The following is a 144,179-nucleotide window of genomic DNA, read 5'->3' as shown; positions in this document are numbered from 1 at the left end:
CCCGGGATATTATACACACACAGATCTGTATTATACAGAGAACAGCACTATAGTATTATACAGATAGCTGAGCATATACCCCATGTCCCAATCTCTAGACTACTAGTACCTGTCAACAGCAGCTCCCAGACGCATGTAACAGGGCTAAAGTGTGCGGCAGCTCACACAGATGATTCAGCGGTAAAGCGCACTAGCTGGCAGAGCCAAACTGAGAATCCAAAGCAGCCCTGGAAAAAAAATGTATGCCATTTCTACAAGTCAATATGTATATTTTGTACAGTAAGCACACAAGATCACTGACATGCGCAAATGCCCTTACTGACAGACAAAACTCTCTGACTCACACACAAGCTTACTACAGACAAACTCACTTGTATAAACATAAGGCTCACTACAAAGAAGTTCAGGGACACACACAAGCTCACTAAATACAAGCTCACTGGCACACACATGCTCACTAAATAGAAGCTCACTGACACACACAAGCAGTACCATATTAACAGCGTTAAGGGCCCCTGGGCAAAGCAGTGCACTGGGGCCCTTCCTACACAACAACTCACAGGAATAAAATGTCTAATTATTGATAGACTGCTGAGTACATACACACAGTACACTGAATATGAACACCGAGAGACTGCTGAACACATACACACACACACACAGATTCCTGAATGCACACAGACTCCTGAATGCAGGCGTTGCTGAATGCACACAGGCTGATTTATACACATACACACTGACTGCTGAGTCCACACACACACACACACATACATACAGACTGCTGAGTCCATACACACACACAGACACACAGACTGCTGAGTCCATATACACACACACAGACTGCTGATTCCATACACACACACAGACACACACACAGACTGCTGAGTCCATACACCCACAGGCACAGACTGCTGAGTACATACACACACAGACTGCTGAGTCCATACACACGCAGAGACTGCTGAGTCCATACACACACACACACACACATTGCTGAGTCCTTACACACATACAGACTGCTGAGTTCATACACACACACACACACACACACACATAGACTGCTGAGTCCATACACACACACACACACACACAAACACACACACACACACACACAGACTGCTGAGTCCATACACACACACAGACTGCTGAGTCTATACACACACACAGACACACACACACACAGACTGCTGAGTCCTTACACACACACAGACTGCTGAGCAGGGCTGCCATCAGAAATTTTAGGGCCCCTGACACAGCTCAAGATCTGGGTCCCTGGGGCCAGTCCCGAGTCTGCCCACAAGGATGAAGCGTGTGTATAGTGGATGTAGAATGTGTGTCATGGATGCAGTGTGTATAGTGGATGTAGAATGTGTGTAGTGGATGTGGTATGTGTGTCGTGGATGCAGTGTGTATAGTGGATGCAGTATGTGTGTCATGGATGCATTGTGTATAATGGATGCAGATTGTACGTTTTGTGTAATGTATGTAATGTTTGTAAGCATGCATTAGATGCAGAGTGTGTGTAGTGAATGCAGAGCGTGTGTTTTTGTAGTGGATGTAGTGTGTATAGTGAATGTAGTGTGTTTGTAGCGAATGTAGTGTGTTTGTAGTAAGTGCAAAGTGTGTTTAGTAAATGTAGTGTGTTTGTAGTGAGTGCAACGTGTGTATAGTGAATGCAGTGTGTGTGTGTTTGTGTGTAGTGCAAAGTGTGTTTAGTGAATGTAGTGTGTGTGTGTGTAGCGCCGAGCGTGTTTAGTAAATGTAGTGTGTAGTGAGTGAATTGTGTGTATAGTGAATGTAGTATGTGTGTCTAGTGCAAAGTGTGTTTAGTGAATGTAGTGTGTGTGTAGTGCAAAGTGTGTTTAGTGAATGTAGTGTGTGTGTAGTGCAGAGTGTGTTTAGTGAACGTAGTGTTTGTAGTGAGTGCAGAGAGTGTATAGTGAATGTAGTGTGAGTATGTGTAGTGCAAAGTGTGTTTAGTGACTGTAGTGTGTGTGTAGAGCAAAGTGTACAAGAAAAGGAGACAAAGGCTGCGCCAAAATAAAACTAAATAAAATACAGTAAAATTAGTCCCAATGTAATAAAATATAATAAAAAGTAAATAAATAATAAAATGTCTGTTTCACACGTTCCACTGGTAGGATGTTTTCTCTTTCTATGATACTTCGGATCCTCCCGTGATATGGAAAACACAAAGGGAAAAGGACCAATTGTGCAGAGTGTATGGGATACGTGGAAGAAAAAAATAAGATGTAATACACTCACATTTACATGAGCTATAACCAGCTCAAGGGTACCAGGTGTTCAGCAGTATAATCCCTGCTTGTAGGATATAACGTATTCTTGTCCACTTTGGGTCTGGTGCTGTCCAATTCTCAGGAGAAGGGAAAAATAGGGACAACAGATAGTGCTCTCTGGTGATAAAATGTGGTATAGATAAAAAGAAAAAGAAATATACTCACAAATTAAAGTGCAGATGACACTGCACTTGAGATATAGCGTGGGCGGTATAATCCCCACCTCAGGATATATAAAATGCCAGGAAAGAAGATAAAGAATTATAATAAAAATAATAATATGAATGGCACAAAAGTATAGCCAAACTTAATTTATTATTTAAAATACACAATAAAATCCATTAACGCGTTTCACCACTGGGTTTTTATCAAAATGGAATAACATTAAAACCTGGCACGAATAAAATATATATAGGTGCACTGTTACTTTAAAAATGGCGCCAAAAGTAGCATCAATTAGCATAAGCCAATCAAAGTTAGGCATAATACATATTAGAAATAAAACTTATAATAATATTAAAAATAGGAATAACAATAGATAAAATGAAAGTCTAGTATGTACCAGACATGATGCATATGAAATAAATAAAAAACGAAGCTTTTAGCTCAAACGGTGTTGGATTGCTATTTAGAAGTAGCGCATCACGTGACCCGCGCAGAATTGTGGGAAATGTAGTGCGCGGACCACGTGATCGCACTCGCATACAGTAAATGACCGTCCTAAGTGGGCGGTATCTGCGCGCGCCGCGTCACGTGATCCGTGTCACACAAGAGCAGTGTGACATAAGGGTCACGTGATCGGCGCTAAGGCACTTGGGGGATGTAGTAAAAAACCCGAAATGGGTTTTAAATGGAAAATAGCTTGCACAGACTTATATGGTAACAGCAAAAGGATTAATAGGCATTTTATGCAGGAAATAAAAGTAGTGCATAGCAGTAAATGAACATATATGAAAGGGGAGAGGGTAATAAACATAATATTGGGAGAATAGTACATGGAAATTAACTTGTATATACAGTAGTAATCATAATAATGATAGAGAGATGTATATATAATAGCAGCATGATTAATGATCATCACAATAGTGCAAAATGTCATAGCAGCATAATAATGAGTATCCTATACTAAGAGATAAAATATCTTAAGGGACAACAAATGGTATATAAAAACATATGTGGGACCAAGCATATACAGAAAAGAATAAAATATTAGAATATGAAATATCAGAATAAAAATATATCACAATAAAAATATCAAAATAAAAATACAAATACAAATATCTACTAAGTGGTCATATTGAGGGTATCCTAGACCATAATGCCGTAGGTAACAACTATGAATAGGATAACCCCAAAATGACCACATTAAGGTAGATAAACAGCTTATTAGTATTTATAAAAAATTGAATAAATCAAAGTCTACATTTAAGCCTTGAGGGGCTAGGGTCTGTAGGTTGAATACCCATTCCATCTCGTTTCTACCTAGGATGTTTTTAATATTGCCACCTCTCCAGGGGACTTTGCATTTTTTTATTCCAATGCAGTTAAGAAGTTTTGGGTCCCGATTGTGTTTTTCAAAGTGTTTTGATACAGAGTGATTGGCATATCCATTTTTTATATTGCGGCAGTGTTCTGCTAGTCTCGTTTTCAGGCATCTGGTAGTCATACCAACATATTGGAGGCCGCATGGGCACTCCAATAGGTAGATCACATTGGTAGTAAGGCATGTAATAAAATCTTTAATAATATAACTCTTATTAGTTACATTAGATTTAAAACTAGTAATTTTAGAATGGATAGCGGGATTAGTACTCTTACATACAATACAGCGTTTGCACTTATAAAAACCCGTCATACCATTTAAAAAAGTAGATTGTGTGTTTGTTACTTCTCTAGTGTAGTTATTAGTTAAAATCAATCTAAAATTTGGTGCACCTCTAAAGACAATTTTAGGCTGTGTCGGTAGTATTTCTTTAAGAAGGTCATCTTGTCTTAGAAGGTGCCAGTGTTTCTTAATCGTTTTTTTAATAAAACCACTTTTGTTGTTAAAATAAAAAATTATGGGAAGGGTAGGAGCTTCTAAAGTGTCTTTGTCTTTATAAGTTAAGAGGTTTTCTCTGGGTTTGCTTTTTATTGTTGCTATGATGTTATCCAATTGTGTAGGTGAATAGTTTTTCTCAATTAACTGTTTTTTTTAAAAACAATGATTGTTCATTAAAATCATCAATTTGGGAGCAATTCCGTCCCATTCGTAAAAATTGGCTTTTGGGAGCGCTCTCAAGCCATGGTTTGTAATGACAGCTAGTCAATTGCTGTGTTGGTACATACTTTTTTAAAAAATGTTTTTGTATGTATTGCTCCTTCTTTAATAAAAATACTTAAGTCTAAAAAATTAATTGTATCTCTGCTGTATTCGCATGTTAAAACAACCCCTCTGTTATTTGAATTGAGGTGTGAGATAAAAGCATTGAGTGAGTCCTCCGAACCTCTCCATATAAAAAACAAATCATCAATGTAACTAAAATAGGAGACCAGGTTTTGCTCCCACGCATGCTGCCCTCAAATGGCACTAGATTCCCAATCGGCCATGAAGAGGTTGGCATAGCTGGGAGCAAACCTGGTCCCCATAGCTGTCCCTCTCTTTTGGAGGTAAAATGAGTTAAAAAACCAAAAATAATTATTGTTTAAAATGATATTAATGCCTTCTACAATAAAATCAATCTGAGTGTCTGGGACTCTTTTTTCGTTAGATAGCATAGTTCTGACAGAATTGCAACCTAGTTGATGGGGAGTAATAGTGTATAAACAGGTAACGTCACATGTCACGAGTATAAAATCTTGTTCCCAATAAAATCCATTAAAAAAATTTAATAATGTCATAGAGTCCTTCAGATAAGACTTCATGAGTTTCACTGTAGGTTGAAGTAAGGTGTCGATATATTGGGATAAGTTGCATAGGGGGGATTTTATCCCTGAAACTATGGGTCTACCGGGGGGATTTTGAGCATCTTTATGTATTTTAGGCAAAAAAAAAATTACTGGAATTTGGGGATTTTTTTTCATAAATAAATAGTCAAACTCTTTTTTATTTAGGACATTTTTGTCTAATCCCTTTTGTAAAAAGGTATTTAGTTGTTGTTGTATACAGGGCGTTGGGTCTTTAGATAATTTCTCGTATACATCAGTATCATTCAATTGTCTGTAAGCTTCTTTTATGTACATAGCACTTGATTGGATAACCAGACCCCCACCTTTATCTGCAGGTTTAATAACAATGTCTAAATCTTCTTGAAGTTGTTTCATAGCTGTTTTCTCTGATCTATTTAGATTTTGAGTGTCGTATTTGTTATATTTAATTTTATCAAGATCTCTCAATACGTTTTTTTCAAACATTACAAGAGGGGCTGATTTAAAATGATAAGGCAAAAAAGTTGATTGTGGTTTCAGATTTGTATTGATAAATGTAGGTTGGTCTGTAGGCATTGGAGGGGGAAGAGGAGGGGGATTTTTGTTTACATTATGTGAATTATAAAATCTTTTCAATGTGGCTTTACGTATAAATTTATTTACATCTAAAAATGCCTGAAATGGTTTAAAAGAGTTGGTCGGAGCATATTTTAGCCCTTTGCTTAAAACAGAAATTTGTGCCGCACTTACATTTTTTTGTGATAGATTAAAAATGTCAGTATCTGACTCTTTAGGGACGGTTATTGTCTTTCTAGTCTCTCTAGTCTCTCTTTTTTGTTATCTTCTACCACTTTGTTTGCCTCTGGCCTTAGAGGTCTTTTTTTGGTCCTTATTGGATACGGTGTGTTTACGAAAGTGTGTGGGTGTGTCTGAATCTCTAAAAAATGATCGTCATTTTCTATTTCAGAATCAATGGATAGTAGTTGATACCTGTTTGTATGTGCAATGGGAGTCTCTGAGTGATTTTTGTAATAGTGGTTAGGTTTGTGGGTTTTGTGTGAATGGTTGTGAGTATCTGGGCTCCGTGCGTTGTAATAGTTATGACGAGAGGCATAGTGTGTAGAAGTGTTGTTGGAAACTCTGCGTGGTTGATAAGGTGCTGGTTGGTGGTATGAGGATGAGGGTGCATAGCCAGAGTTGTAATTTCTATAGTAAGGTCTTGGCTTATTTGGAGAAAAATGTGAAGGTTTGTGTGACACAGGAAAGTGATTTTTGGAGGCATATGGAGACGCATGTCGTGTATTAGATGTGGTTGGTCTTTGATACTGGTGTGGTTCTGTCCTCATATTTGAGGATGGGTTATCAGACGTATATCTTTTCTTTAGGTGATATGTCCTAACTTGTCTGTTGGCATAATCTTGTTTATCCCTTATATATTTTTTGACTTTGATATGTTTGGTGTCAATTTCTATTTTTTCAATTTTACTTTGAATTAAAACTGAGTTTTGCTGATATACGTTACTCTCTGTAAAAGGCATAAGTTTCTCTTTGAGATCATTGATCTCCATATCTAGATTAGACAATTTTTTGCTCTTTTTCTTAATTAAAGTATCCATGAGGCCAAATGTGCAAGTTTCCAATTTACTATTCCATTCCTCCATAAATTCTAGATCATCTTGATCTGAGGTAGCTAGTTTCATAAGTCTTAGGCCTCAAGGTGTAATATGTTCATCAATATATTTTTTAAAAGTAGCAATCTCCCATTTAAGTTTAATTGCTACTGTTAGGGCTCTTTCTAATTTAATAAATAATTCTAGTTGAGAAAAGATAGGAGTCCTAACGTAGCTAGGACTATTGGGTTGGGTAGAGAATACATGGTCTATATCGATAGTATGATTGGTCCTATATTCAAAAATAGCCGCCTACTTATTGTATTATTAGCGCTAACCTATCTTCCACTTTTTTCCTGTAGAGCAAAGTGTGTTTAGTGAATGTAGTGTGTGTGTGTGTGTGTAGTGCAGAGTGTGTTTAGTAAATGTAGTGAGTGCAAAGTGTGTTTAGTGAATGTAGTGTATGTGTAGTGCAGAGTGTGTTTAGTGAATGTAGTGTGTGTGTGTAGTGCAGAGTGTTTTAGTGAATGTAGTGTGTGTGTAGTGCAGAGTGTGTTTAGTGAATGTAGTGTGTGTGTGTAGTGCAGAGTGTGCTTGTAAGGATTCCGTCTGTGTGTCAGGGAGGGGGGAGATCGCATTCCCTGTTGGTCCAGTGGCATGGTGGAGGGAGCCAGCCACGGTACATTGAAGAGGGGGCCCAGCAGCACACACTGTCTTCCTTTACAGCTCCTCTCTGACTAACTCTCGCGAGACAGGCCTGCGTGCTGTGCGGAGCGTTGCCATAGTAACCCGTGGCAATGCTCTGGCGGCCGCAGGGCGCAGGAAAGTTAGACAGAGAGCAGCTGGAAAGGAGGACAGAGTGTGCTGCTGGGCCCCCTCTTCATTGTATAGGTAGCAGGGGGTACATATATATATATATTGCATTTCCTGTTGGTCCAGTGGCATGGTAGAGGGAGCCAGCCACAGTACATTGAAGAGGGGGCCCAGCAGCACACACTGTCTTCCTTTACAGCTCCTCTCTGACTAACTCTCGCGAGACAGGCCTGCGTGCTGTGCGGAGCATTGCCATAGTAACCCATGGCAACGCTCTGGCGGCCGCAGGGCGCAGGACAGTTAGACAGAGAGCAGCTGGAAAGGAGGACAGAGTGTGCTGCTGGGCCCCCTCTTCATTGTATAGGTAGCAGGGGGTACATATATATATATATATATATATATATATATGTACACATAATGAATGTGGGGCTCAGGCCCCCCAAGACTGCCGGGCCCATGACAACCGTTATGGTTGTCATACCCTGATGGCGGCCCTGCTGCTGAGTCCATACACACACAGACTGCTGAGTCTATATACACACACACAGACTGCTGAGTCCATACACACACACACACACACATAGACTGCTGAGTCCACACACACTCACACACACACACAGACTGCTGAGTCCATACACACCACACACAAACACACAGACTGCTGAGTCCATACACACCACACACACACAGACTGCTGAGTCCATACACACACACACAGAATGCTGAGTCCATACACACACACACAGAATGCTGAGTTCATACACACACACACACACACACAGACTGCTGAGTCCACACACACACACACACACACACACTGCTGAGTCCATACACACACACACACACACACACACACAGACTGTTGAGTCCATACACACACACACACACACACACACAAGCTTCCTCACAAGCAGAGACACACACACACCTGAGCACATCAAGCCTACCTGTTGCTGGGGGTCAGCCATATTCTGGCCTTTGCAGCAGCAGCAGCAAGGGCTGCTTCTTAACGACGGGGCGGGGCTTATGTGCGGGAGGCAGGGCTTTGTTTGGGGGCGGGGCCTGTGCCATGGAGCCTGTCAGTGCTCTCTCTGGCCACAGACAACCAGCACGATTCCAGCCCCTCTGCCCTGCATTCCCTCGGGCTGTAACAGACTGTTACAGCCCGAGGGAATATAATTTAAACACATATTGGCCAGCAAGTTGTCGGCATTTGCCCCCTCTGCCCCCCCCCCCCCCCAGCGACGCCACTGATTGGACTGGCTAAGATGGTCCATTCTGATTATCTCAGCCAAGGAGACGGGGAGGGGGCAGAGTCAAATAACACCCTGGCCAAATCAGCATCTCATGATAAAGATCCATTGAATCAATACATCTCTATGAGGAGCATTCAGTGTCTCCATGCAGAGGGTGGAGATACTGAATGTGTGCAGCACTGCCCAGGGAGCACCTCTAGCAGCCATCTGAGGAGTGGCCACTGGAGGTGCCCCAAGGCCAAGTGTAGGCAACATTCCGCACTCCAGATTTGGTGAACTACATCTCCCTTGATGATTTGCCAGGATTGTGGGAACATCTGGAGTACCGATGGTTGCCTACCCCTGCTCTAGGCAGCAATGTAAAAAAGACAGTGTATACTGCAAAAATCCTGCAGGGACTGATTATACTCACCAGAACAACTACATTATGCTATAGTTGTTCTGGTGACTATAGTGTCCCTTTTAATATAGTCAAATTGAAAGACAGGTATTAGGACAAATCCGATAGATTTCTGGGTTTTCTTCATAACATGTCATTCTCTTATCCAGTGGATGAACTGCTAGAAAACACAAGTGAGGGAACTGTGAGAGTTGCAAGGTGTGGATAAAGATGTGCAACCAAGAAATGATATTTCATTAACACTAAATGGTATAGAAATGTATGTGAATGTACCAATATATACTGTTCCATTTCACAAATAAGACAGGGCATTCGTACTTCCACAACATGCCACTCACCCAACTATCATTCCTACTTTGAGGAGCTGGATGGGTGCAAGACATCTCAGTTCGATTTCCCCTCACCTATCTCCACTATACCCGTTAACCCAGAACCCTCTATTCCAACCAGAACTTTCCCCTGCAGCCTACAAGGCTTTCCATGATACCTAACTCAAGGAACGTTGCAACATACTACAGGGATGACCCCAGTACATGTACTGATAACTGAGGGGAACCCAATGGCTCTGCAATAGTTCAGATATGACCAACTAACACATTTCCTCTCCTCTATGACTGAATTAACGGCTGTCAAACAAGACCTTACCGTATGCGAAATACACTGCAAAACCCACAAGATTACGCATAGACATCTCTCTGTATTTAATGCATTTCTTTACCAAGACATAGACCATGCACTCCCTTCTTTCACCCGATCTTGGGCCAAAGATCTTAATATAGACATGTCCGAAAAGAAATGGACAAAAATATTCCTCCAACTGCACAAATCCTCTATAAACTCTACCATCCAGGAGGGCACATATAAACGAATCACTAGATGGCATTACTCACCAGCTCATTTACATACCATCTTTCCAACGACCACTGAAAACTGTAGGTGTTGCAAACAGGATATTCATACTATAGGTCATATATGCTAGACATGTCCAACCATCCCAAGATTTTGGGAAAACATAACTAGACTCATTCTCACCATGATCGAAATTCATATCCCACTTGATCCAAAGCCCTTTCTGTTCTACTTGTTTCCCATGCCACTGCCTAAGAACACCTCAAAGCTACTTATACACCTCCTGACAGCCGCCAGCCTTTTAATTCCCCTAAACTGGAAGAAACCATCAGCACCCACTATTCGGGAATGGAGCAACAAAGTAGAATGAATCTGAATCATGGAGGCTTAGCATCCCCTCGCACTGTCACCTCCCCACACATTGTCATCCTTCCCTACACTGTAATCACTCCCACACTGTCAGCCTCTTTATGCATCCACACTCACATTAACCACTCCTAATCCTGTTAACCTCACCCCCTCCAAACTCACCTGTCCTCATTCTTCCACACTCACCCTGTCAAATTAACTCCCCTAATTCTGTCACACTCACCTCTCACTCTGTCACACTCTCCACCCAACCCTACCACACTTATCCTGTCACATTAATGCCTCTAATCCTGTCAACTCTGCCACTCACCTTGTCACATTAACCCACCTTAATCCTGTCACACTCGTCCCTCCTACCATGCTACAATTGCTCTGACACACTTACCTCCACTCGCCCTGTTACACTCCCTCATCAAACCATGTCATACTCCCTCTCCCTCATTCTCTATCACAGCCCCCCACCCTGTCCCATTTACCCCCTACATACTTACTGTCCTACAAGCTACGAGGAGGGTCCTCCATGGATCAGATTTGTTGTTCCAGCACATCCCATAGATGCTTAATCGGATTGAGATCTAGGGAATTTGGAGGTCAAAGCAACACATTGAACTCTTTGTCATGTTTCTCAAACCGTTTCTCATGAAAAAATGTTGCAGTGTGGCAGGGTGCATTATCCTGCTGAAAGAGGCCACTGTCATCCGGGAACACCATTAAGTATGTGGACAGCAACAATCTATAAGTAGGTGGTATGTGTCAACTATTATCCACATGAATGCAAGGAGCCAAGGTTTCCCATAAGAACATTGCCCAGAGCATAGCACTGCCTCCACCAGCCTGACTTCTTCCCATAGTACATCCTCCTGCCATCTCTTCCCCAGGTAAATGACTCACATGCACTCGGGCATCCATCTGTTCTAAAAGAAAACATGATTCGTCAGACCAGGAAACTTTTTTTTTCGATGCTCCTTGATCCAGTTCTGACGTTGACGTCCTTATTGAAAGCACTTTCAGCGGTATACAGGGGTCATCATGGGCTCTCTAAACGGTCTGTGGCTAAGCAGCCCCGTGCCCAGCAAACTGTTCTGACATATTTCTATCATGGCATCAAGGTTTTCAGCAATTTGAGTTGTGTGATTAGACCATACGGGCTAGTCTTTACTCCCCTAGGGGATCACTAAGCCTCGAGCACCCATAACCCTGATGCAGGTTCACTGGTTGTCCTTCCTAGCACCACTTTTGGTAGGTACTAACCACTGCATTCCAGGAATACACAGTTTTGGAGATGCTCTCACCCAGTTGTCTAGCCATCACTATTTGGCCCTTGTCAAAGTCTCTCAGATATTTTCACTTTTCCATTTTTCTTGCTTCCAACACATGAAATTCAAGAGCTGACTGCTCACTTGCTAATGTATCCCACCCCTTGAGGTGTCATTGTAATGTTATAATCAATGTCATTCACTTCACTGGTCAGTGGTTTAAATGTTGTGACTGATTAGTGTATATATACAAGCAGGGCCAGTGCAAGGATTTCTGCAGCCCTAGGCAAAGATCCATTTTGCCGCCCCCTCATGTCACTCACTCACTGACAGACACACACGCACTGACAGACACACACACACACACTGACAGATAGACACACACTCACTGACACACTCACTCATTGACATACATACACTCGCTCACTGACATACATACACACACTCACTGACAGACACACACACTCACTGATATACACACACTCACTCACTGATACACACACACACACTCACTCACTCACTCACTGACAATCAAACACTCACCTCCCCGGAGTCCAGTGTGAAGCAGCTCCTCACTCCTCCAGCGCACCGTTTAGTATCCCGGGGCCGGAATGACGTCATATTCCGGTATCACAGAGGGTTCGAGAGGCTCCCTCGCCGCATGCTAGTTCAATCCGCTCTCCTCCTCTCCTCGCCCCTCTCACCATTATTTCTTGGCAGAGCAGGCACCTGCCATCAAAGTAAGCGGGTGCCTGCTCTGACTTACCTAGCTCTGCATCGGGGGCGCCCTGAGGTGGCCAGATGGCCATCTCCTGGCCCCCCTGTGATAGGGCTCCCCCTCCTTTGGGTGCCTTGAGAAGTGGCCCGGCGCTGGGTGCGGCTCAATAGCCGCTCTCCCAGCGCTGCGGCCCCAGCCGGGGAAGCCCACCAGGAAACATCTCGGTGGGCGCCCCCAGCAGGCCGGTGCCCAAGGTGAGGCTAGCCTCCTCTTTATCTCATCAATGTAAGCGTTGCCCTCAAAGCAATACGTCATGTTTGCTTTCTCCAAGGCTGTGGGCACCTCTGCTTCCAGGGATGCTGCACGACTGCTCAGTTGCCCTCAATATACTCAACATGTTACTGGTGTCTCTGAGCTGCTTCTCCTTGCACTAGGACACCATCCCACCACTTGCCACCAATGTAACGGAGCTTCCTGTACCCCGGTTAAGTACCTCCACAGACAGATGCTCCTAGTGCTCACCGAGGACTCCAAGCACTCCACCAGACACCACGTCCAGCGTTACAGCTTGGCTGAGAACTCACCATCTCCTACCCACCTTGGACCTACGACAAGGCTCCAGGTTCCAGTGGGTGAACCTCTCTTCCTCCAGAGAGTCAAGCAGGAACAGCTCTTAAAAGAGCTTTGTGATTATAATCCATTTTCCCATGGAAGTCACTTTTTAACATGTCTCTTTGCAGGGCCCATAGTCTTTGGGATGGAGGTTGGCAAACAGGCCCCTCCAAAAACCAGTGACAAGGTCATTTTCGCCACAGCAAGCATATTACATTTTCAGTTAAGTGACTCAACAGTAACATAAAGAACAATAGATGTACTGGACATACAAATATAACCCATAATGGCGTAGATACCGCTGCAAATATAGAAGATGATCACAGTAATCACAGCACAGTTTATTAGGCATTATAACAACATAATGGCTACAGCTCCTTGGCACCCAGGGATTGCCCCCTTTCTAGCTGACATGATAATGTGGAATTTACACTTCTACATTACCAGTATCAATGCTGTCCAACATGGAAAGCAGTGATAGGCTGGGAGCACTGAGATAATATGACCACAACACTCTAATTCTATCATTGTTTATAACTAAAACAATTTCCAAGGTTTTACAAAATGCAGGACCTTTGGCTAACAGTGATCAGCTGATCCTCTGCTAAAGGAGAATACCAGAAGGGTTGCATGTGTAAGTGCTCAGTGGGACCTAAGTATGTTGTGAAACTGTTCTAGAACAGGCAGGGCCGTCTTTAACATTGATTGGACCCTGGGCAAGCATTTGTTTGGGCCCCCTGGATCCTGCCATCCCTCGCCCTCCCCCGAAACTTTCACTCTCTGGCATGCAATCACGCCCTCCACCCCAACACAGTGGCAGAACTAATGTAGACAGGGCCCTGGTGCAAGACATTGTTTTGAGCCTCCCCTCTAGCGCAAGAGCAGAGAAAAGTTAGATCCTCATCTGTTGTACAATTCCCACGATGCTATGCCAGCTGGGGATCTACCATTTGACCATTCTTGCAGGGCTGTATTTGTGAGCAGTGTTTGTGCATTTGAATGTGAGCATTTTGTTGTATACAGTATGTGTGTGCATGTAGGGTGTAGTATTGGTGTTTAAGTGTAGGGATGTGTTTCGATTTACTTTTTGAGTTTGAATTCAGGGGTGTGTTTGTATGTAATGTTTGCAGGGGTGTGGTTGCATGTTGTGTTTGATTGCCTTGAGGAATGATATACATTCACAGATATACATACACATTAGCACACTGATACATGCAAACATCTGGACACATGCACACACTGACAAAGACTGGCGTATACACACACAGCCACATACATAAATACACGTGCACACACAGAGATAAAGACACTGGCACATCCACACACAGATACACACTTACACACACTGACACAGATATATACACAAATACACATGTATTTGTGTGCAGTGTTGGCGTAGGTATGAGATGTATGCATTGTCACACAGATGCACTCTCACACAAACAGTGATACACACAGGAACACAGATACACATGCAGTGGTGTATTTGTGTGCATTGTTACACTTACACATACTGACACTCATACACACACAGGTACATATACACACTGACACAAAGGTATATGTACACTGACACAAACACAGCCAGATAAACACACACTGACACACAGCCCGATACACACTTACACACACACACAGTGTCAGATACACACAGTCAGATACAAACACTGACACAAACACAGCCAGGTACACACACAGCCGATACACACACACACACAGTGAGATACACACACACAGTGAGATACACACACACAGTGAGATACACACACACACACACACACACACACACAGTCAGATACACATACACACATACAGTCAGATGCACATAAACACACACAGTCAGATACACACACACACATACAGTCAGATACACATAAACACACACAGTGAGATATGCACACACACACACACACACACTCAGATACACACACAGTCAGATACACATACACACATACAGTCAGATACACACACAAACACACATAGTCAGATATACACACCGTGAGATACAAACACACAAAGTGAGATACACACACAGTCAGATACACACACAGTCAGATACACACACACACACACACACAGTCAGATGTACACACAGTGAGATATACACAGACAGTGAGATACACACACAGTCAGATACACACAAACACACACACACAGTCAGATACACACATACAGTCAGATACACATACATACACACACACAGAGAGTCAGATACACACACAGTCAGATATAAACACAGTGAGATATACACAGGGCCGGCCTTAGGGGTGTGCGAGCTGTGCGGCCGCACAGGGCGCCATGGTGCAGGGGGCGCCCTGCGGCCGCATAGCTCACACGGCATGTCTGTTAGCCGCAAGGCTAACAAGGCATTTGCCTTGGGCGGCATTTTCCAGGGGGCGGCAAAAAAAGCCGCCCCCAAATGCCCAAGGCAAATGTCTTGTTAGCCTTGCGGCTAACAGACATGCCGGGCTGCTGGGCGGTCGGGCGGCGCTGGCGTGCGGCTGGCGAGGGAGCACTTCCTCTGAGCTGTCTGCTCAGCTCCCTCGCACGCCGCAGAGTGAGGCTGGGAGCCGGAATATGACGTCATATTCCGGCTCCCAGCCTCACTCTGCGGCGCGCGAGGGAGCTGAGCAAACAGCTCAGAGGAAGTGCTCCCTCGCCAGCCGCCCGCCAGCGCCGCCCGCCCAGCCCAGCAGCCACTGGACCACCAGGGAGGAAGAGACCCCCCCCCCCCAGCATTCCCAAAGGTAAGGAGGCTGGGGGGGGGGGTGTCTAAATAAATTTAAAAAAATGTGTTAATGTGTGAGTGTGTGTGTGTGTGTGTGTGTATGTTAGTGTGTGTGTGTGTGTCTGTTAGTGTGTGTGTATGTTAGTGTGTGTCTGTTAGTGTGTATGTGTGTATGTTAGTGTGTGTCTGTGCATGTTAGTGTGTGTCTGTGTCTGTTAGTGTGTGTCTGTGTCTGTTAGTGTGTGTCTGTGTCTGTTAGTGTGTGTCTGTGAGTGTGTTTGTCTGTTAGTGAGTGTGTGTGTCTGACTGTGTGTGTGTGGCTGTCTGCCTGTGTGTGTGTGACTGTTTGCCTATGTTTGTGTGTGTGAGACTGTCTGCGTGTGTGTGTGAGACTGTCTGCGTGTGTGTGTGACTGTCTGCGTGTGTGTGTGACTGTCTGCGTGTCTGTGTGTGACTGTCTGCGTGCGTGTGTGTGTGTGTGTGTATGGCTGCCTGCCTGTGTGTGTGTGTGTGACAGGGTGTGTGGGAAGGGGTAAGGAGTGGGGGAGGGGGGGGGCGCTGTGAAGATTTTTTGCACAGGGCGCCCAAATGCCTAAGGCCGGCCCTGGATATACACACACAGTGAGATACACACAGTCAGATACGCACACAGTCATATACGCACACGCAGATACACACACAGTCAGATATACACACATACAGCCAGATACACATACACACACAAACACACAAACACACACACACACACACACACACACACACAGTCAGTCATATGAATTCACATAGTTTAGCCACCCTCCTTACCTTTACAGAAGTGTGGCTTTCCTGTAGTCCAATGGGAGCTGGATGGCTGAGACTGATGGGAGTCTTCTTCTTGGTCTGTACCTCCTCCTTCTCTCCATGTATGTCTCCTCCTCCCCAGCGGCACTCTGTTAAATTGGAGGAAGTGACCTCACAACACTTCCTCCCAGCAGGCCGGAAGACAGGGGCTCGGTCAGGAGCTCTCTTAAAGGGCCGGGGGCCCCTGATTACATCACCTGCTGCAGCCCACCGGGACATTTCTCAGTATCCTGGTGGGCTGTTCAGACCTGGCTGCAGGCAGGGGGCCCACAGGGCAGCTGCTTTGGGCCCCCCAAGAGTAATTGGGCCCGGGGCAGCTGCCCTGTTTGCCCCTTGTTAAAGATGGCCCTGATAACAGGCATCATACTGGTAAACTTAAGGTATATATAGGTCTACTAAATGAAGCCATAAATTTGTGTCCTAAAGGTGGTGCCACGAGGTGTGTTTGCTGAAACTACTTTTGACACTCCGCTAGGTGATGGAAATAATATGCACAAAGTTTATGCATCAATATTTGATATAGTAACTAAGCACTTGAAACACAATAGATTACACCCACTTAAAACAGAACACCAGTGAGAAAATATGAAGAGGGATTCTAGCTAGTGGCGTCTGGATTATGCATTTATATTTGCCCTTTTTGGGGGCTGAAGAACAGAAAAACTAGAAGAAAGAAGACTTCTGATGTTTAATATAATTTTTTTTTTTACAGGTTTTAGTTTTCTTGGTTAACTCCTCACTATTATTAAGGGGATGGGGGTGGGTATGGACTTCATTTTAGTGGGTAGCTAGGGGATTGGGTTTACTATTAAATAGGATAGTGACATGTCCTCTCCCCACCCCTGTTTATTATAATTAGGGCCCCACCTGCTGGCTTGTAGGGGGTCATGGGATAGACACGAGGTAGCCCCCATCCAATAGATACAAAAAAATATGCAAAAAATATAATAAGGTGTATGATAAACTCCATCATGATCCAACTAATACAATTAAAAATGCACTCACTACATATCTGGAAAAAGGGAAAAAATAACAATATTTTTAAAAAACAAGAATTCAACTATCTTAACATTCTTTACTCAAAAAACCTCACCTCACCTCAGAATATAATAAATATTATATTAATGTTTTAGACTTACAGATTTTTATTTAGGATAACAAAATCAACACACGCACTTTAAAAAAAAAAAAAAAAAAAAAAAAAAAGTACATACTAATGCTGATATAGACCAAGGTAGCTGTCACTACAGTCTTTGACTTAACAGCATTCCTAAAAGCCACTTTTTAAGGATTAGAAGAAATTGTTCCCTGATAGAAGACTATAATAACCAATCACAAATTTTAAAAAATACAAAGTTTTTAGATAAAAACTATCACGAAGAAAATTTAGGTGACATTACAGAAAAGGTGAAACAACAAGACAGAACTAATCTTTTAACATATACAACTAAATCAACCAATGATACACCAGTTATTCCCCTTATATTTGACTATAATAATAAAAGCAAAAAGATTAAAAGCTTTGTCAAAAAACATTGGCACATCCTCCTTCAGGGTAATACCATAAACGATTTTAAACACCTAGCAAATTATATTTAGAGCAGCACCAAATTTAAAAAGCTATTTAACAAACAACTACACAAAGGAATGCAATAACACGTTGTCATTAATGGTAAATTTTTAGGCTGGACAAAAGTGGTAAGTGGTGTACCTCACGGTTCTGTTTTGGGACTGTTTCTTTTTAAAATATTTATAAATGATCTTGAAATGGGCACTGAAAGCCATGTTTCGGTGTTTTCAGATGACACAAAACTTTGTAAAGTAATAAAATGTGAGTAGGATATTGCTTTGCTGCAGAGGGATTTGAATAGATTGGGGGATTGGGCACTAAAATGGCAGATGAAATTTAACATAGAGAAATGCAAAGTTATGCATAAACAACTTACACCCTAAATGGTAGTGAATTAGGGATAAACACCCACGAGAAGGATTTGGGAACTGTTATAGACAACAAATTAGGCAGTAATATGCGCTGTCAATCTGCAGTTGCTAAGGCCAGTAAGGTTTTGTCATGTATAAATAGGGGCATAAATTCTCGGGATGAAAATATAATTTTGCCTCTTTATAAATCGCTGGTAAGACCACACCTTGAATATGCTGTGCAATTTTGGGCACCTGTTCTAAAGAAGGATATCATGGCACTAGAAAAAGTGGAGAGACGAGCTACAAAATTGATAAAAGGAATGGAGCATTTTAGTTACGAAGAAAGGTTAAAAAATGTTAATCTCTTTAGTTTGGAAAAACGGCGCCTCAGACGGGATATGATAACATTATACAAATATATTCGGGGCCAGAACAAACCATTATCTGGAAATCTATTCATAAACAGGGCTATACATAGGACACAAGTTCACACAGTTAGACTGGAAGAAAGGAGATTTCATCTAAGGCAAATAAAAGGCTTTTTTTACAGTAAGAGTACTAAGGATATGGAATTTTTATCAGAATCTTTATGGTTTTATCAGAGTCTATACAGATGTTTAAACTGAAATTGGATAAATACTTGCAAAAACATAACATACAGGGATATAATTTCTAATTAGTGGGGTAATAGCTACTTGATCCAAGGAGTCATCGGACTGCTATTTTGGGGTCAAGAAGGAATTTTTTCCTAGTTTGTTGCAAAATTGGAAGCGCTACAGACTAGGTTTTTTGCCTTCTTTTGGATCAACAGCAAAAACATATGTGAGTAAGGCTGAACTTGATGGACGCAAGTCTCTTTTCAGCTATGTAACTATGTATCAGAACACACAAAACACTCTATGCCATTATACTGTTTTTTATAAATGTAAAAAGTGCGTCTGTGTAAATCCACAGTAAAAAATAATCCACTAGTAAAAAATAATCGAGTTCATGTCCAATCAAACACAGAAAAAATATGTAATTAAAGATCTAATTACATTTAACACCAAGAATGTGATCTACCAACTGGAGTGCCCTTGTGGCCTCCAGTACGTGGGCATGACTACTAGATGTTTGAGAATTAGATTGGCAGAACAGTGCAGGAACATCAGTAAAGGTTACAAAAATCACAGTATGTCCAAACATTTTCAGATTCATGATAATAATCCCACATTCTTAAAGGTAATAGGCATACAAAAGTGCAAATTACCATGGAGGGGTGGCAATATAAAAAAATATTTTAGGTAAAAATGAGATCAACTGGGTATACCACCTGAGAACTTTAGACCCATATGGACTAAATGCAGAATTTGATCTGCATAACTACTTATAAATGTCATTATTAATTTTTAGTATGTATCATACTTTTTATCTAATTTTAGCCTTTTATAAGCCCCCTCCTTTATCACATTTTGCCACATTCCTCTGTGTGCCTTTTTTACTATTTATTATGTGCAAGTTGTTCCTATCTTGTGTTCATTGTATTCATGTATTTTACATATATATATATATATCATTATCTATTTTACATTTTTAATATTTACTTATTCATCATATTAGTTATTTATCATGTTCGTAATTTATCATGTTTATGCTTACCTGTACATATATTATGTACATTGTGGTATCAAATCCCTTTTCTTACATCATATATATGTCTACCTAGTACTGGCAAATGTACTAGGCCTTTAATAGAATGTCCCATAGACTGCTATGAATGTTTTTAGTCTGGCGCGCTATTGCAAAATGGTGGCCGCAGCACTTCCTGTTTTCTGAATTCACAATACAAGTTTTTGATGAATTATGGCAATTTACATTTTATAATAGGCTTTTTCTACCACGCTATATCATCCCCCCTAGTACTATGCACTGCATTAGAAATTCCTTGTACATATTCTAGATGCTTCCCTGTCTGGCGCCAGATTCCAAAATGGTGGCCGTGACACTTCTGGTTTCCCCAGAAGTACAGCTAACATAGTAGTTGTTATTAGTGTTCTTAACTACTTTCTAAGCCTAGTTTTCACATCAATTTACCCTTATAGATGAATTCTATCTAGTACTATTGGACCATTTCCTTATTTCCAATTTTTATAAATAATCTTATAGTTTTACATTACTTAACCCGGTTAAGTAATGACCCGGTTTTAAATCTGAAATAATCATTTTTTATTACACAATTGTTTTATCACTAATCACAGTGTGCCACTTATGTCTTTTTATTCTGTTCTGTTTTTATTCAATTTTGCCTGAAGAAGTGGTTTTATCAGAGTCCATACAGATGTTCAAACAGCAACTATATGCATACTTGCAAAAACAGAATATTCAAGGATATAATTTTTCAATATAGGGTAATAGCTTCTGGATCCAAGGATACATCTGACTGCCATTCTGGGATCAAGAAGGAATTTTTTTATTCCTAGTTTGTTGCAAAAGTGCTGCAAACTGTTTTTTTTTTTGCCTTCTTTTGGATCAATTGCAAAATACAAATGTGAGTAAGGCTGAACTTGATGGACGCAAGTCTCTTTTCAGCTATGTACCTACGTAACATATGACCCGAGCTGAGGTCAAGGTTCACATATGATTTGAACCTGACATCTCCTTATATAAACTCCTAAGTGCCAGGCCCCCATTACCTACACTTGAGAAAGCCCCTCCACCCCCCGCCTCCCACCCCATTGGCGAAACGTATTATGTTGTTTTAACTTTTATTTTTAAAGCATTAAAGTATATTTGGCATTCACTACTAGTGTTTGTCCATTTATCACACTTTTTATGTTTTTAGTTGCTTTTATTAATTTTTAACTTCTTCTGTTCCTGGCACTTAAAAAGATACTGAATAAGAAAACTTTGGATACTACTCCTTTGGGAATCTACTTAGCATCATATCCATGGTGGGGATTATACCACCCAAACGCTACCATCTGAACAGGATCTACTGCTCCACCACATGTGAGTAGAATATTCTTACTCTTATAACCATCAATATATTGATTACAGTGAGCACTATTGTTTGCCATTTTTATCTTTTATATATCAGACTACACATTGAGGGACCAGCCCCAGATCTACATATCCATCAGTGGGGATTGTACCGCTCCATGCTGCTAAACTCAAAGCTGGTCTTATAGCTCTTATAGCTCTCTCATATGTGAGTGATATACCATATACATTATTGTTGTATGTCCTGCATCTATTTCCATATGTTCTGCACTAGTGATGTACCGAACAGTTCGCTGGCGAACATTGCGTGTTTGCGTTTGCCACGGACGGCGAACATATGCGATGTTCGGTCCGCCCCCTATTACTATTTAAAAAAAGGGTCCTCCCTCCCTGAGTGGGTGGGGGCCCTGAAGTAAAAAAAGTGGGGGGACCTATTGTCCTCCCCCCTAGCCCTCACCCCTGAGCGGTGGGTGGGGGCCCTAAATTCAAATTGGGGGGGGACCTATTGTCCTCCCCCTGGCCCCCACCCCTGAGTGGCGGGTGGGGGCCCTAGATACCAATAGGGGGGACCTATTGTCCTCCCCCCGGCCCCCACCCCTGAGCGGCGGGTGGGGGTCCTAAATACCAATACGGGGGACCTATTGTCCTCCCCCCGGCCCCCACCCCTGAGCGGCGGGTGGGGGCCCTAAATACGAATAGGGGGGACCTATTGTCCTCCCCCTGGCCCCCTCCCCTGAGCGGCGGGTGGGGGCCCTAAATACCAATAGGGGGTGGGGGACCTATTGTCCTCCCCTCCAGCCCCCATCCCTGAGCGGCGGGTGGGGGCCCTAAATACCAATAGGGGGGACCTATTGTCCTCCCCCCGGCCCCCACCCCTGAGCAGCGGGTGGGGGCCCTAAAAAAATGTCCCCCCAGGTGACTAGGGGTCCCTAAACCCCTAGTCACCCCCTCCCCCCCAAAAAAAATGATCCCCCTACCTATCCCCCTCACCCTAAAAATAATGAGGCTCAGAGCACTCTGATTGGTAGGTTTAAGCCATCCAATCAGAATGCTCTGACAGGTAAATGAAGAGACTGACAGGTAAGTCTCTACATTTACCTGTCACAGCACTCTGATTGGTTGGTTTGAAAGGGGAATATTCACTAAATTCCAAACATTGTTATATAGGGGAATGTTCACTAAATGCCAAACATTGTTATATATGGAAATATTCACTAAATGCCAAACATTGTTACATAGGGGAATATTCACTAAATTCCAAACTTTGTTATATAGGGTAATATATAGGGGAATATTCACTAAATCCCAAACATTGTTATACAATTGTTATACAATGGCTGGTTTAAGCCAATCAGAGTGCTCTTTGTCATTTTACACAGCGTGGGAAAATTCCAAAGAACTTTCTCACGCTGTGTAAAATGACACAAAGCACTCTGATTGGGTGGCTTGAAATCCATCAAATCACAGTGCTCTGTGTAATTTTACACAGCGACGGAAAATTCCACAGAACTTTCCCACGCTGTGTAAAATTACACAGAGCACTGTGATTGGATGGATTTCAAGCCCACCAATCACAGTGCTCTATGTCATTTTACACAGCGTGGGAAAATTCCAAAGAACTTTCCCACGCTATGTAAAATGACACAGAGCCATGTGACTGGATGGTTTTCAAGCCATCCAGTCACAGTGCTCTGTGTCATTTTACACAGCATGGGAAAATTCCAAAGAACTTTCCCACGTTGTGTAAAATGACAAAGAGCACTCTGATTGGCTTAAACCCACCAATCAGAGTGTTCTTAGCCTAATTGCAGGGCGGGGCAAGGCTTTATAAGCCTTCCCCCGCCCTGCGTAGCTCAGTCTGTGCGGAGCCCTCCATGGGTGAAGATGGATTATTTTTGTACGCTCTGGTTTTTTATTTTACTTTAAGTTCGTCGGGTATGATGGCTTTTTATTTGGCCTTTTTTGGGGCTGAAAAATGAAGATTTTAGAAAAAAGAAGACGTCAAATGGTAAGTTTAATTTTTTTTAAAGGGTTAGTTATTTTATTCCCCCCTCACTATTTTTAGGGTGGGGGGGTAGGTAGGGGATAGGTTGTGTTTGGGTGGGGGGGTGACTAGGGGCTTGGGATCCCCTAGTCACCTTGCTCAGGGGTGGGGGCCTTTAGGGCTTTTATGTGGGTTTTAAAATTCGCCTGCCTATTGAAGTCTATGGCGGTTCGCCGGGTTCGCCCGTTCGCGAACATTTGCAGAAGTTCGCGTTCGCCATTCGCGAAACGAAAATATTATGTTCGCGACATCACTATTCTGAACCATAACTGGTTATTTTCTGCTTTAAATTTCATATACTCCCACCATTTGAAGTTTGGACTGTTACCAGTTGAGAACAACTCCAGCAATTGTGGACTAATTGGACTTTATATTGGCGCAACCTATATTTTGTATATATTATAGCCCCCATCCAATGCCTGACTATGTTCCCACCTGTTATTTTTCAGGGGGCCTTTTCTAGCAACTCGGCTGCAATGGCTGCTCAGTTTAAAATGTTTTGTAGATATGCCCCTAGCTGCCAGATGGGGCTTACGGAGGTACATTACTTCCATTATAGTAATACAGTGGTCTTATTGATCCCCCATAGGTATTTTATTTAATTTGGCGGTTGGCTAGCAAGTGCTGGCCAACTGCTACGTAATTAACTTTTGCAATGCCGAGCGTTTTGAACTATTTTGGCAAATTGTTTGCATTTTGTAAAATTTAGGCCTTAAGTTGAAGTCTCCAGGCACATATTTCATTTATTCAGACTGGATTTTAGCTGTCTGGTTGAAATTTGGACAAATTCAGGCCCACCTAAGACTTGATTTACATATCTAGAGATTGATGAATTCCGCCAACAATAACCAGATTTTGCAGTCCAAATAGCTCTGTACAGCAGAAAATGGTTTTGCCCCATTCGGTACAGGGCCATTTGGACTTTAGTGAGAAACCCTAATATTTTCTAACAAAAAACAAGATATTTATACAGCTCCATAAGGAAGTATAAACAAAGAGGTATAGCACTATATAATAGAGGATACAACCTGTTATACATATATATTGAAGATCTGGGAAAATAAAATCACATATAGTGAAGTATTTAGAGTTTAAGTGACTAAATCCAGGAGGTAAAAAACTTACAAGAGAACATAGATGTCCTGCACATATCTCCCCTCAGGGGTATTCTTGGCTGATGGAAAGTCCTTCCAATAAGCTGAATCCTCAGAGGGATAAGGAAAAAAAGTGCAGATTGTATAATACTGTTAAAATATAACAAAGGTTTATTTACTGATTGCACTTTCATCAATGCTGAAATCAACTCGCATATCTGCACTAGCAAGTGGAACAGGGTGGTATTCTCATCAGGCAAGATGATAAGGCAGTGAAGTATGGCAAAATAAAAACAAATAAATATAACAATAAGGATGGATAACTTAAAAGAAATAAAAATGTCCAGGCTGCAAATCCAACGCGTTTCGTCAAAAGCTTGACTCCCCGAGGAAGCTGTATAAATATCTTGTTTTTTGTTATATTCATATGTGTATGTGAGGTACACTTTTACAGGTGATAGCACAGTTTGTTAATGTTTCACATATATAGTACACACCCTGTTTATTCCCCAATATTTTCTGTTATGCACGCTATACTTACACACAGTAGCAGCAAAATGTAAAGACGGAGGGGGCCGGACCGCCATGGCCGCATGTCTGATGGGCTCCTGAAGTCTATGGCTTTCTAAATCGATTAAAACCGGCTTCTACACACTCTTGACGCCAAAAGCTGTGCCATAAAGTAGATAAGACCGGGGACAACACTGAATGACCCAACTACAGAAGCTTTGAAGCTCTGATCAAACTCTGAGGCAACCGGAGGTCTGCGGCCTAGCCGAGTGAGAGGTGAGGTGGACGGCCGCCTCCTTACCTTTCTACCGCTTACTGGTGTCTAGCAGGTCGGAGGCGAAGGCTGCGAGTCCCCCCCCCCCCCCCTTTGGACCGGTGGGGGTTATCCCGGTCCCCGCTGGAACGGTATTTCCACATCAAAACTAAAGGCTACTATCTGCGACATGGAGATGACTGCGATTCCCAAGATGGCGCCCGGACTCGCTCCTGAAAAGCGGAGCCTGAATTAAATCCATTGCGACATGCAAGATCACATAGACAAAACCCTGCTACACATTGAAGAGATTTTTGATCGCTTCTGGGCAGCACTGGATGAACGCACAGCAGCAGTACCACCCCTGCCCCATAAGAGAGGCCAGAGAGGTAATAAGAGAGGGATCCCTCCAGGCAGAGCACCTAAACCAGCACCTGTCAGTGCCGTCAGAGGCCCCCATGGGCCGAGGGCAACTCCGGAGTCAGCCCCGCCACACAAACAGAAGCCTGCAGACCGAAAGAAGCGACGGACCGCCAACACCTCCTACAGCTCTCCACTGAAGTGGGGCCAGGACTTAGCATGCTTCCGAGTCCATGTCTTGGCGATAACGGCACCAGAAAGACTCGGGGTTAGAGAGGCGCCTTCCCTCAGTGACTCTCCTGTAAGTGCCCGGCCCTTACCGACTGTGGGAGTCGGGTGACTTTCGCTGCCTCATAGATTGATGGACTGCTATTTTTCCACTACGTCCATGCAAATCTAGTAGATCCTCTCTTGTTTTGTTATGCTTTGACCGTTTTGATTTCAGGTTAGAGTGCTAGCTTACTAAGGTTTCAGTGGTCGCTACATGGCACAATAGCCTAATCTTGACACTAGTACATATTCAACACTCACCATGTCTATAATCTCTTTAACTACTTAATTACACCAGCCTAGTTCAGCATTAAGACATGAATATCGTTACCAGGGCTCCCACTCTAGCTTCAGCCCGGTATAAGCAACATGAGCAGAGAACCCCGGCTACTTAAATACTATGAGAATGCCCCTACTTGTTTAAATGTTATAAGCCTGACATCCACGACGCGAACCACTATAACAAGACTTAAATAATCAGCTTGTATTTTGCTTGTTTTATAAACTTAAAAAAATTGTGCATTTCTTTGCATGCCATGTAACTGTCGACTTGCTTCCAAATTGCCTGTGATTGCTGTTGTGGCATTAGACAGGCGTATGTTATTTCATGCACAGCAAAAATAAAGAATATTAAAAAAAAAAAAAAATGTAAAGACGGAGAGGTGCATAGTTTGCTTGGGGTGCCAGAATTACAAGACTGACCAAATGTGTACTTTGAACACCTGAAAATAGCAAGGACACACATTTAGGGACATGACATTTTAAATGTGGATTAGAATGGTTAAAGTACAACTTTGGGCACCATATTAAATCTGTTATGATGTTTAATGTTGTAAAGAGGCTCTAGGTCAGTGATGGCAAACCTATGGCACTCGTGCCACAGCTGGCACGCCGAGCCCTCTCTGTGGGCACGCAGCCATAGGTCGCCAGCCACAATAAAGGAAAATACTTTTTTCCTGTTTGTCCACCTGCTGCTGCACGGCGGGCCGTGGCTGATGCTCCTAGGGTCGATGGCCAGTAAAGAACATAGATTTTTCATACGGCAGCCGCCGGATATGAGCAGCATAGGGCATATGACGTCATACCCGGTGGCTCTACAGTGTACAGCGTAGCGGCGGCATCCCTCCTGCATGCAGTGTGCAGAACGCCACCCATCACTGCACTACAAGACAGAGCAGAGCCCAGACAAGACTGTCCTGTCTGCATCTTGAAGTACAGGTAGGGATAAAGGGGCTTGGGGGACCTATTGTGTTTTAGATTTAGGAGGTGCATTAGTTGGGGAGGGGGTCAGCAGTGTATTAGATAGAGGGGAGGGGTCAGCAGTGTATTATATTTGGGGGAGGTGGTCTGCACTGTATTAGATGGGGATGGTGTCAGAAGTCTATTAGATGGGGGAGGGATCAGCAGTGTATTAGATTGGGGGAGGGGGTCAGCAGTGTATTAGATGGGGGAGGGGGTCAGCAGTGTATTATAGTGGGGGAGGGGGTCAGCAGTGTATTAGAGTGGAGGGAGTCAGCAGTGTATTAGATGGGGATGGTGTCAACAGTGTATTGGATGTTGTGTTCTTCTTTTAAAACAAAAGATGTTAATTAGCTCGGACAACTGTATGAGTTGTTTTTTCTAAACCTCAGTATTCAGGTTTAATTGCCATGTTGGCACTTTGAGGAAAAAAAGTTGGTTTGTATTGTGGTTTAAGCACTCTGGCTAAAAAATGTTTGCCATCACAGTTCTAGGTGCGGTCTTACTTCAGGAGATTAAGCTGCTAACAAACACTTTAACCACAAACTTTGGAATGTAGTACCTGATAGTTGATAGATAGTTGAAGCTGACATTCTCAGACAGGGCACACAGGGCTGGTGCAAGGATTTGTGCCACGCTAGGCAAAAAAAAAATGTTGCCGCCCCATTTGCTCCACCCACTCATGCAGCATGACATACACTGACCCAAGCAGACTAACGCACATGCACAGACCCATACAGACTGACGCAAACACACTGACCTATGCAGACTGACTCACGCACGCTGACCCACGCAGACTGACGCACACACTGACCCACGCAGACTGAAGCACACACACTGACGAATGCAGACTGATGAACACACACACAGTGACCCATACAGACACACACATACACACTGACTATTGTAGACACACATACTGGCCCATGCAGACACACACACCGACCCATACTGCAGACACACGCTGACCATGCAGTCACACACTGACCCATGCAGACACACACCGACCCATGCAGACACACACCGACCCATGCAGACACACACCGACTCATACAAACACACACTGACCCGTACAGACTGACATACTCAAACACAAATTCTTCACGTACACATTGAGATGTCCCATTGACCCACTTAGCTTCATATTCATATTTTTATAATTTATAAAAAAAAAATTTACAATTATAAATTGTCTCAGAATATAGAATAAACAACTACTCCCATTCCATCTCTTACCCAATTACACATTTTTTTATGTCTTTTTATGTACAGCATTATCTTAAATACAGGTTTGTATTAACCCTTGAGGGATATGCATTTTATTGTATATATTTTTATGATATGTAATATTTTAATACATGTAACTATGTCCTACTATACATCCATAAACCTTCAAAGTGGTTTTTGTATTATTTTACTTTTATTCTTATATATAAGTAATTTTGTAACTATATTTTTATATATACTATTTTTATTTTTTCATTTTTTACTCAAAGATTCCATATGTACAAATAATATACTATGATGTATTGATTAGTATTGATTTATTATTCTTTGTGTCTTTTTATGTTTTTTCCCACAACTGTGCCATTCACCAATATGACCGAAATAATACTCAATGATGCCATTCCACATTGAGTTGAAAAAGAGAGAGAAATTCAGCACCTTTTTTCGTTTTAAAAAAGATAGACATTGATGATATGGTTTTATAAAAACTTTCTTTTGCTATTGGTATCAGTATGTATATTGTAAATACCGCCGAACGGTTCTTCTCGAAATGGAACGCACACGGTCCCAAAATGGGCGTCGATGCGTTCCAAGCCTACTATTCGCAGTATTCACTGCGTATATAGACGTCGCGTCACTTCCGGTATGACGCACACGACATTAAAATGGCCGCGAATGCGTTCCACGCTGGAACACATAGCACTACTCCACGTGGTAACGCCGCGTCACTTCCGGAATGACGCGTGCGTTCCACGAGCGAACACACCAGGAAGTCATTGTCAATAATTGCATTACCTATATAAAGGACATGTATTAAGACTCTCTCTCAAACTTCTGAAGAAGCCTGACGGGCGAAACGCGTAAAGTGAGACTTTTTTCTTTTATATATAGCCATTTTGTTTTATATATTTGTTATTAAATATTAAATTTTAAAGCTATATACACCTATTTTCTATTTTGACTTCCTGGTCACCATATCCTTCGGTGGGGATTATACCACCCAAGCTGATTATACTAGAGCAAGTTTCTGCTCTAGTAAATGTGAGTACCACATTCTCTATCTGTACTTTTATTTATTTTATCAGTACATACTATACTATTGGAGTTCTCTTTTTTTTCGTCAATCTCTGTTTATTGAAAAACATTTTTCTTTTTTTTCATATCAACGCATTTTGGGATACAGAATAGAAAGGAAGGGTGGGGGATACATACAAATACAAAATAAGCTTTCACATTAGTCAGTGTGGTGGTATGTGTCCTTGGGCCAGTTCCGTGTGCATTGATATTTAGTCATGGGGGTATGGTTGGCTTAGGGAGATCGGCCATGTGGTCATGTGTTTCCCTTTCAGGGTGATGGAGTCAGGCCGTCTTCTATGTGTGCCCCTAACCAAGGGGGTGGCGGGGGGGTGTTGAGTGCAGTCTATGGTGTGTGTGTGATGTCCGCACAGTCACATTAGGCTTCGCCCTATTATGGTATTACGAGAGTGTGTCTGTAGTGGGTGTATTGTCGTTGTCATGTCAGCCTAGGAGCCTTAAAAGAATAACAGAATAACAGGGTTTAACAGAGCTAAACAGTTGGTGCTTGTGCCTCATGGGATTGGAGTGTTCCCTAGGGTATTCAGGTTTCGGATCGTAGGGTCAGGTGGTCCATGGTCATTGAGGGTACCGCTGTTCTGGTTCCGGAGTGTCGTTCTGGGTGGGTCTGCGGGTCCTGGATACCCAGGGCTTTGAGGAATTGAGGCGCCTTGACTAGCGAAGAGATTTTATGTACAGTCCCTTTATGAGTGACCACCAAGAACCTGGGGGATCTCCAGTGGTATTCCAACCCTGCCGCTCTTAGATGGCTGGTGACTGATTGCAGGGATCGACGCCATTGCAGTGTGGACCTCGTAAGGTCCTGGTAGAATTAGAGGCTGGACCCTTCAAAGGGTAGCGGCATCTTGCCATGCATCGCTGTCATCAGGCTGTTTATCCTGTGAGGTGGAGCAGCGGACGATCACATCCCTCACCAAGGTAGAAGTAGTGCCACCTGCCGCCGGTAGGCGGTATATCCCGTCTATAGAGAATTTCTTGGCTTGGGGCTGGGGCAGTATGGAGGCCACCAGGCGCCTCATATAATGAGGTAGTTCGTCCGGCGTGATTGTGTCAGGAATCCCTCTAATTTTCATGTGGTTTCGCCGAGACCTGTCATTTAGGGCTGTGTAGTGAGAGGGCTTGTTTGCATAGCCAAGACTGTGGCTTGGAGGTCTGAGAGTCCCTGCTTGAGTGTGACTATATCCTCTTCCGAGGCCTTCACCCTAGTGTCCACTGCCTGTATGTCTGCCTTAATACTTGCCACGTCCGCCGCCAGGAGGGACTTGATCTCCTGTACCAGGTTGTGGAAATCCCGCTGAGTGACCGGCGCCGATCCATCCACATTCTCAGCTGTGCCCGGTACCTGTTCTGGTAGTGGGTATGGGCGAGCAGACTCTGCAGGAGAGAGTACTGGTCTGTGATCTGCCTTGTCCGCCATCTTAGCTGCCTGATTTCGCTGCAGTAAGGCCCCTATGTCTCTGGAACCTGATTGTGGCTCCAGGGGGGCCTTCTGTGATCGTCTGCCCATTTGCGTGAAGGGTAGTTGGAGGGCGTCAGTGTAGTCCTCAGCCTCCGGGTCCCCGTGAGGCTGCCAGCAATCCAGCAGGTCTGACCAGGTCGGGCTCTGTGAGTGTGTGTAGGCCCCGGGTTTGCGTTTCTGCCTCTTGCCTCTTGCCGGCTGGATGAAAGGCATAGATCGTCTCCGGTTCTCTCACTCCGCAGGTTAACAGCCTATTGCAGGTAGGGCGAAGGGTTTAATCCCTTAAATTCAAGCTTTTGTCGGCTAGGACCTACGGAGCTCCGTGAGATGGCGACTACTCTCGCTCGCGGTCAGGCTCCGCCCCCTGAGTTCTCTTTTTTATCCCTTTTATAATACCACCACTATTGAAAATTTGGAGTTATTCGCTGAGATAAAAATCCTTAGACGGGGATTGTTCCGTCCAAGCAAATTACGGTAGAGCTCCTGGAAAGCTCTACCAAATGTGAGTGTAAAATTACCCTAATTCACTCCACTATTTCATTTTTCACTCAATAATACTACACTTTGATGTTTTCTCTCTGTTTTTATTTCTGAGGATTTACAAGAATTGTTAATAATTTTTATGTACGTATATTTTATATATTAATTACTATCTGGGGCGCAGTTCCTTTCCACTTTTTTTGTATCCTTCTTGTCACAAGGTTGGGAACCCTTGTACTGGTTACCGCTGCCTATTTTATTACTGTTTATTGGAGTGAGCACCTATTATATCCTTCTTCATATTCATATTTGACTGCTTTTCATGTGTTCCTGGCAGCTTCCCTGCGCTTGGCCGCCTTCACTCTGTCTCAGCCCCACCCCAGCTATGCTCCTGCCCACTTGTCCCTATATACTGGGCAAGGGGCAGGAGCGAGAAATTGAAGCTCCCTTGTGCTGCTATGTCAATGGGAGTCCCTGTGGGGGTCCTGGCTTAGCAGGCTGAAGTGGATGCCGGAGGACTAGTGTTACACCGGGCGCTAGTCAGCATCCATGTAAGTTCTCCCTAGCGCCCGGTAACATGACTGGTGGCACGATTTGTATAATTATTCAAACATAGAGAGGAGGCCAAACGAGCAGCGCAGTAAAGCTCCTGCCGGCGCCTTTTTAAGCAGTAGGCCTACAGGAAGTGCCGGCCCTGCAAGCACCCGATACGAGGCTTCCTGAGTTAAGCCTTGTACCAACAAAGGAAGCCGTGGAGCACAACAATCATGTCATGTCTTCCAAAGTTTAGGAAATAAATTGTTCATTAATAAACCATTAATAGAAGAATAGACTTATGGTGCAGCATTCTGCAAAATGGATGCTTTTTATACTAAAGATTATACATGTCTTTTTAGCTGTTAAAATACTTTTTTTTTCTCTACACGTGTGGTAAAATGAAGTGTGAATTGGATGTTTACATATCCGATTTATTCTATTTCTATTGAATGCAGCAAACCAGCTGCCCTACCTTTCTAGAATATGCCAGTGTTTAAACTTTCTAGCAAAGTAACATTCCATTAGGATTTCCAACCACTCATGTATACATCGAATGGCAATTTTGCTTTTTTATTGATGGATACTTGTGAACAGGAGATGAGATTTTAGCAACTTGAACTTTTCTTCTCATTTTTTATTCTGTGGAAGCTGAAGTCGTTTTTATGATTGTGTTTTTCTAAAGCAATTTAGTGGATGAGCTTCTGTAAGAAAAAAATTCAATATTATTCACAAAGAATTTCTGTTAAACTTTCCCCTGAGAAAAGTCAGACAAAACAGTGCAATTGGCAGGCAATCGGTGACCTTATTTTGATTTAGCCCCCCCCCTCCATGGTAAAAGAAAGGGGTCAGCGAAAGTAGGATGCTACATTCACGGAACGTTATTCATGCATCTAAAATGCCTGGGCAGACAACTAATACAAGCAATTGATTGCACATTGTAGCTAGATATAAACACAGAGGACAGAGAAAGTACCTTTTATCCAGAGTCATACAAGTGGAACAGACTGTATGCAAATTTTTCTCTGGCCCACAACAATGTTTACAAATTATGTTTTACTACAATACATATCGGGTATTGTTTGGAATGTTTAAACAGAATTTCTAGATTATGAATGAAATATATAAAATATATCAGGATTAACTGTTAAAATTACAATGATATTTTCAAAACATAGTAAATTTTTCAAGGATATTTATTCATGTCATAGAAGCATATAGCAATGTATTATAGACATATTAGGCTTTCGTTACATAACGTTTATGTCAGTTATTCACTAAAGTATGAATTGTCCTGAATTCCTAAGAAATTCAAAGGAAATTAGAAATTGTTGACCAAAATAGGCAAACTGAAAGCATAGATGACTAGGAGACTTTTTCCAATTTAATCTATAATTTTAATATAACGCAACACTAAATGCACCATAAGCTCTACTGCTCGCTTGGTTTTACTTCTTATCAGGGTCTACCAGTCACCCCAGCAGGGGGTCTGCATTGAATTCAACACAAGCCCCTCCCAGGAATCCCTGGGCCTGGGAGATAATTGAGTTAAATACTGATAAGTTAATTATCTCCCAGAAACAGAGAGCCAAACACAAAAATATAAAAACTCAAAAGTACCCCAAGCTTAATAAAACATACAATAACTCCACATATTATACATCCCCAAATAGCTCTGATCTGAGTGCCCAAGTTGTTCAAATAGTGCTCAGATCCATTCAGTGTAGAAGAAATACCACCATGTTAAAGTTCTGACCAGCTGCACATGTGACCTTATGCCCAAAATAGTTCCAAGGCATTTGGTGCTGTTGCCGGTCAACTTTTGGGAGCTCCTGCGGCCGCAATACGGGGTGCTCCATCTAATTCTCAGGTAGCATTTGTTCCCCTTAGTCTCAGACACCTTCCATCCAAAAAATGCTAACCTGGCAGGTTGCAAAGTGGTTCAAAACCAGGGACCAAGTTGTCCAGGAACTGTACGGTCACCTCATGCCTAAAACAGTTCCATAACATTTGCGGCTAAGTACCGCTGAGGTGACCAGGGACCCACAAAGTCCTCATGGCAAAATTAGTTCCATAGCTGTTGCGGCTAAGTACCACTGAAGACCATTTGTGGGTTTGGTTCAAGCGAACGGCCGCCAGGAAGCTAGCGTTTGGTTACATTCAAATGAAGGGAACCAGGGGCACCCAGGGAAAGTTGCTAGGCTGGGCAGGGTAACTCCCGAACAGTGTCTCAGACCTGGAAAATAGTTGGTGGGCAGGAGGCCAGCTTCCACACTCCTCCAGGAGTTTGTGACAAACGTTCGTGGGAAGGAGCGTTTGTCACACTTGTGGGTCTCATGAGATGGTAGTGGAGAAGGGGAGCAGCACCCAGTGGACCCCATGTAAGAAGTCAAACTGAGGGAGCTGTAAGGGTGAGGGTGCCTGAAATGTTCCTTTCAGTTTGAATTTACTTTAACCCCTTAAGGACACATGACGTGTGTGACATGTCATTATTCCATTTTATTCCAGAAGTTTGGTCCTTAAGGGGTTAAACTCTGTATAATTCCAAGTATCAAAAGAGAAAGAAAATACTCCAAAAGTCCGGAAAAAAACAGGCTTATGGAGTATAGGCTGGAATATGAGATGAAATCATCGTACGTAGATGAAGTTGATTATATAAATAATGTTAAAGCATTAGTAAAGGGTAGAGTTATATACAAGAAATGATCAAGCCTTAGTGGCTCACCTCTATCATGTCCTAGTTCAGGAATGCTAACGGCTAAAACGTCAAAAAGAGCGACCGACTAGAGACTTTAATATTCCATATAATTTGTCAAGTCTGGTGGCTCAAAAAGATAATAGGATAGATATATGGCATTCCCAGAGACAATAGGTAAAATGATGGTCACAATGCCTAACCCCTATGGTTGTGAGGGTATCGTGTGGCTAGAGGTAATTTCTGAGTAAATGCGTCTAAAACTCTAGATAGCTTTCTAACACGTCATTCAGCCAAAGGGGGTAGTTTTGCAGGTAAAGTCCAATAGATATGTCTGTTCTGCTTAGGTAGTTAACCAAAATTGGCACTTGTAATAGTCATACAGTGACCATATAAGAGGTGAAAAAATGAACAAAGTGGAAAGTTTAAAAAAAACTTTCCACTTTGTTCATTTTTTCACCTCTTATATGGTCACTGTATGACTATTACAGGTTCTATACAAATAAAAGTACAGAGTCACAGCGTGTTACCCAAATAGATACCAAAAACACTCAAAACACCCGTGTGGTAACCTCTCTATCCACACTAAAAATCACAGCAAGTCATATACATACAGTGGGTGGAATGATTCGGTTCAGGGTTAAATATGATGGTATTGGGGTAGATGAAGTAACTGTGGAGATAAAAGTATACAAGCACCTAGTGCAATATTGTACTGTTTAATAATAATTCAACATACAATGTATAACTCAGTACTCACAAGGAGGGAGCCAATTGGAAATGGCTCAGTCCAGACGCCTGTGGGATAGTTAGAAGGGATCCCACTCCCTTCCAAAGTGCAGGTGATGTTCTGCAGCTCTCAAAAAGGAATGTCCACACCAATATAAAATTGGGGACTAAGTCCTTTTATTTATAAAGTTAAAAGTGGATATACAGCACAATAAAATAAAATCAAAACAACAAACTTGATAAAATCCACTAAAATCGTACTAAAGTAAATGAGTCCACTGTGGGATAAAAAGGATTACTTGCAAGTTACTTCTTGTGAGTACTGAGTTATACATTGTATGTTGAAGTATTATTACACAGTACAATATTGCACTAGGTGCTTGTATACTTTTATCTCCACAGTTACTTCATCTACCCCAATACCATCATATTTAACCCTGAACCGAATCATTCCACCCACTGTATGTATATGTATTACAGGTTCTAGTCTGAGACTGTTCAGATAGGGGTAAACTAGCCCTGCTACCACTCTAACCCAGTGGTGCACCCATTGGCACTGGAATTAAAGGGACAGCGCCAATCCCTACCAAGTGCCAATTTTGGTTAACTACCTAAGCAGAACAGACATATCTATTGGACTTTACCTGCAAAACTACCCCCTTTGGCTGAATGACGTGTTAGAAAGCTATCTAGAGTTTTAGACGCATTTACTCAGAAATTACCTCTAGCCACACGATACCCTCACAACCATAGGGGTTAGGCATTGTGACCATCATTTTACCTATTGTCTCTGGGAATGCCATATATCTATCCTATTATCTTTTTGAGCCACCAGACTTGACAAATTATATGGAATATTAAAGTCTCTAGTCGGTCGCTCTTTTTGACGTTTTAGCCGTTAGCATTCCTGAACTAGGACATGATAGAGGTGAGCCACTAAGGCTTGATCATTTCTTGTATATAACTCTACCCTTTACTAATGATTTAACATTATTTATATAATTAACTTCATCTACGTACGATGATTTCATCTCATATTCCAGCCTATACTCCATAAGCCTGTTTTTTTCCGGACTTTTGGAGTATTTTTTTTGGAGTCTTTCCACCTCTAAGACGGATCCCAAACTTAGGACCCTTCTACACAGGTGGATTGTTCTATAATTCCAAGTATGCATAACTCGGTGAGCATTTACTATGGCATTTTCATACAAGAATTGCAAAATTATAAATGAATAATATACCTAGAAGAAGAGAATAAAACTCGGTTTGACAGAAAGTAGTAAATGTATAAAATAGTCTTAAAACGGCCTAGAGAGCAGCCTTTTCCACCTACCAAACCTGTATTCATCTATATTGTGATTTATTGTATTTTAAAAGATTAATGCATGCACCATGACCACTTTGGTGATTTGAAGTGGTCATTGTGCCTGGAGTCTGTATGTGATGAAACACTGACCCCTCTATCACCCAACACAGTAACACACTGCACCCCTCACACACCCTGCACCCCTCAAAAACACAGCATTCCTCACACACACTGGACTGCTCACTCACTATATCCATTACAGGCACTACATCCCTTACACACACAGTGCACCACCTGCACACAATAGATACTCTATGCACACACTACATTCACACACACATTCATACAAACACACACTGCATTCCATTAACACACAATCGCTACAGCCCTTACACACACACACACGCACATCACCTATACAGATACACACTTAAGCTGCTATGCACACAATCACTGACCCTTTTGTCCTGCGGTATCCTACTTTTGGAGACACCAGAGACAAGTAACAAACAAATGCTGTGCAAGCATGTCATTAAATCCACTATCTGAACAGATACCGGAACAAATACAGGTCCTTTGTTTCATGCAAGAGCTCTTTAGCAGGGTTCTGTGCATGGGCTGCCCTAGAACTAGATTGAACCAATATGCTTACTTTGAGAGTGGAAACATGCTTGTCATTGTTGATAACACAACACTCCCCCCTTTTTGGCTCCACACCTTTCTCACTGGGCCACTGTGATTAAAAATGCCCGGGCTGAATTTCTTTCCCAGTCTGGTCCTGAACTACACAATATAATTTGGGTAATTCTGCATAGTAAACCATTGTTTCTGCAATAGTATTTAGATCCTTAGGTTTTCAGGGTTTTCTATAAGTCTCATAATACCATCAAAATATCATCTATGCTCCCTTGTGGAGTCTAAATGGGCATTTTGCCCACAAGTTTGTTTCCCCTTCCATGTTACACCCCCTCCTTGTGTGTTCCCCTACCCCTCTAAGCCTAAATATCAAAGATCCCCTATTTTGACTTATAACTGTCAGACCAGTCGCCTAAGGGCGCTCCTATGTTGTATTGCAATTGTTAACAGAGAAAACAATACGGGTCATATGTGTGATATTGGCTAGATGTCACCTGGTTCAGACAGGACCTGGAGGAAAGCAGTCTCATGCTGCGCAATTCCTACCCCACAGGGACCAAACTCATCTTTTGCTCATGGAATGGCCATCACTCCCAGGGGCGGGCTGGGCCGGGGGGCAGGGAGGCAATTGCCCCCCAGGCCGCCCGAAATTGTTTTAGGACCGGCCGCGGCGGGCCGGCCCTTTAAATGCTGCAGCCGCCGAGCGCTCTGTAAAGAGCGCTCAGACGGCTGCAGCTGCTTCTCCCCTCCCTCCCCTCCCCTGTAGGTGGCCGAGCTGAACTCCGCGGTCCCGGCCGGAGTGATGGGAAGGTGCACACTGAGTGTGCACTTCCTGTCAGTCCGGCCGGGTACAGGAAACAGAAACTCATGTTCCGCGCGGAACAGGAGTTTCTGTTTCCTGTACCCGGCCGGACTGACAGGAAGGTGCACACTGAGCACCTTCCTATCACTCCGGCCGGGACCGCGGACTGGAGTGCAGCTCGGCCACCTACAGGGGAGGGGGTAAGAAGAAGGGGGGGGGAGAGAGTAAAAAGAGGGGAGGGGGGAGAGAGTAAAAAGAGGGGAGGGGGGAGAGAGTAAAAAGAGGGGAGGGGGGAGAGAGTAAAAAGAGGGGAGGGGGGAGAGAGTAAAAAGAGGGGAGGGGGGAGAGAGTAAAAAGAGGGGAGGGGGGAGAGTAAAAAGAGGGGAGGGGGGAGAGTAAGAAGATGGGAGGGGGGAGAGTAAGAAGAGGGGAGGGGGGAGAGTAAGAAGAGGGGAGGGGGGGAGAGTAAGAAGAGGGGAGGGGGGAGAGTAAGAAGAGGGGAGGGGGGAGAGTAAGAAGAGGGGAGGGGGGAGAGTAAGAAGATGGGAGGGGGGAGAGTAAGAAGATGGGAGGGGGGAGAGTAAGAAGAGGGGAGGGGGGAGAGTAAGAAGAGGGGAGGGGGGGAGAGTAAGAAGAGGGGAGGGGGGAGAGTAAGAAGAGGGGAGGGGGGAGAGTAAGAAGAGGGGAGGGGGGAGAGTAAGAAGAGGGGAGGGGGGAGAGTAAGAAGAGGGGAGGGGGGAGAGTAAGAAGAGGGGAGGGGGGAGTAAGAAGAGGGGGGAGTAAGAGGGGAGGGGGGAGTAAGAAGAGGGAAGAGAGGGAGTAGGAAGAGAGGGAGTAAGAAGAGGGGAGGGGGGATAAAGAGGGGGGAGTAAGAAGAAGGGGGAAGTAAGAAGGAGGGGAGATAAGAAAAAGGGGGGGTAAGAAGAAGAAGGGGGGTAAGAAGAAGAATGGGGTAAGAAGAAGAAGGAAGGGGTAAGAAGAAGAAGGAGGGGGTAAGAAGAAGTAGGAGGGTTAAGAAGAAGGGGGGTAAGCAGAAGGGGGGAGTAATAAGAAGAAGGGGGTAAGAAGAACAAGGGGGGGAGTAAGAAGAACACAGGGAGGGGGGGTAAGAAGAACACGGGGGGGTGAGAACACACAGAGGGAGGAGTGAGAAGAACACAGGGAGGGTGGAGGGGGGATGAGAAGAGCACAGGGAGGGTGGGTAAGGGTGAGAAGAGACCGCTAGGGGAGGGTGGGGGAGAGGAGAGACCACTAAGGGGCAGGGGAGAGCTCTAAGGGACAGAAGGGACAGCTCTATAGGACAGGGGGCAAGACAAGGAGCTCTTTAACACTATGCGCACACACACACACACACACACACAATGCATCCCTATACATACACAGAAACACACAATGCATCCCTATACATACACAGAAACAGAACATGCTTCCCTTACACACAGAGAAACACACAATGCATCCATTACACACACACACAATGCAACCCTTACACACAAAGACAATGCATAATTTGCACACATACACAGAAACATACAATGCAAACCCTTACACACACATGCAAACACACACACTGTTTTTCTTACATACACACAGAAACACAATGCATCTCTTACACTCAATGCACACACATATAGACACACACCTTGCATCCCTTATGCATACAAACACAGATTCACACAATGCATCCCTCACACACAACCAGAAACACATAATACATCCCTCATACACAAATACACACTGCTTCCACTACACACTGCACACACTGCATCACACTGCACACACTGCACAAACTGGTATCCCTATACACTACATACCATAAGCACACATATTAGATAACACATAACACATCCCCTACACACTCCACTCCCTGTGAGCGAGCTCATGGGTGGGTGGAACATATAAGTGGACTTATGAGTGGGCCTTATGGGCATACTCACCGTCAGGCACTGGGGCCCAGACCTTGAGCTGTGTAAGAGGCCCCCCCAAAAATGGAGCTGCTTCCAATTCTCCCAGAACGTTGAATTTTGTGACCACAGTTGCAAACAGCCTCCAGAGGTCCTGTTCTACACCAGACCAGTGGAGCCAAACTGCAGCCCATCATCATCCTCATCTAATTGTAAGTAGGCAATCTAGTATATTATTAGTGACACTAATCTATAATTTACCTCACATTAAAGGGACACTATAGCTTAATGAAGTGGTTCTGGTGTCTATAGCTGGTCCCTGCAGGCTTTTTAATGTAAACACACACTGTGTGCAGCACTGGCGTTAGTTCATATGGCAGATCATATGGGTGGGGCATTGTGATGTCACATGGGGGGGGCAAATTTATATTTTGTCTAGGGCGGCAAAAATCCTTGCACCGGCTCTGATCCTGGGCAGGTGCACCAGTCTACTGGTGACCCACAGGAGGGGAGTGCACTGATTGCACTGCACTCTCCTCCTGCCCAGACCCGTCTTGACCGCAGTGCAAGTGCCCTCTGCCCCTAATTTACAGTGGCTCACACTCACAACAAGCAGTGCCTGGAGCCCTTTGCAGAGACGGAAACAAAGAGGTTCTGCGGCAGCTGGCCGTCCTGCAAGCATTACATTAAACAGCTGTTCCCCATGCAGCCACAGGTGGCGTTGTGCTGGGAAACTGTGATTACTCTTCACTTCCTCCCAGCCTACAGAGCAGCGCATGGGGGAGAGAGGAGGAGGCATGATTTAATCTTGAATAAATCCTCTAAGCAAACCTTTATAAATTTGGGGGGATCAGCTCTGTTTCCACAGTTTATTGGTGTTTACTCTCATCTCTGTATTCATATTGAGGGATGTCTAAGTAGTAACATCAGTGTGTGTCAGCAGGGTCAGCCGTTGGGGTGTGCAAGCTGTGTGGTCACGCAGGGTGCCATGACAACAGAGGTGCCCGGCGGCCAACACAGCTCACAAGTTGGGTACACCAGCATATTTAATTTAAACGATTCGCTAGTGGTCCACTGGTGCGCACCAGCAGTAGGTGCAGTCAGATCATATCCTCTCCCTGGTGGTTCCGGCGCTCAGTTAGTGAGTCAGAGCACAGGCTCAGAGATTCTCAGCCTGTGCTCTGACAACATTGAAAGTCAGAGCCGTGAAGGAGCGGGTATGGCAAAGAGCTACTGATTAGCATAACATCAATATCCGTTATAAAACCAGAAAAAGGTGGGCATGGATGGTGAACTGATTTGGTGGCGCAATGGGCCACTTGACTGGTTTTGCCCCCCAGGCCTAAGGCTGCCAGCCCTCCCCTGATCACTCCCAGCAGCGATTAATATCTAATACCACTATAGTATGAAAATTGTCTCCCATAATGTGAAGGGGTTGAATACCCCGGGTAAACGAAGGCTTCTCCTCAGAGATTTGACAATGCAGGGTGTGGACATAGCTTGCATCCAGGTAACCAGTTTAAAAAAAGACCACACCCCAGCCATATTCACTAAAAGATACCCAATCCAATACCATTCACTATCAAACACTAAATCTAAAGCAGTCCTTATCCTGATACATAGAGATGTGGCTTATACACCCCAAATATAATAAATTGACCCAGGCGGCAGATACATCACCCTATTGGGCCTGTTTAATAATGTCCAACTCACGTTAGTAGCAGCCTACCTTCCAAACGATAATCCCAGAAACTTTCTCCAATCACTCCTCAGTAAAATTGATAAATACAAACAAGGTAATATATTGCTATGTGGGGATTTTAACTGTATACAGTCACCTAACTTGACACAACTGCTGCCCTCATTGGTAAAAGTAAACGGCGATCTGAAACCCAATGTAAACCATTCACTAAACTGATCGACCAAAACGACCTATATGATGCCTGGAGGACATTGCACCCGGCTATTACTCAAGAGTGCACAACACTTATACACGCATAGACACATTTTTCCTAGACTGAACAATGCTAGCCCAACTCTCGAACTGCCACCTGGGGGACATAACATGGTCGGACCACAGTCCGGTCTACCTAGAACTCCTTGACACATTCCAATTTAAGGGAAGAGGGTCCTTGGAATTACTCCTTGTTATCTGATGCCTCTTTTGTAAACAATATATGGTGATAATTACAAGAAAGTTTTTTAAAAAACGTGGGTACTGCAGTGTCGGACTTTGCAGTCTGGTCAGCACATAAAGCGGTAGTGAGGGGGTTGTTTATCCGATGCTCCTCCTTTCTCAAATAACAACACCAAACTAACCTCATAGACTGCCACAAACAAATAGCTATAACCACTTCCCAGAATAAAATCCTCCCCACTGCGGAACTAGCAACGAAGCTAAAATTACTATATGCACGCTTAACCAAACTAAATTCGAAAAAAACAAAATACTTTCTCCACGAACAAAGGGCAAATCCTTACCACAATAGCAGCAAGGCAACTAAATACCTTGCCTCTAGACTCCACAGCAAATACTCTAACTCTAAAATTGCCCATATAATCAGTGATGACAGTCTCAAAAAAATAAATCCCAATGACATTAGTCAGGAATTGTACTTGAAACTATACAATGTGTGAACCAAAGGGGATACTCACAATTCTAGTGACGCTGAGATTAATAACTACTTGGCGATTATCAACCTCCCCCATATTACCCCAACCCAAGCTGAAGAGTTGCTCCAACCTATTACACTCACGGAAGTGTTAAATGCTATTAAAGGGTTGCCAGTGGGTAAATCACCAGGTGCAGATGGAGTGCCGAATTCCTATTACAAAAAATATGCAGTAGAGTTGGCTCCCTATCTATTGAAAGTATACCAAGAGGCTATGGTCACAGGCACACTATGTCCTGAGATATTGCTAGCAACTGTGGTTACCATCCAGAAGCCTGATAAGCTCCCAGACATGTGCCGTCCCTCCTCATTAATAACCGTCCCTCCTCATTACTTAATACGGATGATGTCACTGATTCTTGAACATCTCTGGGGGACCAGCGGGGGCGGTCTACTATTGGCGTTAGATGCAGGAAAATCTTTTGACCGCCTCAGCTGGCCCTTCATGAGGCACACATTACACACCTACAGGTTCCCTCCACAACTAGTTAAACACATTTTTGCCTTATACTCGGCCCAAGTAATGCAGGTGGAATTCCTGTCCAGCCCCTTTACCATCACTAATGGGACGAGACAGGGTTGCCCACTGACCCCCTGCTGTATGTCCTCGCCCTAGAGCCCATCCTCTGTGCCATCAGGGAACATTCATGGTATAAAATTGAGTGGCACTGAACATAAAATCAGCGCGTTCGCAGATGATATACTACTCTATATTACTGACCCCTTAGAGTCTCTCACTCCTCTTATGAGGCTAATAGGAGAAAATGGCCTACACTCGTACTACTCTTTAAATACCACAAAGATTGTATTTCTACCTTCCACACTAAGCCATAGCATAAGAACAACCTCATGCACTTATACCAGCTCTACTCACAAACTCAGTTAAAGGACTTCCCCTCCCTCATGTCAACCCAAGGTATTCCCCTGACTTCGCAGTTTTCATATAGGCAATTGCAATCTTTTTTACAAAGTAACACGGTAAAGATCCCCCACAACAGTTAGAAGTAAAGACTCTTACTGCCTGGGAAACTATCTGCATCAATAAATAGTTACCTCCATCATGTAAACTAATCTCCATGTTCTTCCGGCTGCTCTTGGAATACTTACCATTCTCGAAAGCTGAGCCCGCGAGGCACTGGTCTTGTGATTTGGCATGTGAAATCACGCAGAAGCAGTGGGACAAAATATTTGAAACCCCTAAGTAGTATATCAAATCCGCTACCCTATTGGAGCAACAGCGGAAAATTATATACCGATGGTATATGGTGCCTGAGAGAATCCATAAATTATTCCCCAACAGTTCTCCGACTTACTGGAGATGTAACTCATCCACAGGCTCAGTACTGCATGTATGGTGGTATTGTGCACTGATCCAGCCCTTTTGGGACTCTAAACAAGTTCTTACACAAGAACTCATGGAAATTACGTTGCCCACTCACATATCTTCTACTGGATAATCAGAGGATATACTAATGCAGTTTTAATAACATCTGCCCCCCTTAAGGGTAGCCCTAACAACTTAGGACGCGTGGAGATTGGCGCACCCCAAATAGGGGAATCTGTAACAATTATGATGCTAAAGTCGTGTTGTAAATGTATTACCATGGTCCAAATGTCAATGTATGCTCTGGAAATATGTGATCACTGGCTTACTGGTATTTGTCATTACCATTGTATTTCTACGATATTTATTTCTTCCTCCCCCCCCTCCCCTCTTTCCTTCTATACCTTGATACCTGTTGTTGTTTTTGAAAGAGTGAAGTATGATAAAAATTGTCAGATTAAAAATATATATATATATCATCTATGTATCTCCACAGACAGATTTGTCACAGGAGGAGTGAGTATACAAATCCAATTTTATACACTAATGTGATAATTGCCAGGAAATTAAAGCGAATCTAACCCCTAAATGCTGGCGGGTGTATTAGGCAGTCCTGCTAAATATGGACTTTATAACAGCAGGGTGGCATAGTATGCCCTGCAGTTTTCCGATCAGGTATACTTGCCTTCCAAGGGGGTCCAGTTTGAGGGACTGCCTGACAACCCAGCCACTCAACCCAGCAACTGCAGCCTATCCAGCCTTTCCAGGCCATGTGATCTCGATGATATTGCAATCACATGGGCAAATCGTCAGTGTGCTGAATTGCCTACAGGGGGACTGCCTGTGTCAGGCAGATTCTCCAAGCTTGAAATAGTAAAAAAAAATATTACATACATTTATTAGTTAAAAAAAATACAAGAATTTATACATATACATTTAAAGTAATATATATAATTGTTGGGTCTTTGATAGGTTTGATCAGAGAAATATGGAATGAAGGGTATATTCGATAATGACGTGGCAGATCTAAACGTACTACAACAAGAGAGAAGTTTAGAAAAATCAAAAGGGACCGATGAACTGGGTTCCAAATTTCTAGGTAGGACAGGATAGTTTCAAGTACTTTGTAGATAAGCAAAAACACATGGGGTATACTAAAACGTATAATTTAAAAAAAGCCAATTTCAATAAGATTAGCTCTACAACATATCTGGCATAAACTCCTTAGTGAAAAAATAATAAAAGGGCATTGAAAGCATTTAAATCAGACAAATCAGAGGCATCCTATATAAGATATAAGGAAGCCAATAATGCTTGCAAAGAGGCAATTAAAGTGGCTAAACTAGAAAATGGAGAACTGGATAGCCAAAGAATGCAAAACCAACCCTAATTCTTTTTTCAAGTATATCAATTCTTAAAAAACAAAAAATGAAAGTGTAGGTACACTGGAAACAGAGATGGGTCTGTTAGTTAATGAAGACCAGGAAAAGGCAGAAATTTGAAATAACTATTTTTCTTCGGTTTATATTAATGAGGATCCCATGGCAAGACATATGCAGATGATTGCTGCAAAAAACTTGCAGATAACTTGTGATTGGATGACTCGAGACAAGGTGCTATAGCAGTTAAAGAAAAATTAATGTAAATAAAGCTCCGGGCCCTGTCGGTATTCACCCATGAGTACTTAAGGAGCTTAGAGGGGAAATAAGTGAACCTCTGTATTTAATCTTTCAAGATTCTTTTGTTTCAGGTATTGTACCGGAGGGAGGCAGATGTCGTTCACATATTTAAAAAAGGGTTCAAAATCCTTGCCTGTAGATTATAGACCTGTGAGCTTAACTTCTGTGACTGGGGAAATATTTGAAGTGAAGGGATAATATTAAGGAATTAATTGGGAAGAACTTTGTTATTAGCAATAATCAGCATAGTTTTATGAAACATAGGTCATGTCAAACTAACCTATGAAGAAGTAAGTAGAAGTATAGATCAGGGGCGTGATCTACTTGGATTTTGCCAAAGCCTTTGATATGGTTCCTCACAATAGGTTAGTCTTCAAAATAAATCTAAAAGAAATTAGTCTAGATGAATATTCTTGTTCTTGGGTAGAACATTGGCTTAAGGATAGAGTACAAGTTTTCATTAATGGTACATTTTGAAACTGGACAAAAGTGGTAAGTGGTGTCCCTCAGGTTTCTGTTTTGGGACCGCTTCTATTTAACATACCGTATATACTCGAGTATAAGCCAACCCGAATATAAGCCGAGGCCCCTAATTTTACCCCAAAAAACTGGGAAAACCTATTGACTCAAGTATAAGACTAGGGTGGGAAATGCAGCAGCTACTGGTAAATTTCTAAATAAAATTAGATCCTAAAAAAATTATATTAATTGAATATTTATTTACAGTGTGTGTGTATGAATGCAGTGTGTGTGTATGAGTGCAGTGTGTGTGTGTATATGAGTGCAGTGTGTGTATGAGTGCAGTGTGTGTTTGTGTATGTGTTGCAGAGCCTTGGTGGGGGGGTGGGCATTTTTATTATTATTTTTTTTATTATTTTAATTTTTTTGTTATATTATTATTAATATTTTTTTATTATTATTTGTATTATTTTAGTTTATTATTATTATTTTTTTTCGGCCCCCCTCCCTGCTGATAAATGGCAGGGAGGGGGGCTCTCACTCCCTGGTGGTCCAGTGGCATTGGCAGTTCAGTGGAGGGGGCTGGCAGGAAGCACTTACCTCTCCTGCAGCTCCTGTCAGCTCCCTCCTCCTCCGCGCCGATCCGGTCAGCTCCCAGTGTCAGCTCACACTGTAAGTCTCGCGAGAGCCGCACTATGACCCCGCGGCTCTCGCGAGACTTACAGTGGGAGCTGACCGGGCCGGCGCGGAGGAGGTGGGAGCTGACAGGAGCTGCAGGAGAGGTAAGTAAACGCTCTCTGCAGCCCCCACAGCCCCATTGTCTGTATTATGGCAATGTAAATTGCCATAATACAGACATTGACTCGAGTATAAGCTGAGTTGGGGTTTTTCAGCACAACAAATGTGCTGAAAAACTCGAGTATATACGGTATTTATAAATAATCTTGCAATAGGCATTGAAAGCCATGTTTTAGTGTTTGCAGATGACACAAAATTTGTAAAGTAATAAAATGCAAGCAGGGTATTGCTTTGCTGCAGAGGGATTTCGATAGATTGGGGGACTGGGCACTAAAATGGCAGATGAAATTTAATGTAGAGAAATGCAAAGTTATGCACTTCGGGGTCAAGAATGCACAAGCAACTTACACCCTAAATGGTAGTGAACTAGGGATAACCACACATGAGAAGGATTTGGGAATTGTTATAGAAAACAATCTAGGCAGCAATATGCAATGTCAATATGCAGTTGCTAAGGCCAGTAAGGTTTTGTCATGTATAAACAGGGGCATAAATTCTAGGGATGAAAATATAATTTTGCCTCTTTATAAATCGCTGGTAAGACCACACCTTGAATATGCTGTGCAATTTTGGGCACCTGTTCTAAAAAAGGCACTAGAAAAAGTGCAGAGACAGGCTACAAAATTGATAAAAGGAATGGAGCACTTTAGTTACGAAGGTTAAAAAATGTAAATCTCTTTAGTTTTGAAAAACAGCACCTCCGAGGGGATATGATAACATTATACAAATATATTCGGGGGCCAGTACAAACCATTATCTGGAAATCTATTCATAAACAGGGCTATGCATAGGACACAAGGTCACGCATTTAGGCTGAAAGAAAGGAGATTTAATCTAAGGCAAAGGAAAGGTTTTTTTTTACCTTGACATCTGGAATGGGGGAGGAATGGGGGGACTTCCAGGAAGGTTATTGGGATAAAATCCATAATTCAACATAAAACGAGATTCCTGGGTGGAATCATGTTGCTTTGAGTTATAGACAAATTCGGCTGTAGATAATAACTCTTTCCAGTCCGATGGTAGATGGGTACAGTAACAACGGAGGTATGTTTCCAGGGTTTGGTTTGTGCTCTCGGTTTGTTCTCGTTGGTTTGGGGATGGATATTTTGATACGATTGACAGATATTTTGAGTGATTGGCAGAAGGATCCAGGGATTCCATGAAGTTTAAAAATGTTGTTGAAGGGGCGTGGTTTGGCGCTCGAGCTGCACGGTCGCATGTCGGAGTAGCTCCCGCCGATCAAGCTGCACGGGGCAATAAAAAACATATAGGAACTGATCCAAAGATAAAAGCCAAAGGCTGACCTTCCTTCATCCCCCTCTTGCCTCCATACCACTTCTTCTCAAAATAACCAACCACGCTGAACCGCCAAAAAAGACCACATGCACATCAATTAAATATAAGAGAGAATTCGAAGACCTACATACACGGGTACCAATACTAGCAAAATCTGACATAATCACACCAGAATGAGAATAGTCTCTTATAATGTTAAGGGGCTTAATTCCCCTGAAAAACATAGACTACTTCTACACGACCTTAAGAAGAACTCAGTCGATATAGCATGCCTTCAAGAAACACACTTTAGGCATCCCACTGCACCTTCACTCTTTACAAAACTATACCCTATACAGTACCATGCCCTGTCGGAAGCGAAAACGAAAGGGGTTTCCATTTTAGTGCACAAAGTCGTTGCCTTTACTCCGCAAAGCAGTTACATAGACCCCAAGGGAAGGTATATTATAGTGGTAGGGCTTTTCAACAATACACAATATACCATAGGGACAACGTACTTCCCGAATGACAACCAAGCCTCATACCTCAAATCTCTTCTGTCCAAACTAGATTCATACAGACAAGGGGGACTCATACTGGGAGGAGATTTCAATTTCATTCAGTCCCCGACCCTCGACACTACAGCCTCTCCACAGGGAAAACACAAAAAAGGGACCCAAGCCCTCTGCAAAACTATCACCAACACCTTGGCCTTCTATAACCTATACGATCGCTGGAGAATATTACACCCCACTAACCGGGATTACTCCTTCTACTCCAGGGTCCACAACACTTACACATGTATGGATACATTCTTCATAGATAACAAGACCCTACCACAACTGACCAACTGTAAAATAGGAGAGATAACATGGTCTGACCATATCCCAATCTATCTTGACTTGGAAGACACATACCAACCCCGTGGCAGGGGCACATGGAGACTAAACGAGTCTAGATAAACCATTCGTTGAGCGTATGAGACAAGAACTCAGTGAGTACTTCCTCACTAACACTACGGGCGAAGTCTCGGACTACACTGTGTGGTCCGCACTTAAAGCGGTGATGAGGGGACAGTTCGTTAAACAATCTGCATACATAAAAAGACGTCACCAAACCACCCTCCTAGACTGCCACAAACAAATAGCGATAGCCACGGCCCAGAACAAAAAGACACCCACGACAGCCCTAGTGGACAAATTAAGAGACCTATACCAGGACCTTACCAAGCTTAATGCCCCAAAAAACAAATACTTTCTACACAGACTAAGAGCCACCACATACCAACACAGTGGTAAAGCATCCAAATACTTGGCCAACAGACTCAGAACAAAGCAGGCCGCTAATAAAATCCCATACCTTATAGGACACACAGGAGACAAACTCATGAACCCCATGGACATAGTACAGGAATTTGCACACTTCTACAAACAACTATACAATCTAGACTCAAGCGGCGGTGCTAAAGCCCCAGACACACAAGCTATCTGCAACTATTTACGAGGTATAGACCTCCCCAAGCTTGACCAAAACTCAGCGAGAGCCTTACTCGAACCGATTACTATGCAGGAGATCCGAGAAGTAATTAAGAGCCTGCCCCCGGGAAAATCCCCGGGCACAGATGAACTCCCAAACATCTATTATAAGACATTCACAGACATATTAACTCCACACCTGCTAAAAGTATACCACAAAGCGACAGAGACAGGATCCCTTCCCCCTGAAATGCTGGTGGCCACGGTAGTAACGCTCCCGAAACCTGACAAGCCTACGGACTATTGTAAAAATTTCCGACCCATCTCCCTTCTTAATACTGATGCAAAGATATGCTAAGGTACTGGCCAACAGACTGGAACACATCCTTCCAACTATCATAGGAGACGACCAAACAGGCTTCGTTAAAAGTAGGCAGGGCAGAGACAATACTAGAAAGCTCTCCTTGGTGCTAGAGAGGATGAGGGGATCGGGTCAGGGCGGGCTTTTGCTAGCCCTTGACGCCGAAAAGGTGTTTGACAGACTGAACTGGTCATTTCTTGAACACACGCTCCTAAAGTATGACATCCCCGCAGTATTTATCAAACAGATCTTTGCCCTATACGCAGGTCCCACCGCTCGAGTACTACAAGCCGGCTTTCTCTCAGACCCGTTCCCTCTAACAAATGGTACGAGGCAGGGATGCCCTTTATCGCCACTATTATATGTCCTTGCCCTGGAACCATTACTGGTCCAAATTAGGAATCGAGAGGGTATCCGGGGAATTGAGCTACATGGCAGGGAAATTAAAATTAGCGCATTTGCAGATGACATCCTCCTCTGTGTTACCAAACCAGAGCAGTCGATTCCACTTATCTTAGACCTCATAAAGGAATACGGGACGTTGTCCTACTATTCCCTTAATGCCAGTAAGACACAGGCGCTGGGAGTGCGGCTCAACCAACAAACATTATCCACACTCAAAAAAGAACATAATTTTGAATGGAGAACAGATACAATAAAATACTTAGGACTGACTTTCACAAAAAACCCTTCAGGAACTTTTTCTGCTAACTATGTCAGGGTGTGGGGGGGATTGTCGTCAACTAATGAAGAAATGGAGCACCCTGTTTCTGACCTGGACCGAGAGAGTAGCAACCGTCAAAATGTCCATACTCCCTAGGCTGCATATGTGTGTGGGGGGGGGGGCAAAAAGCTTGAGTGCAGGGAACATTGCTACGAACACCGGTGAGGCAGGGCGGCCTCACTTTACCGGGCATCAAGACATACTACCAAGCAGCACTATTAGCAGCAATCCTTCCCCACTTTACAAACACGGCTTTACCGCAATGGGTACAAATGGAAAAACAAGCCATAAAGCCCTTTGATGTACCCACCATACTGTGGCTTCCTAAAAAAATTAGACCAGAGATTCCACAGATGCCATCGCAGTTGAAAATAGCAGTCAAAGTTTGGGACAAGCTTAGACATAACCTAGTAACCCATACCCCCCTGTCACCAGCCACCCCGCTCAATACTATCACATACTGCATCCCGACCTGTAATGCCAAGCCATGGATCACTAACGGGGTCACACACCTACACCAAATACTCACGCATAACAAACTAAAAACTATTCCAGCCCTACAAGAAGAATTATACCGGTGGCCTCCCAATTCTCTCACATGCAATTAAGCTCATTCATTCATAAACACACAGAGAAGACTTCCACCCCCGGCGAAACCCCCCTCGGTATGACGAAATGGGAACAGACGACCACTAGGGGTTCATGGGCACCAACATTTAGGCCACTATCCTGGTGTTATCAACTTATCCGACCCACACAACACTTTGCAGATTCCAACCCAGCCAAGCACTGGGCAAAAGATCTACAGTGTCCCATAAGTAAAGACCATTGGGAGCGTGCTATAGTGGTGACCTAAAAACTAATTAAGTCAGAAACCCTATTGGAGCAATACAGGAAGACCCTATATAGGTGGTACATGGTACCCGCTCGCTTACACAAGCTGTACCCAGGTTCATCTCCGAAGTGCTGGAGGTGTGGAAAGGGAGAGGGTACAGTACTTCACATCTGGTGGCAATGCGAACAAATTACCAGCTTCTGGCGAGACATACACCGCCTGATCCAAGATATTACACGCACCAAGCTCCCCTTCAAACCCATAACGAGCCTTCTACTACACATGCCAAACAACACATCTAAAGAGATACAGAAACTAGCCTTCCACATTCTTTTGATAGCCCAGAGGGCAATAGCTAGATTATGGAAATCTCAGAGACCACCACAAGTGGCAGAGGTGTGCAACGACATTGATACACAACACCTATATGAAACCTGCTATCGAGGGGTCCTCCCCTTGACAGACACGGCAGCAGAGGCTTGGAGGCTGTGGGAAGCAAGAAGGACGGGAGACCCCCCCATCCCCCCGATAGCTAAGCCACTAGACGTGCTAAGCTCCCAGGGTCAATCACCAGATAACGATAGACAGATGAGAAACAATGCAACACGTTAGAGACAAAAACGAAGGAACAGGCAGATTTACGAATATAGAAAAAGTTTATGTAGGTATATGGCACAACTAGAGATCTTAATAACTGTGATTATGAACTTTGATGTAAAAAGTGTGGTATGGACCCCCTCCTCCCCTCCTCCCCTCCCTGCCTTCATTCTGTACCCCCCCTCCCCTTTTTCATGTTTTCTGTTTATGGCATTGACAAGACGAAAATCTATACAAATCTTTAAATGGAAAAAAAAATGTTCTTGAGAAAATGGATGGCTGTTTGTTTGGCTGTAGGGAGTCCCTTGGCTGGAACAAAATGTGCTATTTTTGTTAGACGATCTACAACAACCATGATGGTATTGTATCCTTGTGAAATAGGGAGGTCTACAATGAAGTCAATGGTAATGTGGGAAGATTATTGGAGGTGTTAGTTTTCTTTATCTCTTGTAATATGTGAGACATGAGGCCAGCAAAGTGATGTTCCTGTAATATTGTTGTTTCTAATTTGGTTTTATCTGTTTTGGAAGAATGTATTCTTGAGAGTGCATCAGCATTTTGATTTACTGAACCTGGTCAATAGGGTTTATAAGTATATAGGGGTGTATATAAAAAAATACCCTTCTCTGTGTCATTAGAGATATCTTTGCCAGAAGCTCGAGGAAGCAGGCTGGAGGGTCAGTGTAGGACCCACTTTAGGGGAGTCTGCCTTGACGTTGGAAGGCGGGCATTCCCTCAATGGCCATTGGAGCAACTAAATGACCTCCATTTGTCTGAATGTACATAGGGATTAAGGAGAGAGCGCAGGTAACTTTTTATTTTCTTTGGTTTTTACTATATATTGGGGCTGATGTGCACTGTAGTCATTGCTGCCGGACCAGTAGTGATGGGAGTGAGTGCAGGACTTATCTTTTTGAACCTGGTCAATAGATGACATGAAAGGAAAAATGAGTAAAAAACAGTGCCCATCTTGCTTGTCGAGGGTTAAGACGTTTGGCCGCACGTAGATATTCGAGATTTTTATGATCCATATATACAGTGTGACAAAGTCCCCTGTCCTTGTGAGTTTGCCAGAAACTCCTAGAGGAGCCTGCTTGCTAGCTTCGGGGTACAGGGAGCTCTGTTACATACAATGATGGCTAATAACTCCTTGTCTTCAACATCATAATTGGATTCTGCATCCGTTAACTTGTGGGAATAGAAGGCTACTGGGTGTAATAATCCTGTTTTACTAGCTCTCTGTGATAGTACTGTGGCTGAGTCAGATGCATCAACTTCAAGAAAGAAGGGTTTCTCATGGTCTGGTAGGTAAAGGATGGGTGCCTTGGTAAATAATTGTTTCAGATTATCAAACCCCTTTTGAGCTAGGGGAGACCAACTCCATTTTACTTCTTTCTTGGTAAGGTGTGTTAGGGGTTGAATTACTTTTGAAAAGTTAAATTTTTGATAAAAGGTGCCGAATTGTATAAATTGTTGTATTTGTTTCTTATTCTGGGGTGGTGGCCATTTCAGAATAGCATTTACTTTTCTGGGATCCATTTCCACTTTACCTGGTGTAATGGTAAAACCCATAAATTCCACACAGTCGGTTTCGAAGATGCATTTTTCTATTTTTGCATACAATTTAAATTTCCTTAAACATTTCATTACCTCAGTCATATGTAGAGGATGGGTTTGGAGATCTGGGGAGAAGACCATTATGTAACCTAAGTAGACGACTACATATTAATCGAGAAGGTCATAAAACATATAGTTGAGAAAATGCTGGAAAGAGACAGGGGCATTACAGAGTCCATAGGGCATAACTAGATATTCAAAATGACCGTACCGAGTATGAAATGCTATTTTCCATTCATCACCCTCTTGGACTCTGAGCAGGTTGTAGGCACCTCTTAGATCAAGTTTAAAATATATACCAGCAGGTTGGAGGCATTCCATAAGTTCAGTAATAAGGGGTAGTGGATATTTGTTATTTTATAGTGATATGGTTGAGGTCTTAAACTGCCATCTTTTTACCCCACATAGAATATTCCAGCACCTGCAAGGGAAGTAGAAGGATGGATAAATCCTTTCTTTAGGTTTTCTTGTATGTATTCTTTTAGGATATGGAGTTCCTTTTCTAATAAGGGGTATATTCTTCCAAAAGGAATAGGTGTTCCTGGCAGCAAGTCGATTGGGCAATCATATATCCGGCAGGGTGATAATGTTTCTACTCCCTTTTTGTCAAACACATCTTGATACTCCTTATAAACTTTAGGGAGTACCTCTTGCTCCTTTTTCATGTTGATCTCCAATATAGAATGAATAAAAACCACTGTGGTAGTGTTTAAACAAGACTGAGAGCAATGGGGCGAAGAGAATAATACAGTACCAGTAGACCAGGAAATAGTAGGATCATGTTTCCGTAGCCAAGGGATACCCAAAATAACAGGTAACAATGAGGAAGGAACCAAATCAAAAGTCAAAGTCTCAGAATGTTTCCCTATTGACACGAATATTGATTTAGTTTGGTAAGTGGACCAGATTGCCAGAAGGACCCATCCACAAGTTGTATTCATAGTGGAGTGCTTTTATTGTGTACAGGAATGAAAAGTGGATGTGTGAGGTCAATGTCCAAGAAACAGCCACTTGCCCAGGAGTCAATCAGAGCTTGACATGCATAGCTGTTTTCATTCCACTGTATGGAAAGGGAAACAGATACGGGTGGAGTAGCTGTGACTAAAGCGGAGGTTATAGTAGTCAGGTTGATCTGCTTACCAGTGGATTTTTTAGGACAGGTTCTCACTGACAGGTTCTCACTGACAGGTTCTCACTGACAGGTTCTCACTTGCGGTTGGACCCGTTGGAATCCTGGGCATACATCCAGGCGGGACCACTGCAGGAGTGGACGGAGACGTGGGGGGGACCCCAGGTAAGCATGGCCATGATAATCATAAACATAACATAGGGATTATGTCATAAGTTGGTTGTGGTGTGCCGAAACCGATGAACCGGCAGGCTTGTAAAACAAAGAGTCCATCTCATTTAGTTCAGAAAATTGTTCTGAAAATAAGGAGTGGAGGGTGGGATACGTGCTGCACCAAACAAGATATGGTTACTGGCTAGTGGTGGTGAGTACTTTATATAGCCAAAAACAGTCCCTTAAACAAATATCTATATATATATATATATTTATTTTTGTGTATATATATATATATATATATATATATATATATATATATATATATATACACTGCTCAATAAAATAAAGGGAACACTTAAACAACACAATGTAACTCCAAGTCAATCACACTTCTGTGAAATCAAACTGTCCACTTAGGAAGCAACACTGAGTGACAATCAATTTCACATGCTGTTGTGCAAATGGGATAGACAACAGGTGCAAATTATAGGCAATTAGAAAGACACCCCCCAATAAAGGAGTGGTTCTGCAGGTGGTGACCACCTTATTATGTAATTTGTAGCAAATAACTAAACTACATTCATTGTTTTCTGCTTTCTGCGCTGATGGAGATACTGTATTGAAAACTGCCACACAACAATAACAAATCAGATTTCTGACTAGGATATTAAATGACATCGGAAAGTATGGATCTGTCTGAAGTATGCTTCCTACAAATACAAGCTGCATATTGATGTCTTATAAATGATAAACATTGTTCACTAGTAAAATGGAGGATTCTTATTGATTGGAAAAGGAAAGATAGTTTAAACAAACAAATCCTAATTGATAAAACAGGCTTGAAAATAAAGGAAATACAAAGCTAGAGCATGTTTTGTGTGATTCAAGCGCTTGGTTCAAATGTACTTTGAACATATACTACCTCACATTTTTAGGTTTGCCCAAAGCTATTTTGTAACTATTTTAAAAGAAAATGAAGAATAGTGGAAAGTTACAAATTGCATAACATAGGCTGAAATAGCCACATTAGAAAACTGTGTGCCATATCTGCACTTATAGGAAGCATCTGTCTATCTTCAATGTATGATTGTGATGGTCCTATTACAGACACAGGATGCTGGAAAAGTTTATAGATGATAGCACCAAATACTCTACCCAAGGAATTTGACTCGGCCCACTGACTTATGAAACGACATGTACTGAAATACTGACGCATGGACAGGTCATGCCATCTTCAATACTATAAATCTACAGATACATGTATTTGGAAAATAGCAAAACCTTTAGGAACATGAATCTTAAGGGACAGGTATCACTTTGAGACAAATGTCTCATTCATATCTTTAGCTCTGAATGAAACAGTTGCCTAACTCATGTTTGCCTGCTTCTTCTGTATTATGCTTTCCACACCCACTCTGGGGGAGGGGAGGGGGGGCACTGATCTAACCAATCAGTGTTCTATCCCTAGGAATGCTGGTAGAATGCATTGGATATGGCAGCTTTACACCTTTGCAGTTGGGAGATCTCTTCACCTTGCAACTTTCTGACTGGAGGAATAGGTAGAGAGTCTGATCAGTGTGATCATACAGAGCAAGCTCCCATGCCGTGCTTCTCTCTCCGGATGCTGCACAATGATTCCTTATTTATGTCATTAGTGGACTTGTCTAAAATTGAGCTGGGTGTGTAAGGATGGGGAGGCTTAATAAAATTGTCCTTTGCTGAGAGGCATGCCTGATCATGCAATCGGATCAAGTTTATAGTTAGTTAATAAACGTTTATTACAAGCTTTTCTGAGTTTTTCTTTGCTTTATTTTGGTTTGTATATTTGTTTTGAATTGTTTGCTTGCTAATTTAAAAAAATAATTGTCAAGCGATGTATGTCTCTTTAAAGATGCTGTTGCCCAGTGAAAGCTCCATAAAAGCAGTAAAAAAAAAAAAAAACCTGATCACAAAAAACAAACAAACAAACAGTGGAAAAAGTAAACTACACAACAAAATGAATCCATCTTCACTCTGAGGAATCACCACAGACTGACCTCTCATAGTGGGAAAAGCCCTTTTCAAGTCTTTCCCAAGCTACGTCAGCTATTACATCACATAGGAAAAATTCCTACGCTGATTTCTTGGCTTGTAAGCTAGTCTCATTTCTCTCAAGATTTAGCTGTCTGAGTACTCTGATAGGTTGGCTTACTAGCAAATCTTACTGATAATACATAGCATGTATAAGGGCTTTCCCTGCTATAAGAGCTCAGTCTGGGATGCGCCCTCATAAGACAAAGATGGATTAATTTTATTGCATTGCGGTTTTTCACTTTTCCATCTTTTTTTTGGGGGGGGGGGGGGCTGAAGAAAAAAGAATTAGAGGAAAGAAGACTTCTGATAGCAAGTATATATATATTTTTAATAGGTATTAATTTTATTGATCCCCCCTCCCTATTAGGGTGAGCGGGGTAGGTAGGATAATTTATTTTTAATGGGAAGTGGCTAAGAGAATGGGTACTCCTCGCAACCATGGGGTACTGGAAAAGCATGTCAACCAATGGGTGAGAGCCGGGGTGAAGACATTAGGTCCTTTTCCCCAAATATCAATATAAAAGCTCCCACCCACCATCAATGGATAGGGAGAGTAGGACAAACTAGGTCTCCCCTTACATTATAATAACCCCTGTCCCAGAGTGGGCAGAGGACATAAGGATGCCCTCCCGTTTACTTTATAGATTCAACAAGCAAGGCAGGTGAGGTCATATGGTAGTTTTAAACCTCCCTTACAGTAATTTGTATTTTACTTTATATAGTTATGTTAACAGAGCAGTGGGTAAGAACAACACTGTTCTGTACAAAAAATAAAGGAATACTGTAGTCACTATAGCCATTTAAACTCTGTGAATTAGTTATAATGCCTGAAGTCCCCTGGTACACTCCCTCCATTCAGCAGTTAAAGTACTTAACACTTAATAAGGGTCCTTGGACACCCAGAGTCCTTACTGGAGGTGTGACTAAAGCAAAGATTACACACTTCTGTCAGGTGTTTGGAGCAGGTGGAATCCATTATTCAAAAGTGACACCAATAGTGAGGCACAGGAAGGGAGAATCCAAAAACGCAGTCGGGTTAGGTTACTTCAGATAGCATAGATCCTTAGGCGAATAAACAGGCAAGAGGTAAAATACCAGGGACAGAGAATAAGTTTATGGTTCAACAAGCACAACTGAACTTGGGAATGCTAGGCACGCATGAGCATGGAGATGAGTGGCAGAGAGTATTAAATAGGGAGGGGATACTCCTTCCTACGTCATGCTCCCCCATCATTATTGTAATGTTGTGGTGCACACACTGCCTAAGGAGCTTTAGGAAGCACTCCTCGCCCGTTGACTGAGAACAGAACCCAAAGCGCTAGGCACAGGCTGCGGAGGGTGCCGTGCCAACATGACGAGATTCGGGGGACTACCCGACCAGCTGAAGAAGCCGAAGACCCAACAAAATGCATTGGTCTCGGAACAGGTAATGAAGGGAAAGGGGAGTGTGAAGAATTTCCCAGCACTCATTTGGTTATTTCCACTCCCTGCTATTTGATTCACTTGGATTATTCGTTTATTTTTCGCTGTTCAGTAAAACATTAGTTTTACCTCATTTCGTGTATACAAACGCACGTGTTGAGAACAATGGACGGTGGCCATCTTGTCTCCCGAATGCGGTCAGAGGGACTTGGTCGTCGAGTGCCTGGAACTGTTTTGGGCACGAACACCCGGTCTCTATGGAAGTCCCATATGTACTACTTCCCCATACGGTAGACAAACGGCATTCGGGAGATTCAAACAGACGAACAAGAGGAGCATTCTACACGAATCGTCTTTACTCCATCTATGGCGGTTTTTGTATAAATACACGTGAACAGAGAACGGCGCTTGCTGCCAATTCTATGGAACTCTTTGTCGAATACAGCCTCGTGGCAGGCTGGTCAAATTTCCACACGGTGCCGTTCGAAAAGTACCGAACGGATTTGCTTGAATTTTTAATATGTTACTCCCATCAAGCTCAGCTACCCAGGGATATGGTTATGTTTTTGTGTATAAAGTATATTTCTGAAAAATGTGAAATTGTTAGCTTTTTCTGGCCAGCAGATAATTGAGTTTAGTATGTTTCCAAAACTCAATTATCTCCCTGGCTCAGAGGAGGAGTTTGATGTTGGATAAATTTAATGCACTTGCGTCCATTAAACCAGACTTGGTCCAGCATTAAGCTTTGGCTCCTGTGTGGATTATTATGCGATACTCACTTATCCCTGTTGTTTTACATCCGAAATGTCACACTGTGTCAGTGGTATCACAAGCTACTGGTGATGGAGTTTATTATGACCAGCAGAGGTGGCACTGGACTTTATGAGTCCTTAGGCAAAACTCAAAGATGAGGCCCCACTAACAAAAAGTGAAAAAGATAGAGTTGCAATACATGCACACTGTCACACATACACAATAATGCACAGTTTACCTGTGTATGTGCCTGAGAGTCTGACAGAGAGTATCTTTGTGTGTGTGAATGTATGTCTCTGAGAGCATGTTTGCGTTTTTGTCTGGGACCCTATGTGTATGGGGTAGCTGCTTAGAAACATAGAATGTGACGGCAGATAAGAACCATTCGGCCCATCTAGGCTGCCCAATTTTCTAAATACTTTCATATGTTCTTGGCCTTATCTTATAGTTAGGATAGCCTTATGCCTATCCCACGCATGCTTAACCCCTTAAGGACACATGACGTGCGTGACATGTCATGATTCCCTTTTATTCCAGAAGTTTGGTCCTTAAGGGGTTAAACTACTTCACAGTGTTAACCTCTACCACTTCAGCTGGAAGGCTACTCCATGCAACTACTACCCTCTCAATAAAGTAATACTTCCTCTAATTAAAGACTATGTCCTCTTGTTGTGGTCGTTTTTCTTCTTTTAAATATAGGTTCCTCCTTTACTGTGTTGATTCCCTTTATGTGTTTAAAGGATTCAATTATATTCCCCTTGTCTTGTGTTTCCTCAAAACTATACCTTTCCCTGTAAGTTTTATCCTGCAATCCATAAACCAGTTTAGTAGCCCTTCTCTGAATTCTCTCAAAAGTATCAACATCCTTCTGAAGATACGGTCTCCAGTACTGCGTACAATACTCCAAGTGAGGTCTCACCAATGTTCTTTATAATGGCATAAGCACTTCCCTCTTTCTACTGCTAATACCTCTACCTATACAACCAAGCATTCTGCTAGCCTTTCCTGCTGCTCTATTACATTGTCTGCCTAAGTCATCAGAAATAATCACCCCTAAATCCCTTTCCTCAGATGTTAAGGTTAGGACTCTATCATATATTCTGTACTCTGCCCTTGGGTTTTTACGTCCAAGATGCATTATCTTTAACTTATCCACATTAAATGCCAGTTGCCACAACTCTGACCATTTATCTAGTTTACCTAGATCATTTGCCATTTGGCTAATCCCTCCTGGAACATCAACCCTGTTATATATCTTAGTATCATCAGTAAAAATACATACCTTACCATCAATATCACTAATAAAAATATTAAAGCGAATGGGTCCAAGTACTGGTGAGCCCACTGGTGACAAGCCCATGCCTCGAATATACTCCATTGACTACAACCCTCTGTTGCCTGTCACTCAGCCACTGCCTTAACCATTCAACAATATTGGAATCCAAACTTAAAGATTGCAGTTTATTGATAAGCCTTCTATATGCAACAGTGTTAAAAGCCTTCCTGAAATCAAGGTGAGCAATGTCTTCTGCACCACCCTGATCTATTGTTTTAGTTACCCAATCAAAAGAATCAATAAGATTAGTTTGGCATTATCTCCCTGAAGTAAACCCATGTTGTCTCTGATCTTGAAATCCATGTGATTTTAGATGTTCAACAATCTTATCCTTTAACATGGTTTCCATTGCTTTCCCCACTACTGAAGTAAGGCTTAATGGCCTATAGTTGCCCAACTCCTCCCTACTACCTTTCTTGTGAATGGGCACAACATTCGCTAACTTCCAATCTTCTGGGACTACTCCTGTTAACAATGATTGGTTAAATAAATCTGTTAATGGTTTTGCTGGTGCACCACTAAGCTCTTTTAATAACGTTGGGTGTATTCCATCAGGTCCCATTGTCTTTACTTTTGACAGTTGAAATAGAACCTCTTCCTCTGTAAACTCACATGTAACAAATGACTCATTTGTCCTTTTTCTGCCCATTTCCTTAATTTTCATCTGTAAATACTTAACAAAAATGTTCAAGCAGTCAGCTAGACCTTTATCCTCCTCTACATACCTTCCTTCTTTTGTTTTTAATCTAACTAATCTTTGTTTTACTTTCCTTTTCTCATTTATGTATCTAAAATATGTTTTGTCCCCCTTTTTTTTACTGACTCTGCTTTTTTTTGCTTCTGTGTGTGATTTGGAAGCTCTTATAACTTGCTTAGCCTCCTTATGCCTTATCTTATATATAATTCTGTATTCCTCACTCTGGATTTTTTTTTACTATTACTAAATGCTAACTTTTAGTTTTTTTACTATTTTGGACACATCTGCGGAGTACCACAGTGGTCTCTTAAATTTTTTGCTTTTACTGACAAGCCTAATGCAATTTTCTCCTGTCTTCAGCAGTGCGACTTTTAAATAATCCCATTTCTCTTGGACTCCATTTAAATTTCTCCAGTCAGATAATGACTCCTTTACACATATTCTAATTTTAGAAAAATCTGTTTTTCTAAAGTCTAAAACTTTTTGTTTTTGTGTGGTGTGACTCACTGTTCTTATATTAAACCACACTGACTGATGATCACTGGATCCTAAACTTTCACCTAGAGTAATATCTGATACCAAATCTCCATTTGCTAACAATAAATCTAGTTTGGCCTCTTTACGAGTTGGCTCCTCAACGACTTCCCCCTCCATTGTCATTTTAGCTATTTCCTCAACTAGTAGATTATCTAACTCTTTTATTTGTCCTGGGGGCCTATAAATCACACCTACATGAGTTACTGTGTGATTACCAAATTCTAACGTAACCCAAATGGACTCTATGTTCGCCTCACTTGCTTTTATTAGGCTAGATGTTATGCTATCCTTCACATACAGGGCCACCCCTCCCTCTTTCTTGCCTTTCCTGTCTTTTCTATATAACGAGTACCCTGGTATTGATATGTCCCAGTCATTTTTCTCATTATACCATGTCTCAGTAACAGCTACTAAATATATTATTATGTTATTACATTATCAGTTACCATTATTGCCGCAAGTTCATGGATCTTATTCCCTGTACTGCAAGCATTTGTAGACAGGACTCTTATCATTTTTTAACACACTTGCTACAGGTACCTTCTATCCTTGTTTTGGGGGGCAATTGGATTGATGTTTTATCACTAGTGTTGTCGCGAACCCGAAATTTACGGTTCGCGAATGGCGAACGCGAACTTCCGCAAATGTTCGCGAACCGGCGAACCGCGCGAACCGCCATTGACTTCAATGGGCAGGCGAATTTTAAAAACAACAGGGACTCTTTCTGGCCACAATAGTGATGGAAAAGTTGTTTCAAGAGGACTAACACCTGGACTGTGGCATGCCAGAGGGGGATCCATGGCAAAACTCCCATGGAAAATTGCACAGTTGATGCAGAGTCTGCTTTTAATCCATAAAGGGCAGAAATCACCTAACATTGACACCTGTCCTCAAAGCCCAGCCCTGATACACACTGACACAGAGCAGAATAGAGACTGTTCCCTGTCCACAGAGACCATGATACACACTGACACAGAGCAGAATAGGGACTGTTACCCCTACATAGGGTCACTTGGCAGATATGGATTGACACCTGTCCTCAAAACCCCTGATACACACTGACACAGAGCAGAATAGGGACTGTTCCTCCTACATAGGGTCACTTGGCAGATATGGATTGACACCTGTCCTCAAAACCCCTGATACACACTGACACAGAGCAGAATAGAGACTGTTCCCCCTACATAGGGTCACTTGGCAGATATGGATTGACACCTGTCCTCAAAACCCCTGATACACACTGACACAGAGCAGAATAGAGACTGTTCCCCCTACATAGGGTCACTTGGCAGATATGGATTGACACCTGTCCTCAAAACCCCTGATACACACTGACACAGAGCAGAATAGAGACTGTTCCCCCTACATAGGGTCACTTGGCAGATATGGATTGACACCTGTCCTCAAAACCCCTGATACACACTGACACAGAGCAGAATAGGGACTGTTCCTCCTACATAGGGTCACTTGGCAGATATGGATTGACACCTGTCCTCAAAACCCCTGATACACACAGACACAGAGCAGAATAGGGACTGTTCCTCCTACATAGGGTCACTTGGCAGATATGGATTGACACCTGTCCTCAAAACCCCTGATACACACTGACAGAGAGCAGAATAGGGACTGTTCCCCCTACATAGGGTCACTTGGCAGATATGGATTGACACCTGTCCTCAAAACCACTGATACACACTGACACAGAGCAGAATAGAGACTGTTCCCTGTCCACAGAGACCATGATACACACTGACACAGAGCAGAATAGGGACTGTTACCCCTACATAGGGTCACTTGGTAGATATGGATTGACAAATCCCTGACAAACAGCTACCACATGCAAGGAAGGCAGCAGGGGCGCAAATGACCCACTCCCGACGCGGGAAGGTAGTGACGACAAATAACAATACAGGACTCTTTAGAGGCCCTGTAATTGTAATCAGTCCACTTGAAATCCTTTAACTTTGATCAACTGGAGGGAAGTCTGGTGCAGAGCCACTGACCCATGCGCAGGGCCAGCCTTAGGCCTTTGGGCGCCCTGTGCAAGAAATCTTCACCCTGTCACACCCATGTGCAAGAAATCTTCACCCTGTCACACACACACAGGCAGACAGCCATACACACGCACACACACAACTGCGACTGACTAGGTTTGTCACCTCCTCAAAAGGACGCATGAGCCTACAGGCATTGCGCATGAGCGTCCAGTAACGTGGCAAAAAAATTCCCAGCTCCCCAGAGGCTGTCCTAGCACCCCGGTCATACAAATATTCATTAACAGCTTTTTCTTGTTGGAGCAGGCGGTCGAACATTAGGAGTGTTGAATTCCAACGTGTAGGGCTGTCGCAAATCAAGCGCCTCACTGGCATGTTGTTTCGCCGCTGGATATCGGCAAAGTGAGCCATGGCCGTGTAGGAACGCCTGAAATGGCCACACACCTTCCTGGCCTGCTTCAGGACGTCCTGTAAGCCTGTGTACTTATGCACAAAGCGTTGTACGATCAGATTACACACATGTGCCATGCACGGCACATGTGTCAACCTGCCCAACTTCAATGCCACTATCAAATTTTTTCCGTTGTCACTCACCACTTTGCCGATATCCAGTTGCTGCGGAGTCAGCCACTTTTCCACCTGTGCGTTCAGGGCGGACAGGAGTGCTTGTCCGGTGTGACTCTCTGCTTTCAAGCAAGTCAAACCCAAGACGGCGTGACACTGCTGTATCCGGGATGTGGAATAGTACCTGGGGAGCTGGGGGGGTGCCGTTGATGTGGAGCAAGAAGCAGCGGCACAAGATGACTCAGCCGAGGAGGTTATGGAAGAGGATGGAGTAGGAGGAGTAGAGGAGGTGGCAGCAGGACTGCCTGCAATTCGTGGCGGTGTCACCAACTCCTCTGCAATGCCACGCATTCCTTGCTTGTCAGCCGTCAGCAGGTTTACCCAATGCGCAGTGTAGGTGATATACCTGCCCTGACCATGCTTTGCAGACCAGGTATCAGTGGTCAGATGGACCCTTGCCCCAACACTGTGTGCCAGACATGCCATGACTTCCTTTTGCACAATCTAGTACAAGTTGGGGATTGCCTTTTGTGAAAAGAAATTCCGGCCGGGTACCTTCCACTGCGGTGTCCCAATAGCTACAAATTTTTTGAACGCCTCAGACTCAACCAGATTGTATGGTAAAAGCTGGCGGGCTAATAGTTCGGACAAGCCAGCTGTCAGACGCTGGGCAAGGGGGTGACTTGGTGACATTGGCTTCTTACGCTCAAACATGTCCTTGACAGAAACACATGACTGTGGGCAGATGAGCGGGAACTGCTCAAGGCGGGAGACGGAGTGGCGGATGGTTGAGAGGGGGCAAGAAGGACAGCAGTGGTTGATGTGGCTGAAGATGCTGGACCAGGAGGAGGATGGCGGCTTAGAGTAGGCGTGCTGCTTGTACTCATGTGTTGATCCCATAGGCGTTTGTGATGTGAGATCATGTGCCTACGCAAAGCAGTTGTACCTAGGTGGGTGTTGGACCTCCCACGACTCAGTTTCCTTTGGCACAGGTTGCAAATGTCATCGCTGTTGTCAGAGGCAGACACACAAAAAAAATGCCACACTGCTGAACTCTGCAATGACGGCATTCTGGTGGTGGACACAGCATGCGTTGATTGGCGTGCTGTCGGGCTGACCCCGGGTGCCGATGCATGCTGTCTGACTGTGCCACTAGCTCCTTGCGACGACCCCCCCTGCTTCCAACTCGTCTCCTCCTCCTCCTCTCTGTCTCCCTATCTGAACTTTCGCCCTGTTCTTCTTCTTGCCGAGCGGGCACCCACGTGACATCCATGGACGCATCGTCATCATCAACCGCTTCGCTTGTATCTGACAACTCAGAAAAGGAAGCAGCAGTGGGTACAACATCATCATCATCACACCGTACCTCCATGTGTTTAATGCTGCCTGCCTGAGACATATCCCTGTTATCTACATCCTCTAGCAATAATGGTTGCGCATCACTCATTTCTTCAAACGGGTGTGTGAATAACTCCTCTGACATACCAAGTAAAGCGGCTGTGGTGCTAGTTTTGGTGGTGGCGGCAGGCGGGTGAGTGCTATCTTGAGAGGTGCCTGAAGCTAAGCTGGAGGAGGATGGTGCGTCAAGGTTCCGAGCGGAGGCTGTACAAGATTGGGTGTCCTGTGTTAGCCAGTCAACTAAGTCCTCAGAACTTTTCAAGTTCAGGGTACGTGGCTTCTGAAAACTGGGCATTATTCTAGGGCAAAAAGGAATCACAGCACCACGGCCACGACGGCCCCTGCGGGGTGGCCTGCCTCTGCCTGTCATTTTTTTGGGGACTAGTGGTACTATGCGTGCAAGCTACTGTGAGACCAGATATGATTGGCAATGTGCACTGGAACAGTTCTGCAGAGCACACACTGTAGGCCTGAGACACCCGCTTGAAGACAAGTAACTGCTATTCAATCTATAACAGTGAAAAACAAATTTTGGTTTTAAAAGCACGCTATAGAGACACCAGATATGATTGGCAATGTGCACTGGAACAGTTCTGCAGAGCACACACTGTAGGCCTGAGAAACCCGCTTGAAGACAAGTAACTGCTATTCAATCTATAACAGTGAAAAACAAATTTTGGTTTTAAAAGCACGCTATAGAGACACCAAATATGATTGGCAACTGTCAAAGCACGCTGGAACAGGTCTACAGAGCACACGCTGAAGTAGGCCTGACACCCAGATGCTTGCAGACAACTAACTGATCTTCTATTACAGTGAAAAAAAATTATTTCTTTAAAATCTAAAGCTTAAGCTATTGTTAAAACAGATATGAGTGGTGGCACTGACTGTGCAAATGGGCAAGGCATCCAAACTGACACAGAAGCTGGCAGGCAGGCAACTGCTCTTCTATTACAGTGAAAACAAATTATTTATTTTAAATGTAAAGCTTGACCAATTGTTAAAACAGATATGAGTGGTGGCACTGGGCAAGTAGGCACAGTATCCAATGTGAACCTCACACAGAAGCTGGCAGGCAGGCAACTGCTCTTCTATTACAGTGGAAACAAAATTTGGGTTGTAAAAGCACGCTATAGAGACACCAGATATGAGTGGCAACTGTCAAAGCACGCTGGCAGGGTTGTGCAGGGCACACGCTGAAGGAAGGCCTGACAGAGCCGCTTGAAGGACACTGACTGTCTGCTATTAGCTTACACTGGAAACCTTTTTTCTTTGTAAAAGCACGCTAAAGAGACACCAGATATGATTGCCAACTGTCAAAGCACGCTGGCACAGGTCTGCAGAGCACACGCTGAAGTAGGCCTGACACCCAGACGCTTGCAGACAACTAACTGCTCTTCTATTACAGTGAAAAAAAAATATTTATTTTAAATGTAAAGCTTAACCAATTGTTAAAACAGATATGAGTGGTGGCACTGGGCAAGTAGGCACAGTATCCAATGTGAACCTCACACAGAAGCTGGCAGGCAGGCAACTGCTCTTCTATTACAGTGGAAACTAAATTTTGGTTGTAAAAGCACGCTATAGAGACACCAGATATGATTGGCAACTGTCAAAGCACGCTGGCACAGGTCTGCAGAGCACACGCTGAAGTAGGCCTGACACCCAGATGCTTGCAGACAACTAACTGATCTTCTATTACAGTGAAAAAAAATGATTTCTTTAAAATCTAAAGCTTAAGCTATTGTTAAAACAGATATGAGTGGTGGCACTGACTGTGCAAATGGGCAAGGCATCCAACCTGACACAGAAGCTGGCAGGCAGGCAACTGCTCTTCTATTACAGTGAATTTTTTTTATTTATTTTAAATCTAAAGCTTAACCAATTGTTAAAACAGATATGAGTGGTGGCACTGACTGTGCAAATGGGCAAGGCATCCAACCTCACACAGAAGCTGGCATGCAGGCAACTGCTCTTCTATTACAGTGAAAAAAAAATATTTATTTTAAATGTAAAGCTTAACCAATTGTTAAAACAGATATGAGTGGTGGCACTGGGCAAATAGGCACAGTATCCAATGTGAACCTCACACAGAAGCTGGCAGGCAGGCACCTGCAATTACATTACACAGGAAAAAAAATAAAAAAAGCAGCCTGATGTTATAGCCCTAAAAAGGACTTTTTGGGGTGCTGTCCTTACAGCAGAGATCAGATAAGTCCTTCAGGATTGTAGTGGACACTGAATACCCTAGCCTAGCTATCAATTTTCCTATCTAATCAGCAGCAGCTAAACTTTCCCTCCTCTCACTAAGCATGCATCTTCCGAATGAATCGAAAATGGATGCTGGGAGGGAGGTTGGAGGGTGTGGAAGGGAGGGAGTGCTGCTGATTGGCTGGAATGTGTCTGCTGACCGAGAGGCACAGGGTCAAAGTTTGCCCAATGATGACGAATAGGGGGCGGATCGAACTGCGCATGTGTCCGCCCGCCGTGGCGAACGCGAACACGCTAATTTCGCCAGGAACTGTTCGCCAGCGGTACAGTTCGGTACATCACTATTTATCACCCTTGTGCCCCCCCCCCTAGTTTAAATATATCCTAGCAAAAGCTCTGAACTGCTCACTGAGAACACTTGTTCCCCTTTGAGAAAGATGCAAACCATCTTTTTTGTACAGTTAATTTCCATTCCAAACAGAGCTACCATGAGAAATTAAGCCAAATCCTTGCTCCCGACACCATTCACTAAGCCACAAGTTAATGTCCCTAATACGCATCCCCCTCTCATTCTGAGTGTTATGCACAGGCAGAACTTCAGAGAATGACAGTGTGGAAGAAACCTGCCGTTTATCATTGGCAAAAACACAAAAAACATCCTTTACCTCTGAAACCTCATTGCAGGTCAAGTCATTTGTCCCTAGATAGACAAGTACATCCAATTCCCCTTCCTGCTTTGCTCGCTTAACAATATTACAAATACGTCTCCTGTCTCTGTGAGCAGTAGCTCCGGGAAGACATCTCACAAGACCACCATTGTACCAGCTCCACATCTCTTATGATAGAATTCCCCCAACAACAACTGCTTTCTATTAGGCCTCACCATAGTCTGCAAGCCTGCCTCCATAATACCACTACACTCGGTGCCTGAGCCTGTCCCCACAACACCACTACATTTGGTGCCTGAGCCTGTCTCCACAACAACACTACCCTCAGTGCCTGAGCCTGTCTCCACAACACCACTACCCTCAGTGCCTGAGCCTGTCTCCATAACACCACTACACTTGGTGCCTGAGCCTGTCTCCATAACACCATTACACTCTGAAAGTGCTAAAAATGAATTATGTAGAGCAATAGACTGTGCAATATGCCTTTTATCCACAACTCTAAGTCTACCAGATCCTACAGTAATCCATCTGCCATTCCTAGTACGTCTCTGCGGCAGGCTTTGCAGCAGCTCCAGCCTGAGTTTGTTTACCAGTTAATTTACAATAGACATGTGCAATTTGTTTCGTTCCGAATGCAAATTTGGACATTCAGATGCTTTCAAATGTCCGAAGTGCCGAATTTTAAAATGCCAAACCGAATTGCCGAATTTCAGGGGTGCTGAAGTGCTTTGGATTTCTGAAAGTGGCAAAACAGGAGAAGGTTGGGGTTAGGGTAGGGCTAGTGGTTGTGATAGAGGTAGGGTTAGGCGTAGGGTTAGGTTTAGGGGTAGGGTTAGTGGTTGGGGTAGGGTTAGGGTAGGGTTAGTTGTTGGGGTAGAGGTAGGGTTAGGTTTATGGGTAGGGTAAGACTAAATAACTTTTTTTTGTTCCCTGGTGGTCCAGTGTGGGCTGTCTACTGGTCCGGTGGCCATTATATCTGGTCTGCAGCTCCGCAGAGCTGCAGACCATGTGTCTCGTGAGACCCGTCAGAGCGTTGCCGTGGTAATCCGCGGCAACGCTCCGATTGGCCAGTTCTTGCGAGACACATAGTCTGCAGCTCTGCACACTGCGATTGCTGGCCGGGCAGACAGGATGGGCCACGCATGCAGCGGCATACTGAGCAAGCCGCTGGGCCCCCTCCTGGTCTTCGGTCCTCAGTCACTGACAGTTTAGGATGTATGGAAACATTTAGGCTAATTTTGAATAGTTTTTCTTACAGTTCGAGCATGTTGCAAGTGTTATAGTGGGGTTTTTAGTAAGTAAAATTTTCCCTCTTGTGTAAAAAGAAAAGTCAGTAATTTAATGGTCAGTTAATATACTTAGGCTATTTTGTGCATTATGTTTCAAATGGATAGTGATTTTGTCCGAATTTTGAGAGATCAGTGATTTGTCTGAAATCCCCAGTTCTATGGGCTAATCATGACACAAATGTAGAGGACAACTGAAGGACCATTTAGCGTGTTTTGTGATTCAGAGTTCCATCTGTGGCATCAAAAAAAAATATGTTTGATAGAAAATTAGGTGATTAATGGTTACTGGACAGCCACTACATTTTGATTTTATTTACAGAAGTAAGAACTGACCAATAGAAGAGAACAAAAGGAGTAGCCCGTAAAAAAAAAATGGCTATAATTCTATATCACATATATAATTAATATATAATAAATAACTATAGGTTTTTGTACTGCTCCTTCTTTTTTACCTCTATTGATTACTTCTTCTCACTTGATCTGTAAACCAAATGGTGTGAATGTGCCATTTATCTATCTATGTACTGCAGAATATGTGTATTTTAAAAATAATTTATTAGGAGAAAGAATGATACAATTTCAAAGAAAAGGAAGCATATACAAGAGTTTTCGTTTTTTTATTGTTGTACTTTATCGTTTATTAAGTTAAATGTTTAGCTTACATGTTAACAGCACTTGTATATAAAAAGTCCCAATAACTTAGACATGTTAAATAAACAGAGTATTTAGAGATTATTTATACCTCATTTTATTAATACAACATATGAAATATTTCAGTTGACTTACGTATTGAAGTGAGAATCAGACACCTGTTATAACTGCTCCTAACATTCATTATTAAAGAAATTAAAATGTCCACCAATTCTGAAACTGTGGTATGAACAGGTGAGATAATAATGTGAAATGTTAGAATTGCAGTATTGTGTATTCCTGTAAGAAACTTACCTGCTCCATGTGCCTGTGCTGCTACCATTATCATACTTTTTGGAGTCAGAGAGATGACATGGACCAAGCAGAATAGTGTACTTATATAAAGTTTATTTGGGCCCTTGTTCAGTGCCTTATCATAGTTCTGCCTTGATGCACGTATAGTACTTACAGTAAGTCTATATCCATATTTCTATTATCCTGACCGTGGCTTTTACTGACTTTTTCTCTATCTTTATTATGTAAAGTCCGACCCCTCTAAGGCCCGGTAATACGTCATTTTAGTACCTCTATTTGTGTTTTTCATCATTTCCTGTATGTTAGGGTAACAACCCCATGATAATTCCACCATAAGACATACTGGGCTCACTAACCCCCATGCAGAAAGGGGAATAAAGTTGGTCAGAGTCAACCACGACTGTGCCACCTATGTCCTATGCTATGGTGTAGGTACAGAATACCTAAAGGCATCAATATGGCATCAGAAACAGGTGTCTATATGGTTAACTCAGGCATACACAATACATTTGGCATAACAACCAACTTAAAATAATAGTAATGATGTAATCACTAGCAAGTCACCCATTGCTGCTAAATTTCCAAGTGACAAAGGGTGTGATTGTGGTTGAGTCTCAGCAGTGTGTGGAGACAGATGATTAAGTCACCATCCCAGTTTTAAAGGGTATGTCCGAGGGCCCGGAGTCAGTCGTTGATGTTAGCCTGTGTTGGAACTCATCCCTTTTGGGTAGCAAAGTCCTGTTGGGACCCCATCTGTAATTTATCTCTGTCACTTTCAGCTGTGTAGTGATTGAACACATTAATTGTCTCCAAGTAAATGTGAAACAACATAAGTGCTGAAGGAAAAAGAAGCCTGTAGTTTTCGAATGGAAATTAAGTCTTATCACGTATTGCTGCAACAAGTCATTTTTTCTTCCAAAGTCACAACTTAGATCAACGTTCCTATTAGATGCCGCAGGTACACATGATGATCTGTGAAGTCTAAAGATGCCATCAGGTTCTTTGCGTGCTTTTCCGATAGTGTACTGGAGAGTAGGCATTGAATATAGTGTGGCAGTTCCGACCTGCATTTTCTAGTAACTAACTGTGCCAACACTAGGCCATGGCACGTATTCATCCGCACATACAAATGTGGTTAAAGGCATTTACCATCCTGACAGGAAAAGTTGTGCTGAGCAGCATTACCGTCCGGACAGGAAAAGTTGTGCCGAGCAGCAATCATGCACATGGAAACCTGGTAATTGCTACTGGGGTCAAAGGCCGGTTATAGCCAATCGGATCCATAGGAGGGGTATTTCAATCCAATTCTCCTTCTGCTCATTGCCCTGTCGTGGTTTCATCCTGATGGTAATCCGAGAGTGCGTTCCTGATCCTGATCCTGATTGTCTAGTATTTGACTTTGGCTTTGTTTTGACTTCCCTCAATTCTGGTACTTTTGGCTTTCCCTCATCGATGTGTCTAAATCTGTGTTCCTTACCTTAGCTAGTATTTTGACTAGGTGTGACACAGTTCTGCGTGCTGATTCAATTTGTAATCATGACAGGATGATATGCAAGCACTTAGGAAGTGTTTAAAATTCGCACCAAGTGAAAATATGAATTATTTTAAAACGTATATAGATCTCCAAAAATATATTAGAAAAATTACTTTAAAAATATATTTTTTTAAAGAATGAGAAAGAAGGAGATAATTCACCCGTAGATACAAACATAAAAGAAAATAATTTTTTTTAAAAAGTCAAATTTTTATCCTATAGGCCAAAAAGGTCATTATTTAGAAACATTCAGTAGTATGGTATGCTGCGATATGGAATTACTAGAATCTCAGCAAAACAAAAATAAAAACAAGTTTAAGTATTCGTAAACTACAAGGAATGGATAACATCATTATTAAAGAGGATGATAAGGGGGGTGCAATTGTTATAATGACTAATGAATATTATTTGAGAGAGGCCAACAGGATCTTGGGGGATCAGAACACAAATCTGAAATTAGAACAAGACCCTACGATAGAATGTAACCATGAGCTAGAAATACTGTTAAACTCTGCATTTTATAAAAATATAATATCTAAAAAGAATGTTGAGTACCTTTTTAATAAATACCCAGTAATTCCAATTTTTTATTTTTTTCCTAAGTTGCATAAAAATTCTATAGAACCCCCGGGAAAGCCCATTATCAGTGGGATTAACTCAATAACTGCACATCTGTCTGAGTTTATTGATCATTATTATTATGTTATTATTTATATAGTGCCAACAAATTCTGCAGCGCTTTACAGTGGGTGGACGAACAAACATGTAGTTGTAACCAGATGTCATGTCCTACCTGCCGGCATCCGCTACCCTGAGACTTCCGGGTAGACGGAGCTCGACCACGCCCCCTTCTCTGACGCGGTCTCCCCCACGCTACACAGGGAGACTGCGTCAATGTCAAAACGCTGGATTAATGAAAGCCTACCCGCGAAATTTGAAACCGGCAAGACAACATTCTACTACCTTCTCTGTGTACCGGAAACGGACTGGAAAAACGCTGACCTACCTTCTCCTCACCTCGACCACGGATTGGACCAAGGACCTCCTCTTACCTGCCAAGATTCTTCATTCTCTCTGGGAAACAAGCTGAGCAAGCCTGGACTGCCACCCCAACAAAGCTAAGTAGTACTCCTCATCCAGAATTGGATTCTGACTGCTCTGCAATTCTGCCTACTCTCTATTGCTTCAATCTAACTAATATATCCTGCAACCTACTGAACTAATTCTGCCTTTGGAAAGTCTCTCTCTGCCATGGACTAACTATTGCCTTCTCCTAATATAATTGCAAGTTCTGCTGCTGCTTATCATCTACCAATTATTTAAAGACACAGTACATGTACTAAATCAAATCATTATCCCCACTCTTATCCATTAAATCAAAGAATCAGTTATCTGCAGTTGTGTTCCATATTGTTACCAAGCAAGCATTACACCAGACAAGTTGGGCTCACAGGAACAGAGGGGTTGAGGGCACTGCTCAATGAGCTTACATGCTAGAGGGAGTGGGGTAAAGGGACACAAAAAGGTAAGGATAGTACTAGACTAATGACAGTTGCAATAGAGGAATCAGTCGGGAGCTATTAACAGTTTAATTGATACGCTTTTATGAACAAGTGAGTTTGTAATGCTTTTTTGAAGGAGTGGCGGCTGGGTGAGCATATAATGGAGGAAAGTAGTGAGTTCCACAGGAACCATGCAGACCTCGAGAAGTCTTGAAGCCAAACCTCAGAGGTGGGAGTAAGGACAGAAGATAAACGTAAGTCTTCAGCAGAGCGTAAGGACCTAGATGGGACATACTTGTGTATTAGGAAGGATTGATAGGTGGGAGCAGCATTATGTAGAGATTTGAAAGCAAGAACCAGAATTTTAAATTAAGCCCTATATCTTACAGGAAGCCAATAAAGGGACTGACAGAAGAGTGAGGTGTGGGATGTGTGGGCGGAAAGGAAGATGAGCCTCGCCACCGCATTCAGTATGGACTGGAACGGCGCAAGTTGGGAGCACGTAAGACCACTGAGAAGTGGATTACAGTAGTCAAGGCGAGAAAGGACAGTGGAATGGACCAGCACCTTAGTTGCATCTTGCGTTAAGTAGGGTTGGATGCACACAATGTTTGAGATGGAAGCGACAGGATTTGACGATCGACTGAACATGAGGCGTGAAGGAGAGTTTGGAGTCAAAGAGAACACCTAGGCAGCGAGCCTGCATGGTGGAGCTGATGGTAGCACCGTTGACTTGGAGGGAGACAGACACAGGAGTAGCAACACTTGAGGGAGGGCGGAAAGACCAGAATTTCAGTTTTGGTCAAGTTGAGTCAAAGGAAGTGGGCATCCACCAGTTAGAAATAGCAGAGAGGCAGTCATCACTTGCAGAAATATGCTCAAGAGGCACCCTCTTACATAAGGGATTCCTCCCATATTTTGGAATTAATGGAAAACAAAAGATGGGCAATAGACTGCATATAGGTGACAATTGATGTTACATTGTTGCACACCATCAAACATTATTTAGGTATTGCAGCAGTGGAAAAAAATGCAAATGAAGATATTCACATACAAAGCACTTTAAAGGACCACTATAGTGCCAGGAAAACAAACTCGGTTTCTTGGCACTATAGTGCCCTAAGGGTGCCCCACCCTCATGGCCCCCCTCCTGCCGGGCTGAAGGAGGAGGAAGGGGTTAAACACTTACCTTTCTCCAGCGCCGGGCTCCCTCGGCGCTGAGGACTCTCCTTCTCCTTTGGACGTCATCGGCTGAATGCATGGCAAGAGCCGCGCACGCATTTAGTCAGTCCGTAGGAAAGTATTCTCAATGCTTTCCTATGTACGCTGGCATCTTCTCTCTGCGAAAATCACAGTGAGAAGCGCGGAAGTGCCTCTACCAGCTGTCAATGAGACAGAGGCTGGATTAACCCATATGTAAACATAGCAGTTTCTCTGCTTACAGCAGGTAGGGTTAACCCTAGAGGGACCTGGCAACCAGACCACTTCATTGAGCTGAAGTGGTCTGGGTGCCTATATTGGTCCTTTAAGGGATTTTATTGGATGGCATACATTTCATTCTGCACCACAATTATTTTCTGTTCAACTATATTTTCTACCTACAACAAATAGGTACAGCCTTTGGGACCAGGTTTTCTCCCAGCTATGCCAACACATACATGAGAGATTGGGAAGCCAACTCCGTGTGGAGGGGGCATAGCTGGGCTGCGAAACTGGTCCTCTGGAAACGATTTATAGACAACATATTATTAATTTGGCTAGGAGCCCAAAGTGAGCTGGAAAAGTTTAGAATACATTAATAATAATAATTATGGTTTGAAATTCACACACACATATAACACTAACTGTATACATTTTCTAGACACAACATTTTATATTGAAGACGGTGAGGTCCAATCAAAGTGCTATTTCAAAGAAACTGAAGGGAATAGTTTTATACACAAAAAGAGTTGCCATCATGAGAATATACCCAAGAGTCAACTGATTCACATTAGAATGAACTGTTCTAAGGACACAGACTATCAAGATCAGGCAAAATATTTTTTCAATAAATTGACGTAAAAAAAGTATGAAAAAAGGGCTCTAAAAATAGAATCAACAAGAATTTGAGAATTGAATAGGAAAGAGTTAATAAAAAGAAAGAAAAAAGATAAAGAACAAAAAGATGACTATAAATATGCTTTTATTACCCAATTTAATACACAACATCATAAAATTAAGAAAATCCTAAATAAACATTGGGATATTTTATTAAGAGACCCAATTTTAGGGAAAGTACTTCCAAAAAAGGCACCTATGATTTTTAAAAAGGCAAGGACGCTAAAAAGCATGTTGGCCCCCAGCTACGCCCTGATAAATATACGTAAAAGCACTTTAACAAATGGAAGTAGGGGGTTTAATTTTTGCAACAAATGCAAAGCTTGTATGACACAAAGATTATTAAGAACAAAAACCTTTAAAAGTTCAGTCACGGGGAGGGAATTCACTATAAAATCATATATAAAATAAATTTTTGAAGCTGGCAAATGTAATTTACCCCCATCAAACCATATATTTTTTGAAAAGTAGACAACCCAGGGTATTCAATATGGGGTATGTCCAGTTATTTTTTAGTAGCCACTAAGGAATTAATTTGAGCAAAATAAGGATCACTCGGTCTTACAGACTTGAGACAATCTTGAACTGCAGCTACGTTATAAATCTTTCTACAGACTAAGTTATATTAGAAAATATCTTGAGTCAGGAAAGTACACATGTATCTTTTGCAGTTAAACGATACTAAACATACAATGTTGCATTTCTAGAACTTGATACTATTCAATTTTAACCGACAGCAAAGCTGGATATTTATACACTGTGTCTATAGACTGCATCTGGTATCAGAAACAATTTGTGTAGGGAAAAACACACTGCCTCATAGATATATACGTATTTTTTTCAGTTAAAGTGATTTTATGTTGCATTTCTGGGGCATGAAATACCTTTAGTTTAATTGATAGCAAACTAGATACTTACTGCCCTAATTGTACTTCCCTGACTAAACTAGCTCTTTAATAACATAGAAGATTGGGAGTAATAATCTCTAAAAGCTATTGGAAGTTTATTATAAGGCAGAGAAGGAAAGAAGAAGGAGAACAAGAGGAGAAGAAGGTGGAAAAGAGAGAGGAAAAAACAAACTTGGAAGGCTAAGTGAATTTACATCTTCATTCATAGCTTGATATTGCCCCTTCATTTTATTTAGTATCAATACCGATATACATCCCCAAGAAACCTCCCCAGCAGATAAGACAGAATTAAATAAACCTATTAGCACTTTTTACTCCCAAAAGACGAACCCTAATAAATCTCAGAGGAGATCTATATCCCCTCCTCCTTTGGTGGACTCAGGTTCAAAAGCTACAACCTTAGAAGGTTCTGATTTACCTACGGATATTATATCAAATCAAAGTTAAAATGAAGGACGACCAGGATGGGGAAATAAAAAACGACATCAATTAAAACATTTCGGAGTTAATAAAAGAGATTTCTACTCTCAATGTTAAAATCGTTGAACAAAATCAAAAATGTGAAAAAAAATGAGATTAGAGATTGCATCATTACAATCACAAAATATAACTCTTAAAAATAATAAATTAATAGAATTTGAGGATAGATCGCGTAGAAATAACATAAGAATTACAGGTATATCCAAAGAAATTAAACAAGAGAATTTAATTGATTATACTAAAGGATTCATTGTTCAGTTTGTCAATCCCTCTCTCTTAATGCCTTCTCTAATAGAGAGATGCTATAGGATCTTTAGATCCAGAAAAAGAAAAAAATTCTACCTCCAGAGATGTGATAGTAAGGTTTCTAAACTTCACAGTGAAAGATGAATTATTGAAACAGTTTAGATTCCACCCAAATCTAAACAATGAGAAGTTTGGAAACTTATTGGATTTCCCTGATCTCTCTTTGGCAACAAGATTAAACAGAAGATGATTTAAAGACCTAACCTTGCAATTGAGATCCAAAAATATAAGCTGCACATGGGGTTTTCCCACTAGACTGATAATTCCTGATAATAGCAAGAGTTTTTCTATTAAAGATCCTACTGAAGAACTTTCTAGACTAAAAAAAATTATAGAATTATTTAATTAATTTCATCTAAAAAAGGAAAGCAACAAAATATAGGAGGGGAACAAGGTGGCAATAATAGTAAATTCAGAGAATACTTCGAAATATTAAATTAGGAGTCTATATAATACATTTAAAAATAATATCTATGTAAGGTTTAAAACTTTAAAGAATTATGGGATCACTACTACATATTAAACTATGGTAGTTCTCTTATACAAACTTATGGTATTATACACCTATATGTTTTTTAATTAGAGATGTCCCGAACAGTTCGCCGGGAACTGTTCACCGGCAAACATAGCTTGTTCGCGGTCGCGAACATAGCTTGTTCGCGGTCGCGAACATATGTGATGTTTGGTCCGCCCCCTATTCGTCATCATTGAGTAAACTTTGACCCTGTACCTCCCAGTCAGCAGACACATTCCAGCCAATCAGCAGCAGACCCTCCCTCCCAGACCACCTCCATGACGAATAGGGGGCGGACCGAACATCGCATATGTTCGCGACCGCGAACAAGCTATGTTCACTGGCAAACAGTTCGGGACATCTCTATTTTTAATTTATATTATTATTTGAATATTTTATGACACTAAAGTAAAAAGTGTTTTATATCTTTTACTTTAGTGTCATAAAATATTCAAATAATAATTATATATATCTAATAATTTGTGTATAAAATAATATGCGATGAGTTGAAGAGATGTGAGAAATAATCTTTTGGGTCATAGGGGAAAAAAACCATATAAATTCACTTTAGTAATTTGAGAAGTAATGATGGTTCACTTTAATAATAAATATGATAGCACAAGTTTATATTTATAAATAAAAAAAATTAAATTCATTTTTTTTCAAACCATAGAAATGTCATTAAAGGTGAAAAGGAGGAAATGTACTCCTCATATAACACTCGAATATATATAATCCTACATAATATAGCACGATTGAATACACATCAAGTTTCACTTAGTATATATATATATATGTATATATATATATATATATATATATATATATATATATATATTTTTTTTTTTTTATAATTACATAGGTATATCTAGAGAACGTATAGTTCTGTTTGATATTTATTACGTTGTGGTTATCTGGTCTCTTGAACATTGTTCCCCTCCCCTCCTTTTACATTGCATTTTACATTACATTCTATATTGCTTCCTATATTACCTTCTACATTGCTTTAGAAAAATGCGGACCAAATGCGAGTGAGGGGTTTAAAATTTTGTATATTTCTCATTGGAGTATGACTCATAACTAACTACCTGGCTGTAGATCGCCACCAGCGATTGAATTTCCCTGAGATTTTTTAATTTTATTTTCTTTGGGGCGGTTTGTATGTTTAGATTCCTCTCAGGGTAACTACCTGTACAATATGTACTATCCAGTTATGGTGGTATATTGTTTGTTTGTTATATTATATTGCAATGGTATAATTGCTTATGTAGTATGTGAATGGACGAGTCTTGTTGAAAATTTAAGAGCCAATTTTTCGAGAGACATTAGCAACTATGAGTAACGATGGCAATTAAAATTGCATCTATAAATGCACAGGGTTTGAATTCTCCTGTAAAAAGAGGCCTTCTCTATATAATGTTGATAGAGGATAAGATTGATTTGTGTTTTGTTCAAGAAACACACTGGAAAGAAGGGGAAAAGAATTTGTGGAACTATTCTAGATTCTCATACATGATAAATGCTAACATGTTAGATAAAAAGAAAAGAGGAGTTGCCATTATTTGTTCATCTAGGTTTAAGTTTGAGGAAATTTATATAGAAAAAGATCCATCAGGAAGATTTGTAATTCTTATATATAAATTGAATGATATTATTTATACTCTGGTCAATTTATATGCTCTATAGGAAACTCTTCGGAAAGATTGAAAAAATAAAAAAATGGGTATTATTAATTGGAAGGGATTGGAACACCATCCAGGATCCAAAATTGGACAGAAGATCTAGGGATCTTAAACAATTAAACTATCCTTATAAAAAAGAGGTATACTTGGTTCCAGGATTTTCTTGCTGACTTTGGGTTATTTGATATATGGAGGATACAACATCCGAATGAAAGAGATTTTACTTTCCTATCTAAAGTCCATCTAAGTTATTCTAGAATAGATTTCTTTCTAACAGATATGGCAAATCTGAGGAAATTTCCAAGTTCGGAAATTGGACCTATTGTTGGGTCCGACCATGCCCCTAATAGTGTAGTATTGGAAAACAATCCAGAATACAATCTTAGACCTCAGTGGCATTTAAATGAATCAATTATAACATCTGAAAAAAACAGGAAGTACCGTATATACTCAAGTATAAGCCGACCCGAATATAAGCCGAGGCCCCTAATTTTACCCCAAAAAACTGGGAAAACTTATTGACTCGAGTATAAGACTAGGGTGGGAAATGCAGCAGCTACTGGTAAATTTCTAAATAAAATTAGATCCTAAAAAAAATATATTAATTGAATATTTATTTACAGTGTGTGTATATTGAATGCAGTGTGTGTGTATGAGTGCAGCGTGTGTGTATGAGTGCAGCGTGTGTGTATGAGTGCAGCGTGTGTGTATGAGTGCAGCGTGTGTATGTGTGCAGTGTGTGTATGTGTGCAGTGTGTGTATGAATGCAGTGTGTATGAATGCAGTGTGTGTGTGTATGAGTGCAGTGTGTGTGTGTGTGTGTGTGTGTGTGAATGCAGTGTGTGTGTGTGTGTGTGTGTGTATGAATGCAGTGTGTGTGTGTATGAGTGCAGTGTGTGTATGAATGCAGTGTGTGTATGAGTGCAGTATGTGTATGTGTGCAGTGTGTATGAATGCAGTGTGTATGTATGAGTGCAGTGTGTGTGTATGAATGCAGTGTGTGTGTGTGTGTATGTGTGCAGTGTGTGTATGAGTGCAGTGTGTGTATGTGTATGTGTGCAGTGTGTGTGTGTATGAATACAGTGTGTGTATGAGTGCAGTGTGTGTATGAGTGCAGTGTGTGTATGAGTGCAGTGTGTGTGTATGAGTGCAGTGTGTGTGTGTGTATGAGTGCAGTGTGTGTATGAGTGCAGTGTGTGTATGAGTGCAGTGTGTGTGTATGAATGCAGTGTGTGTGTATGAATGCAGTGTGTATGAGTGCAGTATGTGTATGTGTGCAGTGTGTGTATGAGTGCAGTGTGTGTGTATGAGTGCAGTGTGTGTGTATGAGTGCAGTGTGTGTATGAATGCAGTGTGTGTGTATGAATGCAGTGTGTGTGTGTGTGTGTGTGATGCAGAGCCTTGGTGGGGGGTGGGCAATTTTATTATTATTTTTTTAATTATGTTAATATTTTTTTTTATTATTATTTCTTCTTATTATTTTTTTTATATTTAATTTCATTATTTTATTATTTTTAAAATTGTATGATTATATTTTTTCGTCCCCCCTCCCTGCTTGATACATGGCAGGGAGGGGGGCTCTCCTTCCCTGGTGGTCCAGCATTGGTAGTTCAGTGGGGGGCTGTGGGGGCTGCAGAGAGTTTACTTACCTCTCCTGCAGCTCCTGTCAGCTCTCTCCTCCTCTGCGCCGTCCGTTCAGCTCTTCTGCCAGCTCACAGTGTAAGTCTTGCGAGAGCCGCGGCTTTTGCGAGACTTACACTGGGAGCTGACCGAGGTGCTGAACGGACGGCGCGGAGGAGGAGAGAGCTGACAGGAGCTGCAGGAGAGGTAAGTAAACTCTCTGACAGCCCCCACAGCCCCTGTCTGTATTATGGCAATGCAAATTGCCATAATACAGACTATTGACTCGAGTATAAGCCGAGTTGGGGTTTTTCAGCACAAAAAATGTGCTGAAAAACTCGGCTTATACTCGAGTATATACGGTATCTAAAAAATATGGCAAAATAATGATAATGAACAAGTTTCTAATGAAACGTTATGGCTAACTTTTAAATGTGTTATGAGGGGGAACCTAATTCAAATAGGAGCTAAAATCAGGGAGACTAAAAGGTGCAAATATAGCAGACCTTTATATACAATTATACAAGCTTAGTAATGTGAAAGCACTTGGTCCGGATGGATTTACAGCATATTTGTTTAAATCCTTTGAGACGTAATAACCCCTCTACTATTAAAAACGTTTCTAGACTTAACAATTTTCAATAGCTTTTCCTCTGAAATTTTAAAAGCTACGATCTCCCTAATCCCAAAACCCGGGACAGATCTACATTATATATCCAATTACCGTCCGATCTCTCTCATTAACCTTGATGTTAAAAGATTTTAAAAAATCCTAGCAGACCCAGATAATTCCAGATCTAATTAATTTAGATCAATCTCGCTTTATAAGTGGAAGATCAGCTTACGACAATATTCATAAGATTCTGAATATGATGATAGAAGTTGGTAAAAAAAAAAAATCTATCTCTACAGTTTTTATAGCAGTCGATGCCGAAAAGGCATTCAACAGGGTAAATTGCAAATTTTTATCAGCTACACTTTCCGCGTTTGGGATTGAGGGACTTTTTAAAGATTTAAAAATGTCTTTATACTCTTCTCCTATTGCAAAAATATATGGCAACGGTTTAGATTCTGTTTGGTTTACCAATACAAATGGAACTTGTCAGGGATGCCCATTGGCACCTCTTCTTTATATTCTTTCTATTGAGCCACTGGCAGCGTATATAAGACAAATACCATAATATAACTGGGGTGAGTTTAGGTAATCAAGAACAAACAGACAACATAATTTTGACTCTAACAAACCCTGAATCCTCTTTACCATCCACAATACTTAGAATGGGGAAACAATAAATCAAAGCTGAAAGCATGGTATATATATGAAAAGAGCCTATGTGATACTTTTGACCATTTCAATCTTTTTTGGGTTGATAAAAAGCTTTTAAAAAATGTAGTAATTGATAATGTAATTCACATTTTGATAAAATCCTCTTTGGAGAGACTAAAAATAGATCTTCAACCTCCTAAGCCAACTGGGCCTAGCAGACAACCCCTCGCCCCAACCGGACACTAGCGGAATGGGTCCAGCAACACATCCAGGGAACCCGACAACTAGCAAAACATTTGTACCAAGGAAAGGTACGGCTGAAGCATATGCAGCAATCACAACCTGAGAAAGGACTGGCCTGACTCCAGACCACTCAGGTCCCTGAACCTGGACCACAAAACACAGAGACCCAAAGATGTTTTGACTTTTGCTTTTCTTTTTCTTTATTGGACAATGCTCCCTCTCACTTCTCGATCTCTATTTCAGTATTATTATTCTCTATTATTCATCATTATTTTTTTACACCAGCACAGGCGTATAGCAAGGCCCATGCCATCAACAGACACTCGGACACATAACTTGAGGAGACCAGCCCCTCCCCCCACGACATGACCACCTGCAAGCAATCCCACAGCAGACAAGCACAATCTGGGGTGCCCCCAGACTCACCCCACAGTTGTCACCGACCCCCCCTTGCACCCGCACCACAGCCCAACACGACCACTATATATATATCATACAGACGTCACACCTCTTAACCCGAATGCCCTCTGCCCTGAGACTCACCCGGTCCCCCAGTAATCCTCCCGACAGATATCAGACGCAAGGTCAGATGGTAGGCCCTAATACACACCCAGCATACCAAACAACCCCTCCTCTCACAAGCCACATACACAGGCCATTACACAAGATGTCCAAAGCACATGTTAATGCATTTAATGTTCTACAATGTGATGTTACCTTATTTTCATGCAACAGTTCTCTCATGCTTGTGAGTGGAACAAATATAAAGAATAAAAAAAAAAAAGTAGTTAGAAGATCTTTAGCAATATTAAACCAGGAAGTAAAATTTAATATGATTTCTAGATGGGAACTCTTCAAATCTCTGTTGGCGATGTAGTAATGAAAGTGGCTTATTGAAACGTCTTTGGTGGGACTGTACAGGGTTGGATATTCTTAAATTAGAAGTATCTAAACTCTTTATCGATTTAAAATTAAATATTATTCTATCTCCAGAAAGATTTTTATTCCATCTAGACTTCCCAAAAATGGATAAATCTTCTCAGTACTTGACTATACATGACTTGATGGCTGTCAAACTCTGTATTGCCAGAAAATGGAAACAGAAAATATCTCCCTCTATAACAGAGATTGTAACCCAGATCCAATATCAAGGTCTAATGGGAAAGGCGGTTTATTTTAGAGATAACAATATTGGCTCATAATAAAATATGGATACAATGGTTTGATTACTATAAAGAATAGAATATCCATGCCTTAGTAAAACTAACAAACCCTGGCATAGATACATCTATAGGATAAATCGTTAATAATGACTCTTCGAAAATGGCTCTAGTCCTAATTTCTGAATTAATATATTAAAGAAGCGATATTGATTCTGTCCATCTCCCAGATCTCAATAGATGTCCCAATATTTAAAAAAAAAAAAAAGAAAATATGTTGTAGGTCTTATTTATGTCTTTTTCTTGCATTGTATTGTATTATTTACTCCTTGACGTTTTAAACTTTGACAAAGGGCTCAACTCAAGAGTATATTTCAGGATATTAATTAGAAAAAAGAAATTACTTAATTACGTAAAAATATTACATAAATATGCATGTAGAATTTAAATATATATACATATTAATATATATAAAGTCTACGTGTATATTTATGAAATTATTTATGTAACTAGAAAAGCTACAATTTCTGGGGAAATTGTGAAGTGTTCTTGCCTCCACCAGTAGTCTACAACTGGAGTGGGCGGAGTAACTGTTATTATTTATTTATATAGCACATTTAATTGCAATGTTGTTGCCCAAAGTGCTTCACAGTTACATTAAAACATACAGTTATAAAAACATTAGCAGGTGTAAAAGGCTTTGTCTATGACATCACTTGCTGCTGCAGCCTGGCACAGGTCAGAGTATTTTTGCGGTTGCCATCTTCAAACGGTCATATTTTTAAAACTATAAATCCTACAGCGAAGAGCTTTATATTGTGAGAATCACAAGACCCAGACCTACATTTTGCTGTATAGTATGTCTCTGAGATATTAACAATGAAGGCACAGTCGCAGTTTAGAAATTGCCCTTCAAAAGTGAGCTTTGCAGAGTGGAGTTTCAATGAATGTCAATGGAAGGCGTGAGTTACAAACAAATGGTCATATTGTGAAAACTATCAGGACTATGGCTTAGCCGTGGACATTTCTAGTGGCAGCAGGGATAGCTGAACGTTTTGATATAAGATTTGTGTAGGTGGGCCTGAAAATGAGGGAGTGGTGGCAGTTTAGAAATCATGTCCTGATTTTTCAGCTTTTGCCAGCTCCCACTCTAGCTTTGCCATTCATTCCTATGGGACAAATTTCGCCACAAGAACGACGATATTCCGAGAACCATTCGCCGAAACGTTCCACAAAGTAATAGCAATCCGATCGGGAACAATCTGCACGTTTTGGTAAATTTTCGTCTATGTAGTGTAAAAACTGTGGGAGGAGTTAGGGTGGCAAATTTGGCTATAATAAGAATAATAATAATAACTAGAAAAGCTACAATTTCTGGGGAAATTGTGTGAAGTGTTCTTGCCTCCATCAGTAGTCTACAACTAGAGTGGGCGGAGTAACTGTTAGTATTTATTTATATAGCACATTTAATTGCAATGTTGTTGCCCAAAGTGCTTCACAGTTACATTAAAACATACAGTTATAAAAAATTAGCAGGTGTAAAAGGCTTTGTCTATGACATCACTTGCTGCTGCAGCCTTGCACAGGTCAGAGTATTTTGGCGGTTGCCATCTTCAAACGGTCGTATTTTAAAAACTATAAATCCTACAGTGAAGAGCTTTATATTGTGAGAATCACAAGACCCAGACCTACATTTTGATGTATAGTATGTCTCTGAGATATTAACAATGAAGGCACAGTCGCAGTTTAGAAATTGCCCTTCAAATGTGAGCTTTGCAGAGTGGAGTTTCAATGAATGTCAATGGAAGGCGTGAGTTGCAAACAAATGGTCATATTGTGAAAACTATCAGGACTATGGCTTAGCCGTGGACATTTCTAGTGGCAGCAGGGATAGCTGAACGTTTTGATATTAGATTTGTGTAGGTGGGCCTGAAAATGAGGGAGTGGTGGCAGTTTAGAAATCATGTCCTGATTTTTCAGCTTTTGCCAGCTCCCACTCTAGCTTTGCCATTCATTCCTATGGGACAAATTTCGCCACAAGAACGACGATATTCCGTGAACCATTCGGCGAAACGTTCCACAAAGTAATAGCAATCCGATCGGGAACAATCTGCACGTTTTGGTATATTTTTGTCTATGTAGTGTAAAAACTGTGGGAGGAGTTAGGGTGGCAAATTTGGCTATAATAAGAATAATAAGAATAACTAGAAAAGCTACAATTTCTGGGGAAATTGTGAAGTGTTCTTGCCTCCACCAGTAGTCTACAACTGGAGTGGGCGGAGTAACTGTTATTATTTATTTATATAGCACATTTAATTGCAATGTTGTTGCCCAAAGTGCTTCACAGTTACATTAAAACATACAGTTATAAAAAATTAGCAGGTGTAAAAGGCTTTGTCTATGACATCACTTGCTGCTGCAGCCTTGCACAGGTCAGAGTATTTTGGCGGTTGCCATCTTCAAACGGTCGTATTTTAAAAACTATAAATCCTACAGTGAAGAGCTTTATATTGTGAGAATCACAAGACCCAGACCTACATTTTGATGTATAGTATGTCTCTGAGATATTAACAATGAAGGCACAGTCGCAGTTTAGAAATTGCCCTTCAAATGTGAGCTTTGCAGAGTGGAGTTTCAATGAATGTCAATGGAAGGCGTGAGTTGCAAACAAATGGTCATATTGTGAAAACTATCAGGACTATGGCTTAGCCGTGGACATTTCTAGTGGCAGCAGGGATAGCTGAACGTTTTGATATTAGATTTGTGTAGGTGGGCCTGAAAATGAGGGAGTGGTGGCAGTTTAGAAATCATGTCCTGATTTTTCAGCTTTTGCCAGCTCCCACTCTAGCTTTGCCATTCATTCCTATGGGACAAATTTCGCCACAAGAACGACGATATTCCGTGAACCATTCGGCGAAACGTTCCACAAAGTAATAGCAATCCGATCGGGAACAATCTGCACGTTTTGGTATATTTTTGTCTATGTAGTGTAAAAACTGTGGGAGGAGTTAGGGTGGCAAATTTGGCTATAATAAGAATAATAAGAATAACTAGAAAAGCTACAATTTCTGGGGAAATTGTGTGAAGTGTTCTTGCCTCCATCAGTAGTCTACAACTAGAGTGGGCGGAGTAATGTTAGTATTTATTTATATAGCACATTTAATTGCAATGTTGTTGCCCAAAGTGCTTCACAGTTACATTAAAACATACAGTTATAAAAAATTAGCAGGTGTAAAAGGCTTTGTCTATGACATCACTTGCTGCTGCAGCCTTGCACAGGTCAGAGTATTTTGGCGGTTGCCATCTTCAAACGGTCGTATTTTAAAAACTATAAATCCTACAGTGAAGAGCTTTATATTGTGAGAATCACAAGACCCAGACCTACATTTTGATGTATAGTATGTCTCTGAGATATTAACAATGAAGGCACAGTCGCAGTTTAGAAATTGCCCTTCAAATGTGAGCTTTGCAGAGTGGAGTTTCAATGAATGTCAATGGAAGGCGTGAGTTGCAAACAAATGGTCATATTGTGAAAACTATCAGGACTATGGCTTAGCCGTGGACATTTCTAGTGGCAGCAGGGATAGCTGAACGTTTTGATATAAGATTTGTGTAGGTGGGCCTGAAAATGAGGGAGTGGTGGCAGTTTAGAAATCATGTCCTGATTTTTCAGCTTTTGCCAGCTCCCACTCTAGCTTTGCCATTCATTCCTATGGGACAAATTTCGCCACAAGAACGACGATATTCCGTGAACCATTCGGCGAAACGTTCCACAAAGTAATAGCAATCCGATCGGGAACAATCTGCACGTTTTGGTATATTTTTGTCTATGTAGTGTAAAAACTGTGGGAGGAGTTAGGGTGGCAAATTTGGCTATAATAAGAATAATAAGAATAATAATAATAATATATATGTGAGATAACATTAAGTGGTCTTGCTATGCAAGAACACTTAATAATAATAATATATATGTGAGATAACATTAAGTGGTCTTGCTATGCAAGAACACTTAATAATAATAATATATATGTGAGATAACATTAAGTGGTCTTGCTATGCAAGAACACTTAATAATATATATGTGAGATAACATTAAGTGGTCTTGCTATGCAAGAACACTTAATTATGTATATGGACATATGTATATTTCTTATGTAGAAACAAGTACTCCCTAAGAGAGAAACCTAATAGGAAGTACAAAAAAAGGGGTTAAGGGGTGGCAAAAAGGGCATGACCCTACATATAGCACGAATAAAGAGAAAAAATGAGGCAAGATCACCCCGTAACCAACCGGGCTGATCCCCCACAAAAACCACCCCACTGAGCCATGCAGATAATCACTAAAAAACAACAGAAACAGTATATTGTGCTGCAAAGGTATAACAGAAATCGAAAGGACAGGGAAGAGCATATAGTGGAAAAGATAAAGGGAGAAAGAGTAACTTCCAACAACCCTTTGTATATAGCCCAATGCCCTTCCTGCCTCAGAAACTGGCCAACCAAAGTCTCATTATAGCATAATAGAGACTGCAAAATAAGTTAACTAGGGTAATAAAAACAACGATGGCAACATCGGTAAAAGCCCGACGCGCGTTTCGGTGGTCTAACTGCCTTTCTCAAGGGCCAAACAAACCAAATCAGGAGGTCCCCCCTCACCGATTAAATACCTCATATGCGCCACCCATCCACCAACTAGAAGCCATCATTGGTCCAAAATGGGCAATGGAGTCTATCCATCTCGCAGGGAGGGGATGAAGTCAATGTGCATGCGCCGAAATATCGGCACGAGAAACGGAACCTTCTCGCGATCCCCCTCTCTCTCTGACTGTCTGACGGGAAAGCAATCAGTGCGCATGTCAAAGCCGAAATATCGCTTTCAGAGAAACTGCTATGTTTCACTGAGGGTTAATCCAGCCTCTAGAGGCTGTCTCATTGACAGCCGCTAGAGGATTTTCTGCGATTCTCACTGTGAAAATCACAGTGAGAAGACGCTGAACGTCCATAGGAAAGCATTGAGTAATGCTTTCCTATGGGCGGTTTGAATGCGCGCGTGGCTCTTGCCACGCATGCGCATTCGGAGCCGAGAGGCGGATCGGGGCGAAGAGATCCCCAGCGCCAAGGGAGTCCGGCGCTGGAGAAAGGTAAGTGCTTAAGACACACACGCACACATTAACTGACAGACACACACTCAGTGACAAACATACAGACACACTCACTAACAGACGCACACTCTAACACACACACACACACACACACACTAACACTAACACACACACACTCTAATACTAACACACACACACTCTAACACTAAGACACACACACTCTAACACTAACACACACACACTCACTAACACACACACACACACTCACTAACATACACTCACACTTACACACACACTAACACTAACACACACACACACACACACTCTAACACTAAGACACACACACTCTAACACTAACACACACACACTCACTAACATACACACACACTCACTAACATACACTCACACACACTAACACACACACACTCACTAACGTACACTCACACACACACTAACACACACTAACACACTCACACACTCACTAACATACACTCACACACACACTAACACACTCACTCACACACACTCACTCACACACTAACAAACTAACACACTCACACACACACACACTAACACACACTCACTAACATACACACTCACTAACATACACTCACACTAACACACTCACACACACACTAACACACACTCACACACTCACTAACACACACTCACTAACACACACTCACTAACATACACTCACTAACATACACTCTCACACACACACTAACACACACACTCACACTAACTAACATACACTAACACACACACACTCACTAACTAACATACACTAACACACACACACTCACTAACATACACTCACACTAACACACTCACACTAACTAACATACACTAACACATTCACTAACATACACTCACGGTTTCTTTTTTTTGTTTTTTTTTATTTAATCCCCCCCAGCCCCCTTACCTGTGGGAGAGCTGAGGGGATTCCCTGGGGTCCAGTGGTGTCACCCGGCTGGCTGGTCCTGCGGGCGCGCGAGGGAGCACTCTCCCCTGCGTGCTTCCTCTTCAGCTCCCTCGCGCGCCGCGTACTGATACCGGAGCCGGAAGATGACGTCATGGTGGGCCAGGCCCTGTCGCAGCCGCGACCCATGCGACCGCGGTATGTACGCCACTGGCTATATGATGAAAGAAAGAATGTATCCAAAGATTACATAGACAGAGAAGAAATTAATGAAAACAATCTTCATATCAATGATTATATAAAAGGGGCAAAAGAAAAGCCCTCATTCAAACCTAGGGGTTGAAGTGTCTTCAGATCGTATATCCACCTAGATTCCCTCTGTTAGGATTTTGTCAAAGTCTCCACGTCTAGGATTCCTCTTTACCAGTTCCAGTCCACAGAACCTAAGATTATTAGAATCCCCATGATGGTATTCTTTGAGGTGTCTCGAGATAGGTGTCTCAAGACGATTCCTAGGGGATCTTACATGTTCCATGATCCTATCTTTAAAGGCCCTAAATGTTTCCCCCACATATTTCTGTCCACATGAACATAACAGCAAACATACAAGGCCCTTTGTATTACAGTTAAAAATGTTTTTAATTTTAAAGGAGCCTTGTCCTATACTGTTGCTGACAGTCTTAGAGTCTTTGAGGATATACTTGCAGGCCACACATCTGCCACAGCCATATGTGCCACTTGGAGGGACTCCCAACCAAGTGGCACGCGGCTGTGGTTTGGTGGAGAAATGGCTAGGTACCAGTAAGTCACGAATATTGCGTCCACGCCTGGCCGTGATATTAACATGTGGGCTCACCCTACACCGAATGTCGCAATCATGCAGATATTTCCAGCATCCCTATTCACTTTCTTTTTCGGGAGATCACACAATAACTCACTTCTCTCAGTCTGGAGTGCTCTTTTATACGCCTTTTTCAAGCAGCGATTCGGATAACCCTTCTCTTTGAAGTGTACCTGAGCCACTTGTGTGGGTTGTAGACTCCGCCTCATGCTACCACTAGAGTGAAAGCACCACCAGCATTTAAAAGTGACCAAAACATCAGCCAGGAACCATAGGAACTGAGAAGTGGTCTTTATTGGTGGTGTCTTGCTAATTGCCTATAATTTCCACCTGTTGTCTATCCCATTTGCACAACAGCATGTGAAATTGATTGTCACTCAGTGTTGCTTCCAGAAGTGTGATTGACTTGGAGTTACATTGTGTTGTTTAAGTTTTCCCTTTATATTTTTGAGCAGTGTATATATATACATACATACATACACACACATATATATATATATATATATATACACACACACACATACATACATGCATTTATATATACACATACATATACACACACATGTATTCTAAAAATTAAAATGTTTGTATATATTAATAAAAAAAATACACTTAGTATGATGATATATATATTTTAAGGCCAAAGGCCTGTATTTGTGGGAGGAGTTTAAATATATCGTGGACCTATAAAAACCCAATCACCCTCTTACTTGGACCGTGCTAGTTTTTCAGGTGTTTTTGTTGGCATAGCAACCTAAGACTTCCGGTCCAAAGTTTCTAGCATTCAACAGGCGCAAGCAGTTCATGGAATATGTCTCCATGGCTCAGTAGACTACTCTTTGCTGTTTCCCAGCAGAGGAAAGCAGAGAAATTCAAGGCCTCACAGGGCTCCGGTCCCCCGACACCTCTCCTCCTCCATCTTCCGGCACTTTGCGTGGGTACACGTGGGAAAGGCCGTTCGCGCCTTTTCCCACGTTCGGGCCTAAAAAAAAACGGGGTCGACTCCCTTTATGCTTACCTTTCATTTAAAGTTTTCATTCGAGTCGTTTCCTCCGTTTGGGAGTTTTTAGCCGTATTATATACTGACCTTTCGTTTTAAGTCCATTTGTGATGTTTCCTTCATTCGGGAGTTTTTTTTTTTTTAGACGTAACATGCATACTTACCTTTCGTTAAAAATTAAAACATGCCTGTTTTTCCATTCGTGAGTTTCATAGAAGTGCTGCATACTTACCTTTCGTTTAAATCTTTTCGTACCTTTCTCTATTTGGGTGTTTCATAGCTGTGGAATATGTGTTTGCAATTGATGCCAAATTCTATATGACTGAACAATATCTGTCTATGGTTACAAGCATCCATTCGGATGAACGATATTGTCCATTCGTTTAGATATAATTTCACATAGGTGATAATCATGATAATTTGGTTTTAGGTTTTTACTAGTCTGAAGCGCATGTTTTTAATTTAGGGGCAACCATTCCAGAACATTTACATTTAAATAGTGATACACTCAATGCTATGTTTAAACATAAATATTCCAAGACAATTAGTTATATATTGCATAGATCATATTTTATATGTCATAAGCTCAGAAGTTTATCTGTAATGCTTTCTTATAGGTGTCATAAGACTGGCCTGCTGTGGCCATCTCAGCCTTTTTTGCAAGTGTTGCCACCATTCCCATACCAGCCATCTTAAAGGTATTTACTATCATGATATGCCATGTATAGAATTTTACATTCCAAAGGCACCTATACGCCTTAAAAACCTCGTTGTTAGGCATGTTTCTCCTAACACCTACGCTATTATACGTTGATGTGGGGCTTGCCTCTTTTAAATTGACCCTCGTATGGTCCACAATATATATGTATACTTTCCCATATCTGCAAGTGCCGCCTTTGGTCACATATAGGTTACATACATATAATTCAGTTGTCTTTATCAAGCTCAGTTCCCCTATTTTTAGAATTTAACCCTTCAGCAGAACATTTACATTTAATTTTGATACATAAATTATACTTTCACACAGGTTTTAAAACATGGGTAGTCATACACGTGATACACATTGTCAATTATTGTCATATTAAAGGCTAAATTTCCTTCCCCCATAGGCCTATAGGACAAGGAGTCCTGCTACTTAGAAGAATATTGTACCCCCACTACTGAATCAATTATCCCTGCTTCCCCAGGGTCTTTAAGATCCTGCACTATCCCTAAACTTGCTGCTGAATTATGTCATTGGAGCTTCCTGCTACTGCTAGAAAGGCAGAGCTTTATAGACTGTTAACAACGCAATCTAACGAACCTAGGCCCTGCACGAGCGCACAAGGCCAACTTTTGACTATATGGGAGAAGCACAAGGCAGGATGTCTATACTCATTGCCTCCCTACAAGCTACCGTATTAATGAGCGACTGACAGTGTTGGAAACAGCTCACCTACATAACAACCCCATAGATATCCCTGCTGCAAATTCAGCCACAGTGGTGGCTACTACACACGGTATCCCTTCATCAACACTTCCATCAAATTCACACCTTATCACACTGGCACATTTGATTTCCCCCTCCATCAGGAAGGACATTTTTATTGGTATCACTACTTAATGTTTTACAGGATATTATAGAAAATAGAACACGCAGTTACGGGGATTTATCTGTGGTCCTTAAATCTAGGGATCCTAGACTAAATAAGAAGCTGTCAATCCCCGAGTTTGTATTCGCCTTTGGGCTTTACAGGGACGTCATCTGTTCCGCATATAGGCGAGAAGAACTAGACCTGTACTTGCACAAGTTTGTTGATCCTCGGCATAAGTACTTTTTACGATTACTACAAGTCGGTATCAGCCAAAACAGCAGCAGCTCTCGCACAATTTAACATTCAAACCAGCTGGTGTGAGTTGGACACAGAGCTGTTCTGCAGGCCTTTTGCTGGCTTAAGGCCCCAGCTTGTGCGGTTTGTGCATCCACTTCACATTCCACCAACTTGTGCCCCTATGAAGCCGAACCATACACGTCCACAGCCCCAACACGCACTCATGTCAGCACTTCCGTGGGCCAAGACCGGGGTCAGAAAGACAAGCTGGGTAGACCCATCGTGTTCTTGAGAAAGGTGCAGGTGTGCAATAACTTTAATGTGGGTGCCTGCAATTACAGTGTGAGACGGTTTTTGCACATCTGCTAATTTTGCTTAAGGGCACATGCCAAAACCATGTGCCCCTCCAAGCTGATCCCTAGGAAATGATGTACGGAGGTTAATATGGATAATCACACCTATCACTTCCACTCTCACCCCTCACCCCACTTGGTAGATTTCTTGATGTCAGGTTTTTCCGAAGATTTCACACAGGTCTTGTGGCACTCCCCACCAGCACATTGTAATGCCCAAACTTGTTGTCAGCCTATTCCGATCCAGGGACAGTAGACACTCTATTAGCCAACGAAACACCATTAGGCTTTATGTTAGGCCCTTTCAACCACTCACCTTTCCAGTCATGGCAAACCAACCTCATCGGTATTGTTACCAATGCTTCATCAAATAAAAAACGGCTAATCATTGATCTCTCGGCTCCTCATTCTTCCTTCACGCCTAGCATTAATTCATTTATCACAGTGGACAATTCCATTCAGGCCATTCTACAGACGCGTAAGCATGCTTGGTTAAGCAAAACTGACATTCAAACTGCTGCCAATTCATCCGACTCCATGGCATATTCACAGTGTTAAATGGAGGGAGAAGTATTACTTTTATACTAGGCTCACTTTTGGTTCCAGGAGCAACCCAAAATTGTTCGATATTTTTGCAAAAACCCTCTGCTGGCTGCTCCTGAATGTACTTCGTTGTCCCACAGTAATTCACTATCTCAACGATTTCTTACTGGTGGAATCAGGTACACAGACACCCCAAAACTTTTTTAGCACTATAGGTTTTTTCTCCACATTCGGTATCCCCCGAATCAGGGATATTCAATGTCTCTGTGTAAATGTGGCAGCATGAGAAATCATCAATAAGGGGCATTCCTCGTCCCTGACCATCATGAGATTGGTCCGAAGATTGACTTGACTGGCTGCCTCATTTCAATTTTACCTCTGCTGTGAACATATTCCAGGTATAGATAAACTGGCTGATGCATTATCACGCTTTTATTTCCAGGGTTTCTTTCAGCTGCACCCCACAGCTCACAGACTCTCTTCCAGAATTCCACTATTCCAAGAACTGGTGATGGATTAGACAACCTTCTGTAACACGCATGATCCTTAGCACGTTCAGCACTATCAGATAACACAAAGATAGCATATGATAGGACCCTTACAATTTATAATAGAGTCGCATTGGAATTTCACATACTACCAAAGTTCACCATCGAATCAATGGTGGCTTTTGCTTCTTTTTTGCCATCTTCACCTTAAATTAGCTCACAACACAATTAAACTTTATCTCACCAGAATCCAACACCACGTACTAACCACTTTTCCTAATCACGCACCTTTCCTTACATCCTATCCTGTTAAGATTATACTCAAAGACATTAACAAAACAGATCAAACCCCAACGTCATCTAGATTACCAATCGATGGCCCAATTTTCAGGGCTCTCTCTGATTTATTGGATAATCAACCATTTGACCAGTGGCGTACACATGACCCATGGGGCCCCGGTGCGAAAATTGATCCGTGCCCCCCCCCCCCAACCCCCCGCGCTTACTCTGGTGGGCCGGGGCCGCAACACATTGCGGCGGGCACCTGGTCACAGGGGTTGCAGGGCTGCGAACCCTGCGACTGCGGTATGTACGCCAGTGCATGCAGATGCACACACACTTAAAGGACCACTACAGACACCCAGATCACATCAGCTCAATGAAGTGGTCTGGGTGTCAGGTCCCTCTAGTTTTAACCCTGCAGCTGAAAACATAGCAGTTTCAGAGAAACTGCTATGTTTCACTGAGGGTTAATCCAGCCTCTAGTGGCTGTCTCACTGACAGCCGCTAGAGGCGCTTCCGCGATTCTAAGACACTGAACGTCCATAGAAAAGCATTGAGTAATGCTTTCCTATGGGCGGTTTGAATGCGCGCGCGGCTCTTGCCGCGCATGCGCATTCGGAGGTGAGAGGCGGAGGGATCCCCTGCGCCAAGGGAGTCCGGCGCTGGAGAAAGGTAAGTGCTGAAGACACACACACACTCTCACGAACAGACGCATACACACTAGCTAACAGACACACACATTTACTGACAGAGACACACTCAGCGACAGACATACACACTCACTTACAAAACATACACTCTCACTGACAAACACACTCACTAACAGACATCAAACAGACTCACTAACACACACACACAAACACACTCAGTAACAGACACACACAGTAACACACTCACTAGCAGACACACACTCACTCACTGACACTAGCAGACACACACTCTGACACTAGCAGACACACACTAACACACACACTAACACACACACTGACACTCACTAGCAGACACAAACACTCTAACACACACTCACACGTTTTTTTTTTTTTTTTTATTTAATCCCCCCAGCCTCCTTACCTTTTGGAGTGCTAAGGGGATTCCCTGGGGTCCAGTGGTGCTGCTGGGCTCCTGGGGGTGCTGGTCACCCGGCGGGCAGTCAGGCTGGCGGGCGCGCGAGGGAGCACTCTCCCCTGAGTGCTTCCTCTTCAGCTCCCACGCGCGTAGCGTACTGATACCGGTGCCGGAAGATGACGTCATCTTCCGGCTCCGGTATCAGTGCGGTGCGCGAGGGAGTAGAAAAGGAAGCACTTAGGGGAGAGTGCTCCCTCACGCGCCCGCAGGACCGGCCGTGGGGTGACAGCAGGGCCAGCCTCGGGGGGCCCGGAGGTGGCCGGCTCTAGGGCCCTCCAGGAGAAGAGGCTGGCCCAGTGGCTACATACCGGGTCGCAGGGGCGGCCGGGCCCCCTGGTGGGCTGGGCCCGGTCGCAGCCACGACCCCTGCGACCCTGGTATGTACGCCACTGCATTTGACATTCCCACAAATCGTGTGATTAAAACTGCTATTTATATAAAATTCTATGGCTTTTCAAGACCCTGCGACTTTACAGTCTTAAGATATCAGATATTAGAAAGCTCCATGATCACTATACACTGTCATTAAGAACGTCCAAAACTAATCAAACAAGTCAACCATCCCACTGTATCTAACAAATGGTGCCCTGTTCAAATTCTAAATTCATATCTACCCACACTCATTCAGGCCAACCACGACTCACGACTACTTTCACTTGAAGGATTCCCACTCACAACTTCTAAATTCAGATTTTACATCAGAACACTATTACGCAGATTAGGTTTTGACCCTGCATCATTCTCAGGGCATTCATTTAGGATAGGAGCAGCCTCCGACGCTTCCAGCACTAATACCGCAGCACATTTTATCAAAAGATTGGGGAGATGGAAATCTTCAGTCTATTGTATATATTCTATAGATATATTCCTCATCCAGAGAAGGAAATTAGGAAAGCATTTAAAAGTTTGGTTCTGTAAAATTTTGCAATAAAGTGTGTTTCCCTTTGATACTTTTGCCCTCTTTTATTACAGGCTTACCCGCACGTTGGTTACGGCACACCCCAACCAACTTTGCATTAACACGAATTACGCATATTACTATTATGTTTCTGACCACAAATATATATATACATATTATATATAGATATAATATATGTATATATTTCATATATACATATATATATTTTTTACATTTCTTAACTTTATTTATTTTGTAAACTTTTTAAAAACTTTTTTCACCAGCATGGCGACTGCCTGTCAGTTCAGGCAGTCCCCCTGCTTGCAGCACTATGGACACTTATTGCGGCCATGTGACCGCTCTTTCAGAGCGATCACATGGCCACTGGGGTCCTAGTTTGTAGAGGGGGGGCTGTCTGGGCTGTCAGACAGTCCCCCATAGAAGAAGAAGACTGATCGCTGGCGGGGGAACGGTGGCGATCGGGTAAGTACATATAGAAGGAGGAAGAGGGAGGGAAAGGGGTTACATTTTTTTTTCCTTTACATTTCTTTTTTTCTTCACTGAGTGCCTCGACCCCTCGAGACACTCAGCACAGGCAGAGCATTGGAAGCCTGCCTGATGGCTTCCGATGCTCTGCCCTCTGCCTCACTGCCGGGGGCGCCACGTGGGGCTACTCGGAAATTATCACACAGCGGCCCGGCAGTGAAGAGGGGTATTGCAGTATGCCTTGATATCGAGGCATCGCTGCAATACCGTTAGAGCGGTATGTGTTCTATCCATTCCTATTATAATTACTTTAGGGGTACAATTTTAGTTGACAAACAGTGCACAGTCTGTTTGCCATTTGTGAAAGTGGACTATGTCACACTTGCATGGCAGCTATTTCTGTGCAAAGACAGGACTAATACCCTGACAAATTATTGGGTTCTCTAAAAACTATTGGGTTCATGCCCCTTGCTGCCATTTGACCCTATCAAACATCCATTTAGCATTTTTTCTCCCACCCTTTCTTAAATATTATTCTATATGAGAAGCATTCAATTTGTTCATGATCTATAGTAGCATATGCACCATATCTAATCAGTACTCCTCTTTGAGAAGCATTTGATTGGGCAACAGTCATCAATCTACAGGATGTAGTTTGAGCACTTCAGAGTTGGTTAACTCTGGTGATTTTCTATATTTGTTTTTCTTAAAAGTTGGGTGTAGTGGATCCTGGGTAACCCGACTGGTTACCTCCGCTATTCTTCCTCTCAGCCAGACTGTAAACATAGTGTGATTAAGCTCGTATTCCCCCAGTAACTAGACGAGAAATAGTTCTGAGAGTCATCTGGTTATTCAGGCACAATATGCTCAATTTATACACAGACATCCATACAGAAATATAGCAAGCCACTCCCGGTGTCTGGGAGATAATGGAGTCCAAAAACTGTAACTCAATTATCTCTCAGTTACAGGGAAACATATATATAATATATCTACAATCCCACAGAATTAACCCGAATATCGACAGGAACCCCGCAAGTGTCATATCCCCGGATAGCTCGTATCTGAGCACTCAAGTTGGCCAAATAGTGCTCAGATCCGTTTGGTAGGATAGAATCGCCACCGGGGTAAGGTTCTGACCGGCCGGCCCCGAGGTTGAAGCCCAAAACAGCTCCATATAAATTGGTGTAATGGATGGTCTCCGTTTGGGGTTCCTGTGTGAACACTGTCAAAGGTATTCCCTTGCTTTAAGGGGCAAATGCCCCTTATATTGATATTCTTGTTCTCCTGAAAAGCGCTCTATCTATTCAGGGCACGGAGCAGGTAGTGTCAGAGTTATCGATGTTCGCGAGGTCATCTATCCGAAAAGGGTTCCAGGCGTTCAACGACCTCGCCACGACGTTCAGCCACCCAGGGAAAGCACTCATTAATTGTTTCCTTTTCAGTTTCACATGTAGGTGTTAATAGATGTTCCAATGAGGTACAGGGGGGTCCCCATTCGGGAGCAGAACAAAGTGTGTTCGGGTACGGTAACTCCCGAACGTAAGAAAACTTAAATAGTCACTATGAGCGGTACCTTCCACCACAGGGGGCATAACCACTTATAGAGGGGTACAAGTAACAGTGTGGAAAAATAAATATTATTTTTTTTTTGTAAAGAGTGTTCCTTTAATTCTTTTGCCTGGTAAATTATTTTCTGTTACCAATATTATAAAGCTTGTGTTGAGAAGTAGATCTATAAAGAAAAATAACTTGTGTAAATCAGAGAGCTAATTGGTATTGTAGAACACTGTAGAGATACAGTTGGTATTTAATATGATTATAGTCCTATATAATTAAAATAAGTAACACATATCCGTCACATGGGACAGATATTAAGAGTTGAATTTCCCATATGTATACATGCAAATCAAAATATCCCATGGAGTAATGCTTTGCAGTTCTAGTTATGGGCATATATGTGTTAGTGACATATCCACACCACAGCTTTAAAAATAGAGTAGGATTCATTGGTAGGCATGAAGAATAACCTAGTGAGATTAAACATATTGTGGGTTTATGAAGTAATACATCATCATGTTTATATAGTTGTGTTCTCTCTCTCTCTCTCTCTCTCTCTCTCTCTCTATATATATATATATATATATATATATATATATATTTACATTTCTTTGAGACCCCACAAATTTACAGTCTTAAAGATATCAGGTATTACAAAGCTCCCTATAAAATATCTATATAGTGTAACAAACCACCTCTTTTACCGGTAGAATTTTGTCACAGATCTTACAGTAAACCACAGCCTTCTAGGGTAATCAAAGTCCAGGACACATCCAGCTCAATTTTCCTGATTTATTTGGTGCAGAATATACAGGTGCTTCAAAATAAAAATAAACAAAACAAAACTCCTCGCTCTTGTTAGAGCACTTACTAAACACAGTAATCACTATCTGGAATTGGGTGGCTTTCCCACTTGCCAATAACAAACATATAAATGCACAACACACCATTCCTCTGGCTCTTTCTCCCTCACGCTGCAGCAGGCTGATCCCTCCTTTTAAAAGCCTGCCTGCTAATTGACCAGGTACAGGTGAGTGTCAATTAGTTCACATCTCTGGAACTTCTAAGGTATATACAAATCCTGGTCTGGTTGTTACATAGTAACTAGTGCTATTGGAGCACTGGCCCACCCTGCTCTCCAAATGCTCCGCCCCAGGGACCCTTACCATGGTTTGCAGAGTACCAACAATGTATCTTGCAAACCTAACATCTCTCCCTGTGGCATTTAATTGAGAAACCTCAGGCTGCTGTTTAGTAAAGCAGGCCTAATATATCTTCCCTCAACAACAATTCCACATTTTCTCTCACAATATATTTATATATTTCATAGTAAGAGATAAAGGAAATGGAGGGAATTGACATCAGGAAGGACCAAGACTTTGAAGGCTATTTTTGTACGTGGCATCATGTAGAGGGCTTTGGCCTTGGAAGAGACAAGGTAGGCTAAGTAAAACACTATGGTCTGCATATTGAATCAAACAATGGCAACACAATCATGACCATGACAGGAAATAAATACAAAAAAAAATGAAAAGGATAGCTGTAGAAAGGCAACAGGTAACCAATTTATAGAAACACAGAGAATGAACTAGCAAGAGAGCACCAGGGAAATAGTGTGAAACAAGAATCCATGTATGCATCAAATGGAAAAAATGTATGCATGGCAACAGAGTACAAAATGAAATTGCATACAAACAACAACACAATGGAAGGAATGCTGTGTTGGCATCTAGAGTGCTTCAGTAAAGGAAAATACAAATATATGGGATAGGTGGGTAGAAAAATAAGCCAAGGAAAATATAAAAATGATAGGAAAGAAGGAAACAAGCAAATACAAGATAAGGCATGGTTTGTGAGACATAATCACTACATTGAATAAAAAAAATATATAATATAACTTGAAAGTCTTAAGATCACATTTCCTGAGTCCTGACCCAACCATCTTTCCATCCTCCGATTCTGCTAATTAATACAGTGATTTCACAGAAGTTCATCTGTACACTTAAGCTAAAATATTCATAAATCTAACCTGGCTTAAATGCATTGTGCAGTAGAGAGTAATTTTCTCAATTCTGTTCTAGGTCAACCAAATATCTGAATTTATGTTGCTTTATGGTATAATGCTTCAAGGAAAGCTTTCCGTATAGTCCTCTCAATATCAACTTGCCAATTCATCCGCTTTTAAAGATAAAATTAATTATATTAGCTTAAAGACGAGTTGTTTCCTATTTTTTTTTAATTCTGTGTTGGTGTAAAACCATTCTTAGCATTTAGAAAAAAAAGTAGTCTTTTTGTTTTGCAAATATTAGCTATTTTTAAAGTTATTTAACGTCCTAGGATCCCAATCCTTAATTTACAAAAAGGTTGACACATCATTTTTTTAGTTTAAAGGGACACTATGGGGATAAAAATAACTTTAGCTTAATGAAACAGTCTTAGTGTATAGATCATGCACCTGCCATTTCACTGCTCAATTATCTGCCATTTAGTGGTTAAATTACTTATTTTTTGTTTATGCAGCCCTAGCCACACATCCCCTGGCTGTGACTAACAGCCTGCAAGCAAACAAAATGGTTTCATTTTCAATCAGATGTAAAGTGAACTTTGATTACATACAGGAGGATCCTGCAGGGTCTAGCAAGCTATTACCAGAGCAGGACATAATGAATTCTAAATTAAACAGAATTAGCAATAAAGGAAGCTTAAACATTAGAGCTCTCTTTACAGGATGTGTTTACGAAGGCTGTGCACATAACAAACAGGGAGGTGTGCCTAGGGCTGCATATACAAAGTGATTTTTTTACCCTCCAACCTGCTCACCCAACACCAGATCTCCAGGGAATTCTCTCCACTGCACCACCAGGGAACGATAAAAAGGAGGGGGGCAAAACATACATAATCAGCTACCAACCCCACAAAACACTCAACCAGCACACACAAGCACATTCTGCCCCCCATGCGGCTCTCAGACTCCACACACAACATTCAGCCAGTACACATACCACTCTCCCCCACACACATACATCACTCACAGAGCATAACTCTAGGAAAGGGCCATTCTTGCATCACGTCTTAATCAAATTATTAAACAAAAATGTAAACTCTTTAGTTGGCAACTCCCAGCTTCTTCTCAATAGGGACAAATGACCACAAACCTGTGAGCTTAATGTGAGCCACTTTCCCTCTCTTACATGTAACATCGAAGCCATTTTCAGTCATTTAGTCTGGTTTTATTAGTATTTAGAGAGAATGAAGAGTATATGAAGAAATAGGCAATTTAACAGTATTAGCTCAGAAACACTAATGTATTCCTAATGTGAGACTGACCTTTCTTTTTACCTACCTCATTTACAAACACAGGTCTCTTCATATCTGATAATACATCCATCTAAACCCATCAAACTGTAGTTATGTAATGTATTATGCAGAGGCTATTACTAAGCAATTACATTTAATATATCCTCTTGGGAACAAAAACTTGTAGAGAAAAATCCTATAGTATAATTTCTGATCATTCCCTAACTGCATAGCCGATTCTATAACATTCCGATAATGTGTGATGTGTAGCATATATCGAGAATATATCTTGACAATGTTATGACTATTTTCAAAGTATGTCATTTTTTCGAGTTAAGATTATGTTTTCCATACTGCCCACTTTCTGACCACACAGCTAAATATGGAATAGTTTAGAAGAATGTACCTTAAGAACTTTAACTGCACTTCTCGGCTGGCAGATGCATTCATATGTAAATTCATTTTCTTGATGAATAGTACTATAATGTACACCAGAGCTTTCTCTCAATGTATTTAACCCCTTAAACATTTCATACCAGCACACTATGCTAGAAAAACACAGGAGTATTTTCTAGTGATAAGGAGTTACGTTATACATGCAAATTATGTGAAACATGGGATACACAGGCATGCAAAATAAAATCCAAATCAGTATTTTGTAATTGCATTGGTGTAGAAACCAAAAAAATAAAATAAATAAATAAATCAAGCGAACCATTACTAAACATGGTTTCCATGGAAACGAAAACATATTTAAAGGGTCCCTCCAACCCTTAAGTTTTTTTTTTTTTTTAAATTTACAATGTCCTAAGGGGCAATTCTATTAGGTCCCCCTTAAAACCTGTAAAAAGATGTTTTATTTACCTGACATCCTGCACAGGGCAAAGCTCCCATCACTGATTTTTTACACTCTGACTTGACGTCATCCCTGCATGATTGTGTTATCTGCAAGGGTGAAGATGATTGCTTCTGTCACCAGCTGTCTGTTATATCTCTCACCAGGGCACATCCAGAATCTTACCACCATGACCACTTCAAAAAGCAGGAGAGGTTTAGTCAGTGTCATTTTGTATGGCTCTAGATAGCCATGAAATATGTTGTTTAGTAGCATCAAAATGGAGTGATGGAACAGCATCCAGGGGACCCCAGGTAAACATTCTAAAACAATCTGAGTTCAAGTACAATACAATAATTGTACAATGTGGGGTGCAAGGGCACTCCTTGCACCATAGCCTCTATAGCACACTGCAGTGATTATTGTGCTTTTAGTGTTTGTGACGAAACCAACCTCGCCACTGGGCCCTGGAGAAGCCTGTTTGCCAGCCTCCTTCCTCATGACTATGGCCCCTGGAAGATTGTGCCCCTGAAAACTTATTAACTTTTATTGGTGTGTATGGCCCTTTAAGAACCGTCTGGGGACATATTGTGACTTTGCTGAACAATGCCCCTTTAAGACTATGTCCCCAGACCTGTCAAATAACTTGTTCCTGGCTTTCCCCCACTTGGTTCAGTAAATAGGGCTTACTGAACCGAGTACCACACAGGCGGACCACCCAGAAGCTAAAGTATGCAGGCAATTTACCTCCCAGGCTGTGAGGTTACTGCAGGTTAATTGCACGTGGCGGCGGCCATCTTGGTTTACTCGAATGCGGTCAGCGGTGTATGCTAAAGATTCTGTGGAACTAAAATCGGCTACACATTTTGCCGAACACCGCTGACCCTTACCTTCTCCCATACTGAACTTGCAGCTCCAGAGACTAAGTCCCGTTCGAAATGGGACTTAGTCGTTTTTTCGGCATGAAATTGACCGACCGCACAGCCCAAATCTATGGAACTGTTTTGGGCAGGAAATTGTGCTTGCGGTCGGTCATAAAGGACTTCCAGCTAACTTTTGATCCACTGGAGGGATTTGCCTGATTTTTGGAAGGGTTTATGTTTGATGTATGCTGAGTCTGAATATGCATTTTATTGAAATTGAATGTATGGTTTTAAAGTTACAGTGTGTGTGTAAAAACTGTATTTTTATTGTATGTAATAATTGGTTTAACTGGTTATCTGAGGGGAGGAAATGTGTGGGTTGTACCATGTATGGGATTGGTTATTTTATGCCTCCCCCTGGGTGTGGCCTGTAAGTGTACAAGTGTAATAAAAGCCAGGCTGGATGAGCCAGTCGGGAGTTCCTGTTTTACCCTCAAAGTGATGTGTCGTCTCGTTATTGGGGGGAAGGATTCGTTGTATGCTGTTCCAGTTTGACTGCTAGGAGTGTAAACCTATCGTATGGTTTTTCCTATTCGGCTGTATACAGCATTCATATGCTAGAGAGGATTTCTATGCTTCTCAGAGTCGGTGGTTGTGGTGTCTGCTGCAGTGCTTGAAGTCCTCAGGAGCGCTAGGAGCATCCTTCAACGGAGGTACCCAGTCGGGGTGCCAGGCGATCCGTTACAGTGTTTCTTTAACCTGTTTACATGGTGTAGCAGTATCATGAAATTTAGGTAGAAAGTGTTTAAAGGGTTACACCAAACAGCATGACCAGTTCAGTGTTTTGATGTAGTTATGGTGCAAGAACCTTGTGTGTGCAGCAATTCATTGTGAAATGCTGCACATACTTAGATGTTTAGGCTAGTTACCAGAGGTCTAACTCCACCTTAAGGCAGAATAATTAGCCAGCTCTGAATGAGAGTTCTAAGCTTGCTAATGTTAATTATGTGCATATCCACCCAGCTGAAGCTGTTAGCAAATAAATGACTGTCAGGATTGTTTTCTGGCTTCTGCAGCTCCGCAGAAGTTGGAAGCAAGTCAGCTGGCATTGAGGCAGGCTCGGTGCCCAGTAGGACCAAGGTAAATGGCAAACCAGATGAATATCTAATCCCTTTGAGATAACAATGTCATTCTTTCCAGTTTTTCTTGATTGTAGGTGTTCTGAGAGCTCTTTTGTGCAAGATATGGTTCACATATGCCTATTGTGCATAGCAAATTCAAAATGTTTGAGTGCTTTTTATAAATCAAAGTAGCTCTAATCCACACACCTCCAATCTCGTTTCATTAACTGGATACCAGGTTTGACAATTTCCAACAATTTCCAACTCTAACTTTTGTTGAAGTCATTAGCCTAGGGTTTCACAAAACTTTTCAAACCTACTTATACTGTGAACATTTAAATGATATCTTCAATATGTACAAAAACAATACAATAATTTGTATTACTAATTAAAACAGATTGTGTTTGTTGACATCTTTAACTCAGAGGAACATCAAACTCGATTTTATACATAAATGCAGGAATTCCTAAAAGGTTCACATACTTTTTCCTGCCACTGTATGATGCGTATAAGAATTCCTGTATGGGGTGGAGTTTGGGACTGGTGCAGAGGGTGACTCCAATTTTGTTTTCACAGTTTGGGGGGAGACGGTGTCAGATTTGTGCCAAGTAACAAAGGTACACCTCTGGGGAGAGCCCCAGTTTTTACCATACCCCTCCTAAGCATTACCTTGAGACAGCGCAATGAGTTTATTAGCAATGTTATGCATGCAGTGCTACACCCTTTCTGTCATATTCTGCAAAGCGAAAGAAAATAACTTTGTGATTTATACATAAGCTAACATCTTTCATAAGTAGAAAGCTAATAACTGAACAATACATTAGAGAAAGCCATCAGAGCAGAACTATATAGCTAATCAGCCCTTCTCTACACACAGCACAGACAAAACAAAAAAGGCTCCTGATTGGTTAAGCCATTTCCTCTAGTAGACATGGGGATTTGCATGAAAAGAAATGACTCTGCTCTATAACAATACTGTCTAATTGAACTAACTGTAGTGGCTATAGTACAATGTGTTGCCTTCCACCGCCCAGTCCTTACTGGATGTTGTGCGGTATTTACCTTTTGGACGGCACTGTCATGTGTATATGTGTCTGACCCTGATTGGGTGTGTTTCTGTCAATGGGAGTGTATATGTATCTGTCAGCGACTGTGTCTCTCACATAGAGTGTTTCTGCTGGTGAGTGTGCATGTATGACTGCCAGTAAATTTGTATGTCTGTCAGTGTGTGTGTGTGTCCATCAGTGAATGTTTATATTTGTGTCTGTTAGTTTGTGTGTCTGTCAGTGAATGTGTATCTGTGTCTTCAAGGGTCAAGTCCTTAGGAATAAAGTGTGGGAACTCACCCAAGGTCCACCCCCCCAAAAAATAAAAAATAAATACACTTGCATTATTATTATTATTGTTATTGCCATTTATATAGCGCCAACAGATTCTGTAGCGCTTTACAATATTATGAGAGGGGGGATTTAACTATAAATAGGACAATTACAAGACAACCTACAGGAATGATAGGTTGAAGAGGACCCTGCTCAAACAAGCTTACATTCTATATGTATGCATATATAAACGCGTGCACACACTCACTGACAGGTGCACACATACACACTCACATACACACCCACCCCTTGAGTGCCTGCAGGAGCAACAGGAGCGGCGTTCCTGCTGTGAAAAAAGTGCAGGAACGCCATTCCCACGCATTCCAGCAGGACTCAAGCCCTGTGTGTCTGTCAGTATGTGTGTGTCTGTCAGTGAATGTGTATGAGTGTGTGTCAGGGGTGCCCGACTTTCATCAAGCCTAGGGCAACACCAAATCAAAATACACCACTGGCTGGAGGTATGGCAAATGCAAAGATTATACACTTACCTCTGTCCATACCAATTCACATAATCAAAGGGTGCTGTGATAAGTTAAAAGCAACCAGCTGACATTATCAGCCTATCAAAGCCACCCATTGCTGCTCAGGGTAATCATTTTTAATTAGCCCAAGCAGCACAGAAAGGGTGTTCTGCTGGGGACTGTCATTTAGTATTAAAAGATTAAAAACGGTTTGATTTGGAATGGAAAGACAGCGCTAGGAGACTCCAGACTCTATAACCATTTCAGTGTGATGAAGCTGTTACAGTGCCTGTGTATGATTTATTTATATTTTATTTGTTTTTGTATATTTTAAATGCAATTCTGTATGCAATGCATTAAAAAGAATTTGTGGATTCCAGCTTTTAGTTTAAGATTTAACCAACCATTATTACTAGTGATTCAATCAACGTATCATTCCTTCCAGAGATAACATCATTAAGACATGCAGGGGCATATTATCATGATTTATTATCATTATTATTATTATTATTATTATTGGCCAACCAATTCTGCAGCTCTTTACAATATTAAAAAGGTGAAAATTTTACAATATATGAGACAATGACATGTTAATGGAACAATAGATTGATGCGGACCCTGTTCAAATGAGTTTACAATCGGATCAAGCAGAAATTATATAATGCTATTCAGCATTATATAATGAAATGCCTTTTCATGCAAAACAGCTTAATTTAATTTTTAAAGCCAAATGAATGTAAAAATGAATGTCCTCCGGCATGCCATAGAATTGAATGCAATACTTGAAGCTTGATAAAATGTTTCTCTAAATACAAACATGTTGCTCCTTGTCCCTTACTTGTTGGAATTATAGAAAAACAGATTGTTACAGAAGATAAGTATCAATTAATTGTTCTATCAAGTCTTTCCATTTTCAAACCTCATACTTATTGTACTTAGTTGGTTTTAAAGATAGCTCTAGGCACATAGCAAACATTCTTGAATTATTTAACTTTGTAAACCTCTATATTCTCCTTTTTCATACAAAGGAGTTGAGTAATTGAATATTTGTATTACACTGTTTTCCATTAAGTCTTTAAAGGCTATGTATGAGTTGAGTGACTAAAACTAGGTAGGTAGACATTTCATCACTATTCTGTAAGAAATAGAATACTTTTATGGCAGCAGGAATCAGAGTTCAGAATCTTTTGCAGAGCTGTTTGATGTGGAATCCCTCTGATTGCAATCGGTTTTCCGGTGAGAGTAGAGTAATGTAGTGGAACAGCGAGATGTATTGTACTTATACTAGACCAGCATTTATCTGTGCAATTTCTGCCTGCTGGTCTACCTGTAGACAGTGTGAAGTACTAACAAGACAAACAGAGTGCCAACAATGGACACAAAGTGCAAAAAACCTATTATATGAAATGTTTAGATTTAATATGTTACACACATTTATCTAGTCATTTATGTTATTCATTGCCCTTTCTAATTCCATTGGTCTTCATGCAATATGAAAATCCAGGTTCTATTAATCTGTCATTGCCTTTCCCAAGTACCATCTTGTTTGCTACATGTCAGGGGAACAGAATGCTGAAGAATGTCAATGCCAAGTATGGATGTGCATGGGCAAAAAATTTGGTTTGGAAATTTGGGTAAGCAAATAAATTTGTCTGCTTTGGTAATTCGGACCAATGGCATTCTGTTCGTCACTTCGGAACTAACGAACATTGTCACTTCGGAAATTCGCCGCTTCGGACATTCATAAGCATCCGAGTGTCCGAATGGCATGAAATTCGTACGAATGTACATTTGTGTCAGGGTTTCTTTGCTGTTTTAAACAGCAACCCTTCCTTTTTCTGTGTCTGAGTTTCAGCTGATACTAAGATCAGCTCCTTCAGTATGTTGCTACGGTTACTCACCTGATAGTAGTAAACAGCCCTGCTGCCATTCAGGCAGCCTATTTAAGCAGCTAATCCCAGTACCTCCTTGCCCTTGCTTGGTTTCCTGTTCCCCAGAAGTCTCCTTGTTCCTGACTCTGGCCTTGTTCCTGACTTCGCTGCTCTCCGTTCTCTTGATCCTGGCTCGTCTTTGGTGCCTGACCCCTGCTTGCCTCCTGGGCTTTGCTTTTAGTTATTTGGTTATTTACTTTATTTGCTATTTATTAATAAAGGTGTTTTGGCATCTAATTCTGTCTCTGTCTGGTTCCTGGTCCCTAACAATTTGGAATGAAAAGAATTGCACATGTCTACTTTATATATCCTATATAATAATTGGCTAAGGATGTTTGTTCGATGCAGTCATGCGCAGTAGAGACTGAGCAAGACTGCATGGGACAAACTTCCCATGCCAGGCAGTGAGGGAGCAAAGTACTTACTGTGCTCTTGCAGCACAGCTCCCTTGCACGTCCTTTAGGGTCTACTGGCAGCCGCAGTGTGACGCGTACAGGATATGACATTATTGCACAAAAGGAATTACCGTATATACTCGAGTATAAGCCGACCCGAATATAAGCCGAGGCCCCTAATTTTATCCCAAAAAACTGGGAAAACTTATTGACTCGAGTATAAGACTAGGGTGGGAAATGCAGCAGCTACTGGTAAATTTCTAAATAAAATTAGATCCTAAAAATTTTTTATTAATTGAATATTTATTTACAGTGTGTGTATAATGAATGCAGTGTGTGCGTATGTGTGTGTGTATGAGTGCAGCGTGTGTGTATGAGTGCAGTGTGTGTGTGCATGAATGCAGTGTGTGTGTGCATGAATGCAGTGTGTGAATGCAGTGTGTGCAGGGCCGGTGCAAGGATATTTGCCGCCGTAGGCAAAAAAATTTTTGCCGCCCCCTCCCCCCCCATATGTCCTGACTTCCCCTCCTCCTCCCTCAGTGGTCCTTACCTCCCCACCCCCGTGTTCCTTCACTCCCCCCCCCAGTGGTCCTGACTCACCCCTCCCCCAGTGGTCCTTACCCTCCCCTCCCCTAGTGGTCCTTACTTCCCCCTCCCCTCCCATAGTGGTCCTTATCCCACCCCCTCCCTCTCATAGTGGTCCTTATCCCCCTTCTCCCTCCCATAGTGTTCCTTATCCCCCCCCATCCCTCCCATAGTGGTCCATATACCCCCCCCTCCCTCCCATAATGGTCCTTATACCCCCCTCCCTCCCATAGTGGTCCTTATCCCACCCCCTCCCATAGTGGTCCTTATACCCCCCCTCCCTCCCATAGTGGTCCTTATACCCCCCTCCCTCCAATAGTGGTCCTTATACCCCCCCTCCCTCCCATAGTGGTCCTTATACCCCCCCTCCCTCCCATAGTGGTCCTTATCCCCCCCTCCCTCCCATAGTGGTCCTTATACCCCCCTCCCTCCCATAGTGGTCCTTATCCCCCCCTCCCTCCCATAGTGGTCCTTATACCCCCCTCCCTCCCATAGTGGTCCTTATACCCCCCCTCCCTCCCATAGTGGTCCTTATCCCCCCCTCCCTCCCATAGTGGTCCTTATACCCCCCTCCCTCCCATAGTGGTCCTTATACCCCCCCTCCCTCCCATAGTGGTCCTTATACCCCCCTCCACCCCATAGTGGTCCTTATACCCCCCCTCCCTCCCATAGTGGTCCTTATCCCCCCCCTCCCTCCCATAGTGGTCCTTACCCCCCCCCCCCTCCCTCCCATAGTGGTCCTTATACCCCCCCCTCCCTCCCATAGCGGTCCTTATACCCCCCTCCCTCCCATAGTGGTCCTTAACCCACCCCCTCCCTCCCATAGTGGTCCTTATACCCCCCCCCCTCCCATAGTGGTCCTTATACCCCCCCCCTCCCATAGTGGTCCTTATACCCCCCCCTCCCATAGTGGTCCTTATACCCCCCCCCTCCCATAGTGGTCCTTATACCCCCCCCTCCCATAGTGGTCCTTATACCCCCCCCCCTCCCATAGTGGTCCTTATACCCCTTTTTTTTTATTATTATTATTTTTTTTATTATTTTATTTCTTTTTTTTTCGTCCCCCCTCCCTGCTTGATATATGGCAGGGAGGGGGGCTCTCCTTCCCTGGTGGTCCAGTGGCAGTTCAGTGGGGGGAGAGGGGGGCTGGCAGAGCTGTACTTACCTGTTCTGCAGCTCCTGTCAGCTCTCTCCTCCTCTGCGCCGTCCGTGCAGCTCCTTCTGTCAGCTCACAGTGTAAGTCTCGCGAGAGCCGCGGCTCTCGCGAGACTTACACTGGGAGCTGACCGAGGTGCTGAACGGACGGCGCGGAGGAGGAGAGAGCTGACAGGAGCTGCAGAACAGGTAAGTTACAGCTCTGCCAGCCCCCCTCTCCCCCCAGTCTGTATTATGGCAATGCAAATTGCCATAATACAGACTCTGACTCGAGTATAAGCCGAGTTGGGGTTTTTCAGCCCAAAAAATGGGCTGAAAAACTCGGCTTATACTCGAGTATATACGGTAGCTTATTGGTCAAGATTCCTGTCATCATTCACATAATTTTCCCTCCCTCTCTCTTGTTTTGCCACTTTTCAGGAATCCGAATCACTTTGGCACTTCCGAACTACCGAACACTTGTGTCATGAATGTCATGAAATTCTTACAAATGTACATTTGGAACGAAATGAATAGCACATGTCTAATGTCAAGAGATTTCCTATTTTTATCTACTCACAAGGTGTTTCTCCAATTGCTATGGAGATTACAGCTGTTACAGGGCCGGCCTTAGGGGTGTGCGAGCTGTGCGGCCGCACAGGGCGCCATGGAGCAGGGGGCACCATGTGGCCGGCACAGCTCGCACATGACCAGGTGAGTGCAGGGGAAGCTGAAGCAAGTCCCCAGTTAGAGAGTTCATTATTTGCCACCGGGGACTATGAAAGTGAAGGGGCGGGGCTTATCGGACAACGGGGGCGGGGCTTACCACACAGGGGAGGCGGGGCTAAAAAGCAGCCGGGGTGGAGCTTGCAGCTAACTGAAGCTCCAAGTACTTGCTGCAGAGAAAAGAATCCCTGCTTCCACTCCTCCCTTCCAGGTAACTCTGTGTGTGACTGTAGTGTGTGTGTGTGTGTGTGTGTGTGTGTGTGTGTGTGAGAGACTGTACTCTGTGTGTGACTGTACTCTGTGTGTGTGTGAGAGACTGTACTCTGTGTGTGAGTGTCTGCCTTTCTGTGTGTGTGAGAGACTGTACTCTGTCTGTGACTGTAACCAGGGCCGGCCTTTGGGGTGTGTGAGCTGTGTGGCCGCACAGGGCGCCATGGCAACAGGGGTGCCAGGTGGCCAACACAGCTCGCAGTCAATCACTGAAAAAACGGCCCGAATTGGAATGCAGGAGGAGCGTGGAGGAGAAGCAAGGGGGCCTGACGTAGGAAGGATCCGCTCAGTGGGTGTCAGGGCGGCAGCTGCTCTTCAGTCGCAACATCAGGCACAGTAGGAAAAACTGACAGCTGGATCCAGGAAGCAGCAGCCTTTAATGTAAGTGCTTGTCCTTATTGCTATATATATATATATATATATATATATATATATATATAACGATTGCGTTTAATTGAAGTGAGCAGGTGGCTAGTGATAAAGGGGGGCAGGAGGCTAGTGATAAAGGGGGGCAGGAGGCTAGTGATAAAGGGGGGCAGGAGGCTAGTGATAAAGGGGGGCAGGAGGCTAGTGATAAAGGGGGGCAGGGGGCTAGTGATATAATGGGGAAGGGGGCTGGTGATAAACAGTGGGCAGGGGACTGATGAAGGTGGGCAGGGGGCTGAATAAGGGGCAGGGTTTTGTTGAAGAGGGTGCAGGCGACAGATTGTGAATGTGCCTGAAATTGTCTAGAGGGGGTCAAACAAAGATGGTGGGGGGGGGGAGGGCGCCACAAAATTGGCTCGCACAGGGCGCCTGAACACCTAAGGCCGGCCCTGCAGCTGTATTTCAAGTAAATGTCTCTTAATTTCTTCATTTTACATAAAGGTGAATGATTTGATGGTTGAGTCATGGACTATCACATTTCAGAAGACCCAGAATTCATACTTTATATAGAAATATAGTTAGACACACTTGACCAACCTTTACATAAAATTAAAATGTGTTAAGTATTTTCTTTATAAATTATTTACTCTATAAAAAAGATAAATATATATATATATATATATATATATATATATATATATATACATATCTGTAAAAAAGGTAAATATATATATATATTCGTGGTCATATACAATATAGTAATGGTGGTGTAAGTCGGTTATGGTGTGACGGAATCGACGTACGGGTAGGCCAGTAAAAGAGGGCCCACCAAGATGAATAGCTTAATAAAGGGAGTGGTGGGTGGGCTAAACCAGGCAGCCTCAGCCCAGAGGAAGGGGAGGTCTGTGTATATATAGGCCGGGTAACTCCTCCTACAACTACAGGGAATAATTCAGTGTTAGCAGGAATGGAATAAGGCAAGGGGGAAAGATCATGGGTATGATGAGAGTGAATATGAAATAGAAATGTGAAGGGGAGCATTATGACAATACATGTGTATGTCAGTTGTATTTGTGGATGCTCTGTCATACACTAATACATGTTGGATATTAGTGTATTACAGTTTCTATATTCGATGCATTGTCATTGAATCTAGCAGTGGCCCTCGTGAATTAAAGTGGCACTGACATTTTTTTCCCTTTCTCTTTTCTTTTTCTTATGCTTTTGAACTTAATAATTATACCAAATCCTTGATACACGTTGTTAGGCACACACATACTAATACTTCCCTAACAAAACTGCACAGAGAGCCACAAGAACTGCGTCTATCCTCTGTCCGTACTCCCACCTCTGGTGCTCGCATTCAAGACTTCTCTAGGGCCGCACCGTTCCTGTAGAACTTCCTTCCCTTTTCCGTTAGACGCTCACTCTTTCAAAAAAATCATTAAAAACTCACAAAAGCATATCAATTATACTGTTAATGGCTCGAAAAAAACGCACACTAAGTCTTCATTAAATACTACTCTACCAATCTCTAGCATGTAAGCTCATTGAGCAGGGCCCTCAACCTTTGTGTCTGTGCGTCAAACTTGTCTGGTTACATGTTTGTTAGTCCACCCACTGTAAAGCGCTGCGGATTTGTTGGCGCTATATAAATAATAACATAATAATAATATGTAATGCATTTGACTCTCCCCTTAACAGAATATTAACTTGATCATTCTCATAGCAGCCCTGATTACAGGAAACATGTAAGCATGATTAAACATCCTAAGCAGTGGCGTACATACCGGGGTCGCGGCTGCGACCGGGCCCAGGCCTCGAGGGAGCCTGGCTGCCCTGCGACCAGGTATGCACGCCAGTGTGGCCACATTTTGCCAGCGTCTTCTCTTGGGGGGCCCAGGAGCTGGCCACCTCAGGGCCCCCTGAGGCTGGCAGTGGCTTCAGTTTGCCAGCGGCCGGGCGCGCATGCGCGAGGGAGCTCTCTTCCTTGAGTACTCTCTGCCCAGCTCCCTCGTGCGCACCGCACTGATGCCAGAGCCAGAATATGACATCATGCCATCCCAGCCGCCCAGCAGCCCCACTGGACCCCAGGGACAGCAGGAATCCCCACAGCACTCCCAAAGGTAGGGAGGCTGGGGGATTAAATAAAAAACAAAAGTGTAAGTGTGTTACTGTGTGTGTGTCTGTTAATGTGTATGTCAGTGAGTGTGTTACTGTGTGTGTTAGTTTGTGTGTGTCAGTAAGTGTGTTAGTGTGTGTGTGTCACTGAGTGTGCTTGTGTGTCTGTTATTGAGTGTGTGTCTGCTAGTGAGTGTCAGAGTGTGTGTTTGTCAGTGAGAGTGTATGTTTTGTAAGTGTGTGTGTCTGTCAGTAAATGTGTGTGTCTGTTAGCTAGTGTGTATGCATCTGTTCGTGAGAGTGTGTGTGTGTAGTTAAAACCCCTTCAGCACTTACCTTTTTCCAGCGCCGGGCTCCCTTGGCGCTGGGGATCTCTCCGCCCCGATCTGCCTCTCAGCTCCGCATGCGCATGTGCGCATTCAAATCGCCCATAGGAAAGCATTACTCAATGCTTTCCTATCGACGTCCAGTGGAATCGGGGAAGTGCCTCTAGCTGCTGTCAGTGAGACAGCTGCTAGAGGCTGGATTAACCCTCAGTGAAACATAGAAGTTTCTCTGAAACTGCTATGTTTTCAGCTGCAGGGTTAAAACTAGAGGGACCTGGCACTTAATTTAGCTGAATGTGCATCTGCATGCACTGGCGGCACAACACGGTCGCAGCCCTGCGACCAGGTGCCTGCCACCATGTGTAACGGCACCGGCCCGCGCAGAGTAAGCTTACTCTGCTGCCGGGGGGGGGGGGGGGGCACGGATCAATTTTCGCACCGGGGCCCTATGAATCTTGTGTACACCACTAATCCTAAGAAATGGTATGTCTATAAGTAGACAAAAAGTAAACCAAAACAGACTGAGGTAAAGGGTATCAGAGTTACACAGAACCAAGAAACAAGTCAAGGTCAGGATTACAGGGATAAAAAAAATTGTCAGATAAGCCAAGGTCGATAAACGGTAAATCTCTGTACAATACAGCACTGTCTGGTATACAGAAACCATGAAAGGGCAAGGAAACAAGGACAACAAGGAAGTATACATACCCTATACTGAATTGTGATTGGTTGCAGAGAGCTGTGATGTCATACGTGCGTACACATCATCATAATTACATAGAGTGACAGTATAAATGGAAGGCTGAAATAATCACACAAGGAGACTCACCACAACTATACTGCCATAATATTTTACTAGCTTAAACTAACCACTGATCTTCGGCAACTATTCTGCTCTAACTTGCATATTCTAAGTGTTCTGAGGCCACCAGAGCCAAAAAGAAGCTTGGAGTGTAAAGAAAAAACAAAACAAAAACAGCATACACTTAGTGATCATTGCACAGATCGCAGCACATGATATCCCTCTGATCCAGAGGCCTAATGAAAATAGTCATATGAGTCATGAAAATAGTGCTGCATATATCCCTGGAGTCACACACACATATATCCTACATATATATGGGATATCACTTATTTAGTTAATTATTTTCTGTCCAGAATGCTGAGTGGAGGGATTTAACCCTGTTTGGGGTGCTGCCTAGTTTGCCAGGAAATGTATATATTTAACTGTATGTAACATGAACTGTATATCTACATTTATTCTGAAAAAGAAAGAAGGCTGTAAATTCCACATCAGGATAATCTGCAGTTTCATGTAATGAATGTAACGATTCCCAGTATAGGTCAACTGAGAAAAGATGAAAAGAAATACTAATTTTAATGCTAAACTACTCGACAGCTAAGATCTCATGATTCGTGATCAACACAATGATCTGGCTACATTTCAAGTGATTGTTAATAAGCTGGTTATAGTAACATTGTTTTCTTTCAAGGGCATTATTGTACTTATTTAAAGTTGTGCTCAAAAGTTTGCATACCCTTGGAGAATTGGAAAACATGAGTGAGCAGGCAATACACATTTTTTTTTTTTTTATTGGATTCCTATTCAACTGTGGGTTATAACAGAATGGCACAATCATAAAACAAAACATGGCAACAAAGAAAAAATGAAATGACCCCTGTTCAAAAGTCTGCATACCCTTAGTTCTTAATACTGTATATTGCATATTGCCTCTGTTAGCATCAAAGACAGCATGCAATCTTTTGTAATAGTTGTCTACGAGACCCCTAATTCTTGCAGGTGGTATAGCTGCTCATTCGGATTGGCAAAATGCCTCCAGGTCATGCAAAGTCTTTGGTCATCTTGCATGAACCGCAGGTTTGAGATCTCCCCAGAGTGGCTCGATTATATTAAGGTTAGGAGACTATGATGGTCACTCCAGAACCTCCACCTTTTTCTGCTGTAACGACCGAAGGGTCAATTTGACTTTGTGCTTAGGGTCATTGTCATGCTGGAAAGTCCAAGAGCGCAGCCTACGTGCAGAAGAATGCAAAATGTCTGCCAGTATTTTATGATAACATGCTGCATTCAACTTGCCATCAATTTTCATTAGATTCCCCGTGCCTTTAGAGCTCACACCCCCAAAAACATCAGTGAGCCACCACCATGCTTCACAGTGGGGATATAATTCTTTTCACTATAGGTCCTGTTGGCCCCTATCCAAACATAGCACTTATGGTTGTGACCATAAAGCTCTATTTTGATCTCGCCACTCCAAATTACAGTGTACCAGAAGCTGTGAGGCGTGTCAAGGTGTTGTGAGGCATAATGTAACCGGGCTTTTTTTTACCATTGGTGCAGTAAAGGCTTCTTTCTGGAAACTCGACCATGTAGCACATTTTTGTTCAAGTATTGTTGTTTTGTGCTCTTTGAAACAACCACACCTTCTTTTTTCCAGAGCAACCTGTATTTCTCCTGAGGTTACCTGTGGGTTTTTCTTTGTATCCTTGGCAATTCTTCCGGCAGTTGTGGCTAAAAAAATTTCTTGGTCTACCTGACCTTGGCTTGGTATCAAGAGATCTCTGAATTTTCCACTTCTTAATAAGTGCTTAAACAGTACTGACTAGCATTTTCAAGGCTTTGGATATCTTTTTATATCCTTTTCCATCTTTATACATTTCCATTACCTTGTTGCACAGGTCTTTTGACAGTTCTTTCCTGCATCCCCGTGGCTCAGTATCTAGCCTGCTCAGTGCATCCACATTGAAGCTAAGCAACTCATTGACTATTTATACACAGACACTAATTGTAATTTAAAAAAGCCACAGGTGTGGGAAATTAAAATTTCATTGCCATTTTAACCTGCGTGTGTCACCTTGTGTGTCTGTAACAAGGTCAAACATTCAAGGGTATGTAAACTTTTGATCAGTGCCATTTGGGTAGTTTTTGTTATCATTATGATTTAAAAAGGAGCCAAACAACTGTGTCATAATAAATTGCTTCATCCGATTACTATCATTAAATAAAATACAATGTCCTGGTGACAAACATAGGTGTATTGGTGACAAAACAGGAACTCCGATCCAAAAGTGATGCAGCTGCATCAATCCCATGAGGAAGGAAAGGCTCCTGCTCAGATATCGATGCAGCTGCGTCATTCTCTAATACACAGGCACGTGATTCTGGACACAACATTATATTCACTAGTGTGATGTATTCAACCGCACATAAAAATGCGGTTAATGGCATTTACTGTCCTGACAGGAAAAGTTGTGCCAAGCAACATTACTGACCTGGTATTTGATTTTCTGGTATTTGACTTTGGCTTTGTTTTGACTTCCCTGATATCTGGTATCCTTGACTTATGGCTTTCCCTCATCTTTGTGTCTGAGTCCGTGTCCCTGACCTCGGCTAGTATTTTGACTATTCTTGGAGACGTCAAGTCCGGCCAATCTAAGGTCCGGTTATCCTTAGTCCTAGGTGTGACACAGTACTGCATGCTGGATCAACTTGTAATCCTGACAACTAGGTAGTGAATGCATCATTCTGAAGACAACTAAACTTGCATTATTGATTGGAGTCCTGTCTTTGCACTTTTGTCAAAGACACAAAGGCCTGGACCTATATGTACTCCTGCATTTCACTGGTCCAGTGCTCTTTCATGGTTTTAATAGTCATTAAGCGCATTCATATCGTTCCTGACCCTGATTCCTATTACTGAACCGGATACGTTTATTGACGTATTGCTAGATATTTGACTAGGCTATGAAACCTAATTTGTTCCAGTATTGCTGTATACTGTGTAGCCGATTTCAGTTCCATGAATTTGGCTACACATACCGCTGACCGCATGGAAGGAACCAAGATGGACGCCGCCACGTGTTCGTTTTTCGAATGGCGGCCACTTTGACTACTTCGACGGCATTCGAAGTGCCAATTTAAAAGTACAAACCCTTTCTCTGGGAGTTAAAGGACCAGCAGCTGCACACCAAAAATCCATTATGTCCCAAACTTGTAATTAAAGGGCCACATCTTCCCGGGCCATAGTCAGAAGGCAAGAGGCGAGCAACCAGGCTCCTCCAGTGAACAGTGGCGAGGTTGGTTTCGCCACATATGCCTATCAAACATTTCTTGCTTTTCCTTTGGTAGGATTGCTACCTTGTATCTGGCTGAGGACCATTATGTTTGCAGTAAACACTGTGTTTCAGAGAAAAGGCAGCGTTTACATTAAGGATAGGGATACCTCCACCGGCCACTCCTCAGATGGCTACTAGAGGTGCTTCCTGGTGCATGACAATCAGTGTCTCCATCCTCTGCATGGAGACACTGAACTTTTCTCATAAAGATGCATTGATTCAATTCATTTCTATGAAGAGATACTGATTGGCCAGGGCTGTGTTTGGCTTGTGCTGGCTCTGCCCCTGTTCTGCCTCTTTACACAGCCAATCCAACTTTCCTATGAGAAAGCAGTGTGATTGGCTCAGAACCTCACTTCTGATGATGTCAGCCACACAGTCAGATGGGGGCAGAGCCAGCAGCAGCAGACTGGAATAAAGGTAAGCTTTTACTATATTTAGGGGAGTATGGAGGGGGGAAGCAGAGGGGCTAGATGGTGTTTTAAACACTATAGGGTCAGGAATAAATGTCCCTATAAGTTTACATTGAAAATTAGGGGGTAGACTGGTCAGTCAGGCACACCTGTAATGGACAAAGAACCTGTGTAATTGATGGGTTGGTAAGATCACAGGATCTGCCCAGGTATCATTTTGTTTAATTCATCAAAGCAATATTTACAAGACTGTTCAAATCACAAAGGGGCAGGCACTGTAATTTCTCCTTACAGTAGTACAGAACCTGGCTTTGATTATGTTCTCACAATCAGGTATTTTCTTCAGTCATCTGGTGTGTGCTGTGGGGGTGATGGGAAGAAACCTGTGAGGGTGAGTTGAGGAGAAACATGTAGATGTATTGGGGAAAATAGGGAGGGGTCGGATACAAGTTTGTGTGAGATAGGCATGAAGGGGGTGTTTGTGGAAGGTTAAGCAGGAGGTGGGGCAGTGGTATATTATTATTATAGTTACTATTTATATAGCGACAAAAAAATCGGCAGCACTGTATATATGGGTGAATGAGGGAAGACACAAATGAGGTCAGATGAAAACTCCCAAATATGATGATGGGGAGATAAGTAAGGGATGACTGAGAGTAAGAAGAGGGTAATGTAGAGATACAATGGTGGTTTTGTTAAGTACACAAGTTGTGGATGATAGTGAAAGATATACACTGGGGAAGACAGACAGAGAGGCACAGAGAAAAATACATCCCTGCAGTCACACACATATCCTTTATGCCAACAAACCCCCAAATGTTATACCCACTGGCACTACACAAAAATATACTTTGAAATTCACAAATAACAACTTTAGGCATGCGTGCATCCCTACTTTTTCACAGGAGATTCTGAAACTACAAATACAAAACTGCATGACACAAAATGTATCCTTGCGTTCACACGCATTATCTATTTACAAAAAAAACTAAATCCTTACATTTTCAAAAAGAATGTCCAAGTACATTGACTTTACACAGTCAAATACAAGCATACATTATATACAGGACTTCACATAATATTCAACCAACGGATTAGACGCTGTTATATGAAAGTTATGCATTTAATTTAATTTAAATTTAGGTATTTAATATGGGTATTTTGGTCTGCAAATGGTCCAAGATCCAATTGTACCCAGCCCAGGAGAAGGCCTTTAAAGCATTAGACTGTATTGCATTATAAAGGTTTTTTGTTTTTTTAAACTACATACTAAAATATGGTATTATATAACTTACAACCCTATTCAACAAGATTAAAAGAATTAAATAAAAGAATATGAGGATTCTTTGTCATTATAAAAAAATTCTATTGGAAAAGTACGCAATTTATAAGCGCACAAAGGGATTTAGAAGGTTGCTTTACACTTAAATACTGGATTATAATAAAACTAAAACAAAACAGTTTAAATGGAGCCATGCTGATTGCATGATTAAGTCTGGATTATAGTTCTCAACTCCAAATCTAAATGCTTTTCCCAAATATTCAAATTAATAACATTCCCTGATGCCAAACATATTGCATCACCAAACTAATTGATCAAAAGTGATTTTTTTTTTTTTCACAAGAAGAGACAACAGAAGTAATTTATGGACCATTAGAGATTACGTTTTCTATACACAAGAGTACTAATCTTGCTAAAACACAAACGTCTATGTCACGTAGCAACTGCAATCAATTTGTAATAGTGAATGGAAAGGAACATAACACGTTGCATGTAGGTGCTATTATTATAGCAAAATAACATTTTAGAACTTTACACAACATGATATACCAAATATATCTTAACTAAATCCTCACATAAAATATAGACAAGACATAGAGACCCCAAAAAAAGGTCATATAAAAAATAGCGAAACCGCAATATAGCAAAGGTACGGTACATACAGTATAAAGTAGCCAGCTGGTCTTTTGAGAAGGGCAATATTCTTTTGCCAAAATGTTTGCCAAAATGTTATGAGAGGGTTTTTAGGGGCTCTCTCAATTGTTCACTAATCATTTGCATAATTTTGTAATTAATTTATGCACCTTTTGGTATATTGCTTTTTTGTTATTTTGTATGATGTATTATTATTGTATTTTTTTGCATTTACATTTTTTTTATTCTGCATTTTACTGCATATTAAGTACAGGTAGAACTAGCACCAAGCAGAGTATATGTTTACAGTGTTTTAAAAGAGAATATTTTATTAATATTTTAAAGAAAAGTAATTGAACAAGAACATCTGCAATAACTGGTTATCTTTAATGACATCAGAAATTACCAATGTGGTGCACGCCTAAAAAAAGAGCATGGAGTTCAGTTCATATACATTAGTAGGTTAATTTGATACGGGATTATTTGATACTTTCGGAATTTTTCATTGACTTGAAAATTTACTAAGAGTGTTACTTGTCAGAAATTTCAAGTGAATTCAAAGTGATTTTTGTATTTTAATTCAAAATAAACAAACTGAAAACAGTTCCTTTTGACCAAAGTTTTAAATTCATTAGATTTCCTACACTTCACATTTTACAGGGCCATTTACTAAACTCTGAATTTAAATCCATATTGCAGTATTAAGTCTAAAGTAGCCAAACTGTGACAATAATCAAGTTGAGAATGTACACAAATCATGTCTGCCTGGATTTTGCAACTCATATTCCATTACGCTTCAATTTAGGGTTTAGTGAATAAACTGTTAATGAATACCCATGTAAGGTGTTTATTCACTATACTGGGAATTTGTAAGTATTTATAGGCAGGTGCAAGGATTTTTGGGTACACAGGTGAAAATTATATTGGTGTCCTCCCCTCCTCCCCCACAAAAAAATCTTCACCTGTGTGTCTCTTCTCCATTGCGTGTCTTACACCTCCCTTGTATATCTCTTACAACCCCCCTTTGTGTGTCTTACTCCCCCAGCCCCCCAGCTCGTGTGTCTCCTTTTCTCCTAGCCACTTTGTGTCTTTTACTCTCCCATCTCCTTTGTGTGTTTCTCTTTCACCCCAGCCCGTCTATCTCCTCCCAGCCCATCTGTGTCTATTTTTCCTCTCCTCCAGCTTCTCGGTGTCTCTTTCACCACCATCCCTTTGTATTTCCACCCCCAGGCCCTACTGCGTGTTGCTTTCATCCTCAGCCCCTATGTGCATCATTCTCACCCCCCCGCCCATCTGTGTTTCTTCCCCCCTCATGTCCCTCTGTGTATCTTTCTCCCCACTCAGGCCTCCCTGCCCCCCTGTGTGCCACTCTCCCCTCCATGTCCCTTAGTGTTCCTCTCTCCTCCCCTCCAAGTCCATTAGTGGTACTCTCACCTCCCCTTCCCTTAATGGTCCTCTTCCCTGTCCTTTTGTGATCCTCTCCCTTCCATGTCCCTTCCAAATTATCCCCCCACGTCCGACCACGTTAGTGACGGCATCAGCGTGCGCATGACTTCACGCAGGAGACAGGCACGCACTTTTGGGGTCAAAGGCCGTTTTCGGCCAATCAGAAATGTAAAGCTTGTGGCCCCTGAGAAAGGCGGAACATACCGCCGAAACGCGCGTCGGGCTTCTGATGCATTAAGCTATTTTGGTTTTATTTTCACTTTTGTAGATTGCTAGACAATGTACCTATGGGGTTAGATACTTAGGGGTACTCTTTTCCGGCTGAGTTTTCCCCTACTATTCTATAGAGTCATGTGGACTAAAGTGTAGGGATCTATTTACAGGCACCTGGCTCTCCTCTATTGCCTGTTCTCACTTTATTTTCAACTATCTTCAACCTCCTGTCCTTTCGATTTACCTACCTTTTGCTACAAATTTGAGTGGACTTCTCCCTAGCCTACATAGTGGCAATTTTGGGTTCTCTCCACCCTAGTAGCTGGGTTTAGGCTAGTAGCCCCGTTATGTGTGACAGCTACAATAGTGACAGATTAATTAAGTGTATTTTTTAAGCACTGATTACAATACACCTCTATGCTGCCACCAAACCTATAGTACATAAGGCGCCTACTATCTCCCTTTTTCCTCCCCCGCATTTTGATGGAAATATTCAAGAATGCCGGGGATTCCTGAATCAAATTGAATATCATTTTGAGGCCTCACCGGGATTGTTTACCTCGGATAGAGCTAAGATTGGTTAACTAACGCGCTTGTCTCCCCTCAAGGATATAGAGGATGATGAAGGTCTTTATCAAACCTGTCCCAGGTCATCTACAGCGCTCTGAAGGTCAGTATGCAGTGGTTATAGTGCTTGTGGCTGCTGCACCCAAGTCTGCAAAACTCAGAGTGATTGCTCCAGCATTCCAAGATCGCAGCCGCTGCATGTGGAGACTCATCTGCAGGTCAGAGGTTGGAGGAGGCATGGCTAAGGAGCGGCAGGACAATGATGCATCTGTGCCTGTCCTTCTTGCCCCATCATATTAGGCTTTCCTTGGCTTACTAAACACAATCCTCATATTGACTGGGCCAATGGGAAAATACTGGAATGGGGCAAGGATTGTACTGAGAGGTGTATGTTACACATTACAAAGAAAGTGGGCATCATTACTTTACCCAGTACTATACCTCAAACCTCCAAAGTTCCCAAATAACACTGGAAAGAAAAGGAGTTATTTAACAAAACTCAGACCAATATTCTACCTCCTCACAGAGCAGGTAAACCTTCTTCCCGGTGCTATGCCACCCAAGGGAGCAGTGTATGCTTTATTTCCTCAAGAGAGTAGAATAATGGAGGAGTGTATCAAAAACGCCCTTAATAAGGGTCATATACGTAAATCATCCAATCCTGCTGGTGCAGGATTTTTTTTTTTTATCTAAAAAAGATGGTGAGTTACGTCCATGCATTGACTGCAGTGCCTTGAACAAAATCACCATTTAAAAATGCCTAGCCCATTCCCCTCATTTCCGAATTGTTTGACAGAATCCAGGGTGCTTTACTAAACTTGACCTTAGGAGTGCATACAATTTGGTAAGGATTAAGGAAAACTATGAGTGGAAAAAGACATTTAATACCAGAAACGGGCACTATGAGTATCTTGTGTAATAATCCAGCTGTGTTCCAAGATTTTATTAATGATGTACTCAGGGATGAAATCTATTAATTTGTCTTAGTCATAGTTACATAGTTAGTCTATCTAGATGATTTCCTTATGTATTCCCCTGACCTTCTGTCAGGATCGGGACAGGGATCCAACACGCAGAGTACAAACAGTAGCCAGATACGTATACCGGACCTTAGAATGGCCGGACTAACGTAAGTAGTACAGTAGAGAATGGTCAAAGACAAGCCGAGGTCGAGGGTAACAGAAGACAGGTAAGCGAGAGACAAGCCGAATCAAGGGTAACAGAGATAAGCAGAGTAGAGCAAACAAGCCGGGTCAAAACCAAAAGGGATAACTAGAATACACAAGCACTGAGTGACTAGAACAAGCTAGAACCACGACAGGGCAATGAGCTAATGAAAGAAGCACTGTTAAATGCCCTGTTCAGATAAGTAAACACGCCTCCGAGGCGTCCTGATTGGTCCTGAAGCAATTGAGTGACAGGTCGTTCCGGGTTAGCGTCCTGACGTCGAGTTCCGGACGTCATGCTATAAAAGGGAGTCACTCCCTCGCGGCCGGCTTTGCATGACCGGATAGACCGCGAGGAAGGGGGAATCAGACCGTCCGGATGGATGAACGGCTAAGTCTCTACCTCTTTCGGAGGTAGAGACCTCAGGTACCCTGACAGTACCCCCCCTCTCAGATACGCCCACCGGGCGGAAGGCACCAGGACGAGAAGGGAAGCGAGAGTGAAATGCCCTGCGGAGACGGGGAGCATGAACCTCCTCCTGAGGTACCCAACTTCTCTCCTCAGGACCATATCCTTTCCAATCGACCAGATATTGTACTCTCCCCCGGGAGATTCGAGAATCGACGATGGAATTGACTTCATACTCCTCCTGACCCTCCACCTGAACAGAGCGAGGAGGGGCGATTGTGGAGGAGAATCTGTTACATACTAGTGGTTTTAGCATGGAAACATGAAATGAGTTAGGAATGCGTAAGGCATTAGGCAAAGCTAGACGATACGCAACTGGGTTAATTTGAGTCAGTACCCTGTAAGGTCCAATATACCGAGGAGCGAACTTCATGGAAGGCACTTTTAACCGAATGTTTCTAGTACTTAACCATACTCTATCGCCTGGAACAAACACCGGTGCTGCCCTTCTACGTTTGTCAGCGTGTTTTTTAACCAGCATAGAATTGTGCAGAAGAATTTGTCGAGTCTGGTCCCATAACTTCCTTAAATTGGCAACATGGACATCCACCGACGGTACCCTTTGGGAAGAGGGCTCCGAAGGAAGAATGGAAGGATGAAAGCCATAATTCATGAAGAAGGGGCTAGAATGCGTAGAATCACAGACGAGATTGTTGTGTGCAAACTCCGCCCAAGGAATCAAACCGACCCAATCGTCCTGGTGTTCAGAAACGAAACAACGTAAATATTGTTCAACCTTTTGGTTGGTGCGTTCAGCAGCTCCATTGGACTGAGGATGGTAGGCAGAAGAGAAATTCAATTTGATGCCTAGTTGAGAGCAGAAGGATTTCCAAAAACGGGAAACAAATTGTGAACCTCTGTCAGATACAATTTGGGATGGTATCCCATGTAAACGGAAAATCTCCCTAGCGAATATCTCCGCTAATTCGGGTGAAGATGGGAGTTTAGGTAAGGGAATGAAGTGAGCCATCTTAGTAAATCTGTCCACCACAGTGAGGATAACAGTCTGCTTTTTAGAGATAGGCAAATCAACAATGAAGTCCATAGCCAAACAGGACCATGGCTTTTCAGGAACCTCTAAAGGGTGCAGAAATCCGCATGGAAGCGAATGGGGTTGCTTGGTCTTGGTACAAACCTCACATGCCCCGATGAATTCTTTAATATCTTAACGTAACTCAGGCCACCAGAAATCTTTAGAGATCAGAGCATACGTCTTGAGAATGCCAGGATGTCCAGCCACCTTGCTGTTGTGGAAACAGCGTAACACTTCTAGTTGGAGAGTGGCAGGAACGAAGTGTCGATCCCCAGGAGTCTGTTTGGGCGCAAGATGCTGAAATTTCATGATCTCGGCAAGCAACGGAGAGTGAATCCTGAGATTCGTGTTAGCGATGATATTACCCTTAGGAACTATGGAGGAAAGGACTGGCTCAGTTATAGTGAACGGTTCATATTGACGAGACAAAGCATCGGCTTTAGAGTTCTTAGACCCAGGTCTATAAGTAAGTACATAATTAAAGTGAGTGAGGAACAAGGACCAACGAGCCTGCCTGGCGGATAAGCGCTTAGCCTCCCCAATATACGACAAGTTCTTATGATCCGTTAAAATAGTAACAGGGTGTAATGTCCCTTCTAGTAAATGTCTCCACTCCTTTAAAGCCTTAATGACCGCTAACAGTTCCCTGTCGCCGATGTCATATCTGCTTTCAGGCCCAGATAATTTCTTAGAGAAGAACCCACAAGGGTGTAACGGTTTGTCCACCCCTAACCTTTGAGACAGAACAGCCCCAACTCCCGTCTCAGAAGCATCGACCTCGAGTAAGAACGGCAGAGTCGTATCAGGGTGGACTAGAATGGGGGCAGAAGCAAAAAGTTCTTTGAGAGTCTTGAAAGCAACAAGAGCCTTCGTAGACCAGGTCCTAGTATCAGCCCCTTGTTTGGTCATATTGGTAATAGGCGCAATGATAGAAGAGTATCCCTTAATGAAGCGCCTATAGTAGTTGGAAAAACCAATAAACCTCTGAATAGCCTTGAGTCCTTTGGGCAAAGGCCAATCTAAAATAGATTGGAGTTTGTCAGGATCCATTTTAAAACCTTCCCCAGAAATCACGTAACCAAGAAAGTCTATCTGAGACTGGTCAAAGCTGCATTTCTCCAATTTACAGTATAGGCCATGTTGCAGAAGTTTGTGTAATACCTTTCTGACTTGTCTATGGTGAGTCTCAATCTCCCTAGAGTGTATCAGTATGTCGTCCAGGTAGACAATAACACAATCATGTTGAAACTCCCTAAGTACCTCATTAATCAAATCTTGAAATACTGCAGGAGCATTGCAAAGTCCAAACGGCATAACTGTGTATTCATAGTGGCCATACCGGGTATTGAACGCCGTCATCCACTCGTGTCCATGCTGGATTCTCACCAAATTATATGCCCCTCTGAGATCTAACTTGGTGAAGATTTTGGAGCCCTTAAGACGATCAAACAACTCGGTAATCAATGGGATAGGATAAGCATTTCTGATAGTTATTTTATTCAAGCCTCGGTAATCAATACAAGGTCTCAGCGTGCCATCCTTTTTCTTAACGAAAAAGAACCCAGCCCCGGCAGGAGAAGAAGACCTCCTAATGAATCCTTTCTCTAAATTCTCACGAATATATTCCTCTAGAACAGAGTTCTCCTGAACAGATAAAGGATATACATTACCCCTCGGGGGCATAGTCCCAGGTAGAAGCTTAATTTTACAATCAAATGACCTGTGTGGAGGTAAAGAATCGTCATTCTTCTTGTTGAATACTGCCTTTAAGTCTTGGTACAGGAACGGTATCTGTTTTTCTGTGGACTGAGTAGGACTACCAGGTATGTTAATATTAGCCAATGGAGAAACCTTGCGTAAACACCTCTCCTGGCAGCTCTGACCCCACGAGAGTATCTCCCCTAATTCCCAATCGATAATAGGGTTATGTCTCTTCAACCATGGATACCCCAGAACTATGGGAACAGAAGGGGACGAAATGAGCATAAGAGATAAATTCTCCCCATGTAGGATACCAACATTTAAGTTAATGGGTATGGTCTCACGAAAGATAACAGGGTCCAGTAGTGGTCTACCATCTATGGCCTCAACGGCCAAGGGTGTCTCCGTTAACTGGGATGGGAAATTGTGTTTAGTGGCAAAGGCTTGGTCGATAAAATTCTCAGCAGCTCCGGAATCTATCAATGCCATAGCCTTTATTACTTCCTTCTCCCAAGTTAAGGAAACTGGTAGCAGAAGCCTGTGATCTTTATAATTAGGAGTAGAGGACAAAATAGAAACACCCAAGGCCTGTCCTCTAGAGAAACTTAGGTGCGAGCGTTTCCCGGGCGGTTAGAACAGTTCGAGAGTAAATGACCTCTGGCTCCACAATACATACATAACCCCTCCCTTCTCCTGTGCTGTCTCTCCTCCTCAGAGAGGTTGGTATAGCATATCTGCATAGGTTCAGGAAGCAGAGAGACCGTGGAGTCAGGGCTTGGAAATGCGGGGGCTAACCTAAAGGAAGGTCTCCGGTTCCTCTCTCGAGTGTTCTGTCTCTCTCTTAAACGTTCATCTATACGAGAAATGAATGAAATTAAATCCTCTAAATTTTCAGGAAGTTCTCTAGTAGCAACCTCGTCAAGGATTACATCTGATAGCCCATTCAAAAATACATCCATATACGCCTGCTCATTCCACTTGACCTCTGACGCCAGAGACCTGAACTCTAGTGCATAATCCACAAGTGTTCGGTTCTCCTGTCTCAGGCGCAACAGTGATCTGGCTGCATTAACCTTTCTACCTGGAGGGTCAAACGTTCTTCTAAAAGCAGCTACAAATGCGTTATAGTTATATACTAACGGGTTATCGTTCTCCCATAGTGGGTTGGCCCATCTCAGAGCCTTCTCAATGAGTAAGGTGATAATAAATCCTACCTTTGCCCTATCTGTAGGATAAGAGCGAGGTTGCAATTCAAAGTGGATACTAATTTGGTTTAAAAAACCACGACACTTCTCAGGAGCCCCACCATAACGTACTGGTGGGGTAATGTGAGAAGAAGCACCTACCTGGCCTGAACTTACAGGAGAGATAGGAGTAGTACGTATCTCCTCTGGTGGGTTATTGGCACGAGATAATAACGCCTGTAGCGCTAGCGCCATCTGATCCATTCTGTGATCCATGGCTTCAAACCTAGGATCAGGAGAAGCAAGCTGACTGTTTGTACTTGCAGGATCCATTGGCCCTGTCGTAATGTCAGGATCGGGACAGGGATCCAACACGCAGAGTACAAACAGTAGCCAGATACGTATACCGGACCTTAGAATGGCCGGACTAACGTTAGTAGTACAGTAGAGAATGGTCAAAGACAAGCCGAGGTCGAGGGTAACAGAAGACAGGTAAGCGAGAGACAAGCCGAATCAAGGGTAACAGAGATAAGCAGAGTAGAGCAAACAAGCCGGGTCAAAACCAAAAGGGATAACTAGAATACACGAGCACTGAGTGACTAGAACAAGCTAGAACCACGACAGGGCAATGAGCTAATGAAAGAAGCACTGTTAAATGCCCTGTTCAGATAAGTAAACACGCCTCCGAGGCGTCCTGATTGGTCCTGAAGCAATTGAGTGACAGGTCGTTCCAGGTTAGCGTCCTGACGTCGAGTTCCGGACGTCATGCTATAAAAGGGAGTCACTCCCTCGCGGCCGGCTTTGCATGACCGGATAGACCGCGAGGAAGGGGGAAATCAGACCGTCCGGATGGATGAACGGCTAAGTCTCTACCTCTTTCGGAGGTAGAGACCTCAGGTACCCTGACACCTTCAGACTCACCATGAACATGTAAAACAAGTGTTGAAACCTACATATAGAGAGATGGCCGGATAGTGAATGTCAAAGGACAGAACAGGGGGTAACCCTAGGTTATGAGAAGGAGAACGAGAGGAGAGCAGGGTCTGTCCTATGGAGTATGGTTATATACACCATATATCGTGAATGAACAGTTAAAATTGATAACTTTATTCAGTGAAAAAAACACACAACACACACTGAACTATATACAAGGGGGGAAGAGGGAGGGGAGACAAATACATAGGGTGCAAAGCACCTAATATAATACCACTACCTAACTCCAGTACTGGGTAAAGGGTGCAGGCAACAGGGTACTCCAGTGGTGAGAGACCTGCCGAGAGCGAGTCAGATCCCTCAGTGCTGAAGTAAGGGCTCAGCAGGGCTAAATACCTTAGTGCACAAAAATGTTTTGTCAATTCACTATGATAAGTGACAAGAACTATTTAAAGCAGTATTAATAGTGCTTCCTCTTCCAATGAGAGTAAAGCCGAGCTGAATTAGCCTGTGTATCACTTCATGTGAAGTGTCTGCAAATGGTAACAAAGTACGTTTGTACACTACTGGGTATAGAGTGTCTACAGGTGATAACAAAGTACGTCTGTACGGATATAGTGCTTGAGTTTATGGTCGGAGCCTAATATGTCTGGATAATTCCGTGCACCACTGTCTGTTACAGTTATTGCAGGTGGTCACGGGGTCCGCCTGTGGAGAAATAGTGTAGCGGGTTAGGGCTAAAATACCGAGGTCAGTTGCTAGTAGGATCAGTTCGTACTACGTTGCTGTCCGGATTGCAAACTGATACCAGTAAGGCTAGAGAGAAGGTTTCCCCGTGATAGGGTATTACCTCTTTCAGTGGTTGCAAATATTACCAAAGTTCAGCTGCACATGTCTCATATTTGTCGCAGGGCTACAGATGGCGAGGCAAGTTGCTTGGAGAAGCAGTGCGTGGTAGGCCACTCTCCGGGATGCAACTAGTTACCATAAAGTAGTCAGCCGTGCGCATGGGAAAGTATCCACAAGGAGAGTGGATACAATGGCACAAAAAGTGAGTATGTATAAAATCGTATGTGCTAGACCCTATACCTGTGCCCCATGGGTTGTAAAGTTGAGGCTAAAAAAATCGTCGTCAGTTACCTAGCAAAAGATACTTGTTAAACCAGCTGACTTAGTTGAGCCGGATATAGGGTAAAAGAGAATGATGCCTTCATGGGCACCAGGTATAGGAAAGAGGTATATAGAGAGGGAAAGTACAGTCCTTAATTGTAGATGTGCCGCTAACCCTATCAGATAATGTGTGCGATAATAGTAGAGGAGAGAGTCCCAAAGGGGAATCGGTATGAATGTTAGGTAGTGGTGACCCAGCTTTACGGTTAAGTGGGTCGGGTGACGGTCTCACCCAAAGTCGGTCATTTGGTCGGTTTTCGTTTTGACAGAGTCGGATATGGTCTCCCAGCTGTCTATCCCGACGTACGTTTCGCCTGTGTGTACCAGGCTCGTCAGGGGAAAAGACTTCCCGGGTAAGTAAAGCTTAAATAGCCAGCTCAAGCCCCTGATTGGTTCCTGGGGGGGGGTGAGGGGGAGGAGTCAAAATACGGTGGCCGGAAAGGCTCAAAAAGTGGTGAAGTGCATTCTTCATATCGGGATGAAATTCTAACACCTTCATATGTGATCAGAATGATAGTTCCTCTCAAACTACAATGGTGGAGGGGATAACAAAAAGGAGATATATATACTTTGGTTGACTGTATCTACAGAAATGGGTTACCCATGTTGGGGGAGATAGTCATGATGTTGGGATAATCGTGTGCATGTAAATCCCAGAACAGACATAATTGGTTCTGTATAGCATGAGGGTCACCGGTTGTCGGGGTGACAGTCCCCATGAGCTAAGTATTGTTTGATCAATACATCGAGATGGAGAAAGAAATAGTGATCATGTGCCACACCTAGAATGCGTGCTAGGGTTATTGTGGCACATTATTGGGTAGGCTAGAGTAAGTTGTGTATGAAGTTGGAAAACTTCGGAGATGTATGCCATGGTTCCTGGACCCACCGTTGAGTCGGTGCGTTCATACAGACTTGAATAAGTGATGGGAAAATACAGTTACTACTAGAGCTACAATTGTACTTGTAGAGTGGTAGTTTGGGAGTCAACACGCCAGAAATTTGGCAAACAAGTCGGTTACCTGCCAAGGCAAAGTCGGTTACTCAAATAGGGTAATCTCCTAATGGATAAATGGGGTATAATTAAATTCCTCGTTCAGACCCAGAGGGGATAAGGTTTTGAACGAGAAAATCCATTGGGATTCTTTGCGCAGCAGGACTTAAAAAGGGTTAAAATCACCCTTTCTTGGATTTGGGAGTAGTTTCTCAATGGCTTGGAAGGTGAGGTTCTGCGGGTTGCCTCCATGAAAGTTTTGTATATGTCTCGCTACCGGAGTAGGTGTCAGCGTGTTTCTAACTGAAGTTACATGTTGTAGAATTCTCCGTTTGAACTGTTGGAACGTTTTACCGATGTACTGTATGCCACAGCTGCAGGTAATCAGGTAAATAATTTTTGTGGTATTGCAGTTCACCAGTGCATTGGTCTCAACGGAGACATGGGTTTGTGTTGATGTAGCAAGTTTCGATGGTAAAACATACTGGCAGGCTTTACAATGTCCGCACCTATAGGTGCCTTTTGTCCCTGTTAGAAAATTTGTGGCGATAGGGGGGGTTACCAAATGGCTGCGGACAAGTTGATCTTGGAGATTCCTGGGCCTACGAGCTGTCAGTGGAGGGTATTCCGGTAGAACCTTCGAAAGTATTGGGTTGTGTAGAAGTATAGGCCAGTTGGTATTGAGGATCTTAGACATTGGTGACCAACCTTGGTCGAATGTAGCAATACAGCGTGGAGATTTTTGGTCTTGTTTTGGCCTATGATATGCTAATGTGGATTTCCTGTCCATGAGACAAACACGATGGAAAGCATTCTTCAAAACCCTGTTTGGATAGCCAAGTTCTCTAAATCGGGATCTAAGTGTTTGGCATTCATTGAAGAATGCCTGGTCCTCCGAGCAGTTTCGTCTGGCTCGCAAGTACTGGCCGTACGGGATGGAGGCTTTTAATTTAAATGGGTGATGGCTGTCCCAATGTAGCAAGCTATTTGTCGAGGTGGCTTTTCTGAACAGTTCTGTCTGTATTATGCCATCCATTGATAGCAAGATTTTCAGGTCTAGGAAGACGAGTTCATGTTCGTCAATGACGCACGTGAGTTTTAAGTTTATATCATTGTCATTGAGTAGCCCAACAAACTCATGGAATAGGGGGACGGATCCTGACCACATTAATAACATGTCATCTATATACCTATGCCAACTTATGATGTAGTCATGGAAGTGGCGGAACTGTGGTGTCATGACAACACACTGCTCCCACCACCCCAAAAATAAGTTGGCATAGGTCGGTGCGCAGGCCGTCCCCATAGCTGTTCCGGAGACTTGTAGGTAGAATTGGTCATTAAATATAAAATAGTTATGAGTTAGGACAAACTCGAGAATGTTGAGGATAAAGTTAGTCTGAGGGTCAGTATATGCCGTGTTCTCCAGGAAGTGCCTACAGGCCCTAATGCCTTTGTCATGAGGGATGTTGGTGTATAACGCCACGACATCAAGGCTCGCTAGCTGTGTGTAGGGTGGAACTATTAGGTCTTGAAGTTTTAGCAAGGTGGATTTGGTATCCTGTAGGTAGGATGGTAGTGTTTCCACCAAGGGGTGGAGAATCTTTTCGATGAACTTACTGGGTGATTCTGTTAGGCAGTTGTTGCCGGAGACGATAGGTCTACCCGGTGGAGGGCGAATGCCCTTGTGAATCTTCGGTAGGCAGTAAAACGTGGCAATGGTTGGATTTTTGTGGGGTAAAAGAAAACGGAATTCATCTTTGTTGATTATTTTGTTAGTCAAGGCGTCGTTAAGGAGTGTATCAAGCTCCTTAGTAAAGGTCTTGGTAGGGTCAGAAGGGAGGGCCCTGTAGTGAAGTGGGTCCTCAAGGTGTGCCATACACATCGCCACGTACTCTGGCCGATTCATGAGGACTATATTCCCCCCTTCATCGGCGGGTTTGATAACCACCGTTTTCAATTGTTTGAGGTCTTTCAATGCCTTACGTTCCATGAAATTCAGCTTGTTCAGAGCTGGGGCCTGGTTGGGTGTGGCTTCTAGCTCTTTTAGTGACATTTGAATAAAGAGGTCCACGTGGGGTGTGTCCACAAAGTTGGGGGTAAAATAGCTTGAGGGTTTCAAGTCAGTCAGAGGTCTTGAAATGTCATTTTCGACTAAAAGTGAGTCTAAGGTTTTTGAAAGTTCAAAGTCCTCAAGGGTAAGGCCCATTTCATTGGCCTGCAAATGATCCTTTTTAGCATGAAGGATGTTAAGAGCTAATTTGCGGCCAAACAAATTTAGATCCTTTGACCAATTAAACTTATCACAGCTCGGAGTGGGCACAAAAGATAATCCTCTATTAAGTAGCGTGAGGTGATGTTGTTCAAGGTGGAAGTCGGATAGGTTAATCACTTTATTGGGCATTATTGTCTTTGGGAACGGCTTTGGTACTTGTATGCCCACCGATCCCTGTCTCTTAACCGGCCCCGTTGTTGGCGGGGCTGGTCCTGGTCTAAAAAAGGATTAGGTGCGGAGTTGGTCGTCTGAGGGTTGGTGAGGTCTGTAGGTATGGGAATGTCTAGAAACGAGACTGTCTTGTCCGTAGCCTTCAGGATACTTTTGTTGTTAGGGTTCTTATGGGCACTTGTGTCTCGTGGGCGGTCAATGTTGCGATTATACGGAGATTTTTGTCTGTTTGAGGCTGTTGGTCCTGATCGGACCAATCAGTTTCACCTGAGGAGGAACCACGTTGGTTGTACTGTCGTCTCTGGTACTTTGTGGATTGTCTGAAAATTCTGCCGTTTTGAAAATCCTTAAAGTCCCTCTGAAATTTGTTGTGTTTCTTAACTTTCAGATGGTGTCTAAAGTTAGTGATATTCTGTTGTAATTTATTCTCCATCTGGGTGTATAGAGTATCGGTTTTGTAGTTTTTGATTATTGTAATGTCGTTTTTAAGTTTAGAATTGATAGCTTCAAAGTTTGTAGATTCGAGTCTAACCAAAAAGTCCATTAATTTGGAGGAGCAGTCAAGTAGAATGGAGTTCCATTCGCTCAGCTGCTCCTCCGTCTGGATCTTGTCTGGTAATAGAATCTCGGGGCGAAGACCCCTGGGGACCAGTTTCTGTTCCAGATATTGTTTTAGACTGGTCAATTCCCAGAGGCTTCTAATCTGATCCTGATAGGTTTTTTGAATACTGAAAAATGCAGTATTGATGTTGTCACTGGTGACCTCATTGGACGTTAATGGGTTCGTTGAGAAGACATTAATGATTTCGTCCTGACCCAGGTTATGGTCACCCAATTGATCTAGGAGGTCAGTCATTAAGAGATGTAGGGCAACACCGTAATGTCAGTGGATGTTGGGTAACTGTTGGGACGTTGGAATAATGTCCAAAGTTAGTAATTGCGGCCGAGTGGTATTAAAACCTGAAAGTAATGTACATATAGAGAGATGGCCGGATAGTGAATGTCAAAGGACAGAACAGGGGGTAACCCTAGGTTATGAGAAAGAGAACGAGAGGAGAGCAGGGTCTGTCCTATGGAGTATGGTTATATACACCATATATCGTGAATGAACAGTTAAAATTGATAACTTTATTCAGTGAAAAAAACACACAACACACACTGAACTATATACAAGGGGGGAAGAGGGAGGGGAGACAAATACATAGGGTGCAAAGCACCGAATATAATACCACTACCTAACTCCAGTACTGGGTAAAGGGTGCAGGCAACAGGGTACTCCAGTGGTGAGAGACCTGCCGAGAGCGAGTCAGATCCCTCAGTGCTGAAGTAAGGGCTCAGCAGGGCTAAATACCTTAGTGCACAAAAAATGTTTTGTCAATTCACTATGATAAGTGAGATTCCAATGAGAGTAAAGCCGAGCTGAATTAGCCTGTGTATCACTTCATGTGAAGTGTCTGCAAATGGTAACAAGTGTTGAAACCTTACTGAAAAATCAGCTTTATTGTAAACTGGAAAAATTTATCTTGCAGAAGTACAATTTTTAGGGTATAACATTTCTGCCTCTGGATTTCAGATGGACCCTCAGAAACAGACACACACACTCACTAACAGACACACACTCACTAACAGACACACACACTCACTAACAGACACACACACTCACTAACAGACACACACACTCTCTGTCAGACACACACACTCACTGTCTACACACACTCTCTGTCAGACACACACACTCTCTGATATATAATATATTATAATATAATATAAAATATAATGTAATATAATATAATATAATAATATATAATATATAATATAAAATATATAATATATAATATATAATATAATATAAAATATATAATATCTAATAATATATAATATATAATATAATATAATATAATAATATATAATATAATAATATATATTATTATATTATATTTATTATATATTATTATATTTATATATATATATATATATTATATTATATTATATATATTATAATATTATATTATATATATTATTATTATATATAATATATATAAAATATATATAATATATATACTATATATATATAATATATAATAAATATAATATAATAATATATAATGTATATAATAAATATATATAAATAATAATATATAATATAATAATATATAATATAATAATATATAATATAATAATATATAATAAATATATAATATAATAATATATAATATATATAATATAATATAATATAATAATATATAATTAATTTAACCTACCCCCAGCCTCCTTACCTTTGGGAATGCTGGGGGGGGGTTTCTCTATCTCCCTGGGGTCTAGTGGGGCTGCCGGTCGGGCTGCTGGGCTGGTTGCTGGGCGGGCGGCTGGCGAGGGAGCTCTTCCTCTGAGCGATCTGCTCAGCTCCCTCGCGCGCCGCAGAGTGAGGCTGGGAGCCGGAAGATGACGTCATATTCCGGCTCCCAGCCTCACTCTGCGGCGCGCGAGGGAGCTGAGCAGATCGCTCAGAGGAAGAGCTCCCACGCCAGCCGCCCGCCCAGCCCATCAGCCCGACCGGCAGCCCAGTTAGCCGCAAGGCTAACAAGGCACTTGCCCTGGGCATTTGGGGGCGGCGTTTTTTGCCGCCCCCTGGAAAATGCCGCCCAAGGCAAATGCCTTGTACTTTATATACTCAATAGCCCCATTTAAGTTTTTTTTGTTCATTTTTTGCATAATCTGGTCAAACCTGGCAGCTACACAATTCGCACAAATCGAAACCTTTGACCAAGGCTACCAAAGGAGGTGAGGATTTGTTTTATGTTCATTGCAAGACACTATTGAAATAGGAAAGGTGAATATTAAAGTAATTTTATGCATATTGCTTCAGCATCTAAGCTTAGGTAGACCATGATGGGACCTACTTGTGCCCCAACCTGTGCAAATGTTATATGTTTATTATGATGGTGCTTGATGTTCCCTTTTAATTGTGGAAGAGGCTGAAAAAGTACAGTTTTGCCTAGGGTGTCAAAAATCCTTACACCGGCCCTGCTATCGATCCCTCTGATTTAAATGTTTTGAATGTCATTTTCTTATCTTTAGTGACTTGACTGGCACTTTTACTAAGCCTCATTGGTTTTAGTCAGGGCCGGCCTTAGGCATTTAGACGCCCTGTGTGAAAAATCTTCACAGCGCCCCTCCCCCCCTGTCATCCATGTATGCTGTAATGTTTGTGTTGTCTGTGTATGTGATAGTAGGTGTGATGACTGTGTGTGATATGTATGCTATGTGTGATATTTGTAATGGGTGTATTAACAGTGTGTGATATGCGTGTATTGGTTGTATGTGACACACACACACACACAGAGTCAGACGGCCATACACACACACAGGAAGACATCCACACACACACACAGGCATACAGTCATACACACACACACACAGACACACAAAGGCAGACAGTCTCACACACACACACAGACACACACAGGCAGACAGTCAGTCGTACACACAGACACACACAGAGGCAGACAGTAATACACACAGACACACACAGTCATACACACAGACACACACAGAGGCAGACAGTCATACACACACGCAGACAGTCATACACACAGACACACACAGGCAGACAGTCATACACACACACAGACAGTAATACACACAAACACACACACACAGGCAGACAGTCATACATACAGACAAACAGAGGCAGACAGTCATACACACACACACAGACAGTAGTACACACACACACACAGAGGCAGACAGTCATACACACAGACACGGACAGTAATACACACACACAGGCAGACAGTCATACACACAGACACAGACAGTAATACACACACACAGGCAGACAGTCATACACACACACAGACAGTAATACACACACACAGGCAGACAGTCATACACACAGACACACACAGACACACACAGGCAGACAGTCATACACACAGAGGCAGACAGTCATACACACACACACAGACAGTAATACACACACACAGGCAGACAGTCATACATACAGACACACAGAGGCAGACAGTCATATACACAGACACACAGAGGCAGTCACACACACACACACACACACACACACAGACAGTAATACACACACACAGGCAGACAGTCATACACACAGACACACAGAGGCAGACAGTCATATACACAGACACACAGAGGCAGACAGTCACACACACATATACACAGACAGTAATACACACACACAGGCAGACAGTCATACACATAGGCAGACAGTCATACACACAGACAGTAATACACACAGACAGAGAGTCATATACACAGACACACAGAGGCAGTCACACACACACACACACACACACACAGACAGTAATACACACACACAGGCAGACAGTCATACACACAGACACACAGAGGCAGACAGTCATATACACAGACACACAGAGGCAGTCACACACACACACACACAGACAGTAATACACACACACAGGCAGACAGTCATACACAAAGACACACATAGGCAGACAGTCATACACACAGACAGTAATACACACAGACAGAGAGTCATATACACACACACACACAGACAGTAATACACACAGACACACAGAGGCAGACAGTCATACACACACACACACACACAGTAATACACACAGACACACAGAGGCAGACAGTCATATACACACACACAGACAGTAATACACACAGGCAGAGAGTCACACTCACATGACAAGCACACAGTTACCTGTGGAGTTCATTGTGGAGGCAGTGCAGCTCCTGGTGACTGTTTGGTGGGGAAGCAGGGACTCCTTCCTGCTTCCCCTGCAGCAGTTTTCCGGCGCTTTTAGCTATGCCCCCGCCGCACGGTAAGCTCAGCCCCCACTGCAAATGTAAAAAAAAAATAAAAAAAAATGTTTTAAATCCCGGCCGGCTGTGTGGACGCACGGCGCCCCCTGCTCCATGGCGCCCTGTGCGGCCGCACAGCTCGCACACCCCTAAGGCCGGCCCTGGTTTTAGTGAGCTGGACAATTGAGTTTCTTATTAAAAGCCGATTTGTATTGCACCTTGTAATGGTTAGCTTACACCACAAGGTATGGTTTACACCACAAGAGTAGCCTACGCTGATCCTACGTCCTGCCTAAACCATAATGGAAATGTGGTAGCCATATTGTGACCATATCACATATCACCAGCATAGGCGTGCGCACGGGGTGTGCCGGGCACACCCTATTCCCCGCAGCACGCCTATGGATTGAGACCGACAGGGGAGAACTCAGGAGAGATCTCATGTGTATATATATATACACGTGTGTGTGTGTGTGTGTGTGTGTATATATATTTATGTGTATTCTACTATATATATTTATGTAATACTTTTACATAATTAGGTAATTTTATTAATTACAATTTGCGGGACCTGCCTGACAACCCAGGCCAAAAGTCCAGGGAATTTAATTTGCTAGTACTATATTTAACCCTGTAACTTTCCAAGACACCATAAAACCTGTACATGGGGGGGTACTGTTTTACTCAGATGACTTTGTTGAACACAAATATTAGTGTTTCAAAAGAGTAACATGTATTACAATGATGATATCATCAGTGAAATTGACATTTTTGCATTTTTCACACACAAATGGCACTTACACGGATGATATAATTGTTGTGATATGTTTTACTGTTTTGAAACACTAATATTTGTGTTCAGCAAAGTCTCCCGAGTATAACAGTACCCCTCATGTACAGGTTTTATGGTATTTTCAAAAGTTACAGAGTCAAATATAAGGCTTGTGTTTCAGTTTTTTCACATTGAAATTCGCCAGGCTGGTTATGTTGCCTTTGAGACCTTATGGTAGCCCAGGAATGAAAATTACCCCCATGATGGCATACCATTTGCAATAGTAGACAACCCAAGGTATTGCAAATGGGGTATGTCTAGTCTTTTTTAGTAGTCATTTAGTCACAAACATTGGCCAAAATTGGCGTCCAAATTAGTTGTTTTAATTTTTCACTCCCAAACAAATATTAACACTAACTTTGGCCAGTGTTTGTGACCAAGTGATGGACAATATAAAGGTAATAAAAAAAAATATCACATAAAATCTCGTATTTTCTTTTTTCTTTACTATGTATTGCCCTTGATTTTCAAGACTATGAAAACATCCTGTTTAAAAAGTCATATTTTGTGGAGTTTAGTTTCAATGTGTATCACTGCTCTGAATATATTGAATATTATCTTCATTAATCTCATGCTGTTTGTTTTGTGTTATTGATGTGTTCTACTATGTATTCATCTGCAGAAATGTCATTTTCATACTGCTTATGTTTCAGTGCAGCTGCTACACCTGAAATGGTTATTTATGAGGCACAAAATGTTTTATTGATTGATAATAATCCCCTGAAGGATGAAATGAAAAACAAATTGCAAGGTCATTCATGCTTTGTGCATTTTGATAAATAACTGCTAAATATATAGGTGTGTCCCTCATTGATACACTTACCAAATCAGTAGGTGCAAATAATGTCAATTACACTCCAGTATGAATATTACATATGTTATGTAACAGGTGTTAAAAAAAAGTCTTTAAGACCAAATACATAATGTAAACTAAACTTTTGTGTTAAGTGCAAATACCTTAATAAAGTGCAGAAACTTAATATAGCACTAACAAAGTGCTGGTGCAATATTCTAAAATTTATATAAAAGTGCAAAATGCTGTATCAAATCCATGCAGACAGAGGTGTTACTAGAAACCACGGGGCCCCAGTGGGAAAATTATAGTGGGGCCCCCCCATACGTCTACCCCCCATCACATACGTCCCCGACTTTCCACACTTCCCTGACCCCCACACACATGCAGACACACACAGACACACACATGACACACACATGTAGACACACACACACACACACACATACATACACACACACACACACACAGACATACAGAGACACATACATACAGACACACACACATGCATACAAACACACACATATACATACAGACACACACAGACATACACACATACATACACACAGACATACACAGAGACACATACACACATACAGACACACATTCACTAACGCTCACACACACACATGCAAAATGTTTAAATCACCCTCCTGTTTCCAACCTTTTACATGCAGGAGGGTGACTTCCCTGGGGTCTGGTGGTGGCTCAGCCTGATGGGAGTCAGACTTACTACTGGATATTCATTTTGCCATCGGGTGGCCCTAACAGCATGGTGAAATGCAGGCGTCAGGTTGTATAGATGTAGTATAAGCCTTTATTTAGCCCCTGTCCCTTTTCTCAGTCTCTGTTCCTTTCCCTGTCCCTTTCCTCAGCCCTGCCTGACCCCTTCCTCAGCCCCTGTCCCTCTTCCTCAGCCCCTGTCCCTCTTCCTCAGCCCCTGTCCCTCTTCCTCAGACTCTGTCCCTCTTCCTCAGCCCCTGTACCTCTTCCTCGCCCCTGTCCCTTTCCTCAGCCCCTGCCCCCCTCTTCTAAGCTCCTGTCCCTCTTCCTCAGCCCCTGTCCACCTTACTCAGCCCCTGCCTCCCTCCTCAGCCCCTGTCCCTCTACTCAGCCCCTGTCCCCCTCCTCAGCCCTGTCTCCATATGGCATGAGAGGCCCCTGCCCCCTCCTCAGCCCCTGTCCCCTTACTCAGCCCCTGTCCCTCTACTCAGCCCCTGTCCCCCTCCTCAGCCCTGTCTTTATATGGCATGAGAGGCTGCTGAACCCACAAAATGGCTGAGGATTTCTGTAGACCTCCTCCAGAGCTGGCATGAGTCTGACTTCTCCTATCTGTGTCAATAGCAGCAGACGGTGAGGAGCAGCCCTCATTTTTTTTGTAAGAGTGAAGTGGAAGAACATGATCTCAGATCCCTTTCTAACAGAAAACTTTCCAGAAAACAGCATTATCAGTTTGACAGTGTAGTAGTGTGTGTGTGTGTAGCAGTATGTGTGTTTAGCAGTGTAACTGTCTTACAATTTATACAAAAGAACAGTGTGTGTGAAGAAAATGGACTTTATTTCGACATTTTCTTCTGTATTCGTGTGTTTTCTCCATTTGCTGTATAAATATTGGTTATTAGTTCGGCAGTTTGAAACTACCGAACACCGACCACCCTCCTGGCTTGTTAAGTTCAAAAGCACCGTCAATTAAGCGTTCCTTGAGTGGCCGCTGTTCGTATAGCCGAACGCCACGTGGAAAAGCAGACGGCGGCCATCTTGTTCACACGAGGGGAGTCAGCGGGACTTGGTCGTTGAGTGTCTGGAACAAAAATCGGACACTCAACCTCACGAACCACCGCTGAAACTACCGAACACCAGCTTCTCCCACTTACCGAACAGCCAGAAGAGCGGCATTCGGTAGTTATGTTTGTGCAGATAAGGGGAACAATCGCTGCTATGAGCCAGGAGGATATATTCGGTATTTTGTTCGCTTTTTCACCTTTTTCCCAATTGACCGACTGCACACGGTGAATTTGTGGAACTGTTTTGGGCAGGAGCCTCGTGTGTGGTCGGTAAAACATGACTTCCACACTTTTCAAGAACCCCTGAACCGATCTGGGTGAAATTCGGATATGTTTCTCCCCCAGATCGGGGCTATCAGGGGATATGTATTTTGTGGGGATACCTTGTGGGGATAGGGGTGTTCTAACTTTTGGGGAAAATGTGTGCCCTTTGCCTGGAGATAATTGATTTCTTCCTTAAC

Source organism: Pelobates fuscus, chromosome 4, assembly GCF_036172605.1.
Source record: "Pelobates fuscus isolate aPelFus1 chromosome 4, aPelFus1.pri, whole genome shotgun sequence".
Taxonomy (NCBI): domain Eukaryota; kingdom Metazoa; phylum Chordata; class Amphibia; order Anura; family Pelobatidae; genus Pelobates; species Pelobates fuscus.
This window is presented reverse-complemented; position numbering follows the sequence as displayed.